Genomic DNA, 144,179 nt, shown 5'->3' on the forward strand with positions numbered 1-144,179 from the left:
AACCAAGCCTTATCTTCCTGACTGATGTCTTGAGATGTTGCTTCAATATATCCACAATATAATATAATAATATAATAATTGCATCGAATATTCCCCGCAATATGCAACTGTTCAGGGAAGTCAGGAACCAATACACGCAGTCAGTCAGGAAAGCAAAGGCCAGCTTCTTCAAGCAGAAATGTGCATCCTGTAGCTCTAACTCCAAAAAGTTCTGGGACACTAAAGACCATGGAGAACAATAGCACCTCCTCCCAGCTGCCCACTGCACCGAGGCTAGGTAACACGGACACCACCGATAAATGCCTTCCTCCTGGCTACTCCAACCTCGGCCAACAGCTCCGCCCCCCCCCCCCCCGCAGCTACTCGCTCAAGCCGCCCCAGCTTCTCCTTTACACAAATCCAGATAGTAGATGTTCTGAAAGAGCTGCAAAAACTGGACCCGTACAAATCAGCTTGGCTTGACAATCTGGACCCTCTATTTCTGAAACTATCCGCCACCATTGTCGCAACCCCTATTACCAGCCTGTTCAACCTTTCCTTCATATCGTCTGAGATCCCCAAGGATTGGGAAAGCTGCCGCAGTCAACCCCTTATTCAACGGAAGAGAAACCCTAGACCCAAACTGTTACAGACCTACATCCATCCTGCCCTGCCTATCTAAGGTCTTCGAAAGCCTAGTCAACAAACAGATCACTGACCATCTCGAATCCCACTGTACCTTCTCCGCTGTGCAATCTGGTTTCCGAGCCGGTCACGGGTGCACCTCAGCCACGCTCAAGGTACTAAACGATATCATAATCGCCATCGATAAAAGACAGTACTGTGCAGCCGTCTTCATCGACCTGGCCAAGGCTTTCGACTCTGTCAATCACCATATTCTTATCGGCAGACTCAGTAGCCTCGGTTCTTCTAATGACTGCCTTGCCTGGTTCACCAACTACTTTGCAGACAAGAGTTCAGTGTGTCAAATCGGAGGACATGTTGTCCGGTCCTCTGGCAGTCTCTATGGGGGTGCCACACGGTTCAATTCTCGGGCCGACTCTTTTCTCTGTATATATCAATGATGTTGCTCTCGCTGTGGGTGATTCCCTGATCCACCTCTACGCAGATGACACTATTCTGTATACTTCTGGCCCTTCCTTGGACACTGTGCTATCTAACCTGCAAACTAGCTTCAATGGTCTTAAATGCTAGTAAAACCAAACGCATGCTTTTCAATGCTAGACCTCGTGTGTCAGCAGTTCCTGCAAGAGGAAGGCATTGATGCTATGGACTGGCTCGCCCGTTCCCAAGACCTGAATCCAATTGAGCACATCTGGGACATCATGTCTCGCACAACAGACTGTCCAGGAGTTGGCGGATGCTTTAGTCCAGGTCTGGGAGGAGATCCCTCAGGAGACCATTCGCCACCTCATCAGGAGATGTTGTAGGAAGGTCATACAGGCAAGTCAAAATGAGGCCACACACACTACTGAGCCTCATTTTGACTTGTTTTAAGGACATTACATCAAAGTTGGATCAGCCTGTAGTGTGGTTTTCCACTTTAATTTTGAGTGTCACTCCAAATCCAGACCTCCACGGGTTGATACATTTGATTTCCATTGATCATTTTTGTGTGATTTTGTTGTCAGCACATTCAACTATGTAAAGAAAAAAGTATTTAATAAGAATATTTCATTCATTCAGATCTAGGATGTGTTATTTTAGTGTTCCCTTTATTTATTTGAGCAGTGTATTTCAACCGTACAAAAGCTTCGTCAATAGAAAAGGAGAAACAAGAAAGGCGCGCTTCCGATCATGTGCTGGCTTCATGTCTGGAAATTTCCACTGTCCACTCCTTGAAAGTACTGTATTTCCCTCATTTTTCAGAGTAAAAGCCTGAAACAATGCCTAAAGACTGGCCACATGTAGAAGAAGCCACAGAGATCGTGAACTGGGTCCTAAATCTTTGTATGGTGGATAGGCTTTCAATGGAAAAAAAGCCTTTCAAACTAATAGTACTTTCTGGATGGATCTTCCTCAGGTTTTCACCTGCCATATCAGTTCTGTTATACACACAGACATTATTTTAACAGTTCTGGAAAGTTTAGAGTGTTTTCTATCCAAATCTACCAATTACATATCCTTTCCTATGCATATCCTAGCTTCTGTAGCAGGCAGTTTAATTTGGGCATGCTTTTCATCCAAAATTCCGAATGCTGCCCCCTACCCTAGTGAAGTTATTAACCTGTTGGTACTAGGGGGCAATATTTTCATTTTTGGAAAAAAAACTTTCCCGTTTTGAACGGGATATTATGTCAGGACAAGATGCTAGAATATGCATATAATTGACAGCTTTGCATAGAAAACACTCTAACATTTCAAAAACTGTAAAGATATTGTCTGTGAGTATAACAGAACTGATGTTGCAGGTGAAAGACTGAGAAAAATCCAATCCGGAAGTGCTCCAGGTTTTGAAAGCGCTGCGTTCCAATGAGTCCCTATTCAGCTGTGAATGTGCCATCAACGAGCTTACGCTTTCTACGTATTCCCCAAGGTGTCTACAGCATTGTGACGTAGTTTTAAGCATTTCTGTTGAAGAATAGCCGTAGGCGGCCACATTGCGTAAGTGTTCACATGGTTGCTCCGAGAGAGATTCTCACGTAAAATACAGAGGTAGACATTACTCCAATTGGTCCTACTGAAAAACGAATTGTCTCGACAGATATTTTATCGAATAGATATCAGAAAAACACCTTGAGGATTGATTATAAACAACGTTTGCCATGTTTCTGTCAATATTATGGAGCTAATTTGGAATATTTTTCGGTGTTGTGGTGACCGCAATTTCCGGGCGATTTCTCAGCCAAACGTGAAGAACAAACGGAGCTATTTCGCCTACAAAAATAATATTTTGGGAAAAAAATGAACTTTGGGTATCTACCTGGGAGTCTCGTGAGTGAAAACATCCGAAGTTCATCAAAGGTAAATTATTTAATTTGATTGATTTTCTGATTTCCATGACAAGGTTGCCTGCTGCTAGCAAGACATAATGCTATGCTAGGCTATCGATAAACTTACACAAATGCTTGTCTAGCTTTGGCTGTAAAGCATAGTTTGAAAATCTGAGATGACAAAAGGCTAAGCTCTGTCTCAATATATTTCATTTGTGATTTTCATGACTAGGAATATTTATGTCTGTTGCGTTATGCTAATTAGTTTCAGGCGATGATTACGCTCCCGCGTGCGGGTTTGGGAGTCACAAAAGACGGTTTTGGAGCAGTGGCTTCTTCCTCGCTGATTGGCCTTTCAGGTTACGTCTAAATATAGAACTCATGTTACTGGATATATATACTTTTGTACCTGTTTCCTCCAGCATCTTCACAAGGTCTTTTGCCTTTGTTCTGGGATTGATTTGCACTTTTCACACCAATGTACATTTATCTCTAGGAGACAGAACACGTCTCCTTCCTGAGCAGAATGATGGCTGCGTGGTCCCATGGGGTTGATACTTGCGTTCTATTGTTTGTACAATTGAACGTGGTACCTTCAGGCGTTTGGAAATTGCTCCCAAGAATGAACCAGACTTGTGGAGGTCTACAATTGTTTTCTGAGGTCTTGGCTGATTTGTTTTGATTTTCCCATGATGTCAAGCAAAGAAGCACTGAGTTTGAAGGTAAGCCTTTCCAGGCTGTTTAAAAGCACAGTCAACTTAGTGTATATAAACTTCTGACCCACTGGAATTGTGATACAGTGAATTATAAGTGAAATAATCTGTCTGTAAGCAATTGTTGTAAAAATAACTTGTGTCATACACAAAGTAGATGTCCTAACCGACTTGCTAAAACTATAGTTTGTTAACAAGAAATGTGTGGAGTGGTTGAAAAACTAGTTTTAATGACTCCAACCTAAGTGTATGTAAACTTCCGACTTCAACTGTATGTATGGGAAGCTGTGGGGATGACGTTGTCGATTTACTTATTATGCCGGTGACTGATGTGATATACTCCTCAATGCCATTGAATGAATCCCAGAACATATTCAAGTCTGTGCTAGCAAAACAGTCCTGTAGCTTAGCATCTGCTTCATCGGACAACTTTGGTAATGAGCGTGTCACTGGAACTTCCCGTTTGAGTTTTTTCTTGTACGCAGGAAACAGGAGGATCGAGTTATAGTCAGATTTGCCAAATGGAAAGATGGCACCAGCAGATAGGTCAGCTCTGCTTCTAACTCCTAAGCAACTCTTCGTTTTTTTGTGTGTTATTTCTTACATTACTAGCCCAGGAATTGTTTTGTTTCATTACATATAACCGGAATGAACATTTGGATATCAGAGCGACGGTAACTCACCAAGATTTACAACCAAGAATACGACTTTCCCGAATTGTATCCTTTGTTCGTAACCCCCAGGGCAATTGAACTGATTTCCGAGGCTGATCCAAAACACAGCCGGCAGTGTCCATTCAGCCAGCTGTATTCTCAGTATATCGCGCAGACATTATTAACGAACTCTCCGGGAAGAAAAAATGCAGGGGTGTATATTTCATGATTAACCACTCATGGCATACAGAAACTCAAGTCCTTTTGTTAACCCGACCTCACAATCAAATGCTGACCGTATTATAACCATGAGTGGTGTTACCTCCCAAGATAATTATCTTCGGTTATAGTCACAACTGTTTATATTCCCCTCAAGGTGAGGGACCATAGGAGTGTGGTGCAAGGATAATAACCTCTCACTCAATATCGACAAAACAAAGGAGCTGATCATGGACTTCATTCAATCGCAGAGGGACCACACCCCTATCCACGGGACAGCAGTGGAGCATGTGGAAAGCTTCTCTGGGTACACATCACTGATGATCTTAAATGGTCCACCCACACAGACAGTGTGGTGAAGAAGGTGCAACAGCACCTTTTCAACCTCATGAGGCTGAAGAAATTTGGCTTGGCACCTACAACCTTTTACAGACGCACAATTGAGATTAACCTGTTGGCTGTATCACTGCCTGGTACGGCAACTGCACCACCCACAACTTTATTTTACCTTTATTTTACTAGGCAAGTCAGTTAAAGAACAAATTCTTATTTTCAATGACGGCCTAGGAACTGCCTGTTCTGCCTGTTCAGGGATTTGTACCTTGTCAGCTCAGGGGTTTGAACTTGCACCCTTGCGGTTACTAGTCCAATGCTCTAACCACTAGGCTACCCTGCCACCCCTGCGCCATCCTGCAGGGTGGTGCAGCAAACTTCCTGCCGTCCAGGACACCTACATCACCCAATATCAAAGGAAAGCCAAAAAGATCATCAAGGACATCAACCATCCGAGCTATGGCCTGTTTACCTCACTATCATCCAGAAGGCGAGGTCAGTACAGGTGGATCAAAGCTGGGACCGAGAAGAGACTGAAAAACAACTTCTATCTCAAGGCCACCAGACTGTTAAATAGCCATCACTAGGAAGCTTCCCGCCGGTTACGTAACCCTGCACCTTAGAGGCTGCTGCCCCATATATATAGACTTGAAATCACTGGTCACTTTAATAACGGAACACTAGTCACTTTAATACACTTTACATATTTTTGCTTTACTCATCTCATATATGTAAATACTGTCTTCTATTCTACTGTATTTAGTCTATGCCACTCTGACATTGTTCATCCTAATATTGATATATTCCTTAATTCCATTCTTTTACTTTAAGGTTGTGTGTATTGTTGTGTATTGTTAGATCATAATTAATTGTCCATGTATTGTGGGTACAGAGATGAGGTACATTGAGGTACATTGGTTCCTCCTTGTAACTTCCGGCTCCGACAGAGATGGCCGCCTCGCTTCGCGTTCCTAGGAAACTATGCAGTTTTTTTTTTTTTTACGTGTTTTTTTTAAGTGTTATTTCTTACATTAGTACCCCAGGTCATCTTAGGTTTCATTACATACAGTCGAGAAGAACTACTGAATATAAGATCAGCGTCAACTCACCATCAGTACGACCAAGAATATGTTTTTCGCGACGCGGATCCTCTGTTCTGCCTTACAAACAGGACAACGGAATGGATCGCATGCAGCGACCCAAAAAAACAACTCCGAAAAAGAGGGAAACGCGGCGGTCTTCTGGTCAGACTCCGGGAGACGGGCTCACCATGAACCACTCCCTAGCATTCTTCTTGCCAATGTCCAGTCTCTAGACAACAAGGTTGATGAAATCCGAGCAAGGGTAGCATTCCAGAGGGACATCAGAGACTGTAACGTTCTGTGCTTCACGGAAACATGGCTCACTGGAGAGACGCTATCCGAAGCGGTGCAGCCAACGGGTTTCTCCACGCATCGCGCTGACAGAAACAAACACCTTTCTGGTAAGAAGACTGGAAGTCTTCCAGCTTGGAAAGACGGTACCGTGCAGTACCGAAGAGCCCTTACTGCTGCTCGATCATCCTATTTTTCTAACTTAATTGAGGAAAATAAGAACAATCCGAAATTCCTTTTTGATACTGTCGCAAAGCTAACTAAAAAGCAGCATTCCCCAAGAGAGGATGACTTTCACTTTAGCAGTGATAAATTCATGAACTTCTTTGAGGAAAAGATTATGATTATTAGAAAGCAAATTACGGACTCCTCTTTAAACCTGCGTATTCCTCCAAACCTCAGTTGTCCTGAGTCTGCACAACTCTGCCAGGACCTAGGATCAAGAGAGACGCTCAAGTGTTTTAGTACTATATCTCTTGACACAATGATGAAAATAATCATGGCCTCTAAACCTTCAAGCTGCATACTGGACCCTATTCCACTACTAAACTACTGAAAGAGCTGCTTCCTGTGCTTGGCCCTCCTATGTTGAACATAATAAAAAATGGCTCTCTATCCACTGGATGTGTACCAAACTCACTGAAAGTGGCAGTAATAAAGCCTCTCTTGAAAAAGCCAAACCTTGACCCAGAAAATATAAAAAACTATCGGCCTATATCGAATCTTCCATTCCTCTCAAAAATTTTAGAGAAGGCTGTTGCGCAGCAACTCACTGCCTTCCTGAAGACAAACAATGTATACGAAATGCTTCAGTCTGGTTTTAGACCCCATCATAGCACTGAGACGGCACTTGTGAAGGTGGTAAATTACATTTTAATGGCATCGGACCGAGGCTCTGCATCTGTCCTCGTGCTCCTAGACCTTAGTGCTGCTTTTGATACCATCGATCACCACATTCTTTTGGAGAGATTGGAAACCCAAATTGGTCTACACGGACATGTTCTGGCCTGGTTTAGATCTTATCTGTCGGAAAGATATCAGTTTATCTCTGTGAATGGTTTGTCCTCTGACAAATCAACTGTAAATTTCGGTGTTCCTCAAGGTTCCGTTTTAGGACCACTATTGTTTTCACTATACATTTTACCTCTTGGGGATGTTATTCGAAAACATAATGTTAACTTTCACTGCTATGCGGATGACACACAGCTGTACATTTCAATGAAACATGGTGAAGCCCCAAAATTGCCCTCGCTAGAAGCATGTGTTTCAGACATAAGGAAGTGGATGGCTGCAAACTTTCTACTATTAAACTCGGACAAAACAGAGATGCTTGTTCTAGGTCCCAAGAAACAAAGAGATCTTCTGTTGAATCTGACAATTAATATTAATGGTTGTACAGTCATCTCAAATAAAACTGTGAAGGACCTCGGTGTTACTCTGGACCCTGATCTCTCTTTTGAAGAACATATCAAGACCATTTCGAGGACAGCTTTTTTCCATCTATGTAATAATGCAAAAATCAGAAACTTTCTGTCCAAAAATGATGCAGAAAAATTAATCCATGCTTTTGTCACTTCTAGGTTAGACTACTGCAATGCTCTACTTTCCGGCTACCCGGATAAAGCACTAAATAAACTTCAGTTAGTGCTAAATACGGCTGCTAGAATCCTGACTAGAACCAAAAAATTTGATCATATTACTCCAATGCTAGCCTCTCTACACTGGCTTCCTGTCAAAGCAAGGGCTGATTTCAAGGTTTTACTGCTAACCTACAAAGCATTACATGGGCTTGCTCCCTACCTATCTCTCTGATTTGGTCCTGCCGTACATACTTACACGTACGCTACGGTCACAAGACGCAGGCCTCCTAATTGTCCCTAGAATTTCTAAGCAAACAGCTGGAGGCAGGGCTTTCTCCTATAGAGCTCCATTTTTATGGAAGTGTCTGCCTACCCATGTCAGAGACGCAAACTCGGTCTCAACCTTTAAGTCTTTACTGAAGACTCATCTCTTCAGTGGGTCATATGATTGAGTGTAGTCTGGCCCAGGAGGGTGAAGGTGAACGGAAAGGCTCTGGAGCAACGAACCGCCCTTGCTGTCTCTGCCTGGCCAGTTCCCCTCTTTCCACTGGGATTCTCTGCCTCTAACCCTATTACAGGGGCTGAGTCACTGGCTTACTGGGGCTCTCTCATGCCGTCCCTGCAGGGGGTGCGTCACCTGAGTGGGTTGATTCACTGTTGTGGTCATCCTGTCTGGGTTGGCGCCCCCCCCTTGGGTTGTGCCATGGCGGAGATGTTTGTGGGCTATACTCAGCCTTGTCTCAGGATGGTAAGTTGATGGTTGAAGATATCCCTCTAGTGGTGTGGGGGCTGTGCTTTGGCAAAGTGGGTGGGGTTATATCCTTCCTGTTTGGCCCTGTCCGGGGGTGTCCTCGGATGGGGCCACAGTGTCTCCTAACCCCTCCTGTCTCAGCCTCCAGTATTTATGCTGCAGTAGTTTGTGTCGGGGGCTGGGGTCAGTTTGTTATATCTGGAGTACTTCCCCTGTCCTATTCGGTGTCCTGTGTGAAACTAAGTGTGCGTTCTCTAATTCTCTCCTTCTTTCTTTCTCTCTCTCGGAGGACCTGAGCCCTAGGACCATGCCCCAGGACTACCTGACATGATGACTCCTTGCTGTCCCCAGTCCATCTGACTGTGCTGCTGCTCCAGTTTCAACTGTTCTGCCTAGGTTTCTTCCTAGGTTTTGGCCTTTCTAGGGAGTTTTTCCTAGCCACCGTGCTTCTACACCTGCATTGCTTGCTGTTTGGGGTTTTAGGCTGGGTTTCTGTACAGCACTTTGAGATATCAGCTGATGTACGAAGGGCTATATAAATACATTTGATTTGATTTGATTTGATTCACCCACGCACGCCTCCAACTCAATCATCAAGTTTGCGGACGACACAACAGTGGTAGGCTTGATTACCAACAACGACGAGACGGCCTACAGGGAGGAGGTGAGGGCCCTCGGAGTGTGGTGTCAGGAAAATAACCTCACACTCAACGTCAACAAAACTAAGGAGATGATTGTGGACTTCAGGAAACAGCAGAGGGAACACCCCCCTATCCACATCGATGGAACAGTAGTGGAGAGGGTAGCAAGTTTTAAGTTCCTTGGCATACACATCACAGACAAACTGAATTGGTCCACTCACACAGACAGCATCGTGACGAAGGCGCAGCAGCGCCGCTTCAACCTCAGGAGGCTGAAGAAATTCGGCTTGTCACCAAAAGCACTCACAAACTTCTACAGATGCACAATCGAGAGCATCCTGGCTGGCTGTATCATCGCCTGGTACGGCGACTGCTCCGCCCTCAACCGTAAGGCTCTCCAGAGGGTAGTGAGGTCTGCACAACGCATCACCGGGGGCAAACTACCTGCCCTCCAGGACACCTACACCACCCGATGTTACAGGAAGGCCATAAAGATCATCAAGGACATCAACCACCCGAGCCACTGCCTGTTCACCCCGCTATCATCCAGAAGGCGAGGTCAGTACAGGTGCATCAACGCTGGGACCGAGAGACTGAAAAACAGCTTCTATCTCAAGGCCATCAGAGTGTTAAACAGCCACCACTAACATTGAGTGGCCGCTGCCAACACACTGACACTGACTCAACTCCAGCCACTTTAATAATGGGAATTGATGGGAATGATGTAAATATGTCACTAGCCACTTTTAAACAATGCTACCTTATATAATGTTACTGACCCTACATTATTCATCTCATATGCATACGTATATAATGTACTCTATATCATCGACTGCATCCTTATGTAATACATGTATCACTAGCCACTTTAACTATGCCACTTTGTTTAAATACTCATCTTATATGTATATACTGTACTCGATACCATCTACTGTATCTTGCCTATGCTGCTCTGTACCATCACTCATTCATATATCCTTATGTACATATTCTTTATCCCCTTACACTGTGTATAAGACAGTAGTTTAGGAATTGTTAGTTAGATTACTTGTTGGTTATTAATTGCATTGTCAGAACTAGAAGCACAAGCATTTCGCTACACCCGCATTAACATCTGCTAACCATGTGTATGTGACAAAGAATTTTTTTATTTGATTTGAAAAGTTGTGAGCTTACAAAATCTGACAGAAAACCTCACAAGAAATAGACTACACAAAAGTACCTGCTCTATCCAGAATAGCCTACTCTCTTTGACAGCTGGGCCTGTTATCTTTTCACCCTCCTCCAAAAAATGCTAATGTTTGCCATTATCAAGAGTGGCACTGGGGCTAAAACAATATCCTACATAGTGTGGGAGGACTGCACCTAAAAAGGCTGGAGACTCATAACTAATCGAAGAGCATGCATGTATATGTCCTGACCAAAAGATGAGGAGTCAGTGGTACTGTAGGGTTTACTTGACTTTGCAGCACAGCAATATTCTCAGTACACCGGGAGCATGGGACGTCAGGAACAATGACCCCATTGTCAGTGTTTCCAGATTCCAGATTATCCTCCTGATAAAGAAGGTCCTCCACCTGCTGAATAAGGAATGCTCAAAAGAAACAAATCTGTATTAGTGGCGATAAATTTGGCAGCAACAGGGGCTTGATAGTCCAGTGAAAATGGCTGAGTGTTTATGTGGTGTAAATCTTAAAATTAGCAGCTGACAAAACAAGGTTTTTTAAATTCATGCATGTGAGACAGGTTCCATGTACAACAAGACAGGCAGAGAGGAATAGAGAAAAAGAACACAGAACACTTTAATTAACTCTGGTTACGGCCACTTTTTCCAGCAATAAAGCTTCCACGGCCTGTTCCTTGGACAGTGAGCATAAATCTGGCAATATCTATATTTTTGACCCCTTGATCAGCTCGCACACTGAAAGTAAAGAAAATAGCTTTTTTTGTAGATATGAAAACAATAACTGAGATATGACTATTCAATCTAAAGCAGCAGATGTCATTTTCAGGATACTTCAGCACAAAAAAGCTAGTATTGTGGTTCTTCATTTGGTGATGGGAAATATGCAATATGCATACAGGGGGAGCAGGGACAGAGTATTTTTGATGAGCAATGCAACAAAGCTGGATCATTCTGGCAATGATACCTGCACCATCTATACGCTGCAAAGACTCCCTAACTCTTCGGCATTGTACACGAGGGCCCATTGCTTGGAGACCATTCTAAAGACCGCATGGGACATCTTGCTTTAATGGCCTTGACTTTCTGGTCTAACTCTTCATCTGACATATCAGAATAGCATTCCCTGACAGACATATTGTGTTCTTTCATCCTTCTGTAAAAAAAGCTAACCGTTACACTGTCATGAAATATGATTATACATCGACTATGAAACAAATAGGACATCGCCTGCTTATGAGTTGCCATGAAAGAAAGTTAGATGAATTGAACTGAAAATGGAGAGAACAGTCGTTCGTAGCTAAATGTTTTTGGTGAGCTTGAGAATAATAATTGCATGATTTATCATTCTACAGTATGTATGTATCTATGTAATTTTGTAGAATGTTATGAACTGGCACTAAATCGTAGGAGCTAACTACTAGCTATGTAGAAGTTGGACGGAAGAACTCCCAGTGCTGCTTACCTGAGATGCCATCATCACACAGTCCTTCGTAAGTGTCTGTTATGACTTCCTTTGTGTTGGAAAGAAAGGCTGAACAATATTGGTTGTAACCAAACTGACACTCAAAAAATTGCCAAAATGGAGGGTGGTTGATTGCAAAATTAAAGTTTTGTTTTCATATACATTTTTTGTTCTCTAAATATTTTTGGCAAATACATGCAGTTTTGCGCTCTATTACAAAATATTTGATTGCAAAAAAATGTTTTTACTTTGAAGCCTCGTTTTTGCTTTCAGAACAATTATTTTTGATTGAAAATAAAACCTTTCTTTCAGAAAAATTATTTTTGATTGAAAATAAAAAAAGTTTTGCTCTGGACAACAATATATCAATTTGTTGCTAGTTGGGGAGTGGGGCTTATAGCTGAACAATGGACTATTCAACCTTTACTAAAGCATAGTCTAATAGCCAAGCTAGGTGTGAAAAAACCTTGTCTTATCACAGACCAGATTTGCCCTAACGACCAAGGGGAGTTAGAGCACTGATTATGCTTTTGGGTCCCAATGCACTACTGTGTCTCCAACTGACAATGAATGTGCAATATAAACCAAATAATAAACTGCAATATAAACCAAATAATAAACGACTTTGAATAAAACAAGCAGACAGCAGGTTTCGAACCCTCAACCTTATTGCCCGAAGTCCAGCGCGCTATCGACTGTGCACCAAAAGCGTGCTCAAGCCGCAGAGTCGATACAGCGCGTCCTTGCGAAAGCTTGTTACTCAATGTAATAAATGTATGACTTTTCAAATAAGTTACCTTACAATTTATGTTGGCTGACAATTTGTTAGCTACGCTGTCCTTACGAACCACATAGCATATCATTACAGCAGTATGTAAGCTATCTACCTAACGCTGATAGTTTTACATCAAACTTGACAGCATATTAACTATAGGCTATCTAACTACCCAATGTTTATTGACTTGTTTATTTCTGTCATTCTTCCTCCCTGTCGGGGAATTGAACCCTGGTCCCCCATCCGGTCCGAAAATTAATTAAGCAAGTTCCAGTCAAAAGTTTGGCGCACACAAACTCTTTCCAGGATTTTTCTATATTTTACTATTTTCTACATTGTAGAATAATAGTGATGACATCACAACTATGAAATAACACATAACGAATCAGTTAAGAACAAATTCGTATTTACAAGGACAGCCCTACTCCTTCCTCCCCGTTGGGTAATTGAACCCAGTCTCTCGCATGCCCTCCCCGTCTCTGGTAATAACAATATGGAAGACTATCAAATACTTCTCAGAGATGCCCTCTGGTGGTCAAACTAGCACTAACTTGAATTAGCAGAAAAATGGATGACAATTAAATGACGTGCCATAGTATGACGCAACTTTTAAAGGAGGAACCACTGTAGTCATTCAAAAATCATGTTGAACCCTATTATTGCACATACATTGAGTCCATGCAATTTATGTGACTTGTTAAGAAAATGTTTACTCCTGAAGTTATTTCGGTGTGTCATAAAAAGGGGGTTGAATGCTTAATGACTCCACACATTTCAGCTTTTCATTTTGTTATTAATTTGTAAAAAAAAAAAAAAAAAATCCACTTTGACATTATGGGGTATTGTGTGTGTAGATAAGTAACAACAAAATGTGTAACAATTCAATGGGTGTGAACACTTTCTGAAGGCACTGTACATGCAGTTATTCATTTAATTGAACCGTTATTTTACAAGGTAAGTTGACTGAGAACATTCTCATAAATAGCAATTAACTGGGGAATAGTTTCAGGGGAGAGGAAGGGGGATGAATGAGCCAATTGGAAGCTGGGAATGATTAGGTGGCCATGATGGTGTGGGGGCCAGATTGGGAAATTAGCTAGGACACCGAGGTTAACGCCCCTACTCTTACGATAAGTGCCATGGGATCATTAATGACCAGAGTCAGGACACCCGTTTAACGTGCCATCTGAAAGACGGCACCATACACAGGGCAATGTCCCTAATCACGGCCCTGGGGCATTGGGATATTTTAATAGACCAGATGAAAGAGTCCCTCCTACTGGCCTTCTAACAGCTTCTGGTATCCCATCCAGGAGCCAACCCTGCTTAGCTTCAGAGCCAAGCCATCCGTGGGGTGCAGGGTGATATGCTGCTGATGTAACTATACGTAGTCATCCACACACTGGCAATTGTATGTGCATTCATATGCATTGTCTCTCAAGCTTGAAAACTACAGTATCGGTATATTGTTTAGGGAAAGCTATTTTAAATGAGCCAAACTTTTCTCTAGATACAATCCAAAGATATTATGTTGTGGGATCAATAGCAGTGAACCATCCCCCCAAAAATGACTATGCAATTTTCAATTTGAACAAACTACCTCAATATTGTAATTTTTCTTGCATTGCAAGTGACTCGCAATTTTGGATAATGTGTTTTCTTACATTATTTTAACAAAATCTTCTTGGTCAAATATAATGTTTTTCCATCATAGAGAACTTGAGAGATGTTAAATTCCACATTGGGCAATGGTAAAAACAACAAGTGAAGTACTGAATCAGTATTTCACAATTCAAATAATGATTATTTATTTCAAGTGTTTCTAGTGTAAACTCATTGATATAGTACCACTGATGAATGCATTTAGTTTATTCAACAATTTGTTAGAAAAGAGAGAAAAATAACAAAACTCATAATTCTATTCCTATACAAAAAAGTCATACAAAGTTTATATTTACAATACAGTGCAATTCCTTTTAATTTTATATTTTTAAATATTTATCATACTGTAAATTGTAACACTACCTACTTTTTATTTAAACCTGCTTTATTTTCTCCCTCTTCACTATGATTGACTTGATGCGACATCCCCTTACACCGGTTACTAACAAAATACCTTTTCAGATACTTCCGGAACTCCTTGTCCCGGACACCATAGATGATGGGGCTGAGGAACCTGGGGAGGATATAGACGATAAGGTAATTTGCGAAGCGAATCTCCAGGATGTGTCCGGGTAAGAGGAAACGCAAGACAGTCTCCACGGTGGGGGAGGTGTAGGACATCATGCACATGAGGAGCTGCCCTCCGTGGAGCAGGATGGTGTTCCTGGCCCGCTGGGCAGACTGCTTCTCTGAGGACAGAACCCTGGCAACGAACAGGATCCGGAGGTAGGTGTAGACCAGGGTGAAGAAGACACAGGAAAAGTAGATGGTGTCGAAGGCTTGCCTCTTGTAGGTCAGAATGGGGTCCTTGAAGACGTTCTGCCTCAGACAGAACACACGTGTGTGGAAGAAGCTCAAAGACTCAGTGGCCAAGGTCACAAAAAGGTCGGTGATGTCGGGCACCACACAGATGAACCAGATGAAGCCGATAAGGGTGTAGGTGCGGCGTGCCGTGCAGATCTGAGCGTGGCGGAGGGGGTTGCAGATGGAGATGTAGCGCTCAATGGCCATGCCAGCTAGGTTGACTGGGGAGGTCCTGGTGGTAAAGACAGCCACAAGGATGAAGAAGCAGCAGAAGGACACGTTAATGGTATAGAATATGTAGCTCAGCACGAACAGGGTGATGGTGACAGTGAGCTGGATGGCATCGTTGATGACCATGTGGATGAAGAGGATGTAGCGCGGGTTCCCGTAGAACACACGGTTCATGAAGAAAGTGGCCACCACGATGCTGTTGATGTAGCTGAGGCTGAACCACACCAGCACCATGATCAGGTTCTTCATGAAGGCAGTGGTGAACGTGTCTCTATCAAATATCTGCAGGGCATAGCTCATATTTCCTAGTAGACCGGCCGATGAGTTCATTGTTCCTAGGCTGGGAACACAGAGAGAAAGAAAGAGAGAGGGATGAGATTGGAAAATGCTTTACAAAAATATTGAATATATTTTATAACCTGTAGAAGTAAAATAACCACAGAATGTCACCTCATTGGTCAGTCCAAACAGTTTGAAATGTCATGTCTAAATACAAAACTGTACAAATTCTGTCATGTTTTTAATCACTATGCCTAACATAGGCTAAATAAACATTGAAGTGGAAACTAGTATGAGTCCTTTTTTAAAAGTTTCTCTTTACTTTTTTTTTTTACAGCCAATACAGAGCATAAATGTTGAAAATACACATGCGTTGTCACCCGTCTCCGGCACTCGAGGTCGTCAGGCTGCTCATTATTACGCACACCTGTCACCCACCATCGTTATAGGCATCATCAGACTCACCTGGACTCAATCAACTGCCTGATTACCATCCCTATATACAGTATGTCACTCCCGTTGGTTCTTTCCCTAGGTGTATTTGTTTCTGTTTTGTTGTTTCATGTCTGTATGCTACTCGTGTTTCTTTGTTTTGTTCCTTGTTATTTATTAAAAGTCACTCCCTGAACTTGCTTCCCGACTCCCAGCGTACACGTTACAAGCCTGTCCTAAAGAACACGGAAGTTTTGGACTAAGAATACGACAGCTTTGAACACTTGCTTCAAGGAAAACAGTTCTTGGCATTAAAAAATGACATTTTCAAAAGGTCTCACTACAGCAAGGTACAATACGTTGCTGTTAATGTCAAACTATTTTGAAAAGTGACACTAAGCTCCAAATTCATTAGTAGTCATAACAATAATCCAAGTAACGTAGTGTATTTTAAAGCAAATGTTTTTTTTACTGCATTGCAATACAGGTTAACATCCCTCCGCTTTTTACTGAAACAGTGGTGGGGTAAATGCTTTATTGTTTTAACTGCAGATTGCCCACACAACAATCATATAATTGAGGAAAAATTACAGCCTTTAAGTATTCATATGAAATTGAAATCTATGCATATCATACATTTTAAGTCCTTCTGGGCCACTGTTTATATAATGGGTTGAACCTGTTTGAAATATCACTGAATACAATTTTTTGCGCTTTAAGTCCCATAATTACATTTGGAATTAATGGCTGCGTTTACACAGGCAGCCAAATTCGGATATTTTTCAAATAGTATTTCGACCTTTCAGATCAGCGCGGATGTGATTGGTCAAAATACCAATTACTGGGGGAAAATAATCAGAATTGGTCTGTGTAAACGCAGACAAAGTTACATATTTAGATGCCAAAAAAGTACCTAATTGCAGGTGTATATGCTGAAAGTCACATTCTTTATGGGAAATAAAAGTAATATTGTGGCTTAAAGGCAAAGCTTTGTCATTCAGAATAATGTAGCAGATTGGTATAGACCTGAATGTACATATGAATAGACCAAAAATGCTTAGATTGTTATTAAATGAGCTTATTCAAGGAAATGGCGTTCTCACTGAATCACAAATTGTATAGCAAGTAAATCTGTGTTCAAAATACACAGCACAAATAACAACCTTATACACCTCACCTTAGTATCTGTGGAAGGAAAATGTGTATAGTCTTTCATTCCAAGAAATGTCCACTTACCTCATCCCACTTTAGTTGCATAGGTACCAAACAGGTAGGAGCTGTCTTATAAACACTTAATTCTGATGTCATCATTGAGTAGGTAGTAGAGAAAAAACAATCCATAATGCATGTCCAGGGATTGGCTCTGATAAGCATAACCTTGGGAATGTTGCACAACAAACTAGGTGTGCAAAACAATTAAGGCTAAATATAGATAGTTGTTTGAACTGTGTTTGGAATGACACTTGCCATGGAATATGTGAGGAGGCAAGCAGTGAATTTTGTCATGCAGTGAATCTGTGTTTGAAAGCTCCCCTGACGGGCCTTACAGATAATTGTATTTGTGGGATACAGAAATAAGGTAGTCATAAAAAAATACGTCAAACACTATGATTGCACACACAGTGAGTCCATGAAACTTATTATGTGACTTGTATTTTTACTCTAGAACTTATTTAGGTTTAGATTAACAAAGGGGTTGAATACTTAATGACTCAAAACATTTCAGCTGTTCATTTTTTATAAATTTGTCAAATTTTGGGTATTGTGTGTAGGCCAGTGGCACAACAAATCTCTTTATCAATTTTAAATTCACACATTAAAATTGGAAAAATTCAAGGGGTGTGAATACTTTCTCAAGGTACTGAAGGTACACTGAAGAACATGTGGCAGCGATTACAGCCTTGAGTCTTCTTGGATATATCGCGACAAGCTGAGCACACCTGTATTTGGGGAGTTTCTCCCATTCTTCTTTGCAGATCCTCTCAAGCTCTGTTAGGTTGGATGGGGAGAGTCGCTGCACAGCTATTTTCAACGTCCAGAGACATTTATTCAGGTTCACGTCCGGGCTCTGGCTGGGTCACTCAAAGACATTCAGAGACTTGTCCTGAAGCCACGTAAAAAGTAACACAATAAGATAACAATAGCGAGGCTATATACAGGGGGTACTGGTACCGAGTCAGTGTGCGGGGGTACAGGATAGTTGAGGTAATTTGTACATTTAGGAAAGGGTGAAGTGACTATTCATATATAATAAACTGCAATTAGCAGCAGTGTACAAAACAAATGGAGAGGGCTATTTGATTCATTGTTCAGCAGTCTTATGGCTTGGGGTAAAAGCTGTTAAGGAGCCTTTTGGTCCTAGACTTGGCACTCCGGTATCGCTTGCCATGTGGTGGCAGAGAAAACAGTCTATGACTTGGGTGACTGGAGTCACTGACAATTTATGGGCTTTCCTCTGACACCACCTATTATATAGGTCCTGGATGGAAGAAAGCCTGGCCCCAGTGATGTAAAGGGCCATACGTTCTACCCTCTGTAGCGCCTTACGGTCAGATGCCAAGTAGTTGCCATACCAGGCGGTGATGCAACCGGTCAGGATGATCTCAATGATGCAGCTGTATAACGTTTTGAGTAACTGGGGACCCATACCAAATCTTTTCAGTCTCCTGAGCGGGAAAAAGGTTTTGTCGTGCCCTCTTCAAGAGACAGTCTTGGTGTGTTTGGACCATGCCTAGGTATATATAAAACAAGAAGATTGTTTGTTGATGATGTTGACACTAAGGAACTTGAAACTCTTGACCCAGCTCCACTACAGCCCAGTTGATGTTAATGGGGGCCTGTTTGGCTTGCCTTTTCCAGTAGTCCTGGCACCACACTTCCAGTTCTCTGACCTCCTCCCTATAGGCTGTCTCATCGTTGTCGGTGATCAGACCTACCACTGTGTGTCATCAGTAAACTTAATGATGGTGTTGGAGTCTTGCTTGATCACGCTGTAGTGGGTGAACAGGGAGCACAGGAGGGGACTAGGCACACAGGATCAATACGGGGGCCCCTTACCACCTGGGGGTGGCCCATCAGGAAGTGCAGGATCCAGTTGCAGAGGAAGGTGTTTAGCCACAGGGTCCTGAACTTTGTGGGCACTATGGTGTTGAACGTTGAGCTGTAGTCAATGTGGACATACAGTACCAGTAAAAAGTTTGGACAACCTACTCCTTCAGGGGTTTTTGTTTATGTTTAATATTGTCAACATTGTAGAATAATAGTAAAGACATTAAAACCTTGAAATAACACATGGAATCATGTAGTAACCAAAAAAGTGTTAAACAAATTAAAATGTATTTTATATTTGAGATTCTTCAAAGTATCCACCCTTTGCCTTGATGACAACTTTGCACACTCTTGGCATTCTCATAACCAGTTTCATGAGGTAGTCACTTGGAATGCATTTGAATTAACAGGCAAACCAAACGGTTCCTTTCTAGCAATAAATACCAGTTCCTAAACCGCCTCACCGACTTCATTGCCACTTGTTGATCACTATGTACAGTAGGTGGTGGCACCTCTTAAATCTCTCAGAAGAAGCCGAATAGCAGAATAGTTATATTTTTTACCATCCACCATCAAATTTTCAAACCTGTCTTCAATACTTGATGGTAGCCAGAACCTTTTGAAAAAGAAAATGACACAGGTTTTTGAAATTTATCACCACCAAACATTTTGAAATCCCGAAAAAATTATACACTAGTGGCACCCATTCAGTTGATATAGATAGGTGGAGCAACAATTCGCTAGCCTAAATGTTGTATCACGCTAGAGCGGATTGTTCACCAGAGACAATATACCTTTTGTTTTGTTGTTTTTTAAACCAATGTATTTGAAAGTTTTGTCTTGTTTTTATTTGTTTGTCATGTACCAAATTGGAATGCAAAGTTTGTTTGCTCTAGTAAGCAAAGTTACTGCTTTCCTTCATTTGTGTGTAGTTTGTGTGTAACGTTAACGTCAACGGGAATAATGACGCAAGTTAGCTAGCTAGTTTAGCTAGTTAATGTTACTTGGCTAGCATGCTAATGTTAGCTAGCTAGTTAGAAACATGAAGTTGGCTGTTGCTAGCTAGTGTAACGGTTTTCTAGGTGTGGTGAAGGAGAGTCGGACCAACCTGCAGCGTGTAGATTGCGATCCATGTTTAATGAACAAAAACGTAACACGAATCTAAAACACAAACACTACAAAACAAAGAACGTAACGTAAACCGAAACAGCCTATACTAGTGAAAACTAACACAGACAGGAACAAGGACACTAAGGACAATCACCCACGACAAACTCAAAGAATATGGCTGCCTAAATATGTTTCCCAATCAGAAACAACGATAAACACCTACCTCTGATTGAGAACCACTCCAGACAGCCATAGACTTTGCTAGATCACCCCACTAGCTACAATCCCAATATATACATACCAAAACCCCAAGACAAAACACACCACAATACGAAAACCCCATGCCACACCCTGGCCTGACCCAATACATAAAGATAAACACAAAATACTTCGACCAGGGCGTGACAGCTAGAGAATGATGATAAATGCTGCTACGTTGGCTAGTTTGTTGTCTGATTGTATCATTGCAATCCGAGATACTTAGCTATATAGCTAGTTTGCTAATGTTATATGATTTAGCTGGCTAGCTAACAACTTATCCACATCGATGGAACAGTAGTGGAGAGGGTAGTAAGTTTTAAGTTCCTCGGTGTACACATTACAGACAAACTGAATTGGTCCACCCACACAGACAACATCGTGAAGAAGGCGCAGCAGCGCCTCTTCAACCTCAGGAGGCTGAAGAAATTTGGCTTGTCACCAAAAGCACTCACAAACTTCTACAGATGCACAATCGAGGGCATCCTGTCGGGCTGTATCACCGCCTGGTACGGCAACTGCTCCGCCCACAACCGTAAGGCCCTCCAGAGGGTAGCGAGGTCTGCACAACGCATCACCGGGGGCAAACTACCTGCCCTCCAGGACACCTACACCACCCGATGTCACAGGAAGGCCATAAAGATCATCAAGGACAACAACCAACCGAGCTACTGCCTGTTCACCCCGCTATCATCCAGAAGGCGAGGTCAGTACAGGTGCATCAAAGCTGGGACCGAGAGACTGAAAAACAGCTTCTATCTCAAGGCCATCAGACTGTTAAACAGCCACCACTAACATTGAGTGTCTGCTGCCAACACACTGACTCCAGTCCAGCCACTTTAATAATGGGAATTGATGGGAAATGATGTAAAATATATCACTAGCCACTTTAAACAATGCTACCTAATATGATGTTTACATACCCTACATTATTCATCTCATATGTATACGTATATACTGTACTCTATATAATCTACTGCATCCTTATGTAATACATGTATCACTAGCCACTTTAACTTTGCCACTTTGTTTACATACTCATCTCATATGTATATACTGCACTCAATACCATCTACTGTATCTTGCCTATGCCGCTCTGTACCATCACTCATTCATATATCTTTATGTATGTCATGCATAGGTGTAATAGGTGGCAGGGAAGTCAGGCGCAGGAGAGTCAAATGGAGTGTAAAATGGAGTTTTTTAATAAAGTCCACGGAGTGTGCTCCATAATACTAAACGTACATGAACAAACAAACATGGGTACGAGGACCCGACGCGCACCTATACAACAATCACACTACACTGACAATAAAACAATCTCTGACAAAGACATGAGGGGAAACAGAGGGTTAAATACACAACAGGTAATGAATGGGATAGAAAACAGGTATGTGAGAAGACAAAACAAAACCAATGGAAAATGAAAAAAGGATCAATGATGGCTAGAAGACCGGTGACGTCGAACGCCGAGCACCGCCCGAACAAGGAGAGGCAACGACTTCGGAAGAAGTCGTGACAATGTACATATTCTTTATCCCCTTACACTTGTGTCTATAAGGTAGTAGTTATGGAATTGTTAGCTAGATTACTTGTTGGTTATTACTGCATTGTCGGAACTAGAAGCACAAGCATTTCGCTACACTCGCACTAACATCTGCTAAACATGTGTATGTGACAAATAAAATTTGATTTGATTTGATTTAATGTTATATGTACATTTAGAGGAGAAAAATGACCTTTATTTATGTAGCTAATCTGGTGTGTCTTTCAATTAGGGCAATTGCCAGCTCCAGCATCGTATTCACCACAGCACCATGTGGATGTGATAGCCACGGAGGTATGCACGTGAGACTTTGCTTATCTGTTCTTTCTTGCATAGTATTTACTTAATTTCAATGTAACATTATTGTTTCAAATAGGGCTAGGAGTGAGACACTACAGTGCCAAATTTGGGCAGCAGATATGAAGGTAAGAACATAACTGTTACCAATTTAAATGTAAATACTTATTGGAAATATCTGCCTTTACAGACTGTCAAAATAAATGTACAGTGTGGAAAATATGTTAACATCGTGTGTTCTTTTTCTTCTCTTGAATTTTGTAGATTAGGTTTCTAGCTGTAATGCCAAGGACCTGAAGTTGACAGTGTAGCAGATGCTACCATGCATTCTGTTAAACTGTATTGCCATCGCCACAACCTGGACTGGGTAAGGCCTGTTTCTGGGACTTGTTTCTGAAAACCATTCTTCACAGTAAGTTGTGATATTATTAAATATAGTTTTTGTGACTGCACTTGAAGAAACTTTCAAAGTTATTGAAATGTTCCGCATTGACTGACCTTCATGTCTTCAATAATTATGGACTATCATTTCTCTTTGCTTATTTGAGCTTTTCCTTCCATAATAGGAATATCTTCTGTATACCACCCCTACCTTGTCACAACACAATTTATTGGCTCAAACTCATTAAGAAGGAAAGAAATTCCACAAATTAAAAATAACTTTTTACTTGTTAACAACTTAATAGGCTATTTAACTGTATTGAAAAATTATATTGAATTGTGTTTGGTTGACAACGCAACCGAATATCAAATTTGAAGGAGATGATTTAGTAAGGCACATACTCCAGATTGTCTACAAATGAATAATTTATATGTTGGATTTCTCCATCTCAATCAAAAATCTAAGTTAAAGAATAGGACTAAATCAAATAAAACTTTATTTTTAAGTGCATTTAAAGTTTGATTTGATTTCGTCCTATTCTTTAACTTCACTTTTTGGTTGAGATGGAGACGTGAATCCAACATGAATTATTAACTTGAAGATTACATTATAAATCAACCAAAGATTAAAATCCTAGGCCTATATGTATTGCTTATTTTTAGTTGAACCCTGGATTGAATTTAAAACAATAGCTGTTGATGACTTTACAAAATCTACATACAGTTGAAGTCGGAAGTTTACATACACCTTGGCCAAATAAACTCAGTTTTTCACAATTCCTGACATTTAATCAATAGTAAAAATTCCCTGTCTTAGGTCAGTTAGGATAACCACTTTATTTTAAGAATGTGAAATGTCAGAATAATAGTAGAGAGAATGATTTATTTCAGCTTTTATTTCTTTCATCACATTCCCAGTGGGTCAGAAGTTTACATACACTCAATTAGTATTTGGTAACATTTGGTAGCTTTGTCCCCATGTGTAGTGGTAAACCGTAGTCTGGCATTTTTTATGAAGGTTTTGGAGCAGTGGCTTCTTCCTTGCTGAGCGGCCTTTCAGGTTATGTCGATATAGGACTCGTTTTACTGTGGATATACATACTTTTGTACCTGTTTCCTCCAGCATCTTCACAAGGTCCTTTGCTGTTGTTCTGGGATTGATTTGTACTTTTTGCACCAAAATACGTTAATTTCTAAGCGACAGAACGTGTCTCCTTCCTGAGCGGTGTGACGGCTGCGTGGTCCCATGGTGTTTATACTTCCATTCTATTGTTTGTCCAGAAGAACGTGGTACCTTCAGGCGTTTGGAAAGTGCTCCCAAGGATGAACCAGACTTGTGGAGGTCTAGAATTTTTTTTCTGAGGTCTTGGCTGATTTCTTTTGATTTTCCAATGATGTCAAGCAAAGAGGGTCTGAGCTATGAAGGCCTTGAAATACATCCACAGGTACACAGGTACAGGTACACCTCCTACTGTACACCTCCAACTGACTCAAATTTTGTCCATTTTTGTATACCACCCACTACTGCGACCTGTATGCTCTCGTCGGCTGGCCCTCGCTAGAAATTCTCCGCCAAACCCAGTGGTTCCAGTTCATCAAGAAGGCTTTGCTAGGTAAAGCTCTGTCTTATCTCAGCTCACTGGTCACCATAGCAACACCCAGCCGTAGCACATGCTCCAGCAGGTATATCTCACTGGTCATCCCCAAAGCCAACACCCCCTTTGGCCGCCTTTCCTTCCAGTTCTCTGCTGCCAATGACTGGAATGTATTGCAAAAATCGCTGAAGTTGGAGACTTATATCTCCCTCACTAACTTTAAGCATCAGCTATCTGAGCAGCTTACTAATCGCTGCAGCTGTACACAGCCCATCTGTAAATAGCCCATTCAACTACCTGCCTCATCCCCATATTGTTTTTATTAACTTTTTTTTTGCTCTTTTGCACACCAGTATTTCTACTTGCACATCATTTGCACATCTCTAGTGTTAATTTGCTAAATTGTAATTACTTTGCTACTATGGCTTATTTATTGCCTTACCTCCTTTTGCCATTTGCACACACTGTATATAGTTTTATATTGTGTTATTGACTGTACTTTTGTTTATCCCACGTGTAACTCTGTGTTGTTGTGTTTCATCGCACTGCTTTGATTTATCTTGACCAGGTCACAGTTGTAAATTAGTTTTTTTCAACTGGCCTTCCTGGTTAACAAAAGGTGAAATAAAAAATAAAACATTGAAATTAGCCTATCAGAAGCTTCTAAAGCCATGACATAATTTTCTGGAGTTTTCCAAGCTGTTTAAAGGCACAGTCAACATAGTGTATGTAAACTTCTGACCCACTGGAATTGTGATACACTGAATTATAAGTGAAATACTTTGTCTGTAAACAATTGTTGTAAAAATTACTTGTGTCATGCACAAAGTAGATTTCCTAACCGACTTGCCAAAACTATAGCTTGTTAATTAACAAGAAATTTGTGGAGTGGTTGAAAAACTAGTTTTAATGACTCCAACCTAAGTGTGTGTAAACTTCTGACTTCCACTAAATATTATCATTGATGGTATAGGACTTATAAATTTGATTTGATTTACCCTGTTAAACCTACATTTTGGGATGGCTACATTTGAACAGTCTATTTCGTTTCTAATAAGTCTCATGACTGCACATTGGTTGTAGTAAAATAGATATATCAAAGCAGGGCTAGATTAAAACCCTGGATGGGAGACCAAATGTATAGCCTCAGATAGATTAACTCTCCAGTAGGATATAGTGGATATAACGTTAAAGTTCTGAAGTTATTCCAAAGGTAAAAGTCAACATATTTTATAGAAGGTTTGTCTTTGTTGAAAGTTGGTTACCATGATGACATAAACTTGTGGCTGAAATTTCACCCTCAAAACAACAATTTACGACTTTTTTCAAATCCAAAGTATTTTCCACATAAATTCCACGTCACAATGCATTGACAAAATACCTTGAAACAACGTTGATTCAAAAATGTTTGTCCCCAGTGGGATGAGACCATAGGTCTACTGATAAAATGCACATGAGGGGGCACCTCAGTGGTACTCCGGGCTAAGTAAAATTCTGTTGGTGGTACAGAAACCGAAAAAGGTTGGGAACCACTGGTCTACACAGTATCAAATGCCTTTGTTAAGCAAATGCCTTTGTGTTATTTAGAGTCTAAAGCACTGATTATATAAAACTTTAATGGAGCATTATTTTATTTTTGTAGTTTTTGAGGAGTCACTACCCTTTTAGCACCTAATACAGTAAGTGCTTTTTCCAGATTCAGGTACGTCAAGAGACTTGTTGTTAAAATAAAGTATAAATTAAACAATATTTTAAACAATGTGCCTTCAGAAAGTATTCACACCTTGACTTTTTACAAATGTTGTGTTTCAAGGTAGTATTAAAATTGATTTAATTGTCATTATTTGTCAACAATCTACACAAAATACTCTGTCAAAGTGGAAGAAAATTTTTTACTTTGGTAAAAAAATATATATATATACAGTACCAGTCAAAAGTTTAGACACACCTACTTATTCAAGGTTTTTTATTTATTTTTACTATTTTCTACATTGTAGCCAGCATTAGCTAACTAGCTAGAATACTCTAGTCTAGTCCTAGTCCAATGGAAACCAACCCTGCTGGCTACATGGCTAGCTAGACGAGTGACAGTGAGGTCCATGAGATTCAAGGCTCTAATAAGTGCCATTGTCCAGAAATAGCTAATTAAATAGTGTTTGATGAGCTAACTCAGTTAGCTCACAAGGTATACTAGTGGGTGAAGCCAGAATCAGCAGTGGGGTCAATCTGTGAACCCAGTTCCTACATTTGAATATGATGTGATTTTATCAAACAAAACTATGCTACATTTTATCTCTGAGGCCCTCATGGTGACAAATCAGAGCAAGATAACTGAGTGTAGTGCATTATTTACCTTCAGAGGTGAATGTATCAAACCAGTTGCCGTGATGAAAGTGTTTTGTTGTTGTGCACTATTTACAAACAATAGCATGGTATTGTTCTGCTCTAATAGCTACTGTAAATTGGACACAGTTAGATTAACAATAATTTAAACTTTCTGCCCATATAAGACATGTTAATGTCCTGGAATTGGCTGTTGTTTATTACAACGCCATTCTAGTCACATTATCGCATATTGAGCAACAACTGTCCTGATTCTGGGACACCGGATCTCCAAATATACCAAACATTAAAGTTAAAGAATAGGATTAAATCAGTGGCTTTGATTAAACTCCCAAAGCATTAGATTCATCACTTTTAAATGTTGATATTTGGTTGCATTGTCAACCAAACACAATTTAATATTACCTTTGTAATACAAGAAATAGCCAAAAGTTAAGGATATCTGACAAACTAATGTACCAATAATTATTAACTTCTTATGACTCTCAAACAAGGATCCAGGTGCGTAATCATCGCCTCAAACTAATTAGCATAACGCAGCGGACATAAATCTTCCTAGAAAATCTTCCTATTCATGAAAATTAAATATATTGAGACACAGCTTATCCTTTTGTTAATCACACTATCATCTCAGATTTTCAAAATATGCTTTACAGCCAACGCTAGACAAGCATTTGTGTAAGTTTATCATGGCATAATGCTATGCTAGGCTCTGCTAGCCGCAGGCAACATTTTCACGAAAACAAGAAAAGCAATCAAATTAAATCATTTACCTTTGAAGAACTTCGGATGTTTTCACTCAGGAGACTCCCAGTTAGAAAGCAAATGTTCCTTTTTCCCAAAATATTATTTTTGTAGGCGAAATAGCTCCCGTTTGTTCTTCACGTTTGGCTGAGAAATCGACCGGAAAATGCGGTCACTACAACAGCAAACTTTTTTCCAAATTAGCTCCATAATATCGACAGAAACATGGCAAACGATGTTTAGAATCAATCCTCAAGGTGTTTTTCACATATCTATTCGATAATATATCCGTCGGGACAATTGGTTTCTCATTAGAAGCGATTGGAATAATGTCTACCTCAGTACTTTACGCAAGATTTTCTGAGGGAGCCATCATGTGACCACTTGTCAATGTGGGCCCTTACGGCTATTCTTTAACAAATGTGTAAAAAGACGTCACAATGCTGTAGACACCTTGGGGAATACTTAGAAAGCGTAAGCTCATTCGTAGCCCATTCACAGCCTTTATAAGGAGTCATTGGCATGAAGCGCTTTCAAAAAATGCGGCACTTCCTGATTGGATTTTTATCAGGGTTTCGCCTGTAACATCAGTTCTGTTGCACTCACAGACAATATCTTTGCAGTTTTGGAAACATAAGAGTGTTTTCTATCCAAAGCTGTCAATTATATGCATAGTCGAGCATCTTGTCGTGACAAAATATCCCGTTTAAAACGGGAACGTTTTTTATCCAAAAATGAAAATACTGCCCCCTCGTCGCAAAAGGTTAATTGACACATTTTGAGGTTGCTGTAACTATAAATATCTTATGTAATATTAGAAAGCATATATGTTCAACATAGCATGCAAAAGTCACAGGTCTGTGCAACTCACAATTGCTATAATAATATGCGCAGAATCTCAGACAGCATTGCTCACCTGCACTATGTACTTTTAATGTAATCTCATATGCAATCCAGGTCATTTGGTTGTGCTATTAGATGAAGCACAGCGACAACACATTAAATTATTGTGTGAATACAAAATATCTGTCATTGTATTCCCGTTTGAACTGTGTTGTGCATTGGCTATTCAACAAACTTCTGGTTGTCCTTTTTGAGTGGGTGAAGTAAGGTTGAAATCTCATTGATCAATGTCTCAACCAAATATTACCCACATTTCTATTTTGATTTGAGTCTTCTCAAGTACCCCCCTGTTGATAGGCCTAGTACCCCTGGTTGGGAACCACTGTTAGTCTACACCTGTTGTTTAGGAAGGAAAATGACACTTCCAGGCTGTGTAAGGGCTATTTGACAAAGAAGGAGAGTGATGGAGTGCTGCATCAGATGACCTGGCCTCCAGAATCACGATCCTCAACCGAATTGAGATGGTTTGGGATGAGTTGGACCGCAGAGTGAAGGAGAAGCAACCAACAAGTGCTCTGCATATGTGGGAACTCCTTCAAGACTGTTGGAAAAGCATTCCAGGTGAAACTGGTTGAGAGAATACCAAGAGTGAGCAAAACTGACACAAAAATATGAAATATGTTTGTTTAACACTTTTTTGGTTACTGCATGATTCCATATGTGTTATTTCATGGTTTTGAGGTCTTCACTATTATTCTACAATGTAGAAAATAGGGCTTTTCCAGATACATCATAAATTAAGGCTAAAGTTTCAAACATTAGACCAGTAGTAGACTCAGTAGACCGGTAGTTTATGTAAAATATTTGACAGTATGGATATAGGCCACAGTATTGCCGTGTGATAGGAGCTCGACATTATAGCCTATTTAATCTCAGAGCCTATGCTAAGGAAGGACATACAGTACATGTCAATAGTTTGGACACACCAACACACGTTTTTTCTTTATTTTTAATGTGTCCTTTCTGAACGAGAAAATAATGGGAAATTGTCATGGACCTGTCAGCATAACATTTGAATTCAACTGTTTTATACCCACCTAAATATGATGGACTCGGATGGATGCGGATTCTTAAACATTGTAGGGCAAGCTACATTTTTTTGTTAATTACAGTACTTATTACAGTACTTACAGTTGTGTTTCTCATATGTTTTTGTTTTATTTAACTTTTTTATTTAATTGTTATAGTACTACCGATATTCATTACTGCATTGTTGAGAAAGAGTAAGCAAGAAAGGCATTTCCCTGTACTTGTGTACATGACAATAAAAACTTTAAACTTGACACATAGGCCAAGTTCAATGTAAAATATCAGTTGCAAAACTTGAAATACATATAGCCTATCTATTCACTAGATCCAATTAAATGAGAGATGAGCTTATTTTAGATTCTAAGAATAAAAAGCTCTTCTCAATGGTTTATATGTTTTCCTGTTTGTAGTTTTTTATGAATAAGCTTTTCATCATATCTCCCGTTTGCACATAATACTGTACTTAATTACCAGCTTGCAATGCAAATATTTCAATTGAAAACTGCCACATACACATATTGGGGTATATTATGTACATATGCACTGTTTATAAATGAAGCCCCAGGGGCCTCATTTGTAAACATTGCAAATGAACAAAATATACTGCAAAACCTGCATGTGCCAGTTTTCACGCAAAAGTTGGCATTTATAAAAACTTAACTTGATGTGAAAATGTGCTTATCCTCCCACAAACTTCTAGTGGTTGATGTATTCTTTTGCATTGCAACAAGGAAAAAGTTGCCTAGTAGCCTTGTGCAAATTAGGAATATATGATGATTTATTCGTAACAAATAAACAGGTAGCTAAATATAATAGCAATATGCAATAATTTGCTCTTAGTGAGAAGAGCGAAAGGATATTCATTTTATCTTTGCATCCTAAAATAATTAGGAATTTATTTCTTATTATTTCTTATTATTTCTTTTATTTCCATGATCATTGCAGAATTACATTCCTCACCTTTTCTGACTGTGATGATTTCATACTCCCCGAAAGAACAATGTTCAGCTTTTTCATTGATGTTTGTAGGTATAATGCTCATTCACATGCACACAGTTATACAGCAGGTCTGATTTACACTGGACAAAAATATAAATGCAACACGCAACAATTTCTAATATTTTACAGTTCATATAAGGAAATCAGTCAATTGAAATCAATTCATTATGCCCTAATCTATGGATTTCACATGACTGGGAGTACAGATATTCATCTGTTGGTCAGAAGATATATACAGTATATAAAAAAGTAGGGGTGTAGATCAGAAAACCAGTCATGCAGCGCAACACATCTCCTTCGCATAGAGTTGATCAGGCTGTTGCTTGTGGCCTGTGGAAAGTTGTCACACTCCTCTTCAATGGCTGTGCAAAGTTGCTGGATATTGGTGAGAACTGGAACACGCTGTCGTAAACGTTGATCCAGAGAATCCTAAACATGCTCAATGGGTGACATGTCTGGTGAGTATGCTGGCCATGGAAGAACTGGGACATTTTCAGCTTCCAGGAATTGCGTGCAGATCCTTGGGACATGGGCCCGTGCATTATCATGTTGAAACATGAGGTGATGGAAGTGGATGAATGGCACAACAGTGGGTCTCAGGATCTGGTCACGGTATCTCAGTGCATTCAAATTGCCATCGATAAAATGCAATTGTGTTCGTTGTCCGTCGCTTATGCCTGCCCATACCATAACCCCACTGCCATTAGGGGGCACGTTGACATCAGCAAACTGTTCGCCCACACAGTTGAAACCGGGATTCATCCATGAGGAGCACGCTTCTACAGCGTGTCAGTGGCCATCAAAGGTGAGCATTTGCCCGCTGAAGTTGGTTACGACACTGAACTGCAGTCAGGACAAGACCCTGGTGAGGATGACGAGCATGCAGATGAGCTTGCCTGAGATGTTTTCTGACAGTTTGTGCAGAAATGATTTGGTTGTGCAAACCCACAGTTTCATCAGCTGTCCAGGTGACTGGTCTCAGACGATCCCGCATATGAAGAAGTCAGATGTGGATGGTATGGCGTGGTTAAACGTGGTCTGCAGTTGTGAGAGTGGTTGGATGTACTGTCAAATTCTCTAAACGACATTGGAAGCGGCTTATAGTAGAAAGATAAACATTCAATTCTCTGGCAACAGCTTTGGTGGACATTCCAACAGTCAGCATGCCAATTGCATGCTCCGTCAAAACTTATGACATCTGTAGCATTGTGGTCCCCAGCACAAGATCAACCTGTGTAATGATCATGCTGTTTAATCAGATTCTTGATAGGCCACATCTGTCAGTTTTTTTAAAATTTCACCTTTATTTAACCAAGTAAGGTAGTTGAGAACAAGCATAGCAGTTCGACACATACAACAACACAGAGTTACACATGGAATGAACAAAACATACAGTCAATAAGTTAGAAAAAAAGTAGAAAAAAAGAAAACAAAGTCTATATACAGTTAGTGTAAATTAGGTATATAAGGCAATAAATAGGCCATGGTGGTGAAGTAATTACAATATGGCAATTAAACACTGGAATGGTAGATGTGCAAAAGATGGACGTGCAAGTAGAGATACTGTGGTGCAAAATGAGCAAAATAAATAAATACAGTATGGGGATGAGATAGATAGATGGGCTGTATACAGATGGGGTATGAACAAGTGCAGTGATCTGTGAGCTGCTCTGACAGCTGGTGCTTAAAGCTAGTGAGGGAGGTCAGAGTCTCCAGCTTCAGAGATTTTTGCAGTTCGTTCCAGTCATTGGCAGCAGAGAACTGGAAGGAGAGGCGGCCAAAGGAAGAATTGGCTTTGGGGGTGACCAGTGAGATATACCTGCTGGAGCGCGTGATACGAGTGGGTGCTGCTATGGTGACCAGTGAGCTGAGATAAGGCAGGGCTTTACCTAGCAGAGACTTCTAGATAACCTGTAGCCAGTGGGTTTGGCGACGAGTATGAAGCGAGGGCCAGCCAACGAGAGAGTACAGGTCACAGTGGTGAGTAGTGTATGGGGCTTTGGTGGCAAAATGGATGGCACTGTGATAGACTACATCCAGTTTGCTGAGTAGAGTGTTGGAGGCTATTTTATAGATGTCATCGCCGAAGTCAAGGATCAGTAGGATGGTCAGTTTTACGAGGGTATGTTTGGCAGCATGAGTGAAGGAAGCCGATTCTAGATTTAATTTTTGATTGGAGATGCTTAATGTGAGTCTGGAAGGAGAGTTTAGTCTAGCCAGACACCTAGATATTTGTAGTTATCCACGTATTCTAAGTCAGAGCCGTCCAGAGTAGTGATAATATATAATATATGCCATTTAGCAGACACTTTTATCCAAAGCGACTTACAGTCATGTGTGCATACATTCTACGTATGGGTGGTCCCGGGGATCGAACCCACTACCCTGGCGTTACAAGCGCCATGCTGGTTGGGCGGGCAGGTGCGGGCAATGATCGGTTGAATAGCATGCATTTAGTTTTATTTGCATTTAAGAGCAATTGGAGGCCACGGAAGTAGAGTTGTATGGAATTGAAGCTCATCTGGAGGTTAAAACCTCTTAAGGATAGGCGGGACGCAAATGTCTCAACTGGCCAATTGCCAGGGGAAATGCAGAGCGCCAGATTCAAATAAAATGCTATAAAATTCAAACTTTCATTAAATCACACATGTAAGATATTCAATTAAAGCTACACTCGTTGTGAATCCAGCCAACGTGTCAAATTTTTAAAAAGGATTTCGGCGAAAGCAGAAGAAGCTATTATCTGATAGCCTGCACCATCTGCACCAGCAGTGAACAAAAGAGCTAGCAGGCGCTACACAAAATGCTGAAATAAAATATAAAACATGCATTACCTCTTTTGTTGGCACTCCAATATGTCCCATAAACATCACAATTGGTCCTTTTGTTCGATTAATTCCATCCATATATATTCAAAATGTCCATTTATAAAGCGAGTTTTATCCAGAAAAAAACTGCTTACAAAAACGCAATGTCAGTACAAAATATTTCAAAAGTTGCCTATAAACTTTGCCAAAATATTTCAAACTACTTTTGTAATACAACTTTAGGTATTTTTAAACGTTAATAATTGATCAAATTGTAGACAGGGCAATCTGTATTCAATAGAGCAACTAAACAAAACACGCAACATTTTCCCTCTTGTGTAACTATCAACAGTGTAACGTTGTTCCAGGATGTACCTCTTCTTCGTTGCACCAATGATTAACTCCAACCCAAGTCCAAAGACTGGTGACATCCTGTGGAAGTCGTAGGAACTGTAAAGTGGGCACCCTCAAATTTCCCTTGGCAAAGACAACTGAGGGAACGGTCAGAGGAAAAAAATGTATAATCTGAACAGTTTCTCCTTGGGGTTTTGCCTGCTACATAAGTTATGTTATAGTCACATACATGATTGAACCAGTTTTAGAAACTTCAGAGTGTTTTCACAGTGTAATCATATGCATATAATATGTTCATGGCATGATTAGCAGGAAGTTGAAATTATGCACACTATTTATCCAAAAGTGGAAATGCTGCCCCCTATCCTTATTAAGGACCTTGAGTGTGGCTGAGGTGCACCCATGACCAGCTTGGAAACCAGATTGCATAGTGGAGAAGGTACGATGTGATTCAAAATGGTCAGTAATCTGTTTGTTAACTTGGCCTTCGAAGACCTTAGAGATGCAGGGTAGGATACATATAGGTCTGTAGCAGTTTGGGTCTAGAGTGTCTCCCACTTTGAAGAGGGGGATGACCGCGGCAGCTTTCCAATCTTTGGGAATCTCAGACGATACGAAAGAGAGTTTGAACAGGCTAGTAATAGGGGTTGCAACAATTTTGGCAGATCATTTTAGAAAGAGAGGGTCCAGATTGTCTAGCGCGGCTGATTTGTAGGGGTCCAGATTTTGCAGCTCTTTCAGAACATCAGCTATCTGGATATGGGTGAAGGAGAAATGGTGGGGGCTTGGGATGGTTGCTGTGGAGGGTGCCGGGCAGTTGACCCAGGTAGGGGTAGCTAGGTAGGGGTAGCTAGGTGGAAAGCATGGCCAGCCGTAGAGAAATGCTTATTCAAATTCTCAATTATAGTGGATTTGTCGGTTGTAACAGTGTTTCCTAGCCTCAGAGCAGTGGGTAGCTGGGAGGAGGTTCTCTTATTCTCCATGGACTTTACAGTGTCCCAGGATGTTTTTGAGTTTGTACTGCAGGATGCAAATTTCTGTTTAAAAAAGCTAGCCTTACCTTTCCTAACTGCCTGTGTATATTGGTTCCTAACTTCCCTGAAAAGTTGCATATCATGGGCGCTATTCGATGCTAATGCAGAACGTCACAGGATGTTTTTGTGCTGGTCAAGGGCAGGCAGGTCTGGAGTGAACCAAGGGCTATATCTATTCCTGGTTCTAACTTTTTTGAATGGGGCATGCCTATTTAAGATGGTGAGGAAGGCACTTTTAAAGAATAACCAGGCATCCTCTACTGTCGGGATGAGGTCAATGTCATTCCAGGATGCCCCGGCCAAGTCGATTAGAAAGGCCTGCTCGCAGAAGTGTTTTATGGAGCGTTTGACAGTGATGAGAGGTGGCCGTTTGCTCGCAGACCCATTACGGATGCAGGCAATGAGGCAGTGATCGCTGAGATCTTGGTTGAAAACAGCAGAGGTGTATTTGGAGGGTGAGTTAGTTAGGATGATATCTATGAGGTGCCCGTGTTTACGGATTTGGGGTTATATCTGGTAGGTTCATTGATAAGTTGTGTGAGATTGAGGGCATCAAGCTTAGATAGTCGGATGGCTGGGGTGTTAAGCATGTCCCAGTTTAGGTCACCTAGCAGCACGAGCTCAGAAGATAGATGGGGGGCAATCAAATCACATATGGTGTCGAGGGCACAGCTGAGGGCAGAGGGTGGTCTATAGCAAGCGGCATCGGTGAGAGAGTTGTTTCTAGAAAGGTTAATTTTTAGAAGTAGAAGCTCAAATTGTTTGGGTACAGACCTGGATAGTAAGACAGAACTCTGCAGGTTATCTTTGCAGTAAATTGCAACACCGCTCCCTTTGGCAGTTCTATCTTGTCGGAAAATGTTAGGAATGGAAATTTCAAGGTGTTTGGTAGTCTTCCTAAGCCAGGATTCAGACACTATTGGTGGAGTGAATTGGTAGAGTGTGCTAGGGCAGTGAATAAAACAAACATAGGGAGGACGCTTCTACTGTTAACATGCATGAAACCAAGTCTTTTACGGTTGCAGAAGTCAACAAATGAGGGAGCCTGGGGGATGGGAGTGGAGGTTGACACAGCAGGCCCTGGATTAACCTAATCATTATCAGAGCAACAGAGGAGGAGTTGGATAAGGGTACGGCTAAAGGCTAACAGAACTGGATGTCTAGTATGTTCAGAACAGAGAGTAAAAGGAGCAGATTTCTGGGCACGGTAGAATATAATCAAGGCATAGTAGGATGTGAATACAGTGGGGGTAAACCTGTACATATAGTGATAATGAAAGAGATATTGTCTCTAGAAATAGCATTTAAACGAGGTGATGTCACTGCGTGTGTGGGAGGTAGAACTAAATTGTTAGCCGAGGCGTGTTGAGCAGTGCTAGAGACTCTACAGTGAAATAAAACAATAGTTACAAACCAGAACAGCAATCGACACGGCATGGTGACGTTAGGGAAAAGAATGCGTAGCCGGTTGATCATACAAGTCCAGTGCGTGGCTTCAGGCAGCTAGCGGGACGGGGCTAGCAGGCTAACAGAAAGACCTTAGAGGGATGACGCGACGGAGGAAAGTCTGTTGTGGCTCCCTCGTGCAAGTTACATCAGCGGACGGATCAGCAGGGCTCCGTGTGGTAAACCAGGCCAATTGGCAAAATATGTATAGTGGCCGAAGAAATATGTCCGAAGGGCCTCTTAAGCCAGCAGTCCAATGTACTTTAGATAGCTAGCAGGCCGCAGATTAGCGGCTGTGCGTTCAGGGGTCGTTAGCCGCTATAATTCCAGGTGGGGATTTTTTTTTATCATAAAAAAAAAAAATAGGTTCAGAGCTTGCGGTAGGAATCCGGAGATATGGAGAAGAATAAGTCCGACTAGCTCTGGTTTGAGTCGCGCTGTACAGACCGGCGAGAGTTGTCCGGGATAAAGGTAGCTGATGACCGCTAGCAAAGGATAGCTGACTGCTAGCTAGTGGCTTCGGAATGGATTCGATGGGCCTCGTAAGCCAACAGTTCCTTGTGCTCTAGACAGCTAGCATTCAGGGGACGTTTGCTGCGAAGCGTCAGAAGGTGAGAAGGTTCAGAGCTTGCGATAGGAATCCGGGCATATAGAGAGAAAAATCCGGTATGCTCTGGTTGAATCGTGTTGTACAAACTGGCAAGAGCTTTCCGAGCTAGGGGTTAGCTGATGACCGTTAGCTGGCTAATTTATGTTGAAGAGATTCCAGTAATAGAGGCAGAGAAAAACACAGGTCCTCACCACATTGGGTGAGGTGGGTTGCAGGAGAGTATTTTGAAGTAAGGATTTAGAAAAATATGAAAAGATATGCGAAGAAAAATATTTACAAATATATGTACATGGGACATGGGACACGACATGGGACACGACAAGGGACACGACATGGGACACGACAAGACGAAGGACAAATACGTCTGACTGAGCTCCCGCTCAGCCCAGTCAAAACTGTTCGCTGCTCTGGCCCCCCAATGGTGGAACAAACTCCCTCACGACGCCAGGACAGCGGAGTCAATCACCACCTTCCGGAGACACCTGAAACCCCACCTCTTTAAGGAATACCTAGGATAGGATAAGTAATCCCTCTCACCCCCCCCCTTAAGATTTAGATGCACTATTGTAAAGTGACTGTTCCACTGGATGTCATAAGGTGAATGCACCAATTTGTAAGTCGCTCTGGATAAGAGCGTCTGCTAAATGACTTAAATGTAAATGTAATGTAAATGGATTATCAGGTGGATGGATTATCTTGGCAAAGGATAAATGCTCACTAACAGGGATGTAAAAAAAATTGTGAACACATTTGAGAGAGGGATCTTTTATTTCAGCTGATGAAACATTGAACCAACATGCTGTGTTTTTGGTTTTGTTCAGTTTTTAAGGAAACATGCGTATGTATGGCATGCGCCAAGTTTATAAATATCAATATTTTTGTGCTTGTTCAGTCTTTTCAGAAACAGCGCAGCAGATACTAGTGTAAAATGTATGCAACGATTATAATTGAGGCCCCTGGGTGGTAGACTTGTTCTCACTGAAGTGCAATACCCCTCATATACCAGTAGGAGGCAATGCTCAGGAATCGTTGGACTGTGACTTCCCATTTTATTACAATAAACATCTTTATTTAGGTTGGTAGCATGACATTGAAACAATGAATTTGATTTAAACATAACATTTTACTGTCAACATTTAAACAAGGTGAAATAAAATATGTCTAATCAAGTACATAATTCAACATCATTTCAACCACCAAGTAAGTATATACAGTTGAAGTCGGAAGTTTACATACACTTAGGTTGGAGTCATTAAAACTCATTTTTCAACCACTCCACAAATGTCTTGTTAACAAACTATAGTTTGTCTACATCTACTTTGTGCATGACACAAGTCATTTTTCCAACAATTGTTTACAGACAGATTATTTCACTTATAATTCACTGTATAACAATTCCCACCGGGTCAGAACTTTACATACACTAAGTTGACTGTGCCTTTAAACAGCTGGTAAAATTCCAGAAAATGATTTCATGGCTTTAGAAGGTTCTGAGTCAATTGGAGGTGTAGTTGTGGATGTATTTCAAGGCCTACCTTCAAACTCAGTGCCTCTTTACTTGACATCATGGGAAAATCAAAAGAAATCAGCCAAGACCTCAGAAATTATTTTGTAGACTTCCACAAGTCTGGTTCATCCATGGGAGCAATTTCCAAAAGCTCGAAGGTACCACGTTCATCTGTACAAACAATATTACGCAAGTATAAACACCATGGGACCGCGCAGCCATTATACCGGTCAGGAAGGAGATGCGTTCTGTCTCCTTGAGGTGAATGCACTTTGGTGCGCAAAGTGCAAATCAATCTCAGAATAAAGGACCTTGTGAAGATGCTGGAGGAAACAGGTACAAAAGTATCTATATCCACAGTAAAACGAGTCCTATATTGGCATAACCTGAAAAGCGGCTCATTAAGGAAGAAGCCACTGCTCCAAAACCGTGATAAAAAAAGACAGACTACAGTTTGTAACTGCACATGGGGACAAAGATGGTACTTTTGTCCTCTGGTCTGATGAAACAAAAATTGAAATGTTTGGCCATAATGACCATCGTTATGTTTGGAGGAGAAAGGGGGAGGCTTGCAAGCCGAAGAACACCATCCCAACCGTGATGCACGGGGGTGGCAGCATCACGTTGTGAGGGTGCTTGCTGCAGGAGGGACTGGTGCACTTCACAAAATAGATGGAATCATGAGCAAGGGAAATTATGTGGATATACGTCTTCCAAATGGACAAAGACACCAAGCATACTTCCAAAGGTGTGGCAAAATGGCTTAAAGACAACTTCGTCAAGGTATTGGAGTGGCCATCACAAAGCCCTGACCTCAATCCCATAGAAAATTTGAAATTGAAAAAACGTGTGCGAGCAAGGAGGCCTACACACCAGCTCTGTCAGGCGGAATGGGCCAAAATTCACCCAACTTATTGTGGGAAGCTTGTGGAAGGCTACCCGAAACATTTGACCCAAGTTAAACTATTTAAAGGCAATGCTACCAAATACTAATTGAGGGTATGTAAACTTGTGACCCACTGGGTATGTCATGAAAGGAATAAAAGCTGAAATAAATCATTCTCTATTCTGATATTTCACATTCTTAAAATTAAGTGGTGATCCTAACTGACCTAAGACAGAATGTTTACTAGGATTAGATGAAACTGAGTTTAAATGTATTTGCTTATGGTGTATGTAAACTTCTGACTTCAACCGTATATTGAATATAGGATGAAAAAGATTTTCTTTGTTTCTTTATGGAATTTTCTACAGAATTTCAATATATACTGTACATAGATACTTTTTTCAAAACCAATGTATTTTCCACATTGATTCCATGACACAATACGTCAACAAATTACGCTGCAACAACGACGATTCAACCAGTGTGTGCCCGGTAGGTTGCTACTATGCTATGTGCCAAAACATCATTGTCTGAGCTCCTCTGTTTCCTGCGCTCACTTGACAATGTTACATCAGTCTGAAAACTTTAGAGGCAATTTGTTGTTGAAAAGCATTTGCTTATGTTCTTCCAAAGCTTCGTGTGAGAGTCGAAGGCCAGGCTACCTTTTGGGACAATTAACATTTCTTCACCAAGGCTTGGGGGGATCATCTGGCATTTCACATTCTCCAGAGTCTTGGCTGGAAGTCAACAAACATGGCAATGGAAAGAGGAGCTCACCCCCATTAGCCTTAATTAGAAGGTACTTACAAAGGTCATCCATGGTGGAACACTTGTTGTGAAAAGAACACAAGGTATCCCAGGGACTTATTAGACCCTCTATGGAGATAGGAACTGAAGTTCATCATCATAAAGTATGTCTCTGTTTGATAACGATAATGAAGAAAAATCCCATTACACATCACTCGTAAATTTAGTCTCTTGGGGGTACACACCATAACACATCTCTGATCAATTACAGGGTGACTGCTCTCAGGTTGCAATGATCCTACGATTCTGTTTAGAGTTATGAAGAAACAACACAGCGAACAATTTAGTCTTTATTGCCGTCTGTGCCAGAATACAGAGAGCCTTTGAACATAACAAAAAAAGGTTATTAGAAATATACAAAAACTACAGGTAACCAAATATAGGGTTATAAATCTTTCCATCACGTGGTCGTTTAATACAAGACTAAACAAAGAATAACAAGAAACTTAAAAGGCCCTCTTGTTCAGTTACATATCTCAGTGACATTCTCTCTGTCCCTCAAAAATGCAGTAAAATGCATAACAGAGAGGGATAATTAATTGAACTGTAAAAAGCTCAATCAATTTAAAATTAAACCATAGCAAAAGGTGGGGTATAAACTTTGTTTTGTTTTTGGTGCTATTTTGATTTCACATAATATATCAGTAAAGTCATTACCTAATTCAACCCCTGTAAGACAATTAATGTGATCAAGTTAATACAGTACTTGATCTCATCCTCTTGACAGTCATGTTTTGATCTGGGTAATTGGGTGATGCTTGGTTTCACTTTTGTAAATCCAGGAACCATTATTTGTACTCTGTTTGATGCTGCTATTGTTCATTCTTCTACAAATATTGCATTATATTACTTTCTACGAATCACTGATTGGTGCTTTGAATCGACCTAGGCTAGATCATAAGGACTGGTAATATTAACACTTCTTAATTTCTCTTTTCTCAGATATCTACTGCTGGTATAAAATATGGCTATAAATACATCACATTTAACAAACTATATAAAACAGATCAAGTATAAATAGGGCACAAAGAAATTGGTATCTGGTGTGTCAATGGAAAAATACTGTGTTTAATTTATAAACAATGGCTGTACTTTCTAGTTGCCTGTGCTTACGTCTACAGTAAGTAGTGTGCCAACTGTTCCTATTGATGTGTTTGACATGACTTAAGTCCAGTGCATTCATGCTCTGATATGAGATACTCTACATGAAATATTGTTTTGGGTAATTTACATCATGGATATTCAACATTGACAGGACTTGTTTTTCCCAATACATTCTTGACAGGAAGAGTCCTCTATACTCAATGCATCTCCACATCCTTGTTGGGTTACATGGTTGACACCCCTCATTTCCGTGACAGCAGCTGGTTCTCCAAGTCCTCCAATCGAGCAGTCATCCCCGCCAGTAGAAAAGGGTTAAGGAAATAAACACATCATTCCATTTTATGGTCAAATGGGCTGAACGAATGAAGTTGAGCTGAGTTGAATGATATTGTAGTAGAAGAATCATATGGCTTTTTTTATGGGATTAATTTTGGTCCGAATCCTAAATGTGTGCACTAAACTTGGACTTTGGCATAAATCATGCATTGATGTTGATGGGAAGATCTGTGCAAAAACTTGAGTTACAGACACTGACGTATATGGGCCAACAGTATATCACTTAAATGCATATATATATTAGGTACCTAAGGTATGGTGCCTTTGGAAAGTATTCGGACCACTTTACTTTTTCCACATTTTGTTAGGTTAAAACTTTATTCTAAAATTGATTAAATTGTTGTTGATTTTTCGATTCAATCTACACGCAATACCCCATAATGACAAAGCAAAAACAGTTTATACATTTTTGCTAATTTATAAATAATAAAAATTTGGAAATATCACATATACATAAGTATTCAGACCTTTACTCAGTACTTTGTTGAAGTGCCTTTGGCAGTGCTTACAGCCTCGAGTCTTCTTGGGTATGACGCTACAAGCTTGACACCTGTATTTGGGGAGCTTCTCCCATTCTCCTCTGCAGATCCTCTCAGCTCTGTCAGGTTGGATGGGGATCGTTGCTGCACAGCTATTTTTAGGTCTCTCCAGAGATGTTAGATCGGGTTCAAGTCCGGGCTCTGGCTGGGCCGCTCAAGGACATTCAGAGACTTACCCCGAAGCCACTCCCATGTTGTCTTGGCTGTGTACTTAGGGTAGTTGTCCTGTTGGAAAGGGAACCTTTGCCCACTTGTCTGAGACCCTGAGTGCTCTGGAGCAGATTTTCATTAAGGATCACTCTGTACTTTTCTTTGTTCATCTTTGCCTCAATCCTGACTAGTCTCCCAGTCCCTGCCACTGAAAAATATCCCCACACTATCATGCTGCCACCACCATGCTTCACCGAGATGGTGCCAAGCTTCTTCCAGATGTGGTGCTTGTCATTCAGGCCAAAGAGGTCAATCTTGGTTTCATCAGACCAGAGAATCTTATTTCTCATAGTCTAAGAGTCTTTAGGTGCCTTTTGGAGAACTCCAAGGGGGCTGTCATGTACCTTTTATTGAGGAGTGGATTTCGCCTGGTCGCTCTACCATAAAGGCCTGATTGGTGGAGAGCTGCAGAGATGGTTGTCCTTCTGGAAGGTTCTTCCATCTCCACAGAGGAACTCTAGAGCTCTGTCAGAGTGACCATCGGGTTCTTGGTCACCTCCCTGATCAAGACCCTTCTCTCCCGATTATTCAGTTTTGCCATGCGGCCAACTCTAGGAAGAGTCTTGTGGTGGTCGTTCCATACTTATAATATAATAATAATAATAATAATAATAATATAATAATAATAATAATAATAATAATAATATATGCCATTTAGCAGACGCTTTTATCCAAAGCGACTTACAGTCATGTGTGCATACATTCTACGTATGGGTGGTCCCGGGGATCGAACCCACTACCCTGGCGTTACAAGCGCCATGCTCTACCAATTGAGCTACAGAAGGACCACTTCTTCCATTTAAGATCGATGGAGGCCACAGTGTTCTTGGGGACATTCAAAGCTGCAGAAATGTTTTGGTACCCTTCCCCAGATCTGTGCCTGGACACAATACTGTCTCAAAGCTCTATAAATAATTCCTTCAACCTCATGGCTTGATTTTTGCTCTGACATACAATGTCAACTGTGGGACCTTATATAGACAGGTGTGTGCCTTTAAATATCATGTCCAATCAAGTTGTAGAAACATCTCAAGGAAACATCTCGAGGATGATCAGTGGAACAGGATGCACTTGAGCTCAATTTTGAGTCTCAGAGCAAAGGGTCTGAATACTTTTCTAAAAACCTGTTTTCGCTTTGTCATTATGGGTTATTGTGTGTAGATGATTTTGAAAAATGTAATCTATTTTAGAATAAACCTGTAACGTAACAAAATGTGGAAAAGTCAGGGGGTCTGAATTCTTTCTGAAGGCACTAACAACTTTATGGTTTAAAAACACATTTACCATGTAGACCAGAACAGACATGGTCATGCTTTACTGACTCAGAACTGATACATGTTTTTTCATGAATATTACCTTTTACCGTTTATGAAAGTGATAAGAATCCAACACAAATATATACATATGAGTTTAACCAAACTTTCTTTTCATTTTGGGCTGGATTCCCGGACACAGTTTAAGCCTAGTCCTGGAATAAAAAGCATGCTTAATGAAGAATCTCCATTGAAAAACATTTTAGTCCAGTACTAAGCTTAATCTGGGTCCAGGAAACTGGACATTAATGTATATGTTGATAACTGTTTTGAGTATTCATTGTGCCCTTTGATGTCCAATCATTTTTAATATTGTCCAGAGAGCTAAGTAATAATTTAACCAGAGACAGCAAACACGGGTTGATTTTATTTTCAGGCCAACTTTCTGTCTTTGTGGAGACACAAACAAATGTATGTGGACCACAACACACATAGTGGGGGGAAGATTGTGGCAAGTGCAAAATAAAATAAATAGACTAGAGGAACAGGCACCCTGACAAGTATAAATGAACAATATTTGGGTGTGTGTTAGCTTTGTCTCAACTACGAGTGTGTATATAAGTCATGCTTATATACTATTCTTCCTGCGGCTATGGAATCCTGACCTGTTCACCGGACGTGCTACCTGTCCCAGACATGCTGTTTTCAACTCTCTAGAGACAGCAGGAGTGGTAGAGATACTCTTAATGATCGGCTATGAAAAGCCAACTGACATTTACTCCTGAGGTGCTGACTTGCTGCACCCTCGACAACTACTGTGATTATTATTATTTGAACAAGCTGGTCATTTATGAACATTTGAACATCTTGGCCATGTTCTGTTATAATCTCCACCCGGCACAGCCAGAGGACTGGCCACCCCTCAGAGCCTGGTTCCTCTCTAGGTTTCTTCCTAGGTTTTGGCCTTTCTAGGGAGTTTTTCCTAGCCACCGTGCTTCTACACCTGCATTACTTGTTGTTTGGGATTTTAGGCTAGGTTTCTGTACAGCACTTTGAGATATGAGCTGATGTACGAAGGGCTATATAAATACATATGATTTAATTTGCTACAAAGTTCACCTTAAATTAACAGGAACTGTATATAAAAGGATATGTTTTGTTGTCAGCTGCTCCAGCGTGGTCATTGTGGCTTGCTGGAACTCAACCAGACTCTCACAGGCACATGGGTTTTTTACCTCAATCTCTCCCTGGCTCTCCTCTGAAAACACACATTTACAGAGCAACTCATTCACCCCCCCCCCTTCCTGGTACCCAATGGGAATCAAACCCACAACCCTGGTGTTGCAAGCACCATGCTCAACCAACTAAGCCACAGGGGATCACATACACAGTGTGAAAAAAAATAACTTTCTCTCCAAATTAAGAAATGTAAGGAGGTGTCTATTCTGTAAAAGGTATTTAACCTCATCTTCTCAATCAATCTTTGCCTGACTAGATGGTGCTCTAAAATAACAAGTTCTGATTATGTTGTGATTTGCTTTGATCATAGAATAGAATACCTGCACAGATGTTGAGCTTGAGGTTCTCTGCTATCTGGTTGATGAAAGTGAAGTCAGTGGTATAAAAGAAGTGCTTGTCGTGTGGCTCCGAGGCAATCTCGCGCAGCTCATCCTCCACGGCCTTCCCAACGCCAACAGCATACATAGTGATACCTGGCACACAGGACAATGCAGTATCTCACTGAAGGGGTGGATGAAGTCCTGAATTGTATTTGATTGCAAGCACTGTTTTGTTGAAACATCTAGCCACACACCAAAGTAGTGAATGGCAGTCGATTTGGTCATGATTTGTTGTCTTTAAATAGTAGGCTTTCACATTTCATAACCATGTTATATGAGCTCTCATTATAGAAAGATAATCAAATCTTAATGTTCTTGGTCTTATGGAAACATTACTGCAGAAGCTTTATAATACATTAGGCAAATAAATTACAGCCCTTGTGTCATCTACAGTACCTGCTTCTTTGGCTTTCTTGGCCCACTCGGTGATGTCATCTTGAGAGCGGCCGTCAGTGAAGACCAGGCCCACACGAGGGACATTCTTGCGGGCACCCTCGGCCTCTGAGAAGCTGTTCTCTACCATATGCTTGAGAGCTAGGCCCGTCATGGTGCCCTTCTCCATGTACTCCACATTCATCACCGCCTTCTTGATGTCAACCGCCGTCTGGTACATGTTGAGGGAGAACTCGGTTCGTACGCGACTGGAGTACTGCACTAGGCCCACTCGTGTCCCGTGCGCCGACACGTCCAGGGAGTCCACCACCTGGTTTACAAACTGCTTTACCAGCTCAAAGTTCTGGGGACGCACACTCTTAGAGCCGTCGATGAGGAGGACCAGGTCAATGTTGGCTGATCTGCAGGCTGGGTGGGACAAGGGGCGAATCAGGGCACTTTTCATACAGTAACATACCCTTGTTGCATTTACCATGCATGGATTGTTGGTCTTTCATAAAACACTGTGGGATTCATCAGAAACAACAGCTCCTTTGGCAGTGTTCTCTTGACGAAGAAAAGTTTTTTAAAACATTTTTCCCTGTAAAAATTAACAAACTTAGAAAGAGGGAAAGACGTAGGAGGGCTATTCGTACCAAACTTTAAATTGTATTTCCAGGCAGCATTTTGCCCAATCCTAATTTGGTTTAGAGATGATTCTTCTGCCCCCTTGCTGAGTATAGAGAGACATGGAAGAGGTGTTCGTCACTGATATATCCCTTTAAAAATGTAAACTATGCTTTGGTCCTATTAGTGCTAACACAATTTCAATTGGTGCAAAATGAAATGCTATGCTCCGCTATTTGACAATAATGCTTTGTGGTCTGGAGAGCAGTATTTTGCATCCCCCAAATAGTCCAAATGTGGAATCCGTACCCTTGCTGATATCATGGACAGCAATGGTTTGAGAACATTCCAAACACATTACAAATCAAATCATTTTTTCTGTATTTACAATTTAGGTCAGCTATGCTGGACTATGGAGTCCCTTGGGAAACCCAACTACTGACCACCCAATGATGGGATTTATAAATACATTATCTGGGATGGTTTATGATTTATACTGAATTTATTATTACTTAAACTTTTGAGTGGTAGCCTATGGGTAATGGATCATGTACCTGTAACCTACCGAACAAAAATAATACACTGTGGAATGTGCAGTTATTATGCATTTTAACAGGTCCTTACTGTAAAACTTTCTCAATTACTTACATGGCTAAATATTTTATTTTGGAAGAGATTTTATTTGTAGGTTATGCAATTCCAGTCCTAGTCCTGGAGCACATTAGATATTAGATATTATTTTCTAGATACTACAGAGGGACAACTGAATGGTAGTAGTTGTATAGAGCCATTGCATCCTGGTGAACCACAGGAGTTGTAGAGGGTATTAGAGGATATTCATTATTGTATTCAGTGGGTGTGTGAGGTATACTTACTTCCGCAGCCTTTGCCATCCTCCGCCAGTAGCTGTGCCTCAGGACAGATGCAGTAGTAGGATCCTGGTGTGCTGACACACTGGTGCTCACAGCCATGCACCACTGTGTTACACAGGTCAAGATCTGTGGAGGACAAACACACATGGAGAGACTGACAAACTGAGGGGCAATGGATGAGAAGTGTGTAGTGTCATAGGTTATGTCCGGCATCAATGGAACACGATGGGTTCAAATAAAATGTGTATTGTTAGGAATACTTTAGTTGCTTTTGATTGAGCTTGCTTGGAGCACTTCAACCAATGACCAATCCCAAATGTGCAAACTGGCACTCCTGACAGGCACAATCAAGTGCTAAAAATATTACAAAGAAAACACATACTATTTGAACCCAGGTCTGATCAAAAATATCAACAAAATCCTGTTGTGTGCAAGTAATAAGGACAGCAAATATGTATTTTGAGCTTGATAAGTACAGGATAGTATGTAGATTTGTTGAGTTTGCAATGTTCACCACAAATCTCACGCAGCAGCCGCCTTAAATACGCTGTTGTATACATATGTCCCTATGTATTCTACAGTTTGGCCAGATGATGGCCTCACTAACTTGAGTTTGAAGTGTTGCATTCACAGCTGAAGGTGCATGGGGAGGCGATACAGATCTGCTTACAGTCATGCCCGCAGGTCTATCATTGTATCATACAAACAGATACATTTGATTACAGCTTGAAGGGAAGGTTGTGGTTTCATGCCCAGGATTCCTCTATTGTTTGAGACGTTCTATACCAACTTGGACTCTCAAGTATTCCTAAGGAAGATCATACTTCTTGGGGATTGTTTTGCCAGGGTCGGCCAGGACCACAACATTTGAAGAGGCATGATAAGAAGGAAGGTGTCAGCAATACCAACTCAAATGGAGTTATTCTCCTAACCAAATTTGTAGAATATGACCTTGTCATCTTCAATCAAAAAAACAAATTCAAAACATCCTGGATGCATCCACACAATGGCATATCATTGGCTATGTCATTGTCTGAGGTAAGGATTGTTGTGTTGTGAACATCCCAAGAGCGATGACGAGTCCCAGCAACTTTTGGAAAGTACAGATCATCCCTTGATCCGCTCCATTATGTCCAGTAGACTAATGAATAAAAAGGGTGATAATTAGGGCTAAGACGGCCAAGACGTCTGAGAGATACCAGCAAACTGCAACACCTCAGAATGCACCTCTTGGTGCTGAATTCCCCAAAGAATAACCTGAGGATATCGAAACATACTGGAGCATGCTCAAGTCCACCATGCTCAACACCTTCAAGAATACCATTGTCTATGAGATCAAAAAGCACAAGGACTGATTTGATAACATGACCGAACTTGTATAACCCATCGACACAAAACAAATAAACGTTTGCGCTTGACAGAATGACATAAGATTTTAAGCTAAAAGAGAGACTCACCGCAGATCGAAGGTAAATGTCCATCCTTGAGTGAGGAACTGAAACACAGGAAAGGCACTGGAGATCCTAAATCTGATGGACCCTGTCGATACCAGAGGCTTCTTCCATGCCACCAAGGCATTATACAAACCCAGTTACTGTAGCCTAAACCCATTCCGCTCCAAAGATGGACATAAGCTGCTGAATGATGATGAATCAATGAAATCCTGGTGGAAAGAACACCTAGAAGCATTCTTCAAACCGAAGTACAACCGTTGAGATGTAGATCATCGACCAAAACCTTCAGCAACTCATAAAGGTAGACATGGGTGAATCACCTAGCAAGCAGGACGTACAAGATGCCACCCAGAAGGTAAGAAATGACAAGGCCACATACATGATCCTGAGAGCTCTTACACCATATACTGTACATGCCTTGCTCTGGTACGGGAATATCATTCCCACACAAATCAAGGACGCCCTGATTGTTACCATCTTTAAAACGAAGGTTAAGAAAGTGTGTTCTTTCTCCTTTACACCACTAGGAAAATAAAGACTCCTACTCCTCCCAGAATCACATTGCGGCTTTCGTACAACCAGAGGCACAACAGACATGCGAGGAGCAAAAGCAAACAATTTACATGGCCTTTATGACCTTACAAAAGTATTTGAATCTATGAACTATGATGCCCTTTGGTTGACAAACTCACCAGGGTACTGTGATCATTAACAGTGGTGCTAAAAGGTAATCCTTAAAGATGAAACCTGGGGTGAAACTGGATCATTGTCCCCACCCATTCTTCATTGCTGCCATCGTTCACCCTACAGCTCAAATCTGTTTCAGGGAGTCCAAACCTAAACAAATTCAAGACAAACAGCAAATAGGTTTTCATCATGGAGCTCCGGTATGCACATGACAATGCCATATCTGCCCACTTGGAAGAACACATACTGGGCATCCTGGATGCCTTCGCAAAGATGTACACAGTCCTAGGTCTGGCACTAAACATAAAAAAGACGCCAAGCCCGACCTGATAAGACAACACCGCCCAAAACAATACGTGTTGGCAATACCATACAAGACAACACAGGCCACAACAATATATATTGACAATATCACCCCCGTAAATGTGGATCACTTTCAATACCGTGGCAGCTTTCTCTCCTCTAAAGCTAAATTAGCTGTGGAGCATTTGCCAGACTATTTGCCAGACTGGGGAAATTAGTGTTTGACTATGGTGATATTCAGGTCACAACTTAATAATTAAGTCCTCATCTACAAAGCTGTAGTTCTTCCAACCCTACTTTATGGGGAAACCAAAACCACGTACAGTAAGCACCACCAAAGATTCCTCTGCAAAATCATGAAGATAAGATGGGAAGACAGGTGCACCAACACCTGTGTCCTGAAGGAGTGTGGTAGCAGAATCAGAATTAGTTAGGTAACATTGATAAATAAGATGTCTATTCATATAATAATGCTTATGTGAGATATTTGTCATTAGAATGTCTTCTTTTGGATAATACTGTTGGCAGTTTGCAGTAATCCCTTCTCTGCTAGGGCTTAGTCACTTGGACCCCAGAGAGGGGAGAGGTCAGGCCTGTCTTCTTATGGGAATGTGTCTGTAACTATTACATGTCCCCTCTGAGGTTGCCCTTATCTTGATTTAGTATATGACCTAAGAGGCTCACTGTCTTTTCTGATCTTGTCCAGGAGGGGGTGTATTTGATATACAGTGGGGCAAAAAAGTATTTAGTCAGCCACCAATTGTGAAAGTTCTCCCACTTAAAAAGATGAGAGAGGCCTGTAATTTTCATCATAGGTACAATGTCATTTTCTGGATTTTTTTTCTTCTCATTTTGTCTGTCAATAGTTGAAGTGTACCTATGATGAAAATTACTGGCCTCTCTCATCTTTTTAAATGTGTGAACTTGCACAATTGGTGGCTGATTAAATACTTTTTTTGCCCCACTGTATGCCATTGGATGGGGTAATGTTTTTAGTTCTAAGTGGTACCAAGAACGAGATAATAACTTAGTTTAGGAGACCAAACTGAACGAAAATGTATAGTCAATGCTGTCTGGCTATGTGTGTCTTTGCTATAAAGGATCTCAGTTGCCAATATGTAAGCACTCTCAGAGAATTAATTTATAGACACTGAATTGATCTGAGAGTCACAGGGCTTTGGTGAAGCTCATATAATTAAAGATGGACTTTATGATAACTCTGACTTGTGTGTGGTTTGCTCTCATGATTTGGTAACACAGGAAAGTTCCTCGACAGGAGGCAAACATAAACACTTCTTGATGCACCCATCCCATTAGCGGGATAATTTTCGTCAACATCCGCTGAATTGCAGAGCGCCAAATTCAAATTAAATTACAAAAAATATTACATTTTCATGAAATCACAAGTGCAATATAGCAAAACACAGCTTAGCTTGTTGTTAATCGACCTGTCGTGTCAGATTTCAAAAAAGCTTTTTGGTGAAAGCATACCAAGCGGTTATGTAAGGACATCACTCTCAGCAAACAAAACATTACAAACAGCTAGCAGCCATCTTCGGATGTTTGCACTCACGAGACTCCCAGTTACCTAATAAATGTTCCTTTTGTTCCATAAAGATTATTTTATATCCAAAATGCCTCCATTTGGTTGGCGTGTTAGGTTCAGCAATCCACAGGTTCGAGCGGTCACGACCGTGCAGATGAAAATTCCAAATAGTATCCGTAAAGTTCGAAGAAACATGTCAAACGTTTTTTATAATCAATCCTCAGGTTGTTTTTACAATATATAATCAATAATATTTCAACCGGGCTGTAGCTTCTTCAATAGGAGAGAGAGAGAAAATGTCTGCTCCAAGCTGTTGCACATGCAAAATGCTGCTGTCACCCAGCCATCCAATGACACAATGTGATCTTTCTCCCTCATTTTTCAAAATAAAAGCCTGAAACTATGTCTAAAGACTGTTCACACCATGTGGAAGCCATAGGAAAGGAATCTGGTTGATATCCCTTTAATTGGAGCGAAGGCAGGCAATGGAACAGAGAGCTTTCAGGAAAAACAGCACTTCCGGGTTGGATTTTGGTCAGGTTTGCGCCTGCAATATCAGTTCTGTTATACTCACAGACAATATTTTGACAGTTTTGGAAACTTTAGGGTGTTTTCTATCCTAATCTGACAATTACATGCATATTCTAGATTCTGGGCCTGAGAATTAGGCCGTTTCATTTGGGTATGTTTTTCATCCAAACATCAAAATACTGCCCCCCTACACTCAACATATTAAACCCTTGTAAGTCTAAGCCCTTGGTTCACAATATCTACTTAGCTAACATATGGCATTGTTTTAAGATGGTCATATGATGGATCATTTAGATATTTGATTTGAAATTTTAGGACCCCTGTAGGTATATTTAAAAAAAAAAAAAAATTAAAGGCTTTTACTGTCATAGCCCATACAAATGTGAATAACACATTTATAAAACAGACAGTAAAAATAATAACAATGAGGAATAAGGTTTTGAAGTGTCTGTCTTATGTCTAGGAGATATATATACAGTATAAGCAACTCAGGATTTTTTTTGACCCAAATTTGACCCAAATTTACCCACTTTGGCTATGGAACTTCTTACACCTTATTCACATTGTGCCATTTATATGGTCCGGTACTGGGTTACCGAATGACGACTCCCCTGAAGGTTGTGTGTGTCGTAGAGCAAAATAAGTGAGTGCTAATTGTTCCTGAGAGTCCTACCTGTCGGTGTTGTTGTTGCTCAAACATTCCTGTCTGGACAGTCAGTTTCCAAAATTAGGTCGTAGGCATCAGAAAGTTCAGACAACTGCCGTAAAGCTTGTGGATGTTGTAGAGCAAAAATAACAACATGGGGTGATGAGTCGCTAGCTCAAACGGTTCGGGTTTACCAGACAATCTCGTGATGATTGTGTTGTTCAGATCCTCTCATGTGTAGAAAAACACAGCTTTCACAAGCTCCATGTTATGGAATTGTCACGAATCCCGCTTCCTGATTTTGTGTTTGCCTGTGTTTCTGTCCTGGAGTGTGTTTCCGGTGTCCTGGAACGCACCCTGTCTGGCTGCCGGGCGAATTAGCTTGTTGGGAGATCGATGTTCACCCGCACCTGTATCCCATCAGTAATCTGCACACCTGTCCTGATCATCACCTCTCCCCTTCAAAAGCTCTGACCTGACATCCATTCCCTGCCGGATCGTTAGCCATGAACAGTATGTTGTGCCATAGTATCAGCCTCAAGTTGGATAGAATTTGTTTTGTTGTTTTTTACGTATTGCTTGCCTTAAACTTACCTCCGTTTGTTCTGTCTTCATTTACTCACCCGGATCATTTACCCCATTCCCGCCTGGTCGTCGGAGGATTCCACTACCCCATTGGATCCACCTATTTACTCCCATCAACTCACCACCGCTGCCCGCTACGCCACCTGGATATATCTACCCATTCACATTCACTTGTAAATAAATACTCACCTTCTTCCTACTCTCCTTGTCCTGGTCTGCTTCTGGGTTCGATTTTGAAAGAACGTGACAGAACGATCCGGCCAGTGATGAACCCAGCGGACCTGGACTCCGTTTGCCATACAATTACCCAGCAGGAGAAGATGTTGGGACAACACAACACGGCGCTACACGAGATAGCGGGTTCAATCCGGAACTTATCGGATAGATTAACGAGTATCCAGGATCAGCTCAGGTTGCCGGCGGATCATCCACCACCTGTTTCACCCATATCACCTGCCGATTCGGGAGCGGGTTCCTTCCGTGAGCCCAAGGTTCCGACACCGGAGAAGTACGAGGGAGATCTGGGAAAATGCCGTTAATTTCTTTTACAGTGTGGGTTAGTTTTTGATCTGCAGCCCTACTCTTACGCCACAGATAAGGCTAGGATAGCTTTTGTTATTGAGCTGCTGCATGGTAGAGCTCTGGAATGGGCTTCAGCTGTTTGGGAACGACGGGACACATGCATGACGTCATACCAGGGTTTCACGGCAGAGATGAGAAAGCATTTTGACCATCCAGTCCGAGGTAAGGACGCAGCGAAACGTTTGTTCTCTCTTCGCCAAGGAGCTCGCAGTGTGGCAGACTTTGTGATAGAATTCAGGACATTGGCTGTGGAGAGTGGTTGGAATGAGGAATCACTACAAGCATTTTTTTTACCAGGGGTTGTCGGAGCAACTCAAGGACGAGCTGATCTCCTATCCAGAGCCTAGTGACCTAGATAGTTTGGTCACCTTAGCTATTCGGGTAGATAATAGAGTCCGAGAGAGGAGGGAGAAGCAGTGGGGTCCATCTAATCAATCTGAGACTCGGTTACCATTCGGGTCAGGAAGTGGACCAGAACGGGTTGATAATTTTCCCTCACACGGGATTAGTGGAGGAGTCCTGCCGCCAGATCCTGAACCTATGCAAGTGGGGCGGCACGGGTTAACTAAGGACGAGCGCCAACGTAGACGTGAGACCAACAGCTGCCTCTACTGTGGTAGCTCGGGACATTACATCTCCGTTTGTCCTCAGCGCCCGTTAAACTGCTCGGCTCGTTAAGTTTGGGAGGTTTGTTAGCGAGTCAGTTTCAACCTCTCAAGAGCCCTGTCAGACCTCGTTTTCCTGCTACCCTCATAAATAAGAATCAGAGTTTAGCGTTTAACGCTTTCATCGATTCAGGTGCCGATGACAGCTTCATTGATGCCGACTTAGTGGAACAGCTGGGGCTTTCCAAGGAGCAATTACTGGAAGCCATTGAAGCAACCACTCTGAACGGCAGTAGTCTGGCACGGATCACTATGAGGACTGAACCGGTTAAGATGTTGTTGTCGGGGAATCATTCAGAGGTTATTTCTTTTTTCATTTTGCCTTCCCCCCCATGTTCCTCTGGTTCTTGGATACCCCTGGCTAAGAGAACACAATCCTTCGTTCGATTGGGTGACTGGTAAGGTAACTAGTTGGAGCATTGAGTGCCATGCTAACTGCCTCAGGACTGCCTGTTCTCATGCTGTCCCCAGTCGGGTCAGTGAGTCTGCTCCTCCTGATTTGTCCCTGGTTCCTGAAACATATCACGAGTTGGGTGAGGTGTTCAGTAAGCAGAAAGCTTAGTCACTTCCTCCCCACCGACCTCATGATTGTACAATTAAGCTGTTCCCTGGAGCTGCCTTTCCCAAGGGACGGTTATACAGTATTTCTCGACCTGAGCGGGAAGCCCTGGAGACCTACATAAAAGAGTCTCTTGCTGCAGGTCTCATTCGTCCCTCGTCATCAACCCTGGGAGCTGGATTTGTTTTTGTGAGTAAGAAGGATGGCTCTCTTCGACCGTGTATTGATTATCGGGGGTTGAATGATATTACGGTGAAGAACAAGTACCCCTTGCCCTTGATGAGCTCCGCTTTCGATTCTTTACAGGGTGCTACTGTGTTTACGAAGCTTGATCTACGCAATGCGTATCATCTGGTTCGGATCAAAGAGGGGGACAAGTGGTTGACTGGATTCAATACACCTATGGGACATTTCGAGTACCAGGTGATGCCGTTTGGACTTTCCAACGCTCCAGCAGTGTCCCAAAGTTTGGTGAATGACGTGCTGAGGGATATGATCGGTCTGTTTGTTTTCATTTACCTGGATGACATCCTGATTTTCTCCAAGGAGCTTTCCAGCCACATCCAGCATTTTAAGCAGGTCCTGCAGCGGTTAATGGAGAACCGTCTGTTTGTGAAGGAAGAGAAGTGTGATTTTCACGCCCACACTACATCCTTCCTCGGGTACATCATCTCCAGGGGTGAGATCAAGATGGACCAAGAGAAGATTCGGGCAGTTCTGGATTGGGCCCGGCCCGGTACGAGATTGCAGCTCCAGAGATTCCTGGGATTTGCAAACTTCTATCGGAGGTTTATCCGTGATTACAGCCGGGTGGCCGCCCCTTTAACTGCTCTGACGTCTTGCACCAGAATTTTCTGTTGGACTCCTGAGGCAGACCGAGCATTTCTGAACTTGAAGAGCCGATTCACCAACGCGCCGATTCTCTCTCAACCTGACACTTCCCATCAGTTTGTTGTTGAGGTGGACGCGTCTGATGTGGGGGTGGGCGCCATCCTGTCCCAGCGTAGCTCCACTGACGGTAAACTCCATCCCTGCGCCTTCTACTCTTGTCGTCTTTCACCAGCTGAGAGAAACTACGATGTGGGTAACCGGGTGTTTCTCGCTGTGAAGCTTGCCTTGGAGGAGTGGCGTCACTGGTTGGAGGGAGCGGAGCAACCGTTTGTGGTCTGGACTGACCCCAAGAATCTGGCTTACGTGCAATCGGCTAAACGTCTCAACTCCCGTCAGGCCAGGTGGGCTTTGTTTTTTGGACGCTTCAATTTTTCCCTGACGTTCCGACCTGGGTCGAAGAACGGCAAAGCGGACTGGGATGTCCCCCTTCCAATGCCTGTACGGATACCAACCTCCCTTGTTTCCTTCTCAGGAGAGGGATCTTTCGGTTCCTTCTGTCCAGGCCCACATTTGTCGTTGCCACCGGACCTGGCATCGGGCCAGGAAGGTCCTCCTTAGAGTTTCTGACCGGTATCAGATCCAGGTGAATCGTCGCCGTATTCCTGCTCCCGCTTATACCATCGGAGATAAGGTTTGGTTGGCTACACGGGATCTTCCTCTATGGACTGAGTCGAGGAAACTGTCACAAGTTCATTGGTCCGTTTGTGGTGGAGAGAATCATTAACGCTTCGAGTACACCCCACCTTTCATGTCACCTGCCTCAAGCCGGTTCTCCTCAGTCCTCTGTTGCCCCCTCCTCCTCGGATGATCGGAGGTGGTCCTGCCTACACGGTGCGCCGCATAATGGATTCCAGACGGCGGGGTCGAGGTTTCCAATATCTCGTGGATTGGGAAGGAGATGGTCGAGAGGAGTTGGATTCCTCGGCGTCAGATCCTTGATGACAACCTGCTTCGTGACTTCTACCGCCTCCACCCTGGCGCTCCAGGTAGTCCGCCCGGTGGCATTCGTCGGAGGGGGGGTACTGTCATGAATCCCACTTCCTGAGTCTGTGTTTGCCTGTGTTTCTGTCATGGAGTATGTTTCCGGTGTCCTGGAATGCACCCTGTCTGGTTGCCGGGCGAATTAGCTTGTTGGGAGATCGATGTTCACCCGCACCTGTATCCCATCAGTAATCTGCAGACCTGTCCTGATCATCACCTCTCGCCTTCAAAAGCTCTGACCTGACATCCATTCCCTGCCGGATCATTAGCCATGAACAGTATGTTGTGCCATAGTATCAGCCTCAAGTTGGATAGAATTTGTTTTGTTGTTTTTTACGTATTGCTTGCCTTAAACTTACCTCCGTTTGTTCTGTCTTCAGTTACTCACCCGGATCATTTACCCCATTCCCGCCTGGTCGTCGGAGGATTCCACTACCCCATTGGATCCACCTATTTACTCCCATCAACTCACAACCGCTGCCCGCTACGCCACCTGGATATATCTACCCATTCACATTCACTTGTAAATAAATACTCACCTTCTTCCTACTCTCCTTGTCCTGGTCTGCTTCTGGGTTCGATTTTGAAAGAACGTGACAGGAATGGGCACAAGCTTTATATCGATGGAAAATGGGTATTGAGCTGCAGCCACCAAAATAAACGATAAGTCTCTAACATAAACACACAGGAAGCTATTCAATATTCAAAATGATGTGAAGTATTGACTCATGTTTTTTTAAAGCATCACCACTACCATCACCAGCTCACTAGTATAGGTCCTGTACTCCCAGCTAACCGTAAAGCAATTTGGTGGACAGAAGAAACACTACAAGTACCAACCTGAAAAAGTGCCCTGTCAACACCACTAATTAGGAGGACAATGCATAGGACAGAACCACATGGAGGAAGACAGTCAACAAGGGAGTTACACTACAAGAACTCTGCCACTCCACAGAAGACAAGTGACAACAATGTAAGGAGAGCTTTACCTCCAAGAAGGCCCACCAATCATCCACCACCATCACATACCCTTGGCCACACTGCAGCAAAATCTTGCATCTCTTGGATTATCCTCTTCAGCTATCTGAAGACCCACAAACAGGAAGCAACAGGAGGACAATAATTCTCAACCTACAGTGATCGTCTATAATGGTAACTTGAGTTGCTTTTGATTGAGCTTGGCCAGCGCAATGGAAGCAATGATATAGTCCAAAAAGTACAATCCATCAATCCTACACTCCAGGTAGGCTGAATCAGACAATCAAAAGTATTTGAAATAAATCATACTATTTGAACTCAGTTCTGCTGAGAGATTTGAACAAAATCATATTGTGTAGAAGTAATAAGGATGGGGAAAAATTTATATTTATCTTCCTTTAAAGCTGCAATATATAACTTTTTGGGCAAATGTGAGTTATAGCTCTGTCATTCTCATTGAAAGCAAGTTTAAGAACCGGTAAATGTTCTGTGTGTGCTATTTCTATGCTTCCCCTTCTTAAGTTTAGGTTTTTATGTCTTTTACATTCGGTTTTGTACACCAGTCTCAAACAGCTGAAAATATAATATTTTGGGTTAAATTAAAATATATATTTCATAGTGGTTTAGATGGCACAATGATTCTCTACATAAATTGCTTGTTTGGTCACAAACTGAAATTAGGCAAAATAAATTTAGCAACCAGGAAATTATAGAGAAAGTTATAATATTGCACATTTAATTTGTAAAAACGTTGTTGTTGTTGTTTTGAAGCATGGATTTTCATTATTCCAATTTTAAAGATGGAGCTCGAAATGGATTAATACAGAGTAAAATGTAGATTTGTTCCACTTGTAATGATCACAACAAAAAACTCACCCAGCAGCTGGCTCAAATACGATGTTGGGTAATTCTGCCACTAGCTAAATGCATTATATTGTTTAGCCTGATGATGGCCTCACTAACTTGTGCAGGTCTTCTTGTCAGCGAGATTCTGAATTGCCGTCTGGAGCTTAAGCTCCTGGTAGGGTCACCCGTAGCGGTAAGGTCGGATGTTACAGGCAAAGTGTGATAGAACAAAGACCTTAACTGCAGAGCAGGCAGAATATAATGGTCACAATGATTGTAAAGGTGGAGGAAGACTGCAGTAGCGAGAGGTCACCAGTCGGTATGGGCTGCATGCCATTGGAGCTGCCAGTAGGATCACCTCTTTATGGTCAGAAAGCAAACGTTTTCATTTTGGAGCCTGGAACGTGCAAACTCTGATGAACAATGCAACCAGTGATCAACCGGAGAGATGAACTGCGATCATTCCAAGAGAACTGAGTTGATATTGGATTCACAGTGCTGCCCTCACCGAAACCCAACTGGCCGATAAAGGGCATTTGAAGGAAGACAAAGGCAGCTAAACCTTCTTCTGAAAAGGTAAACCAGCTGATTAAGCAGGAATTCATGGGGTTTGGCCGGGACCACAACCGTTGAAGATACCAACTAAATTGAGTTATTCTCCTAACCAGATGCAATACACTCTTCTGTCAGATGAATTATGAATTAATGAATTAATCTAATCCTGGTGTAGAGAACTAATTACATTGTTTTGTTTACCTCCATTTGCTTCTCTGTAAACGCTCTCATGGCGATGTGGTTAATGCTAAGAATGTTTTATTTTAATTAACCTTTATTTAACCAGGTAAGCCAGTTGAGAACAAGTTCTCATTTACAACTGCGACCTGGCCATGATAAAGCAATGCAGTTTGACAAAAACAACATCACAGAGTTACACATCGGATAAACAAACGTACAGTCAATAACACAATAGAATTCGTTACAGTCATTAGCAGCAGAGAACTGTAAGGAAAGGAGGCCAAAGGGTGTTGGCTTTGGGGATGACCAGTGAAATATACCTGCTGGAGCACCTACTACAGGTGGGTGTTGCTATTGTGACCAGTGAGCTGAGATAAGGTGGGGCTTTACCTAGCAAAGACTTATAAATGACCTGGAGCCAGTGGGTTTGGTAACGAATATGAAGTGAGGGCATACAGGTCGCAGTGGTGGGTAGTATATGGGGCTTTGGTGACAAAACGGATGGCACTGTGATAGACTACATCCAATTTGCTGAGTAGAGTGTTGGAGGCTATTTTGTAAATTACATCGCCGAAGTCAAGGACCGGTAGGATAGTCAGTTTTTTGAGGGTATGTTTAGCAGCATGAGTGAAGGAGGCTTTGTTGCGAAATAGGAAACTAATCTAGCCAGACACCTAGGTATTTGTAGTTGTCCACATATTCTAAGTCAGAACCGCCCAGAGCAGTGATGCTAGTCGGGCGGGCGGGTGCGGGCAGCAATCGGTTGAAGAGCATGCATTTGGTTTTACTAGGATTTAAGAGCAGTTGGAGGCCACGGAAGGAGTGTTGAATGGCATTGAAGCTGGTTTGGAGGTTTGTTAACACAGTGTCCAAAGAAAGGCCAGAAGTATCATTGATATATACAGAGAAAAGAGTCAGCCTGAGAATTAAACCCTGTGGCACCCCCATAGAGACTGCCAGAGGTCTGGACAACAGGCCCTCCAATTTAACATACTTAACTCTATCTGAGAAGTAGTTGGTAAACCAGGCGAGGCAGTCATTTAAGAAACCAAGGCTATTGAGTCTGCCGATAAGAATCCGGTGATTGACAGAGTCGAAAGCCTTGGCCAGGTTGATGAAGACGGCTGCACAGTACAGTCTTTTATTGATGGCGGTTATGATATTGTTTAGTACCACGAGCGGCGTGGCTGAGGTGCATCCATCACCAGCTCTGAAACCAGATTGCATAGCGGAGAAGGTACAGTGGGATTCGAAATGGTCGGTGATCTGTTTGTTAAATAACTTAGCTTTCAAAGACTTTAGAAAGGCATGGCAGGATAGATATGGGTCTGGAACAGTTTGAGTCTAGAGTGTCTCCCCCCTTTGAAGAGGAGGATGACCACGGCAGCTTTCCAATCTTTAGGGATCTCAGATGATACGAAAGAGAGTTTGAACAGGCCAGTAATGGAGCTTGCAACAATTGCGGCGGATAATTTTAGGAAGAGAGGGTCCAGATTGTCTAGCCCAGCTGATTTGTAGGGTCCAAATTTTGCAGCTCCTTCAGAACATCAGCTATCTAGATTTGGGTGAAGGAGATGCGGGGGGGGGGGGGGGGGTCTTGGGCAAGTTGCTGCGGGGGGGTGCAGAGCTGTTGGCCAGGGTAGGGTTGGCCAGGTGGAAAACATGGCCAGCCGTAGAAAAATGCTTCTTGAAATATTTATCGGTGTCCAAAGAAGGGCCAGTGTTTCCAGTGTTTCATAGCGTCAGTGCAGTGGGCAGCTGGGAAGAGGTGCTCTTATTCTCAATCGACTTTACAGTGTCCAACATCTTTTGGGAATTTGTGCTACAGGATACAAATTTCTGTTTGAAAAACCTAGACTTTGCTTTCCTAACCGACTGTGTGTAATGGTTCCTAACTTCCCTGAAAAGTTGCATATTGCGGGGGCTATTCGATGCTAATGCAGTACACCACAGGATTTGTTTGTGCTGGTCAATGGCAGTCAAGTCTGGAGTGAACCAATGGCTATATCTGTTTTTAGTTCTACATTTTTTGAATGGGGCATGCTTATTTAATATGGTGAGGAAAGCACTTTTAAGGAACAACCAGGCATCCTCTACTGATGGGATGAGGTCAATATCCAGGTGGATTAGAAAGGCCTGCTCGTTAAAGTGTTTTAGGGAGCGTTTCACAGTAATGAGGGGTGGGCATTTGACCGCTGACCCATTACGGACGCAGGCAATGAGGCAGTGGTCGCTGAGATCCTGGTTGAAGGTTGAAGACAGCAGAGGTGTATTTAAAAGGCAAGTTGTTCGGAATGGGATCTATGAAGGTGCCCTTGTATTAGGGTTGTACCTGATCAATTCCTTGATAATTCCTGTGAGATTGAGGGCATCAATCTTAGATTGTAGGATGGCCAGGGTGTTAAGCATATTTAGGTTACATAACAGTACGAACTCTGAAGATAAATGGAAGGCAATCATTTCACATATGGTGTCCAGGGCACAGCTTGGGGCTGAGGAGGGTCTATAACAAGCGGCAACAGTGAGAGACTTATTTCTGGAAAGGTGGATTTTTAAAAGTAGAAGCTCGAACAGTTTGGGCACAGACCTGGATAGTATGACAGAACTCTGCAGGCTAACTCCGCCCCCTTTGGCAAGTCTATCTTGACGGAAAATGTTGTAGTTGGGGATGGAAATTTCTGAATTTTTGGTGACTTCCTAAGCCAGGATTCAGACACTGCTAGGACATCAGGGTTGGTGGAGTGTGCTAAAGCAGTGAAAAAACAAAGGTGTCGTCTGATGGTAACATGCATGAAACCAAGGCTTTTACGGTTACAGAAGTCAACAAATGAGAGCGCCTGGGGAATAGGTGTGTGGTACTGGAGGCTAACCTCTACATCACCAGACGAGGAGTAGGATAAGGGTACGGCTAAAGACTATAAGAACTGGTTGTCTAGTGCGCTGGGAACAGAGAATAAAAGCTGCAGATTTCTGGGCATTGTAGAATAGAATCAGGGCATAATGTACAGACAAGGGTATGGTAGGAAGTGTCTACAGTAGAGGTAAACCTAGGCATTGAGTGATGAGAGAGATTGCATCTCTGGAGGCACCAGTTAAGCCAGGTGAGGTCTCCGCATCTGTGGGGGGTGGGACAAAAGAGCTATCTAAGGCATGATGAGCGGGACCGGGGGGTCTACAGTGAAATAAAACAATAAATACTAACTGAGACAGCAGTAGACAAGGCATATTGACACAAGAGAGAGGCATAAGCAATCACGGGTGTTGATCGGGAGAGCTTAGATAACACCTCGTAAATGGCGATGAATGGGAAGAGAGGGTCAATTAGATACGCACAGGACCTGAGTTTGAGGCTGGAGCTGACTGATAAACAGAAAGAGGTACCGCGTTAGTGAATTTTCCAACAGGCATCAGCTGTGTAGCCGAATGATCATAGAGTCTGATGAGTCAGAGAGTCGTTCGGTAGTCGCTCTACGCTTGGCAAGCGGGAGACAACGGTGTTCAGAAAGCTAGCAGGCCGGGGCTAGCAGATGGGTCTTTGGCGACATCACAACGGAAAAGCCTGTTGAAACCACATCTGACGATTATGTCGGCAGACCAGTTGTGATGGATCGGCGGGGCTCCATGTCGACTATAAGGGTCCAGGCCAATTGGCAAAAGAGGCATTGTAGCCCAAGAAGTTAGCTGGTATATGGGCCTAGCTCTAGGCTAACTGGTGCTCCTGGACAGAGGCGTTATCTAATAGTAGCCACTCGATTGCAGCTAGCTAGCTGCGATGATCTGGTGTAATGGTCTAGAGCTTGAGGCAGGAATCCGGTGATGTGGTAGAGAGAAGCAGTCCGATATGCTCTGGGTTGATATCATGCTGTGCAGACTAGCAGGTATTGTCCGAGCTAAAGCTGACTGGTGTCCGAGCTATAGGTGAAGACCGCTAGCCGTGGCTAACAAAGACTGATAGCTAGTAGCTAGCTAGCTCCTGATGGAGGTTCCAGTTATAAGGAATAAACAAAACAGATCCGTACCACATTGGGTGAGGCGGGTTACAGGAAAGTATATTTAGTTCATAGATAGAGTGAGATTAAAATATATATGAAAAAAAAACTATTTACACAGGATAAGACAAAGACAAACACACGTCCGACTGCTACGCCATCTTGGTATGATCATCTTGGTAGGATCATTAGTTACAGTTGATAATATTTTTTTAAATGACAATAGTAGGCTTATTAAATCATTACGGAGCAGAGCGCAGACCAAGCCGTAACAGTTTGAACCCGATGGTTAGTGCAGACAATAGATAGTGTACACTCTTCTCCCTATTATAATTCTATGTGCACTAATCTTCCAACATTACTATTGGTTGTAGAACTGAATTTCGCAACTTTCAGGATGAATCAAACCACTGTATTTTATTAATCAGTATGATTCATAAATATTTGTCTAACTCTAAATAATTTACATGATCAGAGTATTTGTAGATCTACCATTTGAAATAGACACGAATGTGCATATATTTCGATAGATTTTTTCCATTGATCCATAATATTCGGAACCCGTTCTCTCGATATACAGTGTATTCTAATGAGTCTGTCAACAAATTCTAACTAAAAAGGTACACTGTATTTAAAGTGATGGCTTAAGATACAGTACCAGTCAAAAGTTTGGACACACCTACTCATTCCTGTCACGCCTTGGTTTTAGTATTTTGTGTTTTCTTTCATTATTTGTTCAGGCCAGGGTGTGACATGGGGTTATTGTATTTTCGTATTGGGGTTTGTAGTATTTGGGATTGCGGCTGAGTAGGGGTGTTGTATAGGCTTGGCTGCCTGAGGCGGTTCTCAATCAGAGTCAGGTGATTCTCGTTGTCTCTGATTCGGAACCGTATTTAGGTAGCCGGGGTTTCACTGTGTATTTCGTGGGTGATTGTTCCTGTCTCTGTGTAGTTTCACCAGATAGGCTGTAATTAGGTTTCACGTTCCGTTTGTTGTTTTTGTATTTTTGTATAGTTTTTTCATGTGTCACTTTTTCCATTAAAGTCATGAGTAACCACCACGCTGCATCTCGGTCCGACTCTCTTTCTACAAACGAAGAACGACGTTACAATTCCAGGGTTTTACTTTAGTTGTACTATTTTCTACATTTATAGAATAATAGTGAAGACATCAAAACTATGAAATAACACATATGGAATCATTTAGTAACCAAATAAAAATATATTTTATGTTTTATGTTCTTCAAAGAAGCCACCCTTTGCCTTTATGACATCTTGGAGACTCTTGGAATTCTCTCAACCAGCTTCATGAGGAAGGCTTTTCCAACAGTCTTGAAGGAGTTCCTACATATGCAGGGAGAAGGGCACAACGCAGCACTCCGGGCCAAGGGCACAACGGCCACTGGCCACAAAAGGGTGCATTATGGCCACAGAAAGGGGATGCCGCCATGAAATTCAGGGCATTATCAAGTGCATGTCAATTTGTGAATGAGTGACTGATGAAGTGTGTACAGCCTTCGCCAAAAACTAAGCAAGAACTCATGACTTTCAAGACACTTTTTTCAAATCATTATTAGAGTCGCATAATGCATCCTTCCAATGTATTAAAAATCAAAACATAAATTACATTTATAACTCTAAATTAAGCATATAGGAGTAACTATTTATTGGTTAACTGCTCAACACAGAATAACCACATGTGCGCACTCCCTCAAATCATTTGGAGAAAATATCCTTTCACTTTTATTCAGATTTATTCAATTTTGTATTCTTCATACTATAAAAAAATATAAAATAATGCCATGGAATTCTAAGCAAATCATGTCTGCTAAATTAACTAATGTAGCCCACAGCCTTTTGGCATAGCCAGATCCGGACCTAACATAAGGACAACTCAGAGTATGCTGTTCTGTTCTTCTGAAATAGACTACATTTTCTTCATATCATGTTTCTTTAGACCTGTCTAAAATAAATAACGTATTTATTGTGATGGTGTAGACTATATTACATGGATTTATTAGACTTTTAAAAATGTAGTTCCAAAGGTCTGCATCAGTGGTGTGTAGGCTGTGTGGAAGCCAGGAGATGCTAAATGTGTTTATGTTAATTGCAGTCGATTACCGTGAGACCGACAGTTATTTGCTTGACAGTCACCTGCGGAATACATTTTGTGATCGCCACAGCCCTACCCCTAACCTTAACCCATAACCCATAGCCTAGCTAAAGTTAGCGACCTAGCTAATGTTAGCCACCTAGCTAGAATTCGTAACATATCATACGTTTTGAAAATTCGTAACATATTATACGTTTATACGCAGATCCGAATATACACTGAGTGCACAAAACATTAGGAACACCTTCCTAATATCGAGTTGCACCCCTTTTGCCTCCAGAACAGCCTGAATTCGTTGGGGCATTTTACTCTACAAGATTTCAAAAGGGTTCCACAGGGATGCTGGCCCATGTTGACTCAAATGCTTACCACACTACAGCGAGTGAAATCGCTGCAAAACTTAACAAAGATCTGCAGTCAGTTTCAGAATGATTGTCAAGAAATAAGTTAGTCCTAAATTAGTCCTAGCTAAAAGCATTTTATTTAGGACAAACCATTCAGTAAACCCTAAACCTCAACTACATATTATAATAAATAATGTGGAAATTGAGCAAGTTGAGGTGACTAAACTGCTTGGAGTAAACCTGGATTGTAAAACTGTCACGGTCAAAACATGTTGATACAACAGTAGCTAAGATGGGGAGAAGTCTGTCCATAATAAAGCGATGCTCTGCCTTCTTAACAACACTATTAACAAGGCAGGTCCTACAGGCCCTAGGTTTGTTACAGACTACCGTCCAGTCGTGTGTTCAGGTGGCACAAAAGAGGGCACAGCTGTCCCTTAAATGTACACGGAGCGCTAACAATAATATTCATGTCAATCTCTCCTGGCTCAAGATAGAGGAGAGAGTAACTTCGTCACTACTTGCATTTGTGAGAAGAATTGACATAAACGCACCAAGCTGTCTGTTCTTAGGGCTAGGGTTTATTTTCCTGAATAAGCCTCGTGACTGACGTGCCCAAAGGAAACTGCCTGTTATTCAGGCCCAGAAGCCAGGATATGCATATGGATAGAAAACACTTTGAAGTTTGTAGAAATGATTAAATAATGTATTCGACTTTAACACAATTGATATGGCAGGCAAAAATCCAAAGATAAACCAACCAGAATTATTTGTTTTGAGCTCCCAGGCTCTTATAATGGAAAGCTAAGGGTTCTATGTAATTCCAGCTCCCAGATTGCAATTCCTATGGCTTCCACTAGATGTCAACAGTCTTTGTCCATTGTTTCAGGCTTGTTTCTTCAAAAACAAGCAAGAATTTGTAGTTTTTGTACAAAGAGTCCCAGTTGAAAATCAGCGAATTTTACATTTCTATTGATGGCGTTAAACAGTTAAGTGTTAGGGGGCGCTATTTTAATTTTTGGATGAAAAACGTTCCAGTTTTAACTAAACATTTTTGGGATATAAAGAAGGATTTTATCTAACAAAACGACCATTCATGCTGTAGCTGGGACCCTTGGGATTGCAAACAGAAGAAGATTTTCAAAAGTAAGTGATTTATTTAATAACTATTTGGGATTTTATGAAGCCTATGCTGCTTGAAAAATATGTTGTGGGGCACCATCCTCAAACAATCGCATGGTATGCTTACGCTGTAAAGCCTATTGTAAATCGGACAATCCAGTTAGATTAACCAAAAACTTAAGCTTCTAAACGATATAAAATACATGTATGTTCATAAATGATTAATATTACATGAACTGCGCGCCCTCCAATTTCATCGGATGTTGTTGACAGGTGTCCTACTAGTGGGACGCCTAGCCTTACTAGCACACAGCTCAGACACCCATGCATACCCCACAAGACATGCAACCAGAAGACTCTCACAATCCCCAAGTCCAGAACAGACTATGGGAGGCACACAGTACTGCATAGAGCCATAACTACATGGAACTCTACTCCACATCAGGTAAATTATGCAAGCAGTGGAATCAGATAAAAAAACTGATATAAATACACCTTATGGAACAACGGGGACTGTGAACAGACACACCCAGGTACAGACACACACATACTAACACATTTACTATACACACACTCCCACATGGATTTTGTATTGTAGATATGTGGTAAAGGCCTGAGGGCACATACTTAATGTGCTGTGAAATGTAATTTCATGTAATATTTTGTATTGTTTATAACTGCCTTAATGTTGTTGCACCATAGGAAGAGTGCCAATTAGGATCCTTAATACTGTAGCGACCCGCACAGACAGTCTGTGGCTATCAGTTGGTGGTGTTGTACTTACCAGTACCCAGTGTTTACGGGGTCCGACATGCCAATCGACCTGCTATCTGCCAATCACGGGAATGTCTGGAATGTTGGTGGTTGGCGGAGTGGCGTGAAGGGGGGTTGGGCAGGGGTATGGAGCATTGGAAGACCAGGTTTAGCCATCGTTCTCTCTTTTACGTCTGGTCTTCACAAGAGAAGCTCACGGTTGGTTTATAGGGTATCATTTGGCGTGGGCTACGGCCAAACAGTAGCCTGTGTGAATTTGGGTTAAACAAACTGGGGCTCAGAATGTATACAAACATGGTGGCTCCCAGTTCCCGGTTGCATCCGTATCTGTTAAGACCCCAAAGTATTCCGGTAAGCTTTTCATGCTCAGTTTAAACTGTTAGCTAATTTTGAGGGGTCGTCGAATAACGAAAGGGCACTGCAGTTGGCTTTGTGCCTCGCAGATGATGCTCTGGCCTGTTTGATATTGATTAGCCCCAAGGACAGATGTGATTATGGGGCTGTAGTGGGAAAATTGCGGAGACGCTTTGGACATTATGAACAGCCCAGGCTGCTGCGCTCCGAACTGAGTAATAGACGCAGGCAGCCTGGATAGCCACTATGGGTGCTAGCTAATGACATTGAGAGCCTCTCTCGGCAGGCATATGCTCACATGCCCCCCTCCTTGCAAGCAAACTTGCGAGCTAGCACGGGACCAGTTCATACATGCACTTTCTCTTATGGAGCTGAGCATACAGACCCAGCTGGCTCATCCTGAGTAATTTCAGACGGCTTTGGAGAAGGAGCTGGTGTGGGCTGAGGCTTCAGCTGGGGCTTTGATGGGGGTGCAGGGAGACAGACCCACTGTGCGGGTCTGCATGGGTGGCTGAAATGACTGAACTCATTCGTGCTGTGTCGCTGCAAGCGACAAGAAACACACGCCCTGGTCCCAGGGTCTGCTGGGGGTTGGGGGGTGGCCAACCCGGGCCATCTGCACCGGGATTGCCCCATGTCCCCCAGAGCTCAGGGAAACGGCTTGGGATCCGCATAGACAGGGTAGTGCAGACCCCTGGCTTTCTTGCCAAACCACCATCATCTTCAGGAGGAGCCCACCGGCACAGACGGGGAAGCAAGGCTCCACTTACCCCAGAAGCAGACAAGGGCAAGCTGATGGAGCCTGTTGTGGTGGGTCGGACCTGTGTTGGGGACTTTTGTCATGTCGCTGTCACTGTGGAGGGGGTGCCCTGCTCTGCCCTGGGGTACACCAAGTCCACAGTAACCCTGGTGAGGCCGGATATTGTGCCAGGTTGGACTCAGTGTGAGCTCACAACTGTGCAGCTCCACACAGTCACAGGGGACCTGGCAGCCATGAAAGGGAAGGGAATAATGACTCTGACAGTAGGGGGCAGGTCTGTCTGTCATCCTGTGTGAGTGCAGCTGTGCAGGACCCTTGGAACCTGGGATTAAAACAGGCTGCCAGTTAGACCTAAATGGGGGCACACTGAGCTTCCAGGGAGGCCCGGCAGTCACCATGGCTCCCCCTAATTTCACATTCACTCAACCCAGCATACCCTTTACTCCAACAGTTAAAGCAGCAAAGACTCATGGCTGCCCCCCCCCCCCACATCTGTCTGTGCCTTTTCCCCAGCCCCCCTGTCACCTACGGCTGTGTGTTACATGCCCCCAGCTACCTCCACAACACATCCCTCCGTGAGCCCGGACCACGCCACCATAGCCCAGCTACCCCAGATGGTAGAGGAGAGGACACTGTCTGCAGTGGAACTGTGTTGGTGTTGACCACCAGCAGCAGGAACGGTTTCTGTTTGAATTCAGAGACAGCTTTGAGGAAGAGGTGTGTCAGACTCATCTGGTGCAGCATGAGATCGACACAGGTGATGCTCGACCCATCAAGATGCGTCCACACCGTATCCTGCTGGCACGCCAGGAGGCGGCGGACGAGGCTGTGTTGGAGATATAGCGGGCAGACTTCATCGAGCCCTCAGAAAGCCCCTGTGCGGCGCCAGTCACCATGGTTCCTAAGAATGCGGGCAAGCTGAGGTTCTGTGCGGACTACAGGCGGCTGAATGAGGAAACCAGGAAGGACTCATACCATGTATCGATGAGTCGCTGGACCTGGTTAGGGGTCCTCCTGGTTTTCCTCACTAGACCTCCACAGTGGCTACTGGCAGTTGCCCCTCTCCCCAGAGCACAGAGCCAAAACTGCGTTCTCTGCTAACCGAGGACCCTGGCAGTTCAAGGTCCTGTGCTTCTGCCTGTGCAACGCTCCAGCTACTTTTGAGCGTTTGATGGACAAGGTGCTGAATGGCTTCCCCCGACAGCCGTGTCTGGTATCTCTCAATGACATCCTGGCCCATGGCAGCACCTTCCAGTCAGCCCTGGTGGCGCTACGGCGTGTGCTGGAGTGCGTGGCGGCCACAGGTCTGAAGCTCCACCCAGAGAAGTGCCAATTCATGAGAGAGGTGTCCCTCTCGGCCCACCTCCCCGAGTGGGGAGGGTATCAGCACCATGGAGGACAAGGTGGGGGCTGTCTGAGACTGGCCAACCCCCACCGACCAGCGTCAGCTGAAGAGCTTCCTGGGTCTGGCCTCATACTAGAGGCCTTCAACACCCTCAAACGTGCACTGATCGAGGCCCCCCGTGCTCGACCCCCCTGACCTCACCTTGCCCTTTATCCTGGACACATTTGGGCCAGAAGGGGAGAGAGTGGTGGCGTACTACAGCAAAACATTTGACAAACATGAGCGTCACCCGGCAGGAGCTCTTGGCTGTTGTGGCTTCCATCAAACACCTCAAGTACTACCTGGGTGGCCTGTAAGGACTGACCACTCTGCTCTCCCGTGGCTCATGTCTTTCAGAGAGCCAGGTGGCACGCTGGTTGGAGGAGCTTCAGCCATATAACTTCACAGTGGTGCACAGGGCAGGGGCACGCCACTCTAACGGCGACGCCATGTCCCGTCTGCCCTTTACTGCAGATGGCTGCCTCTACTGTGAGCGGAGAGAGGGACGTGAGAGAGAGCTGTGTGCAGAGGAGGGGGTCTGTGCCACAGTCTGTTGGACGAGCGGGCCTGTCTGCTGTGAGCTGCAGACTGTCAACGTGGCTGAATGGGGGCAGCAGCAGGGACAGGATACAGACCTACAGCCAGTGCTACAGTGGGTTGAGTCACAGGTGAGGCCACCGTGGGAAGAGGCACACATGACTGTAAGTCGCTTTGGATAAAAGCGTCTGCTAAGTGGCATATATTATTATATATTTAAGAGGTGACAGCATTCTCACTCGCGACCAAAGGGTTGTGGTCAAAGTTTGAAAGACTGTGGCTGGCTGATGACGTAATACAGCAGGCATGGAAGGAGTCAGCTACAGGAGAGTAGAGGTGGTACGTATGTAAATAAGTTATTTTTGTTTTTTTATATTCAATAACTTTCAAAACTGTTTTTGCTTTGTCATTATGGGGTATTGTATGTAGATTGATGAGTAAAAAAATATATTTATTAATCAATTTTAGAATAAGGCTGTACCGTAACAAAATGTGGAAAAAGGTCTGAATACTTTCTGAATGCACTGTACACAAGTGGCGGCTCCTCAGAGGAGGAAAGGGAGGACCATCCTGAATTTCAGAAGAAAATAAATTGTGAAACATTATCCTTTTTAGATAAAACTATACTACATATATTCACATCACCAAATAATTGATTAAAACACTGTTTTTCAATGGTCTACATTAGCCTCAATGGCACTCTGTCGGGTAGCACCATAGCGTAGCCGGAGACTAGTTTCCATCCTCCTCTGGGTACATTGACGTCAATACAAAACCTAGGAGGCTCATGATTCTCAACCCCTTCCATATACTAGCACAGTAATTATGACTACTTCTGGAGGACATCCTCCAACCTATCAGAGCTTCTGCAGCATGAACTGACATGTTGTCCACCAAATTTAAGGGTCAGAGAATGAATCTAGTACTGAAAGCATAAGCTACAGCTAGCTAGCTCTGCAGTGCATAAAATGTGGTGAGTAGTTAACTTAAAAAGAGAGAAAGACAATAGTTTAACGGTTTGAAAAAAAAATAAAGGAAAAGCAAGAGAGACCTAGCTATATTAAAACAGTTTTTTTATAATCAGCAAGCTAGCTTAGCCTACTCAAACACCCGGCTCAAACAGAGAGGTATGCTATGTTACCAAGCTGGTTATGGCTATCCAACACTGGAACTCTTCCAAGTCAAGTTAAGCTTTTAGTTTGAATAATTTATTGCTACTGGGACCCACCAGTGTAACTGCTAAACTGCTTGCTAACTGTGCACTGTACTTACTGCATGATTGTAGCATGTTTAGTAATGCGTTAGTTCTGTTAGCTTATACTAGTTAGCTTATACTAGTAGTAGTATAAGCCACCATATTTGGTGATGATGTAGGCTGTGTGTAGCAGTTTAGCAGTGATGATATGAAGGTTTGTTAGAAAGGTTTTTTCGCCTGGTCACAGACAGCTGATTAGTTGTGCACTGAAGTCCACAAGCGAAGGGAAAAGGTGAAAAGAGAAGAGCGCCTAGATGCGAGAAGGAAGTATCCAATGATCAAAGGGATCATACAGTTTGTATGTGGCTGCTATGACACTGAATTGTGTTTGTGTGTGATCAACGGTGTATTCATTCTGCCAATTTTGCTGAAAATAATGTATTAAACAGAAGCAAACTGAACGAAATGGGGATAAACAATAGGAACTCTTGTTTGCAAGTGTTACACTTATGATTACACCCTAGATCAGCTAGCTGCAGACAAGATGGTGCAAGGCAGTATTGAATGTGTCAATGTCTGTCACCTTGATTACTCAAATTTCGTTGGACCTGTGCACATATGTTGTAAACTTTCATTCATAGGCTAGGTTGTAGTAACCTCATGCTGGGTATAAGGAACATTTTAGTATCATGTAGTAAACCTATTGATGTTCATTTAAGCTGGGTGAATGGAATATGACAGTCATCCAATATGCTGTAATAGAAATAAATCCATGTGTCACGCCTTGGTCATTGTATCTTGTGTTTTTGTTATATGTTTGGGTAGGCCAGGGTGTGACATGGGTTTATATGTTGTATTTCGTATTAGGGTTTGTATTAATTGGGAGTGTGTATTATTAGGGGTGTGTCTAGTTAGGCTTGGCTGCCTGAGGTGATTCCTAATTGGAGTCAGCTGATTCTAGTTGTCTCGGATTGGGAACCGTATTTAGGTAGCCTGAGTGCGCGTTGTATTTCGTGGGTGATTGTACCTGTCTTAGTGTTAGTCACCAGATAGGCTGTATTAGTTTCATTCGTTTGTTGTTTTCTTCTTCCGTTATTTCATGTACCGTATTAGCTTCATTAAAAGTCATGAGTAACCTACACGCTGCATTTCGGTCTGACTTACTTCAAACAACAGACGAATATCGTTACACCATGCTCATAAAAAAAATGAAAAATTGTCCTCCCTCATTTTAAACGGCACCGTCCGCCACTCATATACACCATCCCAGAAGCGCAAAAAGCTCGGGACTGAAGTACATTTTCTTAAAAATATAACTTTGCCCTGTGCTTCTACGAGCATGCTCTTCATATAGCCTAGGCCTATAGTAAGTCATGGATATTATACACCCAGCAGAAAATCAGGGATGAGGGCCATCATCGGACACACATGAGATACTATGATAAGCAACTAATTCTCAAACCCTGAGCAATATAACATTTAATCGATTACAAATTACATAACCCTCCCCTGGACTAAATAAAAAAAATACTAAAACCTCCCCTTGACTGAAATTGAAAAAGCATGACCCTCCCACATTTTCCTCTGGGTAACTATTGTTTACATTTTTATCTCTCGCTAGCGATTTACTTTGACTATATATCCATAACACATTCATTACACATCCGTAAGCATTTCAGGTACGTGTTACAACAGATCCAAACCACATTATTAAAAGGTTGAAATTAAATATATTTATTTATGCTGCAGTAGTTTGTGTCGGGGGCTACGGCCGTTTGTTATATCTGGAGTACTTCTCCTGTCTTATCCGGTGTCCCTGTGTGAATTGAAGTATGCTCTCTCTAATTCTCTCTTTCTCTCTTTCTTTCTCTCTCTTGGAGGACCTGAGCCCTAGGACCATGCCTCAGGACTACCTGGCATGATGACTCCTTTGCTGTCCCCAGTCCAGCCATGCTGCTGCTCCAGTTTCAACTGTTCTGCCTGCGGCTATGGAACCCTGACCTGTTCACCGGATGTGCTACCCGTCCCAGACCTGCTGTTTTCAACTCTCTAGAGACAGCAGGAGCGTTAGAGATACTCTTAATGATCGGCTATGAAAAGCCAGCTGACATTTACTCCTGACTTGCTGCACCCTCGAAAACTACTGTGGTTATTATTATTTGACCATACTGGTTATTTAAGAACATTTGAACATCTTGGCCATGTTCTGTTATAATCTCCAGCTGGCACAGCCAGAAGAGGACTGGCCACCCCTCATAGCCTGGTTCCTCTCTAGGTTTCTTCCTAGGTTTTTCCCTTTCTAGGGAGTTTTTCATAGCCACCGTGCTTCTTCACCTGCATTGCTTGCTGTTTGGGGTTTTAGACTGGGTTTCTGTACAGCACTTTGATATATCAGCTGATGCAAGAAGGGCTATATAAATACATTTGGTATGATTTGATATTAATACAACCTTTTCCAGTACACGACACACTGACGTCACACACAGATGCGCGAGACTCTTGGCTGCAGTAAGAAAACCATCACCATCTGCGCCCATTCAACATAGTCTAGATTTACATTTTATTAATTCTATAATGCTTGAACAGTCTCTAAGAATATATTTAGTTGTGCTCTTTACAAAATAACTAGCTGGAATGCAGCAGTTGTTAGTTGGAATGCTAACGCTCATTGACATAGGCTGTATCAAAAAAAGCTAGCCAAAGAGCCATCATACGAGCCTTAAAATCCAATTATAATCCAAAAGTAGTGTGCAATGCACTCATAAGCAACATTTAAATAGAGGCTTTTTTTGCTGGCGTTCTATAAGAACTACTGTGTTCTTCCACCAACTTGCATGAATCGCCCTCATATGGCAAAAACTAATGTAGACATGAATAAATGCATTTCTAAAGCTTCCCCCCCCAAAATTGAAAATGGTAAGGGGAGATGGAGACACTGTGGCTTCAACACAGCGCCTATCAGTCATCTAGTGTATATAGTTTATAAATGATTGGTCTCGTTCCGACTCCCTACCATGGGACACAGTGCCCCCTATCAGTCATCTAGTGTATTTTGTTTATAAATCATTGGTCTTGTTCCGTTTATTACTATGGGACACAGTGGAGATCGAATTTCAAAATTGATGTTGCAAATTATAATGTCTAGATGCTTTTTACAGTGGTGATTAAGTTTATAAATTGCATGGCTGGGCAGTGGGTCTGTAAAAGTAGAAGTAGAAGTAGTGCTTGCTTGGTAACAACGTAAATGATGGCACTTTTTCTGAATGTACTCGCCATGTGGATGGTATTTAGTGTATCATGGGCATGATAAACAGATGTTTTATTATCACATACACCAGATAGGTCTAGTGAAATGTGTTGTCTTACAGGGTCAGCCGTAGTAGTTTGGCGCCCCTGGAGCAAATTAGGGTTAAGTGCCTTACTCAAGGACACATCAACAGATCAGTGTTGCCAACTATTTTTCAGTGAGATCTGCTGTTGGCTCCTTGATTTGTCCCAGAAGTCACTAGATGGCATTTTGAATTTGTTGCTAGTCTTTTACCCATAAAAGTCTCTGGAGGGGTCTGAAAACTCACTAAATATAGCAACTAAGTTGCTAAATTGGCAACACCGCAACAGATTTTTCACCTTGACGGCTCAGGTATTCAAACCAGCAACCTTTTGGCTACTGGCCCAACATTCTAACCGTTAGGCTACCTGCTGCCCTAGACTATAACATTAGGTCTAACAATGGGAATTCCAAAACACCCGTTGTATAAATAAGCATAATGTTTGGCATATACGATAACAATGGTATGGCAGAAGCACACTTTTCAGAACAGTCATAATGATGACACTACTTTGTCATTGTAACGATGCATCTATTAAGATGCCTAAATATGAACTCTTGCATAGCATGATATGAATGCGCTATAGATATGCTATGGATATTTTTCATTAATCTTTAATAATGTGGTTGGGACATTTTCATTAAACACTTATAAATGTGTAATGAATGTGTTATGGATATATAGTCAAAGTTAATCGTTAAATATCATTTTGATTGATTGATATTTTAGAACAGATTTTCACTCTTCATATGTTAAAGGCGGGTCTCGGGCTTGACCAATATGGAACAGTATGTAGATTTGTTGTGCTCACAATGATCACCGCAAACCTTAACAAGCAGCCACCTTAAATATGCTGTTGGATAGATCTGCTCCCAGCTAAATACATTTTACTGTTTGGCCTCACTAACTTGTACAGGTCTTCTTGTCATTGTTGAGAGTGTAGCCAGCGTTGCAGTTGCAGGTGAAGACGCCTGGCGAGGCGATACAGATCTGCTCACAGTCATGCTTCCCCTCACCACACAGGTCCATCACTGTGTTTCATAAAAAACAGAGACACTGATTACGGCATGGCTGTGGTTTCATGTACAGAATACAGTTCATTAAGGTCCACACACATGATGCATTATCATGCAGTAAGGAGTTATGACAGTCTTAAAATGTCTTAGCATTCCATAATGATCCTGAGGTAAAATCTTTTAAGTCGTGTTGAAAAATTGCCAAAGACAGGAGATATCATGTGTTGACTGTAATACAGTTTGAACTCATACATGCTTATAAGTAGTATTAATGTATTACGCGTGTGCACCTTAGGTGAAGTGATACCCATTTACTTCATACTGGCAGTCCAGCTTACTACTGATCATCCTAACCATCTTGAACGTTATGCAGATTTGAGGATCAGCTGAGAAAAATATTCCGGCAGTCAGTCTAATGTACTTTCTGACTGTTTACCGTTTGAGTTATTGTATTTATCATTTACAACTGCGACCTGGTAATACCAATGATGCAAAAGTATTCATCCCCCTTGGCGATTTTCCTATTTTGTTGCATGACAACCTGTAGTTTAAATTGGTGAAGTGAAATGAAAAACAAATACTTGTTTAAAAGAAATTGAAATAATAACTAATCGGAAAAGTGGTGCGTGCAAAAGTGTACACCCCCTTTGCTATGAAGCCCCTAAATAAGATCTGGTGAAACCAATTACCTTTAGAAGTCACGTAATTAGTTAAATAAAGTCCACATGTGTGCAATCTAAGTGTCACATGATCTGTCATATCATCTCAGTATATATACCCCTGTTCTGAAATGCTTCAGAGTCTGCAACACCACTATGCAAGGGGCACCATGAAGACCAAGGAGCTCTCCAAACAGGTCAGGGACAAAGTTGTGGAGAAGTACAGATCAGGGTTGGGTAATAAAAAAATATCAGAAACTTTGAACATCCCACGGAGCACCATTAAATCCATTATTAAAAAATGGGAAGAATATGGCACCACAACAGACCTGCCAAGAGAGGGCCACCCAACAAAACTCAGGGATCAGGCAAGGAGGGCATTAATCAGAGAGGCAACAAAGAGACCAAAGATAACCCTGGAGGAGCTGCCAAGCTCCACAGTGGAGATTGGAGTATCTGTCCATAGGACCACTTTAAGCCGTACACTCCACAGAGCTGGGCTTTACGGAAGAGTGGCAAAAAAATCCATTGTCTAATGAAGAAAATAAGCAGACACATTTGGTGTTCGCCAAAAGGCATGTTGAAGACTCCCCAAAAATATGGAAGAAGGTACCTCTGGTCAGATGAGACTAAAATTGAGCTTTTTGGCCATCAAGAAAAATGTCATGTCTTGCACAAACCCACCACCTCTCATCACCCCGAGATATCATCCCCACAGTGAAGCATGGGGGTGGCAGCATCAGCATGATGCATGTGGGGATGTTTTTTGTCGGCAGTGACTGGGAAACTGATCAGAATTGAAGGCATGATGGATGGCATTAAATAAAGGGATATTCTTGAAGGGAACCTGTTTCAGTCTTCCAGAGATTTGAGACTGGGACAGAAGTTAACCTTACAGCAGGACGATGACCCTGTCACGCCCTCACCATAGAGAGCTCTTGTTTCTTTATGGTGTAGTAGGTCAGGGTGTGACTAGGGGGTCTTCTAGTTTAAATTTTCTATGTTGGTGTTTCGTATGGTTCCCAATTAGAGGCAGCTGGTAATCATTGCCTCTAATTGGGGACCATATTTAAGTAGCCATTTTTCATATTTAAGTAGCCATTTGTGGGATATTGTTTATGTTTAGTTGCCTGTGTGCACGTCATGACTTCACGTTTAGTTGTTTGTTTCACAGAGATTAAAAATATGTGGAACTTTACTCATGCTGCGCCTTAGTCCGCTCATTATGATGATCGTGACAGACCCTAAGCATACTGCTAAAGCAACACTCGAGTGGTTTAAGGGGAAACATTTAAATGTCTTGGAATATCCTAGTCAAAGCCCAGACATCAATCCAATTGAGAATCTGTGGTATTACTTAAAGATTGCTGTACACCAGCGGAATCCATTCAACTTGAAGGAGCTGGAGCAGTTTTGAAGGGACAATGATCCCAGTGGCTAGATGTGCCAAGGTTATTGAGACATACCCCAAGAGACCTGCAGCTGTAATTGCAGCAAAAGGTGGCTCTACAAGGTATTGCACGCTCAAGTTCAGTTTTTTGTCTTATAATAAAAAATAATTAAAAAATATTTAGCATTTTCAAAGTGGTAGGCATGTTGTGTAAATCAAATGATTACAACCCACCCCAAAAATCTATTTTAATTCCCATGTTGTAAGGCAACAAAATAGGAAAAATGACAAGGGGGGTGCATACTTTCGCAAGCCACTGTAATTGTAGACACGTCTGGCACAAATAAATAACAAAACAGTACAAAAATATTGATATGGCAAGTAAGCATTACCAGGAGATACTCACAAACATTTATGCAAGTATGCATGCGTGCATGTGATGTACCAATTGGAGAAATAACCAACATACTTTTTTTGGCACATGTATGATGATGAATGAATAAATGAATAAAGGCTTTGATATTATGTTTGGCGGTATAGTCATCCATGGATGTGGCCTGGGGAAAATATAAGGTTTCACTTCATGGGAACCATCTGTCAAAGAATAGATTGATCTTGAGATTTTCTTGAGTATTTCTAGGCACGTGACCATATCCAGTTGAGTCCAGTGTATATTATTATTGGACAACAAAGGCTTGGTTGGATAGCTTTTTTTGTTTGTTTGTTTTTAAGTAGAGAGGAGTAACTACTGTAGCTCATACCACTTATTAAATTAGTGTTTATTAATCTAATGTTCGTTCATTAGATTAACAGTACACACAGATAATGGTCACCACTTTTTACGAACATCCAATTTAGAGTATTTTTCCCCCCATGTAAAATAAAACAGTTGTACACCCAAATGGCTATGTGTAAACTAATGTAAAAAAAATGTTTGTGAATTAATCTTACATAGACTTCAATATTTGGGTTCAATAGCTGAAGCGTGCTTCTGGCTTTATAAAGATTCAAGCCTCTTAAAGGCCCAGTGCAGTCAGAAATTTGATTTTTCTTTGATTTATATATATTTCCACAATATGAGGTTGGAATAATACTGTGAAATTGATGATAATGCCCTTTTAGTTGGATAGAGGTTTGGCCTGCCTGTTGACATCACCTGGCAGTAAATGATCTAATAGATAAATAAGAGAGTTCCAAACCTCTGCCAATAACAGCTAGTGTTCAGTTTTCCTTTCCCCACTCAGACCACTCCCAAACAGTCCTAGCAAAATACTTACTTGAGAAAATGCTCTTTGCTGTTGATTTTTTAACCATTTTAATTGAAAACAATCACAGTAAGGAACTGTACTTAATTGTTACCCAGAAATGATTTGATATTGAGATAAAAGCAGCTGCATTGGCCCTTTAAAGTGTGTAGAAACTTACTTTGGCAGGTCTTTCCATCCTCTTGGAGCATGTATCCCTCAGCACAGCGGCAGAAATAGCCATTGAGTACATCCACACAATCATGCTGACAGCTGTGATTCCCAAACGAACAGTAGTCGATCACTGAAGGAAGGAAAATGCAAGAAAATTATATGCTTATAGAAAATCATTTATAATGCATAATATTAAATAGTATTCAATAATGCTCTTGATTGTATTTGTCACACACTTATGTAGAGCTAATGAAGGCTTTATGAAGGCTTCATAAGCTGCACGTCATTTAAAGCAGGACCCTTAAGTCTATGGGAAATATTGTATTTTGTGACTAGGGGGCAGTTTTGAATTTTTGGAAAAACAACGTTCCCGTAGTAAACGGGATATTTTGTCAGGACAAGATGCTAGTATATGCATCTAATTGACGGTTTAGGATAGAAAACACTCTAAAGTTTCCAAAACTGTAAAAATATTGTCTGTGAGTATAACAGAACTGATGTTGCAGGCGAAAGCCTGAGAAAAATCCAATCCGGAAGTGCCCCATGTTTTGAAAGCGCTGCGTTCCAATGTGTCCCTATTGAGCAGTGAATGGGCTACCAACCAGATTACTCTTTCTCCGTATTCCTGAAGGTGTCTACAGCATTGTGACGTAGTTTTACGCATTTATGTTGAAGAATACCCGTACACCGAACGTGACACATGAGTTGGGATTATGGCTCATTGTTAGCTAGCTACACGTGAACAAAAGACTCTCATCTGAGTTTGCCAGAGCGCTGAATTGACTAATGCTCAAAACCCGCTGAATATGGCCGGTGTCAGTAAATGTTGGCCAAAAATCGTAATTACATTGTTGCCAGCAGCACAGTTACAATCCCCAACGTTCTAGATAACATGAAAACAACCAAACCAGCTCTGCTATGGCGATTAAAATGGTCAGAGTGGGGTGTTCTCTCATTTGTGTCTGGAAGTAGCTAGCAAGCTAGCCAATGTTAGCCAGTTAACTTGGGTGCTTGACTGCCGTTGTGAGGTCAGAGTGTTCGGATCAACCCTACTCATTGGCAGACAATCTGACAGCACAGTTGCACTCACCAACACTCTGGATAACATATCAGCCTAACCAGTTCTGCTAGTGGAAATTATGTTCAGTGAGCTGTTCCCTCATTTTTGTCTGAAAGTAGCTAGCAAGGTCATTTGGGTGCTTGACTGCTGTTGTTAGTATAAACGCCTGCATCTACTCTTGATTAATTTGCCGGAGGAGATGGCTTCCGTTTTAACCAATTGTGCTATTGTGTGTTTTTTCACGTTATTTGTAACTTATTTTGTACATAATGTTTTTGCCACTGTCTCTTATGACCGAAAGAGCTTGTGGACAGCGATTACTCACCTCGTACTAGACAAATATTTTTTTATTTTATTTAACGAGTCAGACATGAAGGATTTACTTCAGACGATGGACAAGGCCCAAATCCCCGCCATTCGCATGAAGAAGAGACCGAGATATTGGGGACATAGGTTGGGGTGCCTTGTAAGGATCTGACGGCGAGTGAGTAATCCCCCTCTACCATCAGTCCTATTAGCCAACGTGCAATCAATTGATAACTAAATGGATGAGCTCCGATCAAGACAATCCAAGCAATGGGACATTAAAAACTGTAATATCTTAAGTTTCACAAAGTAGTGGCTGAAGCCGACATGGTTAACATACAGCTGGCTGAGTTTTTGGTCCATCAGCATAATAGAACAGCTGAACAAAATCTAATATTAAGGAAGTCTTAAGGTTTTGCTCGTCTGAGGTAGAGTATCTCATTTATATTTTTTTATTTTATTTATTTAACTAAGCAAGTCAGTGTAGAACAAATTCTTATTTACAATGATGGCCAAACCCTAAACCGGATGATGCTGGGCCAATACTGCGCCACCCTATAGGACTCCCAATCACGGCCGGTTGTGACGCAGCCTGGAATCGAACCAGTGTCTGTTGTGACACCTCTAGCACTGAGATGCAGTGCCTTGGACCGCTGAGCCCCTCTGGATCAGTGGAATGATAAGCTGTATACCACACTATTTACTTCAAGAGTTTTCATCTATATTTTTTCGGAGTTGTCTATTTACCACCACAAACCGATGCTGGCACTAAATGAGCTGTATAAGGCCATAAGCAAACAAGAAAATGCTCATCCAGAGGCGGAGCTCCTTGTGGGCAGGGATGTTCATGCAGGGAAACTTAAATCCATTTTACCTCATTTCTACCAGCATGTTAAATGTGCAACCAGAGAATAAAACAACAACTCTAGACCACTTTTACTCCACACACAGAGACGCAGAACAAGCTCTCCCTCACACTCCATTTGGAAAATCTGACCATAACTCTATCCTCCTGATTCCTGCTTACAAGCAAAAACTAAAGCAGGAAGTACCAGTGACATGCTCAAAAGGAAGGGGTCAGATGACACAGATGCTAAGCTACAGGACTGTTTTGCTAGCACAGACTGGAATATGTTCCGGGATTCTTCCGATGGCATTGAGGAGTACACCACATCAGTCACTGGCTTCATCAATAAATGCATTGATGACGTCATTCCCACAGTGACAATAAGTACATACCCAACCAGAAGCCATGGATGACAGGCAACATCAGCACTGAACTAAAGGGCAGAGCTGCTGCTTTCAAGGAGCGGGACTCTAACCCGAACGCTTATAGGAAATCCCGCTATGCCCTCTGACAAACCATCAAACAGGTAAAGCTTCAACACAGGACTAAGATTAAATAGTACTACACCAGCTATGAAGCTCGTTGGATGTGGCAGGGCCTGCAAACTATTACAGACTACAAAGGGAAGCACAGAGGGAACTGCCCAGTGACACAAGCCTACCAGATGAGCTAAATAACTTATATGCTCACTTCGAGCCAAACAACACTGAAGCATGCATGAGAGCATCAACTGTTCCGGACGACTGTGTGATCACTCTCTCCGTAGCCGATATGAGTAAGACCTTTAAACAGGAAAATATTCACAACGCTGTAGGGCCAGATGGATTACCAGGACATGTACTCTGAGCATGCGCTGACCAACTGGCAAGTGTCTTCATTGACATTTTCAACCTGTCCCTGACTGAGTCTGAAAATACCGACCGGTTTCAAGACATGTAATGCTATGAGAGGCTGGTCATGGTTCACATCAACACCATTATCCCAGAAACCCTAGACCCACTCCAATTTACATACCGCCCCAAAAGATCCACAGATGATGCAATCTCTATTGCACTCCACACTACACTTTCCCATCTGGACAAAAGGAACACCTACGCGAGAATACTATTCATTGACTACAGCTCAGCGTTCAACACCATAAAGCCCTCAAAGCTCATGACTAAGCTAAGGACCCTCGGACTAAACACCTCCCTCTACAACTGGATCCTGGACTTCCTGACGGGCCGACCCCAGGTGGTAAGGTTAGGTAACAACACATCTGCCACGCTGATCCTCAACACTGGGGCCCCTCAGATGTGTGTGCTCAATCCCCTCCTGTATTCCCTGTTCACACATGACTGTATGGCCAAGCACGACTCCAACACCATCATTAAGTTTGCCGATGACACAACAGTGGTAGACCCGATCACCGACATCAATGAGACAGCCTATAGGGTGGAGGTCATAGACCTGGCAGTGTGGTGCCAGGATAACATACTCTCCCTCAATGTGATCAAGATAAAATAGATGATTGTGGACTACAGGAAAAGGAGGACCGAGCCCGCCCCCATTCTCATCGACAGGGCTGTAGTGGAGCAGGTTGATAGCTTCAAGGTCCTTGGTGTCCACATCACCAACAAACTATCATGGTCCAAACACACCAAGACAGTTGTGATGAGGGTACGACAATGCCTATTCCCCCTCAGAAGACTGAAAAGATTTGGCATGGGTCCTGTCATGGAAAATTACATAATTAGTCACAATGCTATCCTGTGTTCTACTGCTTAAAGAATAGTCTCTTGTTATATGCTAGTGTTTTTTCTAACCTGATTCAAACTTGGATTGGTGTGACTTAGTCATGAGACATTTGGGTGCAAATCCCATGGGTTTACTATCTACAGAAAGTCACATGTATGGAACCTTGCAGAAGGGAGTACAATATAGTGTTTGTTGTTGTGAATGCAGTTAAACGGTTGAGCCCTCGGCTATCAAACTTGTGCTATCTTAACTTTAGACAGACAACGAATGACCTTTTAGACACTATCAGCTGACTGCCACGTATACAGAAAGGGGTTGTATGTATTTTCTCTATAAAAGCATTGAACCGGCACTGTTCGTTGATCTTTTCAACTATCACTGCTGAGTGGGTAGTTGAATTTCCATTTGTACAAATCTCATAATAAAGTGTTGTTTGAAAGAATCAGAAGCCTCTCTTCCATTTGATTAGATATTCCCACAACAGTCCTCAGATCCTCAAAAAGTTATACATCTGCAACATCAAGAGCATCCTGACTCGTTCCATCACCACCTGGTATTGCAACTACTCTGCCACCGACTGCAAAGCACTACAGATGATAGTGCTTGTGACCCAGTACATCACTGGGGCCAAACTTCCTGCCATCCAGGACCTCTATACCAAACGATTGCCGAAGATTCCAGCCACCCTAGTCATAGACTGTTCTCTCTGCTAGAGGTACCGGAGTGCCAAGACTAGGTCCAAAAGGTTTCTTAAAAGCTTCTACCCCCAAGCCATAAGACTCCCGAACAGCTAATCAAATGGCTCCCCGGACCACCCCCATTTTTACGCTGCTGCTACTCTCTGTTTATTATCCATGCATAGTCACTTTACCTCTACCTTCAAGTACATATTACCTCAATTACCTAGATTAACCGGTGCCCCAGCACATTGACTCAGTACCGGTACCCCCTTTATATAGTCTCGCTACAATTATTTTATTGTTACTCCTTAATCATTTTTTATAATCTATATATTTAAAAAAAAGTTTTTACTTTTGGTTAAGGGCTTAAGGGCTTGTAAGTAAGCATTTCACTGTAAGGTCACCACACCTGTTGTATTTGGCACATGTGACAAATCAAATTAGTTTTGATTTAATTTAAAGAGATTGGTGTGGCTAAAGCTTAAGAGGGTGTGAATGATGCTGGATGAGTGTAGACAAAGGAGGGTTCTCCAGAAGTAGTACCAAAATATTCTAAGTCCATTTTCTCAAAAGTAAGCTTTACAAGTATTCAAAGCAAAATCACTTTCCTGTTGTTCCTCAACTGTAGTGTATGGTATACCATTTTATCCAATATAGAAAACATATTTACATTTTTTCTACATAAGACCGTTTTGAATTGGTTGGTCACATATAGACAGGTGTGTGCCTTTCCAAATCATGAACAATCAAATGAATTTACCACAGGTGGAATCCAATGAAGTTGAAGAAGCATCTCATGGATGATCAGTAGAAACAGGATGCATCTGAGCTCAATTTAGAGTCTTATAGCAAGGTGCACTTGATTCAGCAGCCCTAGCACGGGAATGGCAAAGTGTTCCCATTTTTCACCATTTCATGTGTCTGAAGGTAGAACTCCGACTACCCGGCAGGCCCTGAGAGCAAATCAAGTGCACTTATAGGCCTACCGCTGGCCAATCAGATCAGATCACTGTGTCTGCACAGTTTCCTTGAGCCATAGACTGTAAAAAGAAGCATCAAATGAAGTTGAGCATAGAAAGACACAACGAATACAGCAAAGAGCTGCTGTTTTTCTGAGTAAGTTAATGTTTAAAATTCCCTGAAGTCGATGTCCCCGTGGAAATCTAATTAGCATCATAAAAAATCCCCATAAAAATCTGTCAGTTTTAGCTAGAGATACAGTATCTGATATTTTGCATGGGCTGCATCTCATTCCACTGCATCCGCAACTGTGATGAAAGGTGTCAGAGCTAGAGCAGTGTTTGTCAGACCACGAGACATCCAGAAAATCAGTCTTCTCACGAAAGCCTCTGTAGCGTCCGAACTGTTTGGGCTACACACTAATATGGTGGAAAGGTGAGTCTCTCACGAACACGTACATGTTGGTTGTTTTGCTCTAGGACACCCACAAGCCTCACATAACTAGTCTGAATGTACCAGTTTTAAAATATACAGAAGCATATATATGGAGATATAGTTTAGAGCCTAAAATAATAGGTTAAATACATACAAAAAAAAAGTTTCATGACACTTCAGAATAAACTTCGTTTAGACTTTTGGGGGGACTGTCTGTTTATCCATGTAAGAAGCTGTTATTCAAAGTGTTTCTATGGGCTAATAGCAGCAAGGCCAAATTCAGTGTTTCACAATGCTGGGAAAATACTTTTGCCCATACTGCAGACGTTATATCGGTCTGCTAATACAGGACTATTAATAGCCCAGTGCACTACTTTTGTGAGAGAAAAAATGATAATAATAATAAATAAAATCTAAAAATAAATAATTACATTCTGGCTAAAACCAGCGCTGCAGCTGCAATAAATGAGTATAGCAATGTGTTCCTATAAATTAATTATTATGCTCACTCAGCTGTGCCTCGGAAGTAATAAAACATATGATTTAGGTATATACCTAAATATTTGGAAAATAATGTCTAAATGGTCTGAGAAGAACAACAAGGTTGGTGACCACTGGTCTATGGGTTTGGATGGATTATGCTATGATGGCCTCACTAACTTGTGCAGGTCTTCTTGTCGTTGTTGAGGGTGTAGCCAACGTTGCAGCCGCAGGTGAAGGCTCCAGGGGAGGGGATACAGCTCTGCTCACAGTCATGCTTTCCCTCAGCACACAGATCTATGGCTGTATCATACAAAGAGACAAAAATCACAGTTGATGGTAAATCAGTAACTGCTGAATCCTAACTTGACCTAGGGCTCTATTCAATCTGAATCGTTTCAGATTCTGTGATAAAAATGTGAAGATAATTTCCATTTGAGATGACATATGCAGCGCTTACCGTGAATTCAGTCCCCACTTAAGCTAGAACATTGCCTTTAAATTTCAATGACGCTGTAAAGCTGAACTTCCACAATGCATATTGAATGGCTACATGCTCACAATTAAAACTTTCGTACACATTTCCCATTGGCATATACAAGAACCAGGCCCAGTTACTGTTAAATTCAAGTGATGAAATTAAATTCAAGTGATGAAAATGAATACACTACAGTTATGCATTCACTTGACTGACATTATATATCGTTCATTAATTTTAAAAAAGTATTAAGTTGTCTCATGTCTAGCCCAATGGACAGCCTACCTATGCAGGTCTTGGAATCCTTGTTGAGAGTGTACCCTGGCCGACACAGGCAGTGGAAAGAGCCAGGGGAACTCTCACAGAGGTGCTCGCAGCCATGGTCAGACTCCAGGCATAGATCCATCCCTGGAACCCCAGCAGGTGAGCAAAGAAATCTACCTTCAATCACTCTCATATCATTGACATTAGGAAATATCAAGGATTTGCTCAAACTGTTTTGGAAGATGATCAAGTTCCCAAAAGCTAGAATTAGAATTAAATGCTTGTTATTGTGCTGCCAAGGATGTAACTTATACCGAGAGCTGAAAATGAGTTGAGTTTATGAGGACAAATTAACGGATAAACGTTTTACAAGCTTTAAGTCTCAGGTACGAATACATACCTTTGTGAACACTGATGACCTTGACACTTCAGCAACTGTAAAGTGTGATTTCCTCAATTTGATTGAAACTGAGTGGTAATCTTGATAATTGCTTACATCACGCATATTGCTGTACACACGTTTGATGATAATTCAATAATATTACATATCAACCCAACCCACCGCAGAGCTTGTCCTGGAACTGCAGGCCAAACTGGTGGATCAGGTCAAAGGACTCCACCAGGAAGACATGATCCTCGAAGGGTGGCGATGCCATGGCGCGCAGTGAGGTCATATCCGCCCGGGCCACCCCTACTGTGTAGATCTCGATGCCCTTGTCCCGAGCCTCGGCCGCCACTTCCGCCACACGGTCCTGGGGCCGTCCATCCGTTACAATGACAGCTACATTGGGCACCTTGGGTCTGTCACCCTCAGCTGCCGTGAAGGCATGGTTCATGACGTACTTGATGGCCAGGCCCGTCATGGTGCCCTGTGCCAAGGGGATGATCTCATTGATGCCTTTCACCATGCCCTGCAGCTTTGCGTGGGTCTTGAGAGAGAATTCGTTTTGAACCTAGAGTCATAGAAGCATACAAAGCATCAATCACCTCTTCATCTGCAGGTTTTGCTTGTCTAACTATCTATATTTAGGTACAACTGAGTCTTTAACAGTGAAAAAAACTTTTCAGTTAATTCAACCCTAGGAAAAAATACATGTGCATCGCAAAAGCTTTTAGCCTTTGGTGATAGTTCTCTAGACTTTGTGGAGTTACAATAACTACGATTGGAAATGGAAGACAAGATAAGAAATACATGCCAAGAACTATCTTCCCTCTTCAAGCGTAGTCCTTCACTACGGTGTAAAAACACAGATAAATTGAGAATTAGAAAAGAGGTTGTGGACCTGGCTGGAGTACTGTACCAGGCCCACCCGGGTAGCGTTCGATCCCACGTCCAGGGTGTGGATGATGTCGATCATGAATTTGCGCATGGTCTCAAACTCGTGGGGTCGCACACTGCGAGAGCTGTCAATAATGAACACCAGGTCCACTGGGCCAGACTTGCACTTCTGCTCCGGTGCTGGATTGGAATTTAGTTGAAAATCAGCTGCAAATTCATCACAAGCTGCATGAATATGAAATTATCTACGGCAAGTAGAAGTAATTATCTACGGCAAGTAGAAGTAATCTATACAAGTAAACAGTAATTTTGTTTGAATTTCATTAACTTCCTTGCAAAGCCAGATCTCATTCTAATTGAATCTGACACAACATTATGAGGTAAGAAGCAATTGAATGTGTGCCGAACTGCAATGCATTCATGGTCATTTTATTACTTCACTGTTGGATTAGGCTAACCTGCTTTTGGCCTAGCCACAGCCAGGGTGGCCAAGACTAGCAGAACAGATACACAGACACACAGCTGTCTCATGTTTAGGGTGCTGGGCTGGGAGCTGGACCTGTCGGAGCTGGTCTGGGTTTAGGCAGGCTTCACACTGCACTGCAATGAGAGAATACAAAACAAAACACGTCAGAGACATCCATGGGTACTTTACCACCAGCACATTCCTGCCCAGCTCTGCCATAAAAACTCTTGACGCCACAAAGATGGCGGAGGTATACAGGAGTCAGTCCTATCCTAACAGACAGCTGCACCTTCAAATCACCACATGCAAGGGATTCAAACGCAGCACAAGAGTAATCACTGGAAAAGAGCAATGTCTGGGACATGTTTATACGAAATGGACATTACAAAAACCACTTATTTTCTTGGGTCCTGAGAGAGGGGTCCTGGTGAGGTTTATCGTTATCACTTAGATAGCTGTACCTTGAAAAAGTGCTTGTTGTAATTCATTAGCCTCATTTTGGTCAATTTGTGAATGCCCAATGGAAGCAACTTCCTCAGAGAGAGTAGAAAGATACCACATCAAAAAACAACTGTGGAGTGTGCTATGCCTACTTGGCAGAAAAGTTTTAGTGAACCATTAAACCGATGCCAATTGACATGAGCCATGAATCCTTCTGATATGAAAACGTATGTGAAATCCCACAGACTAATTTCATAGATAACAAGAGAGCGATGGAAAGAAGAAAAGAGGGATACAGACAGAACTAAGTGTGATGACAAAGATAGATCAGGACCTCGCAAAGAGCCCAGATTCTGCTCAGAGAAAGCCTTATGCATTGTGGACTTGATCAGGCTCACTTGTTCTCCTCCCAGACTCAGTGCAGAAATAACTCTAGATGTGTGTTTTAGAAGCCTCCTGCCGTAACCCTGTGCATGTGTCTGTGTGCAGGTACAAAGAAGCTTCAGTGTGCCCCACTACCAGAGTATGTGATCGGAGTTCTGCTGTTGGAAATCCTTTTGGAAAGTGCTCAGCATTTAAACATTTATTTGTATTAAATCACTATAGTCTATAAATTGCACATATAGGCTGTGACGTACATAGAATTGAATACAAATTAAACAAAAAATGACTTATTAGTCCCTTTGAATTAATTTTTAAAACACGAGTTTGGCCAGTCTGTGTCTTCAGGCTCATGCTATGGTGATTGGAGAGCAGGAGAGCAGGCCAGCAGCGGAGAATATCATCCACACTTGCAGAGCCACTGGGGATGCTTAACATCCCTTTGGTCACTTTTGCCAGGCTGGGCAGAGATGCAGTTTTTTTTTATATAGGTAGTCCTAAAGGTTTTTAGGCAAAATAAGCCATTCAAAACGGAAAGCTCCTTGAACGTGGCAATATGCCAGGCCTATTGGGCCAAAATCCATTATGGCCTATTGATAAGAATGTGATTCCCATTTAGAAAAATATATATATATACTACCATTCAAAGGTTTGGGGTCACTTAGAAATGCCTTTGTTTTAAAAACAAAAGCCATTTTTTTGCCTTATTTAATAAAATAACAGAAAATTGAACAGAAATACAGTCTAGACATTGTTAATGTTGTAAATGACTATTGTAGCTGGAAACGGCATATTTTTAATGGATTATCTACATAGGTGTACAAAGGCCCATTATCAGCAACCGTCACTGCTGTGTTCCAATGGCATGTTGTGTTAGAAAATCCAAGTTTATAATTTTAAAAGGCTAATTGATCATTACAAAACCCTTTTGCAATTGTTAGCACAGCTGAAAACTGTTGTGCTCTAATTAAAGAAGCAATAAAACTTGCCTTCTTTAGACTAGTTGAGTATCTGGAACATCAGCATTTGTGGTTTCGATTACTGGCTCAAAATGGCCAGAAATAAAGAACTTTCTTCTGAAACTCGTCAGTCTATTCTTGTTCTAAGAAATTGCCAAGAAACTGAAGATCTGGTACAACGCTGTGTACTACTCCCTTCACACAACAGTGCAAACTGACTCTAACCAGAATATAAAGAGGAGTGGGAGGCCCAAGAAGACAAGTACATTACAACTGAGCAAAAGGACAAGTACATTAGAGTGTCTAGTCCTCAACTGGCAGCTTCATGAAATAGTACCCGCATAATACCAGTCTCAACGTCAACAATGAAGATGCTGGCCTTCAGGATGAGCTACTATGTCCAGTGTCTGTGTCCCATCTTGATCTTTTATTTTTATCAGTCAGTCTGAGAGATGGCTTTTTCTTTGCAACTCTGCCTAGAAGGACATCATCCCAGAGTCACCTATTGAATTGAGAAATAATAACTATGAATTACTATGTCAGATTGACAAAAATGTTTTCAGGTAATCATGTTTAAACTCAAGTACCTCCCAATTTAATTCATTGTGTCAGTTCTCACTCTTTGAGTTGTGTTCGTCCTAGCTACTAAATGAAACACTTCTTTACATTCAAAAGATTTATTTCCAGTTAACTGTCACGCCCTGACCATAGACAGCCCTCGGTTCTCTATGGTGTTTAGGTCAGAGCGGGGGGGGGGTTATCTAGTTTATAGATTTCTAGGTTGGTGGTTTGTGTGGTTCCCAATTAGAGGCAGCTGGTAGACGTAGTGTTTGGGCACTACGTCCTCACGGTCTTTGCAAGTTTTGTTATTTTGTTAGTTTCACTTAAACAAACTATTCTCATGCTGCGCCTTGGTCTGCTCATTTCCAAGATCTTGACATTAACAATGGATGGTATAGTGAAGATTTCAGTAGGGAGCTTTATGCTCCCATCTGCCCCACATAACAAAATACCCCTGTTTACAAAAAAAATACTATGGTGCTTACTATAGCATTCTATAGTAGTAAACTGTAGTATGCTATACTCTTTAGTATATCTCGATCATGTGTAGTACGTATTATAGAATTTTGTAGTATACTGTAGAATACTATATTACACACTTTTCTATCCCTCGATCGTGTGCAGAGCTTACTATATCATTTTGTAGCATACTGTAGAATACTATACTACACATTGTAGTATCCCTCAATCATGTAGTGCTTACTATATATTTTTAAATATACATATATATATATTTAAATATATTGTATTATCCCTTGATTGTGTAGTGCTAACTATAGAATGTTGTAGTATACTGTAGAATACTATACAATTTGCATATGCCCTTTCCCCTCCTTCATATTTGTGACTATATATTTTGTTCCCTACAGGTTAAAGAAAAGAGCAGAAGAACTGAACCTAGCTATTCATTCCCCAGTCCTACCTACTTACAGGTTATGGAAAATTTGCTATTTTAGTATTTGTCCGGTAGGTTTCTTCAAGGAGAAAGCCCCAAAACGATCATAAAAAAGGATAATAAAAGAATAAAATAAACAGACTACAGTATGCTACACTAATGTCTGCAAAAACACTACAGTCATATCAGCAAAAACACAACAGGAAATACCACAGTGTTCATTGTAATGTTTTTTTGCAAAAACACCAGTGAATAGTATAGTATATAAATATAGTAATACAACTATTTTTCCTGTGTGGCTTTTTTCTCACCGATGAGCTTCTCCTCCAGTTCCTAAGCCAGCAGTTGTTAAGGTAAGGTTGCGAAATATGCTTGGTATTATTCTAATGAGTTCTACCCCCCAAAAAAGACAAGACAAAATTTGGTCAATTAATTTCTACATGAATGAATCTGGTGCACATCAAGTTCCACCAAGTTAATTAAGTAAATTCTACAAGAGGGGAGACAGAGGTGGGAGAGGAAGGGGGAGAGAGGGAGGAAGGGAGAGTGAGCTACACATTCATAGTGAGTGAAGAGAATAGACAGTTGTGGCTGGCTCTGTGGCTGGAAGGGAGTTGAGTGACAGCTTGAGCACATATTCAGATTAAGACACAGCAGCTTCTTGTTCCTTCTCGATTGGAAGCAGATGTGGACTTTGCTACTGTTAGCAGTTTCTCCTGCCTCTTCTTCTCCAGGCAGTCACTGTGCACCCACACATACCGGCAGTTAGCACCCTCAATATACTCACTCTACAATACACAATGTTGCACTGATAACCAGGTCGTATAGAATCACTTGTTGTTTTTTAAACTAACCGCAATTCTCATTATACACAAATTCACTGGGATATGTGGGTTTGTTGGATATTATCCTGTTTGATGATAGTTTCTAAATAATGAATTGTACTAAATGATAGTGTAAGCCAAGTTTTGTTTAATGTATACTTTTTAAACTGCAATTTAATAATATCATTTTATCAAACCATTAGCCTAATAAGCACAGATTGGCAAATATAGATTTGACTAATTCCATCCTATCCCAATGATCTCTTTAAAGATAATCATTACCTAGTCCAGCACAAACCGATAGGCTACCAGCAACTGCTGCTGCAATTTCTACTACAGTAATGTATTTGCCTAACACTAATACTAACAACATAAGTTGTAAATATTTGCAATAGTTTTTCTACAAATCATTTTTTATCTTCAAGTGTAGACTACCGTGACTGCACAGTAGTGCATACATAGCTTTGATATGACTGAGCAGTATAGGTGTATATAAATTAGCGACACCTCAGGGATAGACTTCATATTGGCAACTCTTATTATACCTATGATGGTAACATCAGAAATGACAATCCCATAGTGCCGCTAATGAAGGGTAAGACAGACATTTCCTTCCTGGGTCATGTTGCCTGTTTGACCAAAATATTTATTTGCCTATATAGAGTAGCAAAACAAAACACACTGACACTGGTCTATAGATATGCAGTCAGTGAATGCTGAAAAAAAACATGCTCTCTCCATTACATTTTCAGCATCGTTGCAGAATTCCATGGACCCTACTCACCTGTACCCACCCTGGGATTCGCTCACTCTCCTGGGAATGATGCTGGGTAGGACGGAACCTTGGCCGTTGGAATGGAACAGGTAAGCTACTGCTGTAAATGCAACTTTTTAAAACACACAAAATGCCTGTTGTGACTCACAAAAAGTCCAAGTAAAAGCAAAGGTATCCAAGATTCAAGTCACCAAGCTGGGAGGATTGAGTGTTCCTGTGAGGTTTTTGCCTCGTCTCAACTGGTATTCTGTCATGGAATGAAGGAGTGGAGGCTCATGCAGGTATTAAAATACAGGCAATGACAGTGCAAGTGTAGACCCCACCCCCCTTTGAAATAGGAACCGCTGGGAAGGCACAGGAGGGACACATGCCAGGACTGGGATGATCTTGCTCCTTTTGTGTGGAATACAATAAATTCAAACTTACTGAGATGACTAAATAAAGTTTAATTAAACTATTTAACTCTAGGCTACCCACTGTGCTTTTCCAAATGACCAATGCTAATACTGTAACAACGACTTACCAATGACAACACTAACAGTAATTTTGGCCTAGTTTCGTAACTGTTGGAGTGCATTTTGTTTACTTCATGCCTTATGTAGCCATGCATGGTGTAAAAAACCAGTAGGTCTGTGCTCCTGATGCCGTGACCTCTAGGAGAAAATCTAATTTAAACTCTTGGCACCCTGGTGTTTAGGCAGACAGCTCAAGTCAACTGTGAACCCAGGGTCAAATAAGAGCTCAGTGATCTGGACAAAACATTCCCTGAACTTAGAGCCCCACTCACCTCTTAAAGTCTAAGGGGAAAATAGTTGTAAGAGTGAAGTTATTGTGAGACAATTCAATGAGACATTTTAACATGCATCACTATGTCTACAGAAATGAGACGAGCATATAAAACTGAACTGGTACATAAAGTCAGTGGGAAAACTACTGTACATACAGTAAGCTTCGATGTTTTTATTGTTTTGCTATAATGTGTTTGGCCTAGGGATTTGCCAGTGATGGACAGTTGTTGTCCTGTGCGTTTAAACCCCAATTTTATTATACTGTGCCCGGTTTCATGTTAGCAATGGAACTTGGGCTTCTGAGTGTTTTGTGTTTATCTTTCCAACACAACGGTGTTCCCCAAAACACTACGCAGAGAGAACCATTGCTAAGTGGGTTGTTGAGGCATGTGTCGATACTGATACAGATGTTAGATCTTAACTCGATCACTATTTTGCCATAGAGAATGTTCCTGATGCATCAAGGCTGAATCACAAACGGCTGTGATTGGGAGTCCCATAGGGTCAAACGTCGTCCAGGTTTGGCGGGTGCAGGCCGTCATTGTAAATAAGAATTTGTTCTTAAATGACTAGTTAAATAAAAGGTGAAATAAAATACAATCAAGACAAGATATAGGTCTCCACTAATCTATGACAAACAAGTTTCTAGTGTATCCGAAGGTTATGAATGAACTCAAAATGTAGTTCAACAGTTGTCTGGGGTGGTCTAGCGGTTAGGGTGACTGCATTCAGTACGCACATATAGACCTACTGACTTGACATGGGTTTGAATTAGTTACACATTTCCAATATGGACAGAACAGGGTTATTTTACCCCCAATGTTCATAAGAAATGACCATACCAGACACTTTTGTATAACATAAATAGGAAACTAATAAAATAAGTCAGTAGGCTACACCAACATTCAAAGTGTCTGGTATGCGTGATAAACAAGGAAGTACTTTATTTCTATTGTACGAAATGCTTGTCAAATAGATAAATCGCCCTTGGCTTATTCTGACCCTTTACTCAGTACTTTGTTGAAACGCCTTTGGCAGCAATTACAGCCTCGAGTCTTCTTGGGTATGACGCTACAAGCTTGGCACACCTGTATTTGGGAAGTTTCTCCCTTTTCTTCTCTGCAGATCCTCTCAAGGTCTGTCAGGTTGTACGGGGAGTGTCGCTGCACAGCTATTTTCAGGTCTCTCCAGAGATGTTCGATCAGGTTCAATTCCGGGCTCTGGCTGGGCCACTAAAGGATATTCAGAGACTTGTCCGGAAGCCACTCCTGTGTTGTCTTGGCTGTGTGCTTAGAGTCCTTGTCCTGTTGGAAGGTGAACCCACACCTTAGGCTGAGGTCCTGAGTGCTCTGGAGCAGGTTTTCATCAAGAATCTCTCTTTACTTTGCTCTTTTCATCTTTTCCTCAACCCTGACTGGTCTCGTAGTCCCGGTCACTGAAAAACATCCCACAGCATGATACTGCCACCACCATGCTTCACTATATGGATCGTGCCAGGTTACCTCGAGACGTGAAGCTTGGCATTCAGACCAGAAACTTCAATCTTGGTTTCATCAGACCATAGAATCAGACCATAGAACTTTAGGTGCCTATTGGCAAATTCAAAGCTGGCTGTCATGTGCCTTTTATTGTTGAGTGGCTTTCGTCTGGCCACTCTACCATAAAGGCCTAATTGGTGGAGTGCTGAAAAGATGGTTGTCATTCTGGAAGGTTCTCCAATCTCCACAGAAGAACTCTAGAGCTCTGTCAGAGTGACCATCAGGTTGTTGGTCACCTCCCTAACCAAGGCCCTTCTTCTCCGATTGCTCAGTTTGGCTGGGCAGCCAGCTCTAGGAAGAGTCTTGGTTGTTGTTCCAAACTTCATCCATTTAAGAATTATGGACTCCACTGTGTTCTTGGACCCCTTCAACGCTGCAGAAATGTTTTGGTAGCCTTCCCCAGACCTGTGCCTCGACACAATCCTGTCTCAGAGCTATACAGACAATTCCTTCGACCTCATAGCTTGGTTTATGCTGTGACATTCCAAATCATGTCCAATCAATTGAATTTACCACAGGTGGACTCCAATCAAGTTGTAGAAACCTCTCAAGGTTGACCAATGGTAACATTGGGTCACATAGCACATAGACTGTTAGTTATGTAAGGTATCGTTTTTTTTAACTTTCACTTTGTCATTATGGGGTATTGTCCGTAGATTGATGAGGATTTTTATTTATTTAATCCATTTCAGACTAATTCTGTACGTAACAAAATGTGGAAAAAGTCAAGGGGTTTAAATACTTTCCAAATGCACTGTATACACGGGTGTGATAGTTTATGAACTATAGTAGGAATTCATCACAATCCAAGCCTACTCATTAGACAAAAACTGCAGCTCCAATGGAACAATAAGCTTCACAAGTGCAACACCACTATTCTGGCTATTAATCATCCTTAAAAGTGAGTTAAATAAGTTAAATAAGCTTTTTTCTCTCAATAAATCATAGCTTGTATGATATCATGCATGCAAGCTTACCTCAAATCAAATTTTATTTGTCACATGCGCTGAATAAAATACCGTGAAATGCTTATTTACAAATCCTTGAACTCCATTGTTGGTGAAGAAAATATGTACCAAATAAACATTAAAAAAGGACCATGTAACACAATAAAATAACAATAACGAGGCTATATACTGGGGGTACAGTTTAGTCTAGATCATTTGTACATGTACAGTGGCTTGCGAAAGTATTCACCCTTGGCATTTTTCCTATTTTGTTGCCTTACAACCTGGAATTAAAATGGATTTTTTGGGGTGGGGGGTTATTATTTGATTTACACCACATGCCTACCACTTTGAAGATGCAAAATATGTTTTATTGTGAAACAAACAAGAAATAAGAATGAAACTTGAGCGTGCATAACTATTTTATTTTATTTTACTTGTTTTTATTTTCCCGTTATTTAACTAGGCATGTCAGTTAAAGAACAAATTCTTATTTTCAATGACGGCCTAGGAACAGTGGGTCAACTGCCTTGTTCAGGGGCAGAATGACAGATTTTTACCTTGTCAGCTCGGGGATTCAATCTTGCAACCTTTCGGTTACTAATCCATCGCTCTAATCCCCCCCCAGGCAATACTTTGTAGAGCCACCTTTTGTAGCAGCAATTACAGATGCAATAGGGGTATATCTCTATAAGCTTGGCACATCTAGCCACTGGGATGTTTTCCAATTCTCCAAGGAAAAACTGCTCCAGCTCCTTCAAGTTGAATGGGTTCCACTGGTGTACAGCAGTCTTTAAGTCATACCACAGATTCTCAATTGGATTTATCTCTGGTCTTTGACCCTGCCATTCCTAGACATTTAAATGTTTCCCCTAAAACCACTTGAGTGTTGCTTTAGCAGTATACTTAGGGTCATTGTCCTGCTCGAAGGTGAACCACGGTCCTAGTCTCAAATCTCTGGAAGACTGAAACAGGTTTCCCTCAAGAATTTCGCTGAATTTAGCGCCATCCACCATGCCTTAAATTCTGACCAGTTTCCCAGTCCCTGCCAACGAAAAACATCCCCACAGCATGATGCTGCATCACCATGAGGTGGTGGTTCTCGGGGTGATGAGAGATGTTGGGTTTGCGCCAGACATAGATACCTTCCATATGTTTGGGGTGTCTCCCACATACCTTTTGGCGAACACCAAACGTGTTTGCTTATTTTTCTTTAAGCAATGGCTTTTTCCTGGACACTCTTCCGTAAAGCCAAGCTCTGTGGCTTGGTGTACGGCTTAAAGTGGTCCTATGTACAGATTCTCCATTCTCTGCTGTGGAGCTTTGCAGTTCCTTCAGGGTTATCTTTGGTCTCTTTGTTGCCTCTCTGATTAATGCCCTCCTTGCCTGGTCCCTGACTTCTGGTGGGCAACCCTCTCTTGACAGGTTTGTTGCGGTGCCATATTCTTTCAATTTTTTAATAATGGATTTAATGGTGCTCCGTGGGATGTTCAAAGTTTCTGATTTTTTTATAACCCAACCCTGACACTAAGCAAAGGGCACTTCCCTGACCTGTCTGGCGAACTCCTTGGTCTTCATGGTGCCGCTTGCTTGGTGGTGCCCCTTGCTTAGTGGTGTTGCAGACTTGGGGGCCTTTCAGAACAGATGTATGTATATTAAGATCATGTGACAGATTGCACACTGGTGGACTTTATTGAACTAATTACGTGACTTCTGACAGTAATTGGTTTCACCAGATCTTATTTAGGGCCTTCATAGCAAAGGTGGTGAATACATATGCACACCACTTTTCCGTTTAAAAAAATAATATTTTGAAATATTTTGAAACAAGTAATTTTTTTCATTTCACCAATTTGGACTATTTTGTGTATGTCCATTACATGAAATCCAAATAAAAAATATATTTGAATTACAGTTTGTAATGTAAATAGTCCAGGTAGCCATTGTTCAGAAGTCTTATGGCATGGGGGTAAAAAGATGTTAAGGAGCTTTTTGATCCTAGACTTGGCACTCTGGTACCGCTTGCCATACGGTAGCAGAGAGAACAATCTATGACTTTGGTGACTGGAGTCTTTGACAATTTTTTGGACTTTCCTTTGACATGCCTAGTATATAGGTCCTGGATGGCAGGAAGCTTAGCCCCAGTGATGTAATGGGCCATAAGCTTTACCCTCTGTAGTGCCTTACGGTCAAATTCCGAGCAGTTGCCATACCAGACGGTGATGCTCTCGATGGTGCAGCTGTAGAACTTTTTGAAGATCTGGGGACCCATGCCTAATCTTTTCAGTCTCCTGAGGGAAAAAAGGTGTGGTGTACCCTCTTCACGACTGTCTTGGTGTGTTTGGACCATGATAGTTTGTTGTTGAGGTTGTCACCAAGTAACTTGAAACTCTCAACCTGCTCAAACTGCAGCCCCGTCAATGTTAATGGGGGCTTGTTCGGCCTGCCTTTTCCTGTTGTCTACAATCAACTCATTTTTCTTACTCACATTGAGGGAGAGGTGGTTGTCCTGGCACCACACTGCCAGGTCTCTGACCTCCTCCCTATAGGCTGTCTCATAGTCGTCGGTAATCAGGCCTACCACTGTTGTGTCGTCAGCAAACTTAATGATGGTGTTGGAGTCATGTTTGGCCACGAGTTGTGGGTGAACAGGGAGTATAGGAGGGGACTAAGCACGCACCCATGAGGGGCCCCAGTGTTGAGGATCACTGTGGCAGACGTGTTGTCGCCTACTCTTACCACCTGGGGCGGCCCGTCAGGAAGTCCGGGATCCAGTTACAGAGGGAGGTGTTTAGTCCCAGGGTCCTTAGCTTAGTGATGAGCTTTGTGTGCACTATGGTGTTGAAGACTGAGCTGGAGTCAATGAACAGCATTCTCACATCGGTATTCCTTTTGTCCAGGTGGGAAAGGTCAGTGCGGAGTGCGATTAAGGTTGCATCATCTGTGGATCTGTTGGGGCGGTATGCGAATTGTAGTGGGTCCAGGGCAGTGGTTCCCAAACTTTTTATACTCTCGTACCCCTTCAAACATTCACCCTCCAGCTGCGTACCCGCTCTAGCACCAAGGTTAGCGCACCCTCAAATGTAGTGTGTTTTTGCCATCATTGTAAGCCTGCCACACACTATGCGATACATTTATTAAACATATAAGTTTATTACAACCAGGCTCGAGAGAAGTGACAAGGCTCTTACAGGACAAGGGCACTAATAATATAATAATAATCAATTATTTTGCTCTTTATTTAACCATCTTACATAAAACCTTATTTGTTCGACAATTGTGAATATCTCACCACCGGTTAATGAGAAGGGTGTGCAATATCTGCAATATTGGGTTGTTTTGGAGAGTCTCAGTCTTAAATAATTTTCCACACACAGTATGTGCCTGTATTTAGTTCTTGTGATATTGAGGGCCGAGAATCCACTCTCACATACAGTGGGGCAAAAAAAGTATTTAGTCAGCCACCAATTGTGCAAGTTATCCCACTTAAAAAGGTGAGAGAGGCCTGTAATTTTAATCATAGGTACACTTCAACTATGACAGACAAAATGAGAAAAAAAATCCAGAAAATCACATTGTATGATTTTTAATGAATTTATTTGCAAATTATGGTGGAAAATAAGTATTTGGTCACCTACAAACAAGCAAGATTTCTGTAGGAAGCTGTGAGAATACTTGATGATATTAGTATGGTTGATTTGCGGTCTTCCACAAACCATAGCCCTCTAGGTACGGTATTGAATTGTATAGCCTCCAAACACCGCATCCAGCTGCCCACTGGCAGAGATTATATATTTAAATATTTCTTCAAATCCTCCTGCTGCAGGATTATTTTCCTCCTGTGACGAAATGGGTAATATTAAGATCTGACATCTGTAAGACTGAAAGGCAGCACTGCTCTCTGATCAGCTTTTGCCATTCAAATCTGACCTTAGCGTTAGAATAATTCCACATTACTGACGACAGATCAGCTTCTAGAAACATTTCACATATGGCTGCAAATATTGTATATCTTTGCAAACGTTGTTACTCATCATATATTTGACAGATAGGAAGAATTACAGATAGTAGCCTAAAAGTAGCGACTCCGGGATGCTGGCCTTCTAGGCAGAGTTCCTCTGTCCAGTGTCTGTGCTCTTTTCCCCATCTTAATCTATTTTTATTGGCCAGTCTGAGATGTCATTTTTTTCTTTGCAACTCTGCCTAGAAGGCCAGCATTCCGGAGTCGCCTCTTCACTGTTGACGTTGAGATTGGTGTTTTGCGGGTACTATTTAATGAATCTGCCAGTTGAGGACTAGTGAGGCGTAAAATAAGTAAAAACCGTATGGGGATGAGGTAGGTAAAAATGGGTGGGCTATTTAGAGATAGACTATGTACAGCGGCAGCGATCGGTTAGCTGCTCAGATAGCAGATGTTTGAAGTTGGTGAGGGAGATAAGTCTCCAACTTCAGCGATTTTTTTTTGCAATAGTGTGTGTATTTGTCACAAATGTATAAGTTGTACAGTTATTTATTAACAATTAAGTTGTTAAATTTGACGCTGTAAAACCTAGCAGTCTATTTATTTATCTGAGAGTGAGGCAGATATATAGAATTTAGCAAAAACATGATTATTTGTATCTCTGAAATGAAACCATAAAGTAATAGATTTTTCATGGTCTTTCATAATTTCTTTAAACAATAAAGCTAATTTACCAACATTTCTGAAAAAGGATATATAGCGTTTTGGAATGAAACTCTTCAATTTCAAAGACATGGCAAGACATGGCAACTTTGTATTTAACAACGCACTTAGCTGTTCTACGAGTGTTCTGAGGCAGTAGGGGAAACAAGCATTTTCAAGTGCAACTTTAGTAATGATGGTTTTTTTCGGCTCTGAGATTTTCTCTTACGAAGGTTCTAACGATTAATTTAGCCTTAAGATGCTTTTGGGAATCGGCCCTGATCTGCTATCCAAGCACTTGTCTTGGAATTTTCTCACGTCTTTGGTTGTGTGTAGTTTGACTTCTCAAAAATTACGAGAAGGCCCTTTACAGGAATTATTTTACTCAGGCCCTATGCATATAACAGCTACAGGAAGAGTGTGCCAGTGCCAATTATGGGTCCTCCATCTTCAGAACAGTAACCTGCTGTTTGGTTTATTTTCTCTCTTTCCTCTGTCTCTATGTCCACCTCTCCACTCATATCGGAGAACCTTTTCAACACACCAAAATATGAGGCACATTCCATGGCCCTGTGGGTAATAAGAACATACTCTTTCTCTCTCTCAAGAAACCTTGAATGTGGTTGTCTTTGTTCAGAGAGCTGAGTGGTGCCATTTAGTTATGGCAAAGATGATCTGTATACTGACAAGATACTCAACTGACCACTCTAACAATGGAAATAAATGTCAGCAAAGGTGGAAGGCCGGCGGGAGGAGGCGCAAACATTCTAGCATGTGCTTGCTGTTTGGGGTTTTAGGTTGGGTTTCTGTACAGCACTTTGAGATATCAGCTGATGTACGAAGGGCTATATAAATAAATTTGATTTGAACAGCCACAATATCAATTTATATCAGTACATTCATAACAACCTAAACATTACGAAACTTCTATTCAATCAATTAAGACTCACATAGCAATTTAAGCTTATGTTGACCAATGTCGACACTCTCATTGACCACAGATTTGGAGGCGGATTCAGCTCTCTTGCTTCACCTCTTCCTCTCTGGTTATGGTCTTTGTTCTAATGGTCACATCTTGTTCATCATTTTTTTAAGCAATACTTTTTTAAAAACAATTTGTAAAACAAGTGCATTCTATCTTGTAATGGGTGAAGATTAGTCAGGAATTAAAACACAATTTCTCTCCTACCAGTCTGTACACCTAAAATCATAGTGGGAACCATCTTAGGCATCTTTTGTATGTATTATAACCTACTTGCTTTGCCAAGTACCTGTATTAATGGATCACTCATCCTTTGAGAATATGCTTATATCATAGTGGATTCAGAACTATTCAGAGTGAAGGCATGCCAAAGTCACACTTCCATGCAATGGCGAACAAGATAGAAAAGGTTTTCCTAATGGTGGGCTAATTTGTTGATTTTATTTTGATATGAAAAAAAAACAAGTTCACCTAAATCAATCATGTAATTGTAAAGCTGTTTAAATTATTAGAATCTTGAATTCTGGGGAGTAGCCTACATTGGAAGTGTCAGCCATTTTTCATAACTTCCCTCTTCTAAAAACAACAATGGAGAGTTTGTCTATTTTTGAATTGAGTTCCATTCATTCAGCAGACCGTACCAAAGTTTCTCTCCACTGCCAAGAGTCAGCAGGGAGTCAGTGAGACAGTATCTGCAGTTTCACCCTGAACAGTCTGTACAAATACTCCAGTCGACAAGGCCCCCACCGGTTAAACATCCTCCAAATGTCTCACATCTCTCATCTAGCTCGGTCTGTGACCCATTGCCTGGTTGAAAAACTTTACTCAACCTCCATCATAAAGTCTACATTATACTGAACCTAAGTCACTGTTCTGTACCAGAGTCACGGAACACTGTTCACCTTAATAATGTTTACATACTTTTTTCATTCACTTTACATGTACAGTGTCTTTGGAAAGTATTCTGACCACCTGAATGTTTTCACAGTTACTTTACAACCTTAGTCAAAAATGGGTAAATATAAAAACTTCCATCAATCTACATAAAATACCCCATAATGAAAAGGGAAAACAGGTTTTAGAACATTTTGCAAATTAATTAACATTTAAAGACAGAAATACCTTATTTACATAAGCATTCAGTCCCTTTGCGATGAGACTCGAAATTGAGCTCCGGTGCATCCTGTTTCCATTGATCATGCTTGAGATGTTTCTACAATTTGATTGGAGTCCACCTGTGGTAAATTCAATTGATTGGAAATTATTTGGAAAGGCATACACCTGTCTATATAAGGTCCCACAGTCGACATTGCATGTCAGAGCAAAAACCAAGCCATGATGTTGAAGGAATTATCAGTAGTGCTCCGAGACACAATTGTGTCGAGGAACAGATCTGTGGAAGGGTACAAAACAATTTCTGCAGTATTGAAGGTCCCCAAGAATACTGCGGCCTCCATTCTTAAATGGAAGAAGTTTGGAACCACCAAGACACTTCCTGGAGTTGGCCGCAAGGCCAAACTAAGCAATCGGGGAGAAGGGCTTTGGTCAGGGAGGTGACCAAGAACTCGATGGTCACTGACAGAGCTCCAGAGTTCCTCTGGCAGTATCCCTACAGTGAATCATGGTGGTGGAAGCATCATGCTGTGGGGAAGTCTTTCAGCGTCAGGGACTGGGAGACTAGTCAGGATCGAGGGAAAGATTAATGGATTAAAGTAAAGAGATCCTTGATGAAAACCTGCTCTAGAGCGATAAGGACCTCAGACTGGAGCACAGGTTCCCCTTCCAACAGGACAACGCAGGAGTGGCTTCGGGACAAGTTGCTGAATGTCCTTGATTGGACCAGCCACAGACTTGAACCCGACCGAACATCTCTGGAGAGACCTTGGTTAGCGCAGTGCCAGGTGCATGGTGTAGCCTCCGACACATTGGTGTGGCTGGCTTCCGGGTTGGATGCGCGCTGTGTTAAGAAGCAGTATGGCTGGTTGGGTTGTGTATTGGAGGACTCATGACATTCAACCTTCGTCTCTCCCGAGCCCGTACGGGAGTTGTAGCGATGAGACAAGATAGTCGCTACTACAACAATTGGATACCACGAAATTGGGGAGAAAAAAGGGGTCAAATTTTTTTTTAAGTAATAAAAAAGACGACTCGAGGCTGTAACCACTGCCAAAGATGCTTCAACAAAGTACTGAGTAAAGGTCTGAATACTTATGTAAATGTGATATTTCATTTTTTAAATTCGAAAAAACTGTTTGTCATTATGGTGTATTGTTTGTAGATTGATGAGGAAAAAACACATTTTAATTTAAGAATAAGGCTGTAACCTAACAAAATGTGGAAAATGTCAAGGGGTTGAATTCTTTCCGAATGAATTGTATCCTAGTCATGGCTCATCCTATATATATAAAAAGAATTGTGCTTGTGTATTTCTATTGCTAGGTATTACTGCACTGTTGGAGCACCTGCAATAAAGTCTGCAAATCTGTGTACTCAACCAATAAACAGATTTGTTTACTGTCATGAACATGACAAATGGGGTAATAAGTCATATCAATGCATGATAAAGGATTTAACACAGTCCTGTCATCATGACGCATGCGGGGAGTTTAGTTTGTTATAGGTTGTCGACAAACTAACCTTGGCCAGATTGCAGTTGCTTTTAGTATGGTATGAAGGAACGTTGTGTATACAATAGGTTGTTTTACCCTCCTTGTGTTTACATCAGTAGCTCAGGATGGAAACTGAAACAAGACCTTTTCCGAACTTTAGAATGCATGTTCCCCCACATATTTGGCATTTCTTTAATTCTTCAGTATTCAATTAAAATCTTGTACTACATGATCTGACACAAGTTCTGTAATCTTACCCAGCCGCTGGTGCAGTGGACTGCTACAGACTCTGGTTATATGGGCCTGGACAGCTCCAGTGACACTAAGGCAGACACTGTCAAACTAGCCTTCAAGGACCAACCTGATGCCTGGGTGAGAGTTGTAATCTAAATAAAAAAAGATCAAGGTGAAAAGCGTATCCCATTTTATGACAAAAACATGTCCTTTTGCGTTTCCAGCCCGAAAACACTGACCGCTCTATTGACCCTCTCAAAAGATTTTATTACAGAAGACAGTGCGAACACAGCATCCAAGGCATTCCTGACCATTTTAATAAATGTCTTTAGATTTTTGCATGTGCCAAGTCCCTCTACATCTCCGACACAGACAAAGGGAAGCACTTTCACCTGGTCCTCAGACTCTTCCTCTGCATGAGCAGGAGATTGACTCCTTTCACAGTAAGCTGATGAAAGTGATCTCCAGCCGTCCCAGAAGAGGGAGTCAGTCTATGAAAAATGCTAACTGAATGACAGGTGATCCTAAGGTGCCACAGTCCACAGGGTCACGGCAGGGCTAGAGTGGAGGTACAAGCTGGTAGGTTGATGTTTATTGTCATGAGTTGCCCTGGAGGCAGAACTGAGCAATTTCCCCTTGGATAGGGAAATTGGCTATATTACATTTGAAAAAGTGGGGGTGGGGGGTCTTTTTGGTCTTAGTTTAAGGTTAGTGTTAGGCATTAGGGTTAGGTTTAAAATCAGATTTTATGACCACTCTGCTACAAGTTACCACTCCTAGTTAGTCCAGATATTTGACCTTATGATCCAGGAGCACACAATATGAGTCTGGTTGTAATGACATATGCTCCTGTTCCTTGCAAGATAAAAAGGAGAGGTGCCCAAGAGGCTTGACAGCTGAGATCACAAGTGAGGTAATTTAGAATTTCTCATGTTGCTGTGGGAGAATGCACCAAGGCGCACTGCACTGTGTGTGAAAGTAAAACAAACCTTTGTTTGTTATGCTTCGTCAATCATTGGTAAGAAGGGTGTATGCTTATTTGTGGGCATACAGTGGGGCAAAAAGTATTTAGTCAGCCACCAATTGTGCAAGTTCTCCCACTTAAAAAAAAGATGCGCGAGAATGTAATTTTCATCATAGGTACACTTCAACTATGACATAAAAAATGAGAAAGAAAATCACATTGTAGGATTTTTAATGAATTATGGTGGAAAATAAGTATTTGGTCACTAACAAAAGTTTCTCAATACTTTGTCATTGCCAACAAAGGGTATATAACAGAGGTTAAATGTTTTCTGTAAGTCTTCACAAGGTTTTCACACACTGTTGCTGGTATTTTGGCCCATTCCTCCATGCAGATCTCCTCTAGAGCAGTGATGTTTTGGGGCTGTTATTGGGCAACATGGACTTTCAACTCCCTCCAAAAATGTTCTATGGGGTTGAGATCTGGAGACTGGTTAGGCCACTCCAGGACCTTGAAATGCTTCTTACGAAGCCACTCCTTCGTTGCCCGGGCGGTGTGTTTGGGATCAGTGTCATGCTGAAAGACCCAGCCACGTTTCATCTACAATGCCCTTGCTGATGGAAGGAGGTTTTCACTCAATCTCACGATACATGGTCCAATTCATTCTTTCCTTTACAAGGATCAGTTGTCCTGGTCCCTTTGCAGAAAAACAGCCCCAAAGCATGATGTTTCCACCCCCATGCTTCACAGTAGGCATGGTGTTCTTTGGATGCATTCTTTGTCCTCCAAACACGACGAGTTGAGTTTTTACCAATTTTATATTTTGGTTTCATCTGACCATATGACATTCTCCTAATCTTCTTCTGGACCATCCAAATGCTCTCTAGCAAACTTCAGACGGGCCTGGACATGTACTGGCTTAAGCAGGGGGACACTTCTGGCACTGCAGGATTTGAGTCCCTGACGGCGTAGTGTGTTACTGATGGTAGGCTTTGTTACTTTGGTCCCAGCTCTCTGCAGGTCATTCACTAGGTCCCACCGTGTGGTTATGGGATTTTTGCTCACCGTCCTTGTGATCATTTTGACCCCACGGGGTGAGATCTTGCGTGGAGCCCCAGATCGAGGGAGATTATCAGTGGTCTTGTATGTCTTCCATTTCCTAATAATTGCTCCCACAGTGACCTCACCCATTACAACCAGCATGTCCAGAGATACAACCTCTCTTATCATCACCCAGGCTTCCTCCGCTTTATCCGCACCCCACCATACCCCTGTCTGCACATTATGCCCTAAATATATTCTACCATGCCCAGAAATCTGCTCCTTTTATTCTTTGTCCCCAACGCTCTAGGCGACCAGTTTTGATAGCCTTTAGCTGCACCCTCATACTACTACTCCTCTGTTCCGCGGGTGATGTGGAGGTAAACCCAGGTCCTGCATGTCCCCAGGCACCCTCATTTGTTGACTTCTGTGATCGAAAAAGCCTTGGTTTCATGCATGTCAACATCAGAAGCCTCCTCCCTAAGTTTGTTTTACTCACTGCTTTAGCACTCTGCTAACCCTGATGTCCTTGCCATGTCTGAATCCTTGCTTAGGAAGGCCACCAAAAATTCTGAGATTTCCATACCCAACTATAACATTTTCCGTCAAGATAGAACTGCCAAAGGGGGAGGAGTTAGCCTGCAAAGTAATGTCATACTTTCCAGGTCCATACCCAAACAGTTCGAACTACTAATTTTAAAAATTACTCTCTCCAGAAATAAGTCTCTCACTGTTGCCGCCTGCTACCGACCCCCCTCAGCTCCCAGCTGTGGCCTGGACACCATTTGTGAAATGATCGCCCCCCATCTAGCTTCAGAGTTTGTTCTGTTAGGTGACCTAAACTGGGATATGCTTAACACCCCGGCAGTCCTACAATCTAAGCTAGATGCCCTCAATCTCACACAAATCATTAAGGAACCCACCAGGTACAACCGTAAATCTGTAAACAAGGGCACCCTCATAGACGTCATCCTGACCAACTGGCCCTCCAAATACACCTCCGCTGTCTTCAACCAGGATCTCAGCCTCATTGCCTGTATCCGCTATGGATCCGCAGTCAAACAACCACCCCTCATCACTGTCAAACGCTCCCTGAAACACTTCTGCGAGCAGGCCGTTCTAATCGACCTGGCCCGGGTATCCTGGAAGGATATTGACCTCATCCCATCAGTTGAGGATGCCTGGTCATTCTTTAAAAGTAACTTCCTCACCATTTTAGATAAGCATGCTCCATTAAAAAAAATGCAGAACTAAGAACAGATATAGCCATTGGTTCACTCCAGACCTGACTGCCCTCGACCAGCACAAAAACATCCTGTGGCGGACTGCAATAGCATCGAATAGTCCCCGCTTTCTGATGTAGATCATCAAAGGTAAGGGAATATTTATCATGTAGACGACATCTTTGTGGCTGTGGTATTTTTAAATTGAGCGCCGTCTCAGATTATTGCATGCATTTCTTTTTCCGTAAAGGTTTTTTGAAATCTGACACAGCGGTTGCATTAAGGAGAGGTATATCTATAATTCCGTGTGTAGAACTATATTATCATCTACATTTTTGATGAGTATTTCTGTTGAATGATGTGGCTATGCAAAATCACTTTTGCAACTAGTGAATCTAACGCGCCAATGTAAACTCCATTTTTTTATAGAAATATGAACTTTATCAAACAAAACATCCATGTTTTGTGTAACATGAAGTCCTATGAGTGTCATCTGATGAAGATAATTCAAGGTTAGTGTTTAATTTTACCTTTATTTCTGGTTTTTGTGAAGGCTATATTTTGCTGAAAAATGGCTGTGCTTATTGTGGTTTGGTGGAGACTTTTTAAAATGTATTTTACCTTTATTTAACTAGGCAAATCAGTTAAGAACAAATTCTTAATTTCGGCCAAGGAACAGTGGGTTAACTGCCTGTTCAGGGGCAAAACAACAGATTTGTAACTTGTCAGCTCAGGGATTTGAACTTGCAACCTTTCAGTTACTTGTCCAATGCTGTAACCACTAGGCTACCCTGCCTATGTTGGTGGAGACTTGAGGCTTTGTTTGTAGTGCTTTCGCTGAAAAGCCTATTTGAAATCGGACACTTTGTTGGGATTAACAACGAAAATAGATTTAAAATCATATAAAACACATGATTTAGGAATTGTAATTATGAGATTTCTGTGGTTTGAATTTTGGCGCCCTCTATTTTCACTGGTAGTTGTGATATCGATCCCGGTATCGGGATTGCAGTCATAACAGGTTAATTTATGGCTGCAATCCCGATATCGGGATAAGTGTCGTCAACAACCGCTGAATAGCATAGCGCTACATACAATAAATATTACTATAAATATTTATATTCATGAAATCACAAGTGCAATATAGGAAAACACAGTTTAGCCTTTTTTTAATCCACCTGTCATGTCAGATTTTGAAATTATGCTTTACAGCGAAAGCAATCCAACATTTGTGTAAGTTTATCGATCGCACAATGAAACATTAAGTACAGCATCAGGTAGATCGGTCACGAAAATCAGAAAAGCAATCAAATTAATTGTTTACCATTGATCTTCGGATGTTTTCACTCACGAGACTCCCAGTTACACAACAAATGTTCCTTTTGTTCCATAAAGATTATTTTTTTATATCCAAAATACCTCAGTTTGTTTGTTGCGTTATGTTCAGAAATCCACAGGAAAGAGCGGTCACAACAACGCAGACAAATTCCGAATAGTTTACATAATGTCCACAGAAACAGGTCAAACGTTTATAATCAATCCTCAGGTTGTTTTTAAAATATATAATCGATAATATATCAACCGCAAATGCCTTTCACAGTAGGAGAGGGAAAAGCAATACCTATTCAAACTCTGTTGCGCGAGCAAAACTCACGTGACCACTTGACGCGATGTTGTCGATCAGGCTCATTTTTCAAAATAAAAGCCTGAAACTATGTCTGAAGACTTTTGACACCTTGAGGAAGCGATAGGAAAAGGAATCTGGTTCATATCCCTTTAAATGGAGCAAAGGGAGGCTATGGAACATGGAGTTTTCAAAATAGAAGCCACTTCCTGCTTTGATTTTCCTCAGGGTTTCGTGTGCAATATCAGTTCTGTTATACTCACAGCCAATATTTTGACAGTTTTGTATTCTATCCAATACTAATAATACTATGCATATATTAGCAACTGAGACTGAGGAGCTGGCAATGGGCACCTTTTCATCCAAGCTACTCAATACTGCCCCTGCAGCCATAAAAAGTTAAGTGATTCCTGGACGGCCCTCCAGGTCTCCTTAGAGCACTGCACCCACTCCTCCACCGCAGGAGCCTCGGTCTGACTCTGATGCCACGGTGCCAGGACCGGCTGGTAGCCCAACGTGCATTGAAACGGTGATATATTGGTGGAGGAATTCTGTAATGGTTGTCGTCGCCTGATGAGGAAGAATCGGACAAAAGTGCAGCGTGGTAAGTGTTCATGACTTTTATTAAACTGAACACTGAAACAAAAATAACAAAACGAAACCAAAACTGTCCTGTCAGATGCAGAACACTAAACAGAAAACAAAACGAACAAAATAAAAACGTGACCAACAGGGAGCTCTGGGTGAGTTTGGTGCTGACTCACCTGGGGTGACCAAGAAGTGTTCTGCCTGCCCTCTCGACTTCCAGACGAGCTCCTCCAGCACCGGTCGGAAGTGTGTCCTCTCCGACCACAGCTGGTGCAGGAGGAGCCTCCTCCTCCAGTCCCCCTCGATGCGGCTCCCCTCTAACTCCATAGGTATGGGAGCGGGAGGGCCAGGAGGTGGAACTGACAGGGCCCTTTCTGAACGCCCGCGGGCAGCTAGCAGATTGTCCAGTCGGCTCGACATGTCTATGAGCTCATCGACAAGCTAGCTCCCTGTGGACATCCTGCCGGAGGCTATACCTGTAGTGGTCCATCAGGGCCCTGTCATTCCACCCCGCCCCAGTGGCAAAGGTCCGTAACTCCAGCGCAAATCCTGCGCGCTCCTCATCTCCTGCCTAAGGTGGAACAGCCGTTCACTGCTCGGCCCTGTGGAGGGTTGTCAAACACGGCCCAGAAATGGCAGGTGAACTCTGGGTAGTGGTCCCTATCAGAGTAGTGGCTATTCCTGCGTTGGTCCACTCCAGGGCTCTGCCCATCAGGCAGGAGACGAGGATGTTCACACTCTCTTCACCCGAGGCAGTCGGCCAAACAGTAGCCAGGTATAGCTCGAGCTGGATCAAAAATCCCTGGCACCCAGCCGCTACTCCATCGTACTCCCTTGGGGGGCGAGACAAAGTGTGCTGGGGCCTGACGCTGCCGGAGGAGTGGGTTGAGACGTCGGAGGAGGAGATGGAGGAGAGGTAGGGAGACCACTCCTCTGCCATCGGTCCATTCTCTCCATCATTTGTTCCATCGCTGACAAGATACGATGGAGGATGCGCTCCTCCATAGATGGAAGGGGGTGGCCGCTGCTCCTGAAGACTCTGTGTGGTGCGGGCTTCTGTCCGGACTTCTAGGAGTAGTGGATGCGGAGTCAGGCGCAGAGGGCTTAGGACAACCGTATTTATTCCAGTACAGAAACGTTCACGCCAAAACACCAGGCGCATACAAATGACGGCCCAAAAACAGGACCCAACCAGTGTGGAGAAAATAAGAAAAATGCACATCCACAAAAACAGTGGAACAGGCCCGCACAAAAGCAGGCGTGCATAACCGGCTTAACCTCTTGGAACAACCCATCCTGGATCTGGGAGAATTGTCATCAACTACACTAATTAGCATAGTGCAACGGTCAAAAAATATGACTAGAAAATATTCATATTCCTGAAATCACAAGTGAAATATAGTGAAACCTTTTGCCTTTTGTTAATCACCCTGTCATCGCAGATTTTGAAATTATGCTTTACAGCCAAAGCAACACAAGCGTTTTTGTAAGTTTATCGATAGCCTAGCATAGCATTATGTCCAGCTAGCAGCAGGAAGCTTGGTCACGAAAATCAGAAAAGCAATCAAATTAACCGTTTACCTTTGATCTTCGGACTTCCAGTTAGACAGCAAATGTTCCTTTTGTTCCATAAAGATTATTTTTATACCCAAAATACCTCAGTTTGTTGGTTACCTTATGTTGAGAAATCCACCGGAAATAGCGGTCACGACAACGGCGAAAAAAATTCCTAATTGGATCATAATATTGACAGAAACATGGCAAACGTTTTTTTTTTTTTATCAATCCTCAAGGTGCTTTTCAAATATCTATTCGATAATATATCAACCGGGACAATTAGCTTTTCAGTAGGAGAAAGAGGAAAAATGACTAATCACTCTGAGAGCCCCCCTCAGCTGGCCACTTGCGCAATGTAGTCGTTTACCTTAGGGAATACGTAGAAAAAGGAATCTGGTTGATATCCCTTTCAATGGCCAATAGGGCTGCATAGGAACACAACAGTTCTTCCTGATTGGATGTTCCTCAGGGTTTCGCTTGCACTATCAGTTCTGTTATACTCACAGACAATATTTTGACAGTTTTGGAAACTTTAGAGTGTTTCCTACCGTATGCTGTCAATTATATGCATATTCTAGCATCTGGTCCTGAGAAATAGGTCGGTTTACTTTGGGAACATTATTTTTCCTTATTTGCTTATGGCGCTATACAGCCCATTGAGTGTGATTTCAGTGACAGCATCAGTTTGTTGTGGTTAAAAGACTACTACAAAAAAAATGGACGAAAACTTTCTTGGTAAATAGAATACCTCATGATAGGCTGCTATTACTAATTCAGGCAAGCAAAAACTTGAGACTTCCTGAACATTGGAGATCGCGCAACCTTCCTCTCTTAGTCTTACCGAGTCTGCCCTTCTGTCTTGGCAATGCATAGAAAAACCATTGAGCTGTATATCCATGTCCTTGTTCAGCCACGATTCTGAGAAACATGGGATATTACAGTTTCAGGTTTGGTGATAGGATAGTCTCGAATGGAGCTTATCCAGTTTAACTTCAAAACTGTGGATTTGTACAATCATACACAGATATCCATTGCAGAGAGGACCTGTGTGGTGTGGAGTGTTTATCAGGGGCATGAGGCCCCAGCTTATCCTGCCCAAACAGTTCATAGAAAAGATTGCTCATGAAGGATTTTGGGTTGCCCGCTTCGACATCAGTTTCAAGTCTTGTGGCCAGCACATTGAATTTATGGGAATGATGAGTGATTTTTTTAAATATTTTTTTATGAGATTCATTTCCCGTTCTAGCTTGGTTTGCGTTGTTTACATGTCATGGAGTCGCACCTCTGTCACATTGGCCGCTGTCGCCAAACTTTCCACTTTAGTTGAGTAGGTATCCACTTTAGAAATTAGCAGTGGGAGAGATTCATTTAGCAGTTTTAAGCAAAGCTCTACATTTTTAAAGACAATTTAATTGTGACAATGTACACATTCACAGTGGGTCATGAGGATGTTGGCTCAAGCAGAAATTGCTGCAGTCCATTGCAGCATACAGGTTGTTCCGCTGTGTTTGAATCCCAGCCTAAACACTGTCTAATTTAACGTTGGTGAGAACATGGGGGTGTGTTTTCTTTATACCTGCAAAAGAAGCACATTTCAATTAACCAGTTTAAACCCTAAAAAACAAACTCTACTTTACTTCTATCACCACAACTTATTTTGCAATAAGTGACCAGGCCTGGAATGTACAGAAAGAGTTGCCCGACTCACCTCGCTATTGTCATGCTGCAGGTCACCAAAGTCCATGCTGTGTGTGGTTCCAGAATTTTACGTGTTCATTGTGGAGTGGAGTTGGCTGTGGCACCCCATCACCATTTCTGTCTCTCAGTCTGGAAGGTCTTATCCACAGATGCACCGGCAGCTTCACCTGCACCCCCACAATCAATAGGAGTGCTGAAAAATGCCCCATACTCTGCCACCTTCAGACTTGATCCACCAAGAGTTCACTCGCGCCAACTTCCACTTGTTCCTGCAGAGCTTGCTAGCATTCCGATTCTCTACCCATCTCCCGAAGTGTGCACTCATTCAGTCCCTCTCATGCATTTAAAAACATTGGTTTGGAGCAAGCATAGCTAGAGTAAGTTTCCACCATATCCCTCACCATATCCCTTTTAAATCTATTAGGGGGAGTGTACAAGTGCACATTTCAAGAGAAGGGTAGAGAATTGGAATGTAGCCCTGGTGCCCATACAGCTAGCGCTAAGTATAGCTAGTGCTATCCCAGAGAATTTTATCCCTCGTACAGCATACTTGCTAGCATTATCAGAAAACTGGCACATTTGTTATGTTATGCTGATGGCATGATACATATACAGTAGTGACATAGCCTGGGTGGTGTTGTTCTGTTTCCCACTTGTTCATTGTCTTACTAAGACAACAACACAGCATTGTTAAGTGAAGAAACAGTTAAGCACCCTGGCTAATTTTAACGCTTCATGACAGAAGGCCTCAGACTCTAAGCTAACCTGAAGAGAAATGCAGTGAGTCACGCTCTTTTGACCCAGTCACACCTCTTCCAGTAGAGATCCATTATACTGCCTGTTCAATAGCACTTGTGAAAAAGAAACATGAGTGGAAAATTAATTGTGAATGCATTCTAAGAAAAATGTAAGTAGAGAAGGAAAGCGCATGTAGCGACAGAACTGAGGATGTTATTTCAGGAGAAATGACAGCCATCTTTGAAACATGAATGTTATGAGAGAAAGCAGAGAAATACTGCCAGCTCCATATATCATTACACCAAGAAACTCCTTTCAAGCAAATATATGTGGAAAGATGGAGGGATACATGTAATTGAATCTTGATTTGTGACTGCATTGGACTGAGGTTGTATTACCCTTTAACTGAACAGCACTGGCATTGTAATAATTAACTTTATATATTTTCTCTCTTATTGTCTGCTAATCCAGTAGACAAAGCACGTTTCCTTTTAAATCTGTATCAATTTATTTTAATTTAGCAATGGAGCAATGTAGTGCAGTCATAACTTATTAAATAGACAAAAAAATATGATCCAAATTAAATTGTTCTAAGTAGTATTTAGTAACAGAACAGAACTTCATTTTATGAAGTGCTTTTTTGTTCCTCAGGAATTGTGTGTACATTTTGATAAAACACTCAATGTAACAGTTAATATAAATCTATAACCTAAACCATGTCAAAAAGTTTAACAGCAGTTAGTTTTCATTCAAATAAATGGTATTTTCTGTAATCCCTATTTTGGCATATCCCACTATTTACATCCAATTTCCAGGGCGATTTTAAAACCACCTAACCAAGATTTTCACATAACCAGAGTTTTTACTATCATTGTAAATGCCTAGTTATTTTGTTGCTTTGGGAAAGTAATTTCTGAAGATTTTTACTTATTTAAATGTCTTTTTGACCATTTTCTGGTGTTTTGTGTCAGAAAACTGAGGGCATCGAGCATAACACGCCAATGCTATTACCCATAGATAACAAAAAAATTCAGTTGCCTCTCCCTGTTGCACACAACAAGCTCCCATTCCCCTTGTCACAAGGGGAAAGATTGAAATAAAAATCCTGTTATGGTCAACCCTGTCAATTTAATAGCAATTTTTCTTAATTTAAAACCTCTTCAGATAATAAGCAGTCCTGTATGGCTCAGGTAGTAGAGCTTGGCACTTGTAACTATAGAATTGTGGGTTTGATTCCCAGAGCCACCCATAAATGAAAATATATGCACGCACGACTAAGATATTTTGGATAAAAGCTTCTAAATGGCATATATTATAAAGCATTTTTTTAAATGCCCAATTAAGCAGTTTTTTTATCGTAATATCAAATCATTTCAGGGTAGCAATTAAGTACCTTAATGTGATTGTTTTCAATTAAAATGGTCAAAATTAAACAAATATCTTCTTGACTAGAGCAATTTCTCAAGCAAAAATGTTGCTTGGACTGTCTGAGAATGGTCTGAGAGGGGAGGGGGAAACTGAAAACTTGCTGTTATTGGCAGAGAGGTTTTGAACTCTTTGTTGGTCTATTAACTAATGTATCACCTGATGTCACCAGGCAGGCTAAAACTCAGATTTCAGACTAGATCCTCATTGGTTGGCTGTCCTCTGCTGCTGTGGAGCAGATGTCCTGAGCTGTCCTGAGAGCGAAAGGCAGATAGTTGTCACTTCACTTGGGAATACCAGCAGGCCTGAGAACAAGAACAATGCAGCCTTGTCATACACCAGCTAGGCAGGGTGTGTCTTTCTGGGCAAATGATCTATGATGTAATGTGTTCACTAATATTGATATTACCAGAAATGTTTTTTTGGTAGTAGAACATTTAAGTTGTTGGCTAGTAATTTCCTTTGCACAAATGGGCATTAGCGTAAAATGGCACAGATCTTCTGAAATCATGCTTCTGGACCCAGTAGAGCCCAGTCTGATTTAAAATCAAAATAGATATTCACAGACGAAGATGGAAAGCCTGATAGAATAATGTGTAGGCTCTATAGGAACGTATGTGATTTCACATATGTGATCATCTGGAGAGAATGGAGAGGCATGTGGCCCTCTTCCCTTCATCATTAACAAGACAAACATGCGTGAGAGGAGGCCGACTGGCACAGAAGATCTCTGTAGTCCCACTAATCTGTATCATGTGTTGAGGAATAAAAAAACTCTCAAACTGATTCACATGCTGAAAAGAAACCCACAACATGAAAGGGCCCATTCTTGCACTTCCATTCATATCTTTTCCCCTCCTGTTTCAAATAAGGGTTCTCCAAGGAACCGAGCAGTACATTTCCATCCTCAATCTCAGCGTGTGTGTGCTTGCGTGCCTGTGTAATACTGAGTGCGTGTGCACGCATTTGTACATATGTGGTAGTGCCCCCAGGAGCGTTCTTCTGGCAAGTGTCAACCGGTCTGCTACCTACAGGTTAGCCCAGAGGCTCCTGGATCTCTGTGTTCCACTGGCTGGATAGAAGGGGCTACTGCCTAGCCAGTCTTCTGTCACAGCAGAGGCATTTTCCAATAACTCATCACCTTCGTATCAAACAGCACTCTGTACCTCTGGTCTGGAGGCTGAGGGATAACAGATCAATTGAGAAGCTGCTCACAGCTGGGTGATGTTGAAAAACACTGTCTAAAAGGAATCCCAAAAGGTAGAAATATGAGAACAATGTTAATGGTGATTGCTCCTTGTGATCTTCCTGCCATACAGTAGGAGTGAGAGACTGATGTATGACCTTAATTGGCCCTCAGAGAATATAACTTGACTACGGGTATGTCCAAATACCCCTCATTTAGACAGGTAAAGTAAAACATAACTCTGTGCTACTTCAGTCCTTTCTTTACATGAGCAAACACGGAACCAGATTCCACTTGTACATGAAGAGGCACAGGAGGCAAAGAGAGCAATGTTAATGGGGTTGAGCAAGCTCAGAGCGGAAATAATTTATGAGCATAAGCAGACATGAAATACTTGTAAGGGCTTTACAGCGATTTGAACTAATTCACAAGCACTTCAGGCAAAACAACACGATATAAAATACTCAAAAGAGTGAGCCATAGTTAAATACTCTACCTACATTTTTTTTATTTAAACTTTATTTAACTAGACAAGTCAGTTAAGAACAAAGTCTTATTTTCAACGATGGCCTATGTGGGTTATGTATAGGGGACGCTTGCGTCCCACTTGGCCAGGGAAAAGGCAGCGCGGCAAATTAAAATAAAATTATATAAAAATCAAACTTTTATTAAATCACACATGTAAAATACTAAATTAAAGCTACACTCGTTGTGAATCCAGCCAACATGTCAGATTTTAAAAAGGCTTTTCGGCGAAAGCATAAGAAGCTATTATCTGATGATAGCGCAATAGTAAACAAAGAGTAGCATATTTCAACCCTGCAGGTGCTACACAAAACGCAGAAATAAAATATGAAACATGCCTTACCTTTGAGCTTCTTTTGTTGGCACTCCAATATGTCCCATAAACATCACAATTGGTGCTTTTGTTTGATTAATTCCGTCCATATATATCAAAATGTCCATTTATTTCGCACGTTTGATCCAGAAAAAAACAGCTTCCAAATTGCGCAACATCACTACAAAATATCTCAAAAGTTGCCTGTAAACTTTGCCAAAACATTTCAAACTACTTTTGTAATACAAACTTTAGCTATTTTTAAACGTTAATAATCGATCAAATTGAAGACGGGTTTATCTGTGTTCAATACAGGAAGACAACAAACCAACGCTACTTTTCAAGTCTTGCGCAACTCAACAGTGTTACCCAGTTCCTATTTTTATTTTATTTTTATTTCACCTTTATTTAACCAGGTAGGCTAGTTGAGAACAAGTTCTCATTTGCAACTGCGACCTGGCCAAGATAAAGCATAGCAGTGTGAACAGACAACACAGAGTTACACATGGAGTAAACAATTAACAAGTCAATAACACAGTAGAAAAAGGGAGTCTATATACATTGTGTGCAAAAGGCATGAGGAGGTAGACAAATAATTACAATTTTGCAGATTAACACTGGAGTGATAAATGATCAGATGGTCATGTACAGGTAGAGATATTGGTGTGCAAAAGAGCAGAAAAGTAAATAAATATAAACAGTATGGGGATGAGGTAGGTAAAAATGGGTGGGCTAGCTGCTCAGATAACAGATGTTTGAAGTTGGTGAGGGAGATAAAAGTCTCCAACTTCAACGATTTTTGCAATTCGTTCCAGTCACAGGCAGCAGAGAACTGGAACAAAAGGCAGCCAAATGAGGTGTTGGCTTTAGGGATGATCAGTGAGATACACCTGCTGGAGCGCGTGCTACGGATGGGTGTTGCCATCGTGACCAGTGAACTGAGATAAGGCGGAGCTTTACCTAGCATGGACTTGTAGATGACCTGGAGCCAGTGGGTCTGGCGACGAATATGTAGCGAGGGCCAGCCGACTAGAGCATACAAGTCGCAGTGGTGGGTGGTATAAGGTGCTTTAGTGACAAAACGGATGGCACTGTGATAAACTGCATCCAGTTTGCTGAGTAGAGTGTTGGAAGCAATTTTGTAGATGACATCGCCGAAGTCGAGGATTGGTAGGATAGTCAGTTTTACTAGGGTATGTTTGGCGGCGTGAGTGAAGGAGGCTTTGATGCGGAATAGAAAGCCGACTCTAGATTTGATTTTCGATTGGAGATGTGTGATATGAGTCTGGAAGGAGAGTTTACAGTCTAGCCAGACACCTAGGTACTTATAGATGTCCACATATTCAAGGTCGGAACCATCCAGGGTGGTGATGCTAGTCAGTCATGCGGGTGCAGGCAGTGAACGGTTGAAAAGCATGCATTTGGTTTAAGAGCAGTTGGAGGCCACGGAAGGAGTGTTGTATGGCATTGAAGCTCGTTTGGAGGTTAGATGGCACAGTGTCCAAGGACGGGCCGGAAGTCCTAGATGGCCGTACTTTTCATTGCACAAAGGAATAACCTCAACCAAAATCCAAAGACTGGTGACATCCAGTGGAAGCGGTAGGAACTGAAAACTGCCTAAGAAATATCGTTTCCCATTTAGAACCCACTATACAGACAGAGACCTCAGACCAGAACATACCAGGCCTGTTTTTCTCTCCATATCCCCGGATTTCAACCGCAAGCTCTGGACATTTACACCTGGATCTCGCAGCTAGCTAGCTCCTATCCGTGTGACTATTGGCTTACGTCGATCTCAGAGCAAACTTAAATTATTCATCAGCCACTCCTGGGCTACAATCACCTATCCGGACCTGTTTTACTGCCGATGCGGAGCCCCAACCAATAAAATATGAAACATGCCTTACCTTTGAGCTTCTTTTGTTGGCACTCCAATATGTCCCATAAACATCACAATTGGTGCTTTTGTTTGATTAATTCCGTCCATATATATCAAAATGTCCATTTATTTCGCACGTTTGATCCAGAAAAAAACAGCTTCCAAATTGCGCAACATCACTACAAAATATCTCAAAAGTTGCCTGTAAACTTTGCCAAAACATTTCAAACTACTTTTGTAATACAAACTTTAGCTATTTTTAAACGTTAATAATCGATCAAATTGAAGACGGGTTTATCTGTGTTCAATACAGGAAGACAACAAACCAACGCTACTTTTCAAGTCTTGCGCAACTCAACAGTGTTACCCAGTTCCTATTTTTATTTTATTTTTTATTTCACCTTTATTTAACCAGGTAGGCTAGTTGAGAACAAGTTCTCATTTGCAACTGCGACCTGGCCAAGATAAAGCATAGCAGTGTGAACAGACAACACAGAGTTACACATGGAGTAAACAATTAACAAGTCAATAACACAGTAGAAAAAAGGGAGTCTATATACATTGTGTGCAAAAGGCATGAGGAGGTAGACAAATAATTACAATTTTGCAGATTAACACTGGAGTGATAAATGATCAGATGGTCATGTACAGGTAGAGATATTGGTGTGCAAAAGAGCAGAAAAGTAAATAAATATAAACAGTATGGGGATGAGGTAGGTAAAAATGGGTGGGCTAGCTGCTCAGATAACAGATGTTTGAAGTTGGTGAGGGAGATAAAAGTCTCCAACTTCAACGATTTTTGCAATTCGTTCCAGTCACAGGCAGCAGAGAACTGGAACAAAAGGCAGCCAAATGAGGTGTTGGCTTTAGGGATGATCAGTGAGATACACCTGCTGGAGCGCGTGCTACGGATGGGTGTTGCCATCGTGACCAGTGAACTGAGATAAGGCGGAGCTTTACCTAGCATGGACTTGTAGATGACCTGGAGCCAGTGGGTCTGGCGACGAATATGTAGCGAGGGCCAGCCGACTAGAGCATACAAGTCGCAGTGGTGGGTGGTATAAGGTGCTTTAGTGACAAAACGGATGGCACTGTGATAAACTGCATCCAGTTTGCTGAGTAGAGTGTTGGAAGCAATTTTGTAGATGACATCGCCGAAGTCGAGGATTGGTAGGATAGTCAGTTTTACTAGGGTATGTTTGGCGGCGTGAGTGAAGGAGGCTTTGATGCGGAATAGAAAGCCGACTCTAGATTTGATTTTCGATTGGAGATGTGTGATATGAGTCTGGAAGGAGAGTTTACAGTCTAGCCAGACACCTAGGTACTTATAGATGTCCACATATTCAAGGTCGGAACCATCCAGGGTGGTGATGCTAGTCAGTCATGCGGGTGCAGGCAGTGAACGGTTGAAAAGCATGCATTTGGTTTAAGAGCAGTTGGAGGCCACGGAAGGAGTGTTGTATGGCATTGAAGCTCGTTTGGAGGTTAGATGGCACAGTGTCCAAGGACGGGCCGGAAGTCCTAGATGGCCGTACTTTTCATTGCACAAAGGAATAACCTCAACCAAAATCCAAAGACTGGTGACATCCAGTGGAAGCGGTAGGAACTGAAAACTGCCTAAGAAATATCGTTTCCCATTTAGAACCCACTATACAGACAGAGACCTCAGACCAGAACATACCAGGCCTGTTTTTCTCTCCATATCCCCGGATTTCAACCGCAAGCTCTGGACATTTACACCTGGATCTCGCAGCTAGCTAGCTCCTATCCGTGTGACTATTGGCTTACGTCGATCTCAGAGCAAACTTAAATTATTCATCAGCCACTCCTGGGCTACAATCACCTATCCGGACCTGTTTTACTGCCGATGCGGAGCCCCAACGGGCCTTCACGACTGGACTACAGACGTTATCTGCCCGAGGGAGTTATCCAACTGGCCCCTCTGTCGCGACGTTACCTGAACGCCTATCTGCGGCCCGTTAATCGTTAGCTGTCTTATCGGCTGCTATCTGAATAGGTCTATCGGACAATTTTTCTTGGGTCACTATAACTATATCTATTTTGCCAATTGGATTGATCCCCTCTACCACACGGAACCCCACTAATCTATCAACGGAAACGAAAGAGGTGGATGGAAAAACAGACCTCCATCCTATGCTAGCTTGCTACCGATGGCCTGGCTAGCTGTCTGAATCGTCGTTACCCCAAGCAACTTCACTACTCACTGGACCCTTATGATCACACGACTAAGAATGCCTCTCCTTAATGTCATAACGTCATATGCCTTGTCCATTACTGTTCTGGTTCGTGTTTATTGGCTTATTTCACCGTAGAGCCTCTAGCCCTGCTCATTATACCTTATCCAACCTTTCAGTTCCACCACCCAGACATGCGATGACATCACCAGATTTCAATGATGTTTCTGGAGACAATATCTTTCTCATCATCACTCAATACCTAGGTTTACCTCCACTGTATTCACATCCTACCATAACCTTGTCTGTACATTATACCTTGAAGCTATTTTATCGCCCCAGAAACCTCCTTTTACTCTCTGTTCTGGACGTTCTAGACGACCAATTCTCATAGCTTTTTGCCGTACCCCTATCCTACTCCTTCTCTGTTCCTCTGGCCTTGCAGTGCCTAGCTCCATTCCTATTCCCCAGGCGCTCTCTTTTGATGACTTCTGTAACCGTAATAGCCTTGGTTTCATGCATGTTAACATTAGAAGCCTCCTCCCTAAGTTTGTTTTATTCACTGCTTTAGCACACTCTGCCAACCCGGATGTTCTAGTCATGTCTGAATCCTGGCTTAGGAAGACCACCAAAAATTCTGAAATCTCCATCCCTAACTACAACATTTTCAGGCAAGATAGAACGGCCAAAGTGGGCGGTGTTGCAATCTACTGCAAAGATAGCTGGCAGAGTTCTGTCCCACTATCCAGGTCTATGCCCAAACAATTTGAACTTCTAGTTTTAAAAATCCACCTCTCTAAAAACAAGTCTCTCACCGTTGCTGCCGGCTATAGACCACCCTCTGCCCCCAGTTGTGCCCCGGACACCATATGTGAACTGATTGCCTCCATCTATCTTCAGAACTCGTGCTGCTAGGTGACCTACACTGGAACATACTTAACACCCCAGCCATCCTACAATCTAAGCTTGACGCCCTCAATCTCACACAAATTATCAATGAACCTACCAGGTACCACAACAAGGCCGTAAATACGGGCACCCTCATAGATATCATCCTAACCATCTTGCCCTCTAAATACACCTCTTTAATGCTGTTTTCAACCAAGATCTCAGCGATCACTGCCTCATTGCCTGCATCCGTAATGGGTCAGCGGTCAAGCGACCTCCACTCATCACTATCAAACGCTCCTGAAACACTTCAGCGAGCAGGCCTTTCTAATCGACTTGGCCGGGGTATCATGGAAGGATATTGATCTCATCCCGTCAGTAGAGGATGCCTGATTATTAAAAGTGCTTTCCTCACCATCTTAAATAAGCATGCCCCATTCAAAATAAATGTAGAACTAATAACAGATATAGCATTTGGTTCACTCCAGACTTGACTGCCCTTGACCAGCACAAAAACATCTTGTGGCTTATTGCATTAGCATCGAATAGCCCCCGCAATACGCAACTCTTCAGGGAAGTTAGGAACCAATATACACAGTCAGTTAGGAAAGCAAAGGCTAGCTTTTTAAAACAGAAATTTGCATCCTGTAGTACAAATTCCACAAAGTTTTGGGACATTAAAGTCCATGGAGAATAAGAGCACCTCCTCCCAGCTGCCCACTGCACTTAGGCTATGAAACACTGTCATTTCAATAACATTTTTTATAGCTGGCCATGTTTTCCACCTGGCTACTCCTACCCCGGCCAACAGCTCTGCACCTCATTCAGCAACTTGCCCAATCCCCCGCCTCGCTTCTCCTTCACCCATATCCAGATAGCTGATGTCCTGAAAGAGCTGCAAAATCTGGATCCCTACAAATCAGCTGGAGATCCCTAAAGATTGGAAAGCTGCCTCGGTCATCCACCATCTTCAAAAGGGGAGACACTCTAGACCCAAATTGTTAGACTTATATCCATCCTGCCCTGCCTTTCTAAAGTCTTCGAAAGCCAAAATATCTTTTTAGGGATAGGGGGCAGCATTTTCACTTTGAATGAATTGTGTGCCCATAGTGAACTACCTCCTGCTCTGTCCCAGATGCTAATATATGCATATTATTATTACTATTGGATAGAAAACACTCTGAAGTTTCTAAAACTGTTTGAATTATGTCTGTGAGTATAACCGAACTCATATGGCAGGCAAACTTCCAAACACGAAGTGGACATTCTGGAGCTGGTTGATTTTCAGCTCATCGCCTATTCACATCCCAGTAATATATGGATCTGTTCACACTTCCTACGCCTTTCACTAGATGTCAGTAGAACGTGGAATAAAGCCTCTAGTGTGATGTGGGGCCGGATGGCAGCTATTTGAGTCAGTGGTCTGGCAGAATGCCAGTTCCTGGTCAAGCGCATTCCTCATGATGACGCCATGCGTTCCATTACTCTTTAGACAAAAACAAATGCTCTGGTTGGAACGTTATTGGATATATATGATAACAGCATCCTGAAGATTGATTCTCTACTTAATTTGACCAGTTTATTCGACCTGGAATATAACTTTTTGAAGTTTTCGTCCGAGTTCGCCTGGACCGGTACCATCGTTTGGACATGTGAACTAAATGTGCTAGCAAAAGTAGCTAATTGGACACTAGTAATGGACATTATGGAACAAAACAACGATTTATTGCGGAACTAGGATTCCTGGCAATGCATTCTGATGAAAGATCATCAAAAGTAAGGGAATATTCATGCTGTAATTTCGGATTTCTGTTGACTCCAACATGGCGGAGAAATGTTGTGTACCTCTGAGCGCCGTCTCAGATTATTGCATGGTATTCTTTTTCCGTAAAGTTTAAAAAAAAATCTGACACAGCGGTTGCATTAACAAACAGGTCACTGACCAATTAGAATCCCACCGTACCTTCTCCGCTATGCAATATGGTTTCCGAGCCAGATATCATACGACATCATAACTGCCATCGATAAAAGACTGTACTGGCCAGCTGTCTTCATCGACCTGGCCAAGGCGTTTGACTCTGTCGATCACCGCATTCTTATCGGCAGACTCAACAGCCTTGGTCTCTCAAACGACTGCCTCACCTGGTTCACCACCTACTTCTCAGACAAAGTTCAGTGTGTCAAATCGGAGGGCCTGTTGTCCAGACCTCTGGCAGTCTCTACAACGATGCCACAGGGTTCAATTCTCGGGTCGACTCTTTTCTCTGTATACATCAATGTTGCTTTTGCTGCTGGTGATTCTCTGATCCACCTCTACGCATACGACACCATTCTGTATACTTCTTACCCTTCTTTGGACACTATTAACAAACCTCCATACAAGCTTCAATGCCATACAACACTCTTCCCGTGGCCTCCAACTGCTCTTAAATGCTAGTAAAACTAAATGCATGTTTTGAACTGATCACTGCCTGCACCTGCCCGCCCAACCAGCATCACTACTCTGGATGTTTCTGACTTAGAATATGTGGACAACTACACATACCCAGGTGTCTGCTTAGACTGTAAACTCCCCTTCCAGACTCACATTAAGCATCTCCAATCCAAAATTAAATCTAGAATCGGTTTCCTATTTCCCAACAAAGCCTCCTTCGCTCATGCTGCCAAACATACCCTCGTAAAACTGACTATCCTACCGATCCTTGACATCGGCGATGTCATTTACAAATTAGCCTCCAACACTATTCAGCAAATTGGATGTAGTCTATCACAGTGCCATCCGTTTTGTCACCAAAGCCCCATATTCTACCTACCACTGCGACCTGTTTGCTCTCGTTGGCTAGCCCTCACTTCATATTTGTTGGCAAACCCACTGGGACCTGGTCATCTATAAGTATTTGCTAGGTAAAGCCCCACCTTATCTCAGCTCATTGGTCACCATAGCAACACCCACCCGTAGCACGCGCTCCAGAAGGTATATTTCACTGGTCATCCCCAAAGCCAACTATTCGGCCACCTTTCCTTCCAATTCTCTGCTGCCAATGACTGGAACGAATTGCAAAAATCACTGAAGCTGGAGACTTAGATTTCCCTCACTAACATTAAGCATCAGCTGTCAGAGCAGCTTACTGATCACTGCACCTGTACACAGCCCATCTGTAAATAACCCACCCAACTACCTCATCCTCATATTATTTATTTTTGTGCTTTTGCACTTCATTATCTTTCCTTGCAATTCATCACCTGTACACCAATCACTCAATCACTAAATTGTAATTGTTTTGCCACTATGGCCTTACCTCCCTAATCTTACTACATTTGCACACATTGTATATAGATTTTTCTATTGTGTTATTGACCCTACGTTTGTTTATCCTATGTGTAACTCTGTGGTGTTGTTTTTAATCGCATTGCTATGCTTTATCTTGGCCAGGTCACAGTTGTAAATGAGAACTTGTTCTCAACTGGCCTACCTGGTTAAATAAAGGTGAAATATTTTTTTTCTTCAAAATAGGTCCCCAAAACACAGTGCCCTCCATCATTCTTAAGTGGAAGAATCTCTGAACTACCAAGACTCTTCCTAGAGCTGGCCCTCTTGCTGCAATCGGGAGAAAAAGGCCTTGGTCAGGGAGGTGACCAAGAACACGATTGTCACTCTGACAGAGCTCCAGAGTTCCTCTGTGGAGAGGGGATAACCTTCCAGAAGGACAACCATCTCTACAGCACTCTACCAATCAGAACTTTATGGTAGTGTCCAGACGGAAGCCTCTCAGTAAAATATACATGACAGCCAACTTGGAGTTTGCCAATAGGCACATTTTGGACTCTCAGACCATGAAAAACACGATTCTCTGGTCTGATGAAACTAAGATTTAACTCTTTGGCCTGAATACCAAGCATCACGTCTGGAAGAAACATGGCACCTATGGTGAAGCATGGTGGTGGCAGCATCATACTGTGGGGATGATTTTCAGTAGCAGGGACTGGGAGACTAGCCAGGATGAGGACAAGATGAACGGAGCAAAGTACAGAAATCCTGAATGAAATCCTGCTCCAGAGCTCTCAGGACCTCAGACTTGGGCGAAGTTTCAGCTTCCAACAGGACAATGACAATAAGCACACAGCCAGGCCAACACAGGAGTGGCTTCGGGACAAGTCTCTGAATGTCCTTGAGTGGCCCAGCGAGAGCCCGGATTTGTACCCAATCAAACATCTCTAGAGAGACCTGAAAATAGCTGTGCACCGACACTCCCTATCCAACATGACAGAGCTTGAGAGGATCTGCAGAGAAGAATAGGAGAAACTCCCCAAATACAGGTGTGCCAAGCTTGTAGGATCATACCCAAGAGGACTTGAGGCTATAATCACTGCCAAAGGTGCTTCAACGTACTGAGTAGAGGGTCTGAATATTTATCTAAATATATCCGTTTTTTATACATTTGTAAACATTTCTAGAAACCTGTTTTTGCGTTGTCATTATGGGCTATTGTGTGTATATTGATGGGGGGGGAAACAATTGAATCCATTTTAGAATACAAAACAAAATATGGAAAAAGGTCAAGGGGTCTGAATACTTTCCGAATGCAATGTAGATGTATTCTGTGGTGCTTGGAGCACACGTGTAGTACCCAATTGTCTTGCTTGAGTAAAAGTATAGATACCTTTAATAGAAAGTTACTCATTTAAAAGTGAAAATCGTCCAGTAAAATACTACTTTAATAAGTCTAAAAGCATCAAATTTAAGTATCAAAAGTACATGTAAATTGCTAAAATACACACAAATGTAAAAGTATTTCTTATATTAAGCAAAGCAGACGGCACCCTTGTTGTTGTTTAAAAATTTTACAGATAGCCAGGGGCAACATCATTTACTAAATATGCATGCGTTTAGTGAATCTGCCAGACCTTAAGCAGTAGGGATGACCACATTTTCTCTTGATAAGTGCATGAATTTCACAATTTTCCTGTTCTGCTTGAAGCATTCAAAATGTATTGATTACTTTGAGGGGTTAGGGAAAATGTGTTGAGTAAAAATTACAATATTTTCTTCTACAGAAATAAGCACTTTTCCATAAACAAGCTCTAAATCATGTTTGATGCAGGAATGTAGTGAAGTAAAAGTAGTCAAAAATATGAATAGTAAATTACAGATACCCCAAAGTACTACTTAAGTAGTTATTTGGACTATTTATTCTTAAGTACTGTACTTTACACCACTGGGGAGGAAGGCGTTTTGGGCAGAGGGAACTCCCTGGCTCTGTTAGGGTTTCTTTAATGATACCTGACCTGAGATGAGGCACTGACCTTCACATCCTTCTGCCAGCCTGCTGAGAATCCCTCACTTCCATGGAGATCAGAAAGACTTGGACAGAGGCACACATTGTCCTCACATTTCAAGGCTGCGTTGAGACTGAGATATCTGACCCAAGCACTGCTCAGATAATCCCTTCCATTCTGTCACTGAGTTGTCATAGTGCTGCTGCAAATGAAGTAACCTAATTTATGTCCCTCTAACTGCCATGAATGTCTCTGTCAATCCAACAATTGTATGCAGTAATCATGCTCCCATGAGTTATACTGTTAGCACTGAGGCAGCTCACTCTGCACCATCAGCTAAAACATAAATATCACGGTCATGTCTACCTCTGATAAGCAATTAAAACGATCAAGAATTCTAGATAAGTGCTAAAAATAATCTCCATTAACATATGTAGTCTAAGAAACAAGGTTCATCAAATCGATAACTTGCTAGTAACATAACATTCATATACTGACCATCTTTGAAACTAAGATAATTTAATAATAGCAATACAAGCCAATTGTGCTGTTGTGCATGTTCAGAGTCATATTTCTCTAATGCTCTTCAAGTAATATGGCTACATTTTCACATGCCTCACTTAAAGCCCATTCTTGTGGGAAGCTGCAATAGACCAAGTGCTAATAGTCAGTATCTAGATTATATGTGTGAAATGCTTGATAATGTATGTTATAAACAGAGGTATATTTTCTGGGTGACCTAATTATTGACTGTCTTTCATCAAGCTGCCCACTCAAGACTAATAACAAACATGGTGCGATACAAAACAAGATAAGAGTCTAGCCATTAAAACACAAGCACACACACCACCCGTAGCACACGCTCCAGCAGGTATAACTCACTGGTCACTCCCCAAAGCCAATTCTTCATTTGGCCGCCTCCCCTTCCAGTTCTCTGCTGCCAATGACTGGCATGAACTGCAAAAATCTCTGAAGCTGGAGACTCTTACGTCCCTCACTAGCTTTAAGCACCAGCTGTCAGAGCAGCTCTCAGATCACTGCACCTGTACATAGCTCATCTGTAAATAACCCATCCAATCTACCTCATCCCCATACTGTATTTATTTATTTATTTATTTATCTTGCTCCTTTGCATCCCAGTATCTCCCCAGTATCTTCTGCACATCTTACCATTCCAGTGTTTAATTGCTATATTGTAATTATTTTGCCACCATGGCCTATTTATTGCCTTACCTCTCTTATCCTACCTGATTTGCACATTCTTTATATAGATTTGCCTACTGTATTATTGAATGTATATCTGTTCATTCCATGTGTAACTCTGTGTTGTTGTGTGTCGAACTGCTTTGCTTTATCTTTGCTAGGTCGCAGTTGCAAATGAGAACTTGTTCTCAACTAGCCTACCTGGTTAAATAAAGGTGAAATAAAATAAAGAAATAAACATTACTACATACAGCCATTGCTACACGGAACTCTATTGCACAAAGTAACTCATGCAAGCAGTAAAATTAGATCAAATAAAAAAGATAAATGCACCGTATGGAACAGCGGGACTGTGAAGAGATACACACGGGCACATGCATGTACACACACATACACATGGATTTTGTGTTATAGGTATGTGGTAGAGTAGTGGCCTGCGGGCACACAATGTATTGCGAAATGTGTTGTGAAATGTTTTGTAATGCCTAAAAGAAATATGTATAACTGCCTTCATTTTTGCTGGACCCCAGGAAGAGTAGCTGCTGCATTGGCTCATGGGGAACCATAATAAATACAAACACGTGTATCATTAAACTCTAGAACAGTGGTCACCAACCTTTGAGTGGAATTCACTGTCGCAGACAAAAAGCGTGACCGCTCAGATTTCTTTTAAACATTAATTTTGTGCACAAATTTGTTTACTTAGCTGTTAGTGAGCATTTATCCTTTGCCAAGATAATCCATCCACCTGACAGGTGTGGCATATCAAGACGCTGATGAAACATGATCATTAAACAGGTGCTGGTGATAATAAAATGTCACTTTAAACTGTTCACTTTTGTCACACAACACAATGCCACAAGTTGAGGGAGCATGTAATTGGCTTGATAACTTCAGGAATGTCCACCTTAGCTGTTGCCAGAGAATTGAATGCACATCCCTCTACCATAAGCCGCTTCCAATGTTGTTTTAGAGAATTTGGCAGTACATCCAACTGGCCTCACAACCGCAGACCACATGTAATCACGCCAGCTCAGGACCTCCACATCTGGCTTCTTCACCTGCGGATCATCGGACACCAGTCTGCCGGAAAGCTGATGAAACTGTGGGTTTGCACAAACAATGTATTTCTGCACAAACTATGTGCTTGCTCGTCGTCCTCACCATGGTCTTGACCTGACTGCAGTTCGAAGTCGTAACCGACTGCATTGGGAAAATGCTCACCGTCGATGGCCACTGGCACGCTAGAGAGGTGTGCTCTTCAGACAGCGTGTATGGTGTCGTGTGGGCAAGCGGTTTGCTAACGTCAACGTTGTGAACAGAGTGCCCAACGGTGGTGGTGGAGTTATGATATAAGGTATAAGGTACTGTGCCTTGCGAAAGTATTCGCCCCCCTTGAACTTTGCGACCTTTTGCCACATTTCAGGCTTCAAACAAAGATATAAAACTGTATTTTTTGTGAAGAATCAACGACGAAGTGGGACACAATCATGAAGTGGAACGACATTTATTGGATATTTCAAACTTTTTTAACAAATAAAAAACAGAAAAATTGGGCGTGCAAAATTATTCAGCCCCCTTATGTTAATACTTTGTAGTGCCACCTTTGCTGCGATTACAGCTGTAAGTCGCTTGGGGTATGTCTATCAGTTTTGCTCATCGAGAGACTGACATTTTTTCCCATTCCTCCTTGCAAAACAGCTCGAGCTCAGTAAGGTTGGATGGAGAGCATTTGTGAACAGCAGTTTTCAGTTCTTTCCACAGATTCTCGATTGGATTCAGGTCTGGACATTGACTTGGCCATTCCAACACCTGGATATGTTTATTTTTGAACCATTCCATTGTAGATTTTGCTTTATGTTTTGGATCATTGTCTTGTTGGAAGACAAATCTCCGTCCCAGTCTCAGGTCTTTTGCAGACTCCATCAGGTTTTCTTCCACAATGGTCCTGTATTTGGCTCCATCCATCTTCCCATCAATTTTAACCATCTTCCCTGTCCCTGCTGAAGAAAAGCAGGCCCAAACCATGATGCTGCCACCACCATGTTTGACAGTGGGGATGTTGTGTTCAGGGTGATGAGCTGTGTTGCTTTTACGCCAAACATAACATTTTGCATTTTTGCCAAAAAGTTCAATTTTGGTTTCATCTGACCAGAGCACCTTCTTCCACATGTTTGGTGTGTCTCAAGGTGGCTTGTGGCAGACTTGAAACGACACTTTATGGATATCTTTAAGAAATGGCTTTCTTCTTGCCACTCTTCCATAAATGCCAGATTTGTGCAATATACGACTGATTGTTGTCCTATGGACAGAGTCTCCCACCTCAGCTGTAGATCTCTGCAGTTCATCCAGAGTGATCATGGGCCTCTTGGCTGCATCTCTGATCAGTCTTCTCCTTGTATGAGCTGAAAGTTTAGAGGGACGGCCAGGTCTTGGTAGATTTGCAGTGGTTTGATACTCCTTCCATTTCAATATTATCGCTTGCACAGTGCTCCTTGGGATGTTTAAAGCTTGGGAAATCTTTTTGTATCCAAATCCGGCTTTAAACTTCTTCACAATAGTATCTCGGACCTGCCTGGTGTGTTCCTTGTTCTTCAAGATGCTCACTGCGCATTTAATGGACCTCTGAGACTATCACAGTGCAGGTGCATTTATACAGAGACTTGATTACACACAGGTGGATTGTATTTATCATCATTAGTCATTTAGGTCAACATTGGATCATTCAGAGATCCTCACTGAACTTCTGGAGAGAGTTTGCTGCACTGAAAGTAAAGGGGATGAATTATTTTGCACGCCCAATTTTTCAGTTTTTGATTTGTTAAAAAAGTTTGAAATATTCAATAAATGTCGTTCCACTTCATGATTGTGTCCCACTTGTTGTTGATTCTTCACAAAAAAATAGTTTTATATCTTTATGTTTGAAGCCTGAAATGTGGCAAAAGGTTGCAAAGTTCAAGGGGGCCGAATACTTTCGTAAAGGCACTGTATAAGCTACAAGCTACGGACAACGAACACCATTGCATTTTATTGATGGCAATTTGAATGCACAGATACCGTGATGATTTCCTGAGGCCCATCCACCACCATGACCTCATGTTTCAGCATGATAATGCACAACCCCATGTCTCAACACAATTCCTGGAAGCTGACAATGTCTTCCTGCATGCTCACCAGACATGTCACCCATTGAGCAGGTTTGGAATGCTCTGGATCGATGTGTATGACTGCGTTCCAATTCCTGCCAATATCCAGGAACTTAGAGTGGGACAACGTTCCATAGGCCACCATCAAAAGCCTGATCAACTCTATGCGAAGGAAATGTCACACCACATGAGGCAATGGTGGTCACACCAGATACTGACTGATTATGATCCACACCCCTACCTTTAAGGTATCTGTGACCAACAGATATCTGTATTCCCATTCTTGTGGAATCCATAGATTAGGCCCTAATGATTATTTCATTTTTTTCATTTATTTCACCTTTACTTATCCAGGTTGGCCAGTTGAGAACAAGTTCTCATTTACAACTGTGACCTGGGCTGATTTCCTTATATGAACTGTAACTCAGTAAAATTGTTGCATGTTGGGTTTATATTTTTGTTCAGTGTAGAAACACCGGCTTTTGTCTTAATTGTTTTTTAAATTAATTATGAAATTATAACAAAAATTAATAACATTCCACCAATGAGGCCAAAGAGGGCATTTTCAGTCATTGACTGCAGGAAATGGTTGTTTCAAATTATCATCATGGGAGTGGAACTGTGCTTTTTGTAGTAGTAGTAATAATAATACAATTCTTAGTTTTTTGCTCAATCTGATTTGGTGGGCCTGGCAGGGCCTAGCTCCCCAGTGGGTGGGCCTGTGTACTGGTAGATAACAGAAGTTAAAATGCCTTTCCTACCTACGACTACCGATGCCATTCTTCTGTGAGCTGCTCCATGCCAAAGCAGTTGAGTGCTGCACTCTTGCTGCCTGCAGATGATATTCCGCTGACACTAGGCTGTGTGCAGCATGCATGTGAATATATTTCACGTGCTTTGCATTGTGTAGGCTACTTTTGTGCAGGGTTTCACTATTGTACTACATAATCGATACGTCGTGGGGATTAAGAAGTGAGTGTAAGCAATTCCCACTGAAAACAAGTGGGTATATTGCATATTACTGCATATAGCCTCCACTACACCACTGGCCCTTTGTGTTTTACAAAAAGTGCACTCTCATACAGGAGACTGGTATTACCGTTGCTGTCCTTTATGCATCATAAACCTTTCACACACACACTGAAGGCCAAAGTCCAATAGGTTCACCACTGCGCAAACATGTCTATGAGACTGAGTAAAGTGAGTACAAATGTATCTGACGATGACAAGGTACTAAAACACTGGTTATAGTTACATATATTGTTAACAAATGACAAGACAATCATATAAAACAATGTGTATATTGCAATGTGAATAACAAACACTTAGACAGAATATGTATACAAATTGAGAGTGATTCGGTGCAGTGAACAAGTGACAGTGAATTTGTTTGTTGTACTCAGTCAAAGCAAAAATTCCTTAGAGTTTTGAAACAACATTGATGTTTTGTGTTTAGAAAAAATGTACCACATAATAGCACCAAAGTCTGTTCTCACAGGAGCTCCACAGTAATCCCACTTACACTTGGCGGTATTCCTGCAGGTAACACTTTCCTGGCATAAACTAGGTCCTTTTTCAGTGTCAATATGCCTCGACATTCGTTACAACTTTACACGGTCATATATACAAACAATAAAATAAAGAGACTAACATTCACTCATACATAGGCTAAACACACACTCCACATATGCTCCCACATGCTAGTCTGATCTGTGGCAGAGAAGTAAAGGCAGGGGCTCTTAGGAGGCACTTGTATGAAGGGTAGGGGAGTCTCTCGTAGACCCTTTGTATGTCATTGGACATACCACAGCTTCATGGTATTAATTAACTAAGACAATCTGTATTAATACATCAATTTACTCATTATTTTACAAATATTAGTTAATTAAGTAGCATGGCTAAACAGAAATATGCTCTGAATTCTCTGAATGTACAAAATGAGATGGAAGTAACTAAAATACACTTATCGCCAGAGTACAAGTTAAAATGTACGATTACTTTTAGCTTTAAGAAGTTGATGCAACTGTATAAAAGGAGCCATTCATCTGGCAAGATCCATGAATGAATGCTGTTAGCCAGTCTTTACCATGTGGTAAAGCTACAGCAAGAGAAGGCATTATCATCTCTCCCCGCAGACACAAGGCTGAATAGACAGAGTGACTCATCGCAACAAAGTCCTTCCTGTTCTAGTGGAGATTAGGTCAACAGTGAAATGGAGATTCTCGCAGAACCACTGCAAGGTCATTATAATTGTATTTGCTCAGTCTCGGATGTGAGTATTTTAAGACCATTGAATATATAAAAAGTGCACTCAGTCTGGAGATATTTTGGAGTCATAAAGACTTGTTTGACAATTGAGAGAAGAAATCATATGCATTGGGAAAATGATACTAATAACTGACGTTTGACTAATAGTCACAAGCCCTACCACACAAGCTTATAACTTACCTAACTTTGTTGCTAGCGTATAAAATAATGAGATCCAAAAACCAGGGTTGGTTAACCCTTTGTATTCCTCGGGTCTCCATGGAATTAGCTAAACCCTCCACCTTTTTGGAATCACTTACCAAATTAATTATATCTGTTTTGCCTGGTGCCACTAGGACATTTTAAAACCCTGATGATAAATCACTTCACCAAGGTATGCAATTGTTTTGATGGATTAACTTGTTTATGATGGCCATGATGTTCTAATGTAACTTAATTTTTTGAAAACTTTTTTTATAACTTTATTGTCTCAGAGCACTATTGACAATGAGACCCTGGATTACCAAAAAGGTGTCAATTACCAGAATCTTGAGATCAAATGCCCTATTTTCCTTTATTAAGTGAGCTCATTAATTTAGTTTACCATACTACTGTTTCTATGTAGTGTGGTTCTATGTGTTTGATGTGATGAATTGAAAGGGTACCTTTGTGTCCTCTGTTTGGATGTGGATGGCCTCATGGTGTGCTTTAAGGGAAGGAAGAGGTGGAACTTTTTACTGGAAAAACAGTCAGATGGTCTGATATTGCTTCTCGGCACAGAACTGTTTTTCACAAGTATTTCCTCACTAAGTTATCAGTACAAAGGTAACATTTAAACCACTAAGTCATTTTCATTCAGGAAATATTCAGCTGTCAAGCTAAATATGGCACCATTAGACCTCAGTATTTGTATTTATTATGGATCCCAATCTTCTTGGACTCCTGCAACATAAGACAGTTACATACAGTTTAAAATACATGACATTACATTTCATAAACACCTTACCCAACACATTCAGTATGTTCCCTCTGGCCACAACCACATATCTACAATACAACATCTGTGTGTACATGTATTATTTGGGGATTGTGAAAAGACCTTTGGTGACATGTCTTGTGGGCTATATGCTTGGGTGTCAGAGCTGTGTGTAAGTAATTTAAAACATACATCAGCATGTCAACACTTCTTACAAAAACAAGTAATGATGACGTTAATCTATCCTCCACTTTGATCCATAAGAGATGTACTTGGATATTATTAATGTTAGCTCTCAGTGTACATTGAAGAGCCAGCCGTGCTGCCCTGTCCTGGGCCAATGTAATTTTCTGAAGTCCCTGTGGCACCTGGCCACATGACTGAACAATAGTCTATGAGCAACTAAATGAGCCTGTAGGACCTACATTTTTGATATTGTTGTTAAAAAAGGCAAAGCAGCTACTGTTGTATCAACATATTTTGACAATGCCAGTTTTAAAATCCAGGGTTACTCCAAACAGTTTAGTCACCTCAACTTCCACATGATTTATTACAAATATTTAGTTGAGGTTTATGGTTTAATGAATGATTTGTCCCAAATACAATGCTTTTAATTTCTGAAATATTTAGGACTAACTTATTCCTTACCACCCATTCTGAAACTAATTGCAGCTCTTTGTTAGGTTTTGCAGTGATTTCCCTCGCTGTACTAGCTGACATATTATATAGTGTTGTCATCTGCATACATAGCCACACAGGCTTTACTCAAGACCAGTTGCATATCATTAAAGATTGAGAAAGGGCCTAGACAGCTTCCCTGGGTAAATCATGATTCTGCCTGGATTCTGTTGGAGGCTTCCATTAAAGAACACACTGTGTCATGTTAGACAGGTAACTCTTTATCCACAATATAGCAGGGGGTGTAAAGCCATAACATGTACGTTTTTCCATCAACGGACTATGATCGATAATCTCAAAAGCCGCATTGAAGTCCAACAAAACAGCTCCCAGTCTTATCAATTTTTCTCAGCGAATTATCAGTCATTTGTGTAAGTGCTGTGCTTGCACAATGTCCTTCCCTATAAGCATGCTGAAAGTCTTGTCAAATTGTTCACAGTAAAATAGCATTGTATCTGGTCATACACAAATTTGTCCCAAAGGTTCACTAAGGGTTGGTAACAGGCTGATTGGACAGCTGTTTGAGCCAGTAAAGGGGGCTTTACTATTCTTAGAAACTGGAATGACTTTTCCTTCCCTTCAGGCCTGATGGGACACACTTTCTAGTAGGCTTAGATTGAAGAGATGGCAAATAGAAGTGGCAATGTCGTCTGCTATTATCCTCAGTAATTGTCAGACCCCGGTGGCCTGTCATTGTTGATAGACAACAGTATGTCTTCCACCCTCACTTTATGGAATTTAAAATTACAATGCTTTTCTTTCATAATTTGATCAGTTATACTTGAATGTGTAGTGTCAGGGTTTGTTGCTGGCATGTCATGCCTAAGTTTTCTAAACTTGCCAATGAAAGAAATCATTAAAGTGGTTGGCAGTATCAATGGGTTCTATGATGAATTATCAATCTGAGTCGACAAATAAAAAAAGTATATATATATTTTACTCGGCAAGTCAGTTAAGAACAAATTCTTATTTTCAATGACGGCCTAGGAACAGTGAACAGGTTAACTGCCTGTTCAGGGACAGAACGACAGATTTTGTACCTTGTCAGCTCAGGGATTTGAACTTGCAACCTTTCGGTTACTAGTCCAATGCTCTAACCACTAAGCTACCCTGCATGATGGACCTGAGTTTCCATTTTTGCCCAAAATGTAATTTAAAGGTGCTCCAAAGCTTTTACTATTATTCTTTGTCATTTATCTTGGTTTCATAGTGTAGTTTCTTTTTATTAATTTTATTTCACATGATTTCTAAATGTTTGCCAATCGGTTGTTAGTAGTGTAAAGGATTTAAGTAGTACTTCAAAGTATTTTTGCTTAGATTTTGGGGATTATTCTTTTACAACTTTTAAGAAAATATTGTACTTTTTACTACATACATTTTCCATAACAACTCAAAGTACTTATTACATTTTGAATTTTATTTTAATTTTACTAGGCAAATCAGTTAAGAACAAATTCTTATTTCAATGACGGCCTAGGAACAGTGGGTTAACTGCCTGTTCAGGGGTAGAACGACAGATTTGTACCTTGTCAGCTCGGGGATTCGAACTTGCAACCTTTCGGTTACTAGTCCAACGCTCTAACCACTAGGCTACCCTTCCTGCTTAGCAGGACAGGAAAATTGTGAAGTTCACGCACTTATCAAGAGAACACATGGTCATCCCTACCGCCTATGGTCTGGCGGACTCACAAAACACAAATGCATATTTTGTAAATCATGTCTGAGTGTTGGCGTGTGCCCCTAGCTAACCAGCCATACAAGAAAATGGTGCCGTCTGCTTTTCTTAGTATTAGCGTAGCTATACCTTTACTCAAGTATCACAATTGGGTACTTTTTCCACCACTGTCGGTTGTGCAGCCAGACTTATTTGCCGTTATTTGTGCCTCATCCCTCTCAACCGTATATTCTTTCATCTTATCACTCCAAAGGGGATTTAACCATTTTTACATTCATTTTCTTAATGGGTGCATGCTTATTAGTAACTTGGATAAGCAATTTCATAAATAGGTAAAGTGCAGTGTCTGGTTGCTCCTCATTACACACCAACAAATATTATTTACGTCAACAACATAGGAATCACTACAAGACTTGTATGACCTCTTATACACTGTGACCGACCATCTTGATTTGGTCTTATGTAGCTAAATTTGAAATGGTGTTTTTTTACATTGGATAAAAGCAGAGAAACATACACATGCATTTGAGGAACAATGGGAAAGTAGTTCTGCTTGGAAAGTTGATAAACTTGTAACCTCACTTTTTAGAAAATGGCCTTTGAATGTTTTGGTACCTACTGGAGAGCTCTTCTTTGTCTACACCCATTCAGCATCATTCACACCCTCTTAAGCATTAGCCCTCACCCAAACGCTGACCATTTTACTCGCCCTAGCAGAGCTGGTTGGGCTATTTTCAAGTTATCCAGAGCATTGGTGACTGTGCTGCTGGCAATAATATAATTATGTTTTTTTCCTGATGTTTACTGACCATGGCCATATTCAACGGGTGTTGAACGTTCGTAAATTCATCAGTTATTCTGCTCTCTGGCACGCTCAGACGAGAGTGCTCTGAAATTGGAGTAGATGGCCAGACTGAATTTACAAATGCACCCAAAATGGTTACTTGCATAGTGGAGTCTTTTGTTAAGACATTTAGCTAACAAGCTAAACAATAAACCATAATCCCAACTCATGACGTTACTACCCTGCATGAATATGCAGGTAGCTAACCAACCAGTTTCAATGTTAGCTAGCTAACATTAGGCTATAACTAGCCAAGCAAATGGCTCTGAGAAACAAATAATAAAGGTCATACACGTAACGAGCTAGCCAACCAGTTAATGTTAGCTAGCTAACAGTACACTAACTTGAAATAAAACCGCTTTGTCAAAATGAGAAATGTGTAATATCTGAAAATGTAGCTAGCTACTTACCCGGTCTCCTGTCACGGATGCCATGGTTGCCCTTAGATTGAATATGTAATCCAGAGGCAGGTGTTTTCTCCATCTCCTTACTGATCATACTTGAATTCCACTGATTTCAAAACTCAGAAAGTGAGGGGCAACAGCTATGCAGTTTTACTACGCAATCCATTTTTTAAAAGCTGTCGTTAGACAGGATTACCTACACATACAGTACTGACCAGTTCAGATAGACAGGAGCGTGCTATATGGCAAACCAATCCAATACGCCTAGTTTCCTGATATGGGTCACATATTAGGCCCAGCCTTTGGAACATTGGTTTTCCTAGATATGGCTACTAAATTGTGATAACTACATGCAATGGATTTGGATACCGCTTTAACCTCTCTAGGGTATGTGGGATGCTAGCGTCCCATCTGGCCAACTTCCAGTGAGGTTGCAGAGCACCAAATTCAACTACAGAAATGATCATTATAAAAATTCAGAAAACAAAACATTTTTTACATAGGTTTAAAGATGAACTTCTTGTTAAACCAACCAGTGTCATATTTATAAAATGCTTTTTGGCGAAAGCATACCTAGCCCAGAACATAGCCTAGTTGACAAATTATTACAAACAGTAACCAGTCAAGCAGAAGCGTTACAAAACTCAGAAATAGAGATACAATTAATCCCTTACCTTTGATGATCTTCATGTGGTGGCAATCAGAAGACATTCACTCAATAAATGTTCCTTTTGTTCGATGAAGTCTCTTTATATCCAAAAACCTCCATTTTGTTAGCTCGTTTTCTTCAGTAATCCAAATTGTATCCATAAAGTTCATAGAAACATGTCAAACGATGTTTATATTCAATCTTCAGGTTGTTTTTTAGCCTAAATGATCTATAATATTTCAAACGGACAATAACATCGTCAATATAAAAATGTAAACAAGAAATGCACATGCGCCTGAAAAAACTTGCGTCACGTTAGGGTCCACTCGTTCAGACTGGTCTTACTCCCTCATTTATAAGAATACAAGCCTGAAACCATTTCTAAAGACTGTTGACTGTAACGTCGTTCGTCTGTTGAATGAAGAGAGTCAGACCGAAATGCAGTGTGTAGGTTACTCATGACTTTAATGAAATATATCGCGGTACATGAAATAACTGAGTAAATACAAAAACAACAAATGGAACGTGAAACCTATTACAGCCTATCTGGTGAAACTACACAGAGACAGGAACAAACACCCACAAAATACAATGCCAACTCAGGCTACCTAAATACGGTTCCCAATCCGAGACAACGAGAATCACCTGACTCCAATTGAGAATCGCCTCAGGCAGCCAAGCCTAACTAGACACACCCCTAATCATACTAAATCCCAATTAATACAAACCCCAATACGAAACACAACATATAAACCCATGTCACACCCTGGCCTACCCAAACATATACCAAAAACACAAAATACAATGACCAAGGCGTGACATTGACATCTAGTGGAAGGCATAGGAACTGCAAATGGAGTCCTAAGTCAATGGATACTGTAATGGCATTGAATATAATTTATTTTTTTTAAATAAAAAAATAACTTCCTGAATGGATTTCTCTCAGGTTTTCGCCTACTAAATCAGTTCTGTTATACTGAGATACAATTTGAACAATTTTGGAAATTTAGAGTGTTTTCTATCCAAATCTACCAGTTATATGCATATTACATTTACATTTAAGTCATTTAGCAGACGCTCTTATCCAGAGCGACTTACAAATTGGTGCATTCACCTTATGACATCCAGTGGAACAACCACTTTACAATAGTGCATCTAAATATTTTAAGGGGGGGTGAGAAGGATTACTTTATCCTATCCTAGGTATTCCTTAAAGAGGTGGGGTTTCAGGTGTCTCCGGAAGGTGGTGATTGACTCCGCTGTCCTGGCGTCGTGAGGGAGTTTGTTCCACCATTGGGGAGCCAGAGCAGCGAACAGTTTTGACTGAGCTGAGCGGGAACTGTACTTCCTCAGTGGTAGGGAGGTGAGCAGGCCAGAGGTGGATGAACGCAGTGCCCTTATTTGGGTGTAGGGCCTGATCAGAGCCTGGAGGTACTGAGGTGCCGTTCCCCTCACAGCTCCGTAGGCAAGCACCATGGTCTTGTAGCGGATGCGAGCTTCAACTGGAAGCCAGTGGAGAGAGCGGAGGAGCGGGGTGACGTGAGAGAACTTGGGAAGGTTGAACACTAGACGGGCTGCGGCGTTCTGGATGAGTTGTAGGGGTTTAATGGCACAGGCAGGGAGCCCAGCCAACAGCGAGTTGCAGTAATCCAGACGGGAGATGACAAGTGCCTGGATTAGGACCTGCGCCGCTTCCTGTGTGAGGCAGGGTCGTACTCTGCGGATGTTGTAGAGCATGAACCTACAGGAACGGGCCACCGCCTTGATGTTAGTTGAGAACGACAGGGTGTTGTCCAGGATCACGCCAAGGTTCTTAGCGCTCTGGGAGGAGGACACAATGGAGTTGTCAACCGTGATGGCGAGATCATGGAACGGGCAGTCCTTCCCCGGGAGGAAGAGCAGCTCCGTCTTGCCGAAGTTCAGCTTGAGGTGGTGATCCGTCATCCACACTGATATGTCTGCCAGACATGCAGAGATGCGATTCGCCACCTGGTCATCAGAAGGGGGAAAGGAGAAGATTAATTGTGTGTCGTCTGCATAGCAATGATAGGAGACCATGTGAGGTTATGACAGAGCCAAGTGACTTGGTGTATAGCGAGAATAGGAGAGGGCCTAGAACAGAGCCCTGGGGGACACCAGTGGTGAGAGCGCGTGGTGAGGAGACAGATTCTCGCCACGCCACCTGGTAGGAGCGACCTGTCAGGTAGGACGCAATCCAAGCGTGGGCCGCGCCGGAGATGCCCAACTCGGAGAGGGTGGAGAGGAGGATCTGATGGTTCACAGTATCGAAGGCAGCCGATAGGTCTAGAAGGATGAGAGCAGAGGAGAGAGAGTTAGCTTTAGCGGTGCGGAGCGCCTCCGTGATACAGAGAAGAGCAGTCTCAGTTGAATGACTAGTCTTGAAACCTGACTGATTTGGATCAAGAAGGTCATTCTGAGAGAGATAGCGGGAGAGCTGACCAAGGACGGCACGTTCAAGAGTTTTGGAGAGAAAAGAAAGAAGGGATACTGGTCTGTAGTTGTTGACATCGGAGGGATCGAGTGTAGGTTTTTTCAGAAGGGGTGCAACTCTCGCTCTCTTGAAGACGGAAGGGACGTAGCCAGCGGTCAGGGATAAGTTGATGAGCGAGGTGAGGTAAGGGAGAAGGTCTCCGGAAATGGTCTGGAGAAGAGAGGAGGGGATAGGCTCGAGCGGGCAGGTTGTTGGGCGGCCGGCCGTCACAAGACGCGAGATTTCATCTGGAGAGAGAGGGGAGAAAGAGGTCAGAGCACAGGGTAGGGCAGTGTGAGCAGAACCAGCGGTGTTGTTTGACTTAGCAAACGAGGATCGGATGTCGTCGATCTTCTTTTCAAAATGGTTGACGAAGTCATCTGCAGAGAGGGAGGAGGGGGGGGAGGGGGAGGAGAAGGTGGCAAAGAGCTTCCTAGGGTTAGAGGCAGATGCTTGGAATTTAGAGTGGTAGAAAGTGGCTTTAGCAGCAGAGACAGAGGAGGAAAATGTAGAGAGGAGGGAGTGAAAGGATGCCAGGTCCGCAGGGAGGCGAGTTTTCCTCCATTTCCGCTCGGCCTTCCGGAGCCCTGTTCTGTGAGCTCGCAATGAGTCGTCAAGCCACGGAGCGGGAGGGGAGGACCGAGCCGGCCTGGAAGATAGGGGACATAGAGAGTCAAAGGATGCAGAAAGGGAGGAGAGGAGGGTTGAGGAGGCAGAATCAGGAGATAGGTTGGAGAAGGTTTGAGCAGAGGGAAGAGATGATAGGATGGAAGAGGAGAGAGTAGCGGGGGAGAGAGAGCGAAGGTTGGGACGGCGCGATACCATCCGAGTAGGGGCAGTGTGGAAAGTGTTGGATGAGAGCGAGAGGGAAAAGGATACAAGGTAGTGGTCGGAGACTTGGAGGGGAGTTGCAATGAGGTTAGTGGAAGAACAGCATCTAGTAAAGATGAGGTCGAGCGTATTGCCTGCCTTGTGAGTAGGGGGGAAGGTGAGAGGGTGAGGTCAAAAGAGGAGAGGAGTGGAAAGAAGGAGGCAGAGAGGAATGAGTCAAAGGTAGACGTGGGGAGGTTAAAGTCGCCCAGAACTGTGAGAGGTGAGCCGTCCTCAGGAAAGGAGCTTATCAAGGCATCAAGCTCATTGATGAACTCTCCGAGGGGACCTGGAGGGTGATAAATGATAAGGATGTTAAGCTTGAAAGGGCTGGTAACTGTGACAGCATGAAATTCAAAGGAGGCGATAGACAGATGGGTAAGGGGAGAAAGAGAGAATGACCACTTGGGAGAGATAAGGATCCCTATGCCACCACCCCGCTGACCAGAAGCTCTCGGGGTGTGCGAGAACACGTGGGCGGACGAAGAGAGAGCAGTAGGAGTAGCAGTGTTATCTGTGGTGATCCATGTTTCTGTCAGTGCCAAGAAGTCGAGGGACTGGAGGGAGGCATAGGCTGAGATGAACTCTGCCTTGTTGGCTGCAGATCGGCAGTTCCAGAGGCTACCGGAGACCTGGAACTCCACGTGGGTCGTGCGCGCTGGGACCACCAGATTAGGGTGGCAGCGGCCACGCGGTGTGGAGCGTTTGTATGGTCTGTGCAGAGAGGAGAGAACAGGGATAGACAGACACATAGTTGACAGGCTACAGAAGAGGCCACGCTAATGCAAGGAGATTGGAATGACAAGTGGACTACACGTCTCGAATGTTCAGAAAGTTAAGCTTACGTAGCAAGAATCTTATTGACTTAAATTATTAAAAATGATACAGTACTGCTGAAGTAGGCTAGCTGGCAGTGGCTGCGTTGTTGACACTACACTAATCAACTAGTAGTTTCTACAGTGCTGCTATTCGGGGGCTAGCTGGCTAGCTAGCAGTGTTGATTACGTTACGTTGCGTTAAAAGAACGACAATAGCTGGCTAGCTAACCTAGAAAATCGCTCTAGACTACACAATTATCTTTGATACACAGACGGCTATGTAGCTAGCTACGATCAAACAAATCAAACCTAAAAAAAAAAAAAGCATATCATATCTTCTGGGCCCGAGTAGCAGGCCATTTAATTTGGGCATGCTTTTCATCCAAAATTCCGAATGCTGCCCCCTACCCTAGAGAGGTTAAACAGATGTGAT

General features: G+C 42.0%; 2 protein-coding genes and 1 non-coding gene across 5 annotated transcripts; 1 reads left to right on the top strand and 2 right to left on the bottom strand.

The window, feature by feature from the left end:
• Nucleotides 1-14,644: 14,644 nt before the first annotated feature.
• On the bottom strand, nucleotides 14,645-15,650 carry or90a1 (odorant receptor, family 90, subfamily A, member 1). The gene has a single exon (XM_046318930.1). It carries the CDS (start codon nucleotides 15,644-15,646, stop codon nucleotides 14,645-14,647), a length of 1,002 nt encoding a protein of 333 aa, XP_046174886.1. The 5' UTR covers nucleotides 15,647-15,650.
• Nucleotides 15,651-40,008: 24,358 nt separating this feature from the next.
• On the bottom strand, nucleotides 40,009-93,107 carry LOC124008682 (matrilin-4-like). Of its 3 annotated transcripts, none has more exons than XM_046320181.1 (13): nucleotides 92,883-93,107; nucleotides 88,020-88,161; nucleotides 87,566-87,768; nucleotides 86,845-87,235; nucleotides 86,304-86,426; nucleotides 85,721-85,843; nucleotides 79,043-79,165; nucleotides 75,461-75,583; nucleotides 46,667-46,789; nucleotides 45,189-45,593; nucleotides 44,733-44,885; nucleotides 44,327-44,431; nucleotides 40,009-41,136 (listed from the first exon to the last, which is right to left on the bottom strand). In XM_046320181.1, the coding sequence occupies exons 2-13, from the start codon at nucleotides 88,090-88,092 to the stop codon at nucleotides 41,078-41,080; spliced, it is 2,004 nt and encodes a 667-aa protein (XP_046176137.1). In that variant the 5' UTR covers nucleotides 88,093-88,161; nucleotides 92,883-93,107; the 3' UTR covers nucleotides 40,009-41,077. The 3 variants fall into 3 exon arrangements, with proteins under 3 accessions (XP_046176137.1, XP_046176138.1, XP_046176136.1); XM_046320182.1 differs by having other exon boundaries at nucleotides 87,566-87,741; nucleotides 92,873-93,107; XM_046320180.1 differs by having other exon boundaries at nucleotides 92,873-93,107.
• On the top strand, nucleotides 91,308-91,362 carry LOC124008955. Its single transcript, XR_006834187.1, has one exon. It is a non-coding gene; the product is annotated as a U7 small nuclear RNA (small nuclear RNA).
• Nucleotides 93,108-144,179: the final 51,072 nt, after the last annotated feature.

Source organism: Oncorhynchus gorbuscha, linkage group LG21, assembly GCF_021184085.1.
Source record: "Oncorhynchus gorbuscha isolate QuinsamMale2020 ecotype Even-year linkage group LG21, OgorEven_v1.0, whole genome shotgun sequence".
Lineage (NCBI taxonomy): Eukaryota > Metazoa > Chordata > Actinopteri > Salmoniformes > Salmonidae > Oncorhynchus > Oncorhynchus gorbuscha.

Excerpts from the sequence above, each read along its gene's own strand:
- or90a1 (XM_046318930.1), bottom strand. The coding sequence starts at position 15,646 with ATGAACTCATCGGCCGGTCTACTAGGAAATATGAGCTATGCCCTGCAG.
- LOC124008682 (XM_046320181.1), bottom strand. The coding sequence starts at position 88,092 with ATGAGACAGCTGTGTGTCTGTGTATCTGTTCTGCTAGTCTTGGCCACC. Across the intron at positions 87,236-87,565 it reads TGGTACAGTACTCCAGCCAG|GTTCAAAACGAATTCTCTCT; the intron begins GTCCACAACCTC and ends CTATGACTCTAG. Across the intron at positions 41,137-44,326 it reads GGAGCAGCTGACAACAAAAC|TGGCGGGGATGACTGCTCGA; the intron begins ATATCCTTTTAT and ends ACCCTTTTCTAC.